Raw genomic sequence first — 115,781 nt, 5'->3', positions numbered from 1 at the left:
CCATTCCCTTCCACCTTCTCTTTCTCCACCTTTCAGAAAATATGTGCTGAAACAAGCAGTTCTCATATTCTCCCCTCATGACCTCATGTGGGGAGTTAGCCCTGCTCCCAGGTTTGGTTGGCCGTCCCGTGTTGTGGTCAGAGTCAGACAGCTCAACGTTTAAACATTTAAAGCCACAGAAACAGCTCGTTCTGAACAGGGCTGAAACAGAGGGTTTTTTTAGACATGCAAAAGTCTTATACTGGAGTGATTTTTCAGCAATAAACTCCACAGGTATGTTTTGGGGACCTCTGAGAACAAAATAAACTTGTCTTAAAACATTAATATATGTCCCCTTTAAATTATTGTTCTTAGTTGCAGTATTCATCAGCATATCAGTCGTGCGGACCATAAGATGATTTCTACACTCAAATCTGCACAGGTTTCTATGTAAGTTTGATACATAAGGGCCAATGAGTCCGATGGAAGGAGAAGGCTTCTGTAATTTCCCTGAAATGATGCAGCCCTCCTTCGAGTAACCAGAGCTTACCAATTTAAGACATTTCAACAAACTGATTTAATGTCATAGACCCCTCAGGTTGGTAAAATCCACAGCAGAACAGATTCTTCTGTTGATTTGAAGCAAAAACTCACTGACTCCTGGCTTCTTGTTCATTGCATATGTCAACAGATATGCCAATCATCATCTTACATCTCGACTTTATCGTAATTGATAGAAACCAGCATGATAACTACTAAGTAACAAGACAGACCCCTGCTTCAGTCATATTATACCTGTTGTCATATAAAGCTATAAAGATGTCAGTATTGTCATGGGGGGTCATCAGGTTCACAAAGGCGTCTGTATGTTTGAGTGTTTAAACAATAATAAAAATGACATTTATATGACCTGAATTCTCTTTTGCTTTCAGTGAACAGACAAATACACATGTACATATGAGGAGAAAAACAGAAAACTTTATCATAAGGAGCAGGAGAATCAACTGCTATTTGTGGAACTAAATGGACCATAAGAGTAATCTGATTACTCTGCCCACATGTGTACAGCCTGGAGCAAAAATGGAGAGGGACTGGAAAGAGCAGATGTAGATAACATCCAAATGACCGGAGAAAATACAACTGCACATTTAAAACAGGTGTGTATTCATAGTGTGCTTACTGAGAGATGGTAGTCAGCTGTTTAGTACACAAAGGGAGGCAGAGAAAAAAGGAAGCTGGCAGAGACTGTGACGCTCGTCTGCTTTCAGGAAAAACAATCAGAGGATTAAACGCCACAGGAGAAATAAATCTGACTGGGTGAGATGATCTACAGAGAATGAAATGGCATTTTTCCGGACTTCTCGACTATCTTTTGATATACTGGAATGTTTTAGGGAAAATCCTGCCTGGTGGAACAGCTAACACCTCACAGACGTCAGCAGAGCGGAGGCAGTGATAGACTCAATAAAAGCAGCGGTACTCAGGCTGTAAATTATGACTGCATCATTCAGATTGGTAGCATTAATCAACATGACACCACAAAGATAACGAGAACGTGAGAGCTAACCTAATGATGATAAAAACGTCTCAGATTCAAAATATTATCCCTGGCTCTGTTTTATCAGATCACACAACTACTGTCTGGCTGTTAAAGGCCTCCATCAGTGTTCATTTTGGCAGCTATTTTTAATTTAAGTCTTAGTCTTCTAATTTAATGCCTTTTAGTTTTAGTCACATTTTAGTCATTTCTACCCTTTTTAGTTTTAGTCTAGTTTTAGTTGACAAAAATTTGAAAACATTTTAGTCTAGTTTTGGTCCATAAAAGTCCTCACATTTTATTTTTTACCTTTACTCCAGGCATTTATTCTCCTACCTAAATCTGGTACCAAATCATGGTAGTGTGTTCTCTGCACCCTGCCCAATCTGGGGTCCCTGCTTTCTACTGCTAAAAGGCAGAATAGCTACAGATACATTGTGTTTTTTGACAGATTTACCCACAGTGGAGAAATATCATGGATCTTTAACGTCCGACGAAAAACTCCATTACATTTTCATTTAGTTTTAGTCATTTTGATGAAAATTAAACTTACTTTTTGTCAGTTTTAGTCATCACAGATCCATCTTTGGCTAGTTTTAGTCTAGTTTTCGTCATGGAAAAAAGGCTGTCGATGAACATTTTAAGTCATAGTTTTAGTCGATGAAGTTGACACTGGCCTCCATGGGGTATACAACTGCTTAAAAGTGAAAGTACAGAGGTAGCCCGAGAAGAAGGGTTAGAGCTGTTCTCTGTGGTAAACAAGGGCCGAACCATAAGGCCTAATGGCCTTGAACAATGACCTCTGAAATCAATTCTTGAGTCAGAGTGGACTCAAGTTTGAAAGTAATTCCTCAAATCATTCACAAGGTTTTGATGCACTTTTATGTGCATCAGGTCCAGTGACCTTTGACCTATGACCCCTGAAATCTGATCAGTTTATGCTAGACTCAGGGGTTAAGTTTAAAACACCATGCAAAGAGAATGTGAAAACTTGTCACTACTTCATGTGAGAGTTCTTGTATCACATGACCAGACAAGCCCATTGACACACTGTACTGTATGTACAGCAATATTTGCCTGTACAAATAAACCTGACAAGACTTGTTAGACGCTCTATTTTCATATGTTTGGATCATTTGGTTTAACCACTGAGTACTTTTATGTGGCTCTGTGTTGTTGTTGGTTTTCATATGAAGCCCTGCACACATCAGACATTTTTACAGCAGCAGTGGAAGGATGCATTTGCATTAGTCATGTAGTATATTAATATACATGTAAAGAGAAGTTATGACACTTTGAATTTCTACTGCAAAACATTATTATATCGAGTTAACTTTATCAACTTTGTTGCTCAGTAATGTTTCTTTTTCTTTTCAACGCGTAATGTTTACAATGGTTATAAAATGCTAACTTTTACACTGTTTTTAAATGTTAATATCTTTCATATTTTAGTCATCTGTATATGTATAAAACATAGTTATAGACTACGCCTAGATTTACCTTATAAATTAATGTGATGTACTACCCTGATACCAAAAAGCTGGGGCACTGTGTTTGATATAAATAACAACAGCATGCAATGATTTGCAAATTGCATAGACCCATATTTTATCCACTGTAGAACATAAACAACATTTTAGATGTTGAAACTGAGACATTTTACCATTTTATGAAATACATAAGCTCATTTGAATATGACGGCAGCAACACATCTCAAAAGTAGGGACAGGGTCATGGTTAACATTGTATAGCATCCCCTCTTCTTTTGATATCAGTTGACCAGTTGATGGAGTTTTGGGAGAGGAATGTTGTCCCATTCTTTTCTGATGTAAGACTCTAGCTGCTCACCAGTCCTGGCTTTTCTTTGCTGGATTTTTTATTTTATGATGCCACAAATGTTTTCTGTTGGTGAAAGGTCTGGACTGCAGGCAAGTTAGTTCACCATTGGACTTTTACAGTGTGAAGCCATGGTGTTGTGATGGATGTGCAGTGTGGTTGTTGAAATAGTCTAGGACTTCCCTCAAAGAGAAGTTGTCTGGATTGGACTATACGTTGCTCTAAAATCTCTATATTCTTCTCAGAATTGATAGTGCCTTTCTAGATGTGTAGGCTGCCCACGCCATTGGCACTAATGCAACCCCATACCATCAGAGATGTAGGCTTTTGAACTGTGCGCTTATAAAAAATGGGCTGGTACCTGTCCTCTTTACGCCACAGGGCACGATGTCTGTAGTTTCCAAAATAAAGTCAAATTGTGTTTCATCTGACCATAGAACAGTTTTCCTTTTTGCCTCAGTCCATTTTAAATGAGCTTTGGCCCAGAGAAGACAGAGGTGTTTTTGGATCATGTTCCCATATGGCTTCTTCTTTGCATGATAGCTTTTAATATATATTTGTGGACGGCACGATAAACGGTGTTGACAAACAATACTTCTAGAAGTGTTCTTGAGCCCATGCAGTGATTTCCAGTACAGTCATGCCAGTTTTTAATGTAGTACTGTCTAAAGGCTCAAGATCACATCAAATATTGACCTTCGGCATTGCCCCTTGCATACAAAGATTTCTCCAAATCCTCTGAATCTTTTGATGATATTATGTACTGTAGATGCTGGTAGAATTTTTCTCAAATTGTTCCACAATTTTTGAATGCACTTTTTTTGCAGATTAGTGAAACCCAGTCATTCTTGACTTCTGAGACTCTGCTTCTCAAAAGGCTCCTTTTGCACCCAGTAATGCCACTAACCTACTGCCAATTCACCTAATAAGTTTCAACATGCTCTTGAAGCTATTTTACAAAAAATTTCACTTACTTTTCCAGCTTTTTCCCACATCCCTACTTTTTGAGATGTGTGACTGCCATCAAATGAAAAACAAGCTAATATTTTCATGAAATATTGTTTAGGGTTTTGGGGAATAAAACATGGGTTTATAAGCCTGCAAAATATGACATTCTGTTTTCAATTATATTTTTTACGGTGCAGTTTTTTGGAATTAGGGCTGTAAAATAATTATTCAACACTGATTTTGGGGTGTGTGTTTGGTTAAAAACAAAGGGTAAACAGAGATTTTAAGTAACCTTTGGGAACCAACGCGATAAAGTAATCGATTTCCGGCAGAGTATATGGTTAAGTAAATAGAAAATGTAAAACTTAAACATGTCTATTTAACAGGTACAATGAAGGTACAATGTTTTTAAGGACACTGCTGCCGCCTAGTGCCCACATACAGCAGTAGCCTTCACAAACGTTGGTCGTTTTCTATTGGCTGGCAAAACGTGACGTTACATGAACAAACGAGGAAGTGATACCAAAGCAACAGAGGGTTTTGTTTTCGATTTGTGCGATTAGATATCACATTTCTCAAGCTATTGTTTAACGTACAGCTTTATCAGGTATTTTCTATGCTTTTTGCAGTTTTTAGTCGTATTATTCTTGTAACCGACCGCACCTACTTCTGTTTTTAAGTATACAGTAGTTTCCATCAGCTTGTTTTGACTTGATGTTGTTTGTGCTTTTCTGTCCAAGATATCCTACAGACATGGGTGATTTTCCTGTTAACCCGTTGGTCATGGTTGGTATTGGGTCCAGCTTTGCGTTCTCAAGCCTCTTTTATCATTTATACCAAGAAAAGAAGAAAGAGCTGGTCAAACTAAAGGCAAGTCAGCCTATTTTTTAGTCTTAATGAAGTTATTTATACGGCTGTAGCTTGTTTTAATTCACTTTCCATCATAGGAAATACCCGTTTTCAAGCCTGATCGTCATTTGGTTCAAGTCCTGAAATCATCTCAGCAGAAGCGACTCCGATATGTGGCTGTGGAAGGTAACTCTTAAACTAGCAGCTGAGTAAATTTAGTTTTGTTTCTGGCTTACAATGTGACTCATAGTTTCTTGATCTCCAGGTCTGGTCCAGGCTGATGGGGAGCCTCTGGCCAGCCAGTTTGTCCCACGAAGCTTTGGTGTGATTCAGAAGATTTCAGTGGAGGAAACATGGAAATACTGGAACTCCCTCACTAGGACATGGTACAAAAGACTTCAGAATTAACACAGAAGATAACTTTTGATCATTCATTTGCCTGTCCCTGTGCAGGTGCATCCCCTGTGATTTAATGTCAGGAGTGAAACTTTTATATATTCTAGATTCATCTCATACAAAGTGAAATATTTCAAGAGTTTTCTGTTTAAATGATTGACTGTTTTGAGATGCACCTGTATATCTGACTTTTTTTTTACAGGAATTCTCGGACAATGAATAAAAAAGAAACCAACAACTCAGTGCCTTTCAGCCTGGTCAGCCCCGGAGCCTACATCAATGACTACTTTGTGAAGGTTCAAAATCCTCTGCAGGCCTCTGGCGACTTCCTGGAGAGGGTTTATTTCAAAGTGAGACGTGCTGAGGAGGGCCTGGTGGACGTGGTGGTTCAGGGCCTTAGCGGGGAGAAACCTGTGGCGATGGAGGAGAGGGAGGAGCTGCTGCGGGTGGGGAGCACCCTGACTGGTTTTGGTGAGGTGGTGCTAGAGGGGGGAAAGACGATGAGGCTGCAGGCTCCGCAGGATGGGCGCAAGTTTATCCTGATACCCTCTGACCATAAGAGCTTCATGGACAGGCATGAGAGTGCAGCGAGCATGTGGAAGACACTGAGTGCTGTAACCGGCATCACTGGAGCAACTATTCTAGTCAAAGTCCTTTACGACTTGGTAGGAAAACAGGACGACAGGTCAAAGTAGGCTGGAGACATGAGGCTGCAAGTGGAACAACTTGAAAAGCTGTGTCACAGGTTTATGGAGCCAAACACTGCCTTGGGATATTTATCTTATTTCCGAAGCAACACTCTAAGATAAGTTAAGATGTTATGTTGACAGATTATTTTTCTTGTCATGGTTCAGGGTGCAGCAAAGTGTCTTGTATGGTGACTGTGAGAGTCAAAACACAACCACATTAGATGATATAATTTAGAAATAAAAACAGAATAATAGAAGTTGTGAAATTTTACATAATACTGGTAACAGCCACAAACCCATATCATTATTCAAGAGAAACAGTCAGTAGTTTTATTTGTAGGTCTGTTAAAATAACCACCAATTCTGTGAATAATCACAGATGAAAAGAAAAAGGGAAAAAAAAAGGGCAGATTAATCACACTGGTGTAACAACCGCCCACAGTAGTTTTTAAACTCGAAAATTTCACAGGCTTTTTTTATTTTCTTACTTTATCCAGCTGAGAGAACATCACCATCAAGTATCACTTAATAATTCGACAGTCTGTCCTTAATCTCTGCTCCTCCCTCTCCTCTACAGAGAAAGATACAAACGCAGACCTGCTGATACTCTATATCTAAACCAGGGGTGTCAAACTCAATCACAGCAGGGGCTGGATTCTGGATTCAGGTCTAACCTGAGGGCCTAACAGGGTCACCTTTTTAACCATAAACTGTCAACCTCATTTCACCAGAAATAAAATCTGAAAAAGAAATTTAGCACTGATGATAAATGATTTTGGAATTTTAAAAGATCATTTTTAAGGCTCATAATCTGAGAAAAGTAAATTTATTTGTTTGAAAAGGTAAAAAAAAAAAAGTTTTTAAAAGCAAATAAATATTAGAATGAAAGTTAGAATTATGAGTTTAAAAGGTCAAAATATGAAATAAAAAGTCAAAATATGATTCAAAATTTTAAATATTGAGTCTAAAAGGTCAAATTATGGGATTATGAAGTCAAAGTTTGGAGTTGAAAATATGAGATAAAATACAAAATAACTGGTTAAAAGGTCAAAATATGACCTAAAATTTAGAATTATGAATCTTAAAGCTCAATATTATATGAGAAGTCAAAATTATGAGTTGAAATGCTCAAAGTACGAAATAAAAAGTCAAAATCCTAAGTTTGAGCTCTAATTGTGTGATGCAAAATTGAAAATGTGAAATTAAAACAAAAATTAATTTATTTTCCCACATTCCTGACTTCTTAACTATTATTTTACTCCTTACTTTTTCAGATTTTGTGTCTTAAGGATGTCTTAAATCATCAAGAATAGGTTTACATTTTTATACTTGAGGAAATCTGCAGACCCCATACTGGTGGGCCAGTTATAACAGAAATGAGATAATCTTGTGGGCCAGATTTAACTGTTCCCCTTGAGTTTGGCACCCCTGACCTAAACTCTAAAAAGCATAGCAGTATAAATGTAGTGACTTTTTCTGTTTTCAAGCTTGTGAAAAGTTAAGATTTCTTTCAGAGTCACGCTCTTTTAAATTTTTATGTTACATTTTTAACAGGAATCCTCCTCTACATATCTGGGCCTGTGTACATAAACATCCATAAAACATTCCTAGAAAGAATTCCTAGCTTTAAATTGATTTTGGAACAGTCTCAGAGCATCTGAGCAAAACGAAAGCAACCTTAATTTTAGTGAGAAGGCAGGGTTGACCCTGTTGCTAGGATGGACACACTTTTTTTAGGAGCTGTGATTGGCTGAGCCAAAAAAGAGACAAAAAAACAAAATGGTGATAATGAGCATTTGAATGTGAAATCAATAAGCCTAATCATAAAATCTACTCTGAAATTGTGTAATCATGAATACTTTTATGAAATGAACATCTATGTTGAATAAATAGTAAGCCACTTTAAACGTCCCCTTGCACAACAGGCTCTTTGATATAAGGGTCATCAGGGCTTAAGATGGGCTTTTTTTTGCTCACCAGCTACTGTGGCTAATAGTTTTCAAAAATTCTTAGCCACTATCAAAAAAACTAGCCACAGTTTTCTTGTTATAAATAATATTATATGATGAAGGTTTACTGTGGTGTGCTAAAATTGTCTTGAACTAGATTTGCAATCCTTTAAAGGTGATTAAACACTTACATAGATAGCCCTACTTATAATATTATGTTCCATTTCTACCAACTTTTATCTGCTTAATGCTATAAGGTTGAATATTACATGCTGTATCTTTAAATCAACACTAACTTTAAAGTATTTTTTCTCATCCACCCTGCAGAACACACAAATTGGCGAACAAAGGTTGTGGTCTAACATAAAGTAAGCACAAATTTAGCACGTTGCATTTATTTTTGGGAAAATTTTCCCCCTTTTTGTGCTAAACAGCCTCAGTTCAATTAGCATCTACCAGTGTAACAGTGTTCACAAACACAGGTGCTAACAGCTGGGCCCAGTCAGAGTAGAGCACAGGATAAACTAGAAAAGCAGTCGGAGAGCGCAGACCTCAGCCATTAGCCCTATCTCCCAATAGTACAGAATCCTTTAAAAAAATTCCTGGATCCAGACGGTGATCCAGATCACTCCCAAAATCTAATCAGTTCTTCCTTATGCCATCTCTTGATGTATTTCATCAAAATCCGTCCATAACTTTTTGAGTTATGTTGCCAACAAAATAACAAACAAACCCTGCCGATCACATAACCTCTTTGGCGGAGGTAAAAATCAGCATGCTAAAAGGGACAGTGGGAGTCACTGAACTACCTGCCATGGCTTGACTCCACCTGCATTTGGCAGGTGTGCAGGTATTAACATCAAGCCCTGATTATCATCATGTGAGGAGCCTTTTTGTTGATGTTAAGACACACCTGTGGGGTAGACCATAGCCAGAGAGACTCGCAATTAAGCCACAGCATGCAATGAATTAAGTCCAAAATGGACTGAAATGTAAGTCCATCCTAAATATAATGCCGTTCAAATATACTTCATTCAGTGTTTTAAACACTTTTCTCTGCCTGAGAAGCTTTAAAGTGGTGTAAAAATTCTCCTCACTCGAAACAGTTTCACAGTATTGTGAATAATTCGTAAGTTTATTAGGGACTAATTTGTAAAATGTTATAATTAAAAATGTTATAATTCTAAGCATTTTGTCAGATATTAATCACTTGGAGCAACTCTGGAAGGAAACGGTTGTTTGCTCTTGCTTACTGTGAAAACATTCACAAGGAAAAAGCTCAGATTTTATGACTCTTGCTGAAGAACAGATGATGAGGCAGGACGAGCAGCCTTGTGCAGAGAACGGTGGTAGTGGTGGTTCGTTTGTGGACACTTTAATGATCACATTACAGTTACGAATTAACCATTAAGAATGTGTAAAGTTAAAACATGCAAAATAAATATAAGCAAAGTGAAACTGGAAAATACAGCCAGGTCTATCTGTGATGCACTGCTTCTCACAGCAATGGCAAACACAATCCATCAAATTTCTCCTTAAGTTGTATCTTAAATTGACTGGCAGCACAAATCACCTGAGAACTAACTGTTTCTTAGTGATTGTTTTCATCCGTTTTTCTGTGTTTATTAAGGTTTGGTGTAACTGTGTCGAAACAGTGTGTCCAGTTCAAGCTGATTTAAAAATGGCCATTTTATTTGTAAAAAAAAATCAAATTAGGCACAAAGATTCAGTGTCCAGTATGATAGCAGTTAGTCCAGAGTGCTTCAAAGTTTTTCCCTCAGTGGCTACTGTACTAAATGAGAACAACTAACAAAGTCAAAAATGCAGTACCATGTAGTTCTCTCTAAACTGAATTCCTACAAGATGATGACAAGAGCACTGGCAGGTTACTGCATTCAGGTCTATTAAATGTAAATAAATAGATTCTTACTAGAGGAGAAACTCATGGCCAGTCTAATGTTGTTCTACTGACTTATTGAATGAAAGAGTTTGGTTAAAACTGACAATTTAAGCTCCCTGCAGTTAGAGAGCCAGCTATGTTAAATAAGTGGCCATCCTTCTTAATGAAGAGATGATCTCATCAGAAACATTCCATATATATATATATGACCTGTTTTTATGTAGTTTATTTATAATAAAGCAAGTCACGGCTACTGTATTAAGGGAACCATATATTTTTTAATATGACTTTTTATAATAATTTTGGGTGTGAATTAACTGTGAATCAGATACAGAAAAGATTTGTGCAGTCATTGTGTGCTCATGTTCATCATGTCTGGACGGGATAGGATTAAGACTTTTCTAATGTGATTAGGTCTTTATCAGTTAATCAGGTAATCTTCTACCTCTTGGATCAATATGCTTGTATTTTCTGACATCAGTCAGTTTGGAGATTTAAAAAAATCATTGAACACTGTTCTTTTAAGGTGACTGTTTCAGTCTGATTATTCAATAAATCTACTTTTTGAACAGTTTATGCCCAGTGTGACTTTTTTACATTCATCATGAAAAAGAAAGGAAGATGGTGAAACACATTTCCAAGAAGTCAGAGCATCTTTTTTCTTTATTTTGGATGATGACATTCAGAGCACACAGCTCTTACATGGCGTGGCACGGTGTGTCAAAACATGTGTCAGATGATGGATGTTAGAGGCAGGAAGCTGCGGTTGAGGGGGACATAAACTGTCTGAATCCCTTTTTTCATGCAACAGTTCTCAAATTTTAACAAGTCCTCTTTGTCCTTTGTTATGAGAGCTTCCTCCTACTCCCCTTCCTCCTCTGAAGACTCCTCTGCTTCCTCCAACCACTGGATAAACTTCTGAAGCTGTCGAAGAGAAATTAAAAGTCAAGGTCAATGCAAGAGCAGCTGGAGGACTGGTGTTAACTGAAACCCACTGAGAAAGCTGAATGACTGCAGATACAATAAACTTAAAGTAGTTCTAATAAGTATGAAAAATAAAGGGTCTGTCTAATTTGTTCAGTAAAAAATCAGGTCAAATAACCTACAATATTTCAGCATACATAGAGGTCAACAGGTATTACTGATCTGAGAATAAAGTCAGAATTCTGACTTTTTTCTCAGAATTCTGACTTTAAACTCAGAATTCTGACTTTAATCCCAGAATTCTGACTTTAATCCCAGAATTCTGACTTTAATCCCAGAATTCTGACTTTCTTCTCAGAATTCTGACTTTAAACTCAGAATTCTGACTTTAATCCCAGAATTCTGACTTTTTTTCTCAGAATTCTGACTTTTTTCTCAGAATTCTGACTTTAATCTCAGAATTCTGATTTTAATCCCAGAATTCTGACTTTTTTCTCAGAATTCTGACTTTTTTCTCACAAGTGAAAAAAAAAATTATCTCAAATTTTTTTTCAGTGGCCCTAATAATCTTCTGTAGAGTTTAAACTAATGATTTAAAAGAAATAAAGTAATTTGTGGACATTATCTGATTCAAATTGAAAGCAAAGCACTATTAACAATGCATTTGTGTCAAATCTTTGTTGACAGTGTCCTGTGCAGCCGCTTTTATTTTTTCAGTCAGAAAAAGCAGCACGGACCATAAAGAAACCACAGTTACCACCCTAAATTACAGAGATGCTGATTTGCACAGGAATAGTATTATTTGTGGACCTCTGTTTGCTGAAATACTATGGGTGATTTATCCTGGAATATTTACCTTGCAAATTATAGGCATGGTTGATTTGCACATGATTAAAACACACGTGAATATTACAAATTATCAGAGGTCCACAGGTCAGACTAATCCTGTGCTAAAGCCTTGTTTTCTGTGCTAACCTTGCTCTGTACTTACCCCCTGGTTCTTGCGGAGCTGCCTGCTCTTATCTGTTGTAGCTCCCTGCGAGAACCAGTGCAGGATCATCTCCTCCTCCAGGATCTCCAGCTGGTACATGTTCATCAGAACCTGCAGGTGACAAACCAACAAGGCTTGATCAACACAGAGGACACAGATAATTTATGCAGTTCCTCATGTCCAATAATCATTCTATTACACTGTAATCCAAACATTTTATTTAACAGTGGTGTGCTGATAATAGGCTCTGACCTTGACCATCGCTGCCCAGTGACTCTCCTGCTCCAGAAAATGCTCCTCAAATGCAGATAGACAGTCCAGATGGTCCTGAGCCCTCTTTACATAGTTCTTAAACACTGGAGCCCATTTCTTCAGTAACTGAAAGGAGGACATTGGGAAAATTCATCACACAATATCTGTCTCTATCATGTCTGCTCTAATGTTCTCTAAAATCGATCATACTCACAGGTAGTAGCAGAGCAACGTATTGTGACGTGGTAATCTGGTTTCCCTGCTGCTGGAACGGGTAGTCCAACACCACTCTGGTTAAAATCTGCATCACCTCCTTCAGACTGATGTTATAGGCGTACCTGCAGAAACAGAGCATGTTCAACTGACCAAAATAATCTCTTTGTAATAAATAAAAGAAGCACAGGTAACTTTAAATTTCTCCTTACTTAAGAGAGTTGATCTCAAGCACTAGATTGTCAAAGCTGATGTTTTCTTCCAGACCTCTCTGAAGAGTCCCAAACACCTCCAACTGGAAGACTAAAACATGAACACGGTAAAGCGAGAGTGAGAGAAGAATTCATTTTTAGCTGCAGTTTGAAGGTTTGCAATTTTCCTTAAAAAAACCCTGAACAGATACATGTAAAACTGTTAGTAAAATATTTTAAAATTATGGATTTATCAAGAACATCATAATAAATATACCTTTATTCATTTTTTTAAATAATTTTATAATGACAGAAGTGCCAATTGTAAATAAATGACATCTGTGATAATTTTGGATTGACTGAGGCTGAGTTAAGCTGTTATCTTGCAAATGTAACTAAATAACTTGGTTCTTGAAAGAAAACTTTCTTAAACGTTATTTGGAATAAACGTACAGAGTAAATGTAAATTGATTTGCCAGGCGGCTCTTAATCAAAACAATAACTTTTGACAGGGACTTCTCATTCTCAAGGCTTGATTCTAATTTAAAATGAAAAGTGACCCAATGTGCCTTCTAAAATCCAAGACTTCTCAGTGGTCAAATTAAGACTTTTAATGGCCTTAAAGGGGGCATTATTTTACCCTTTAAGAAAAGTTTACATTGGTGTCAGAGGTCCCCAAAATATGCCTGTGAACGTTGTTGCTATAAACACTCCAGTATTGGATTTTTACATTTCTAAAAAGCCCTCTGCTTCAGCCCTGCCCAGAATGAGTTGTTTCTGTGTCTATGGCTTTAAATATTAATGAGCTGTCTGCCTCCGCCCTTCTAAGGAAATGGTTGAGGCGAGGCTAACTTCCCACATGACATCATGAGGGGAAGATCTGAGAACTGCTTGTTTCATACAGTTTCTAAAAAGGGGGGGCTTCTCTAACAAAAGTATTTGCCTCTGGCCTGTCCACAATCCCCTCAAGTACAGGCCAGGGGCAAATACTTCTGTTAGAGAAGCCTGAAAAAGTGATTTTTGCATGTGTCCACTTTAAATTTCAAAAACTGGTTTAAGACTTTTAAGGATTAAAGGTGCTGGAGTGTGACATCTGTATTTCCTTTTGTCTGTTTCATAACTGTCTAAAAATGCACTGCCGGAGCTGTAAATTGTTTTTCTTTAACTTGAGGTTATCTTTACATTCTGGTGTCCTACAAAATGTAAGAGCATTAACGAAAACATTGAACAAAAGTTCCATTTAAAAGCTTGTGTGAGTGATCAGGAGAGTGGCTAAATCAGATTTTTTTGTTGGTATTTTGCCAGTAGGGGTCAGTAATTAGAGTCCACATTAAGTTAAAATAAATGAACAACTCACCTTTGACATCATCCATCTCAGGTGAGGGGATCACTGGATCGTCAGGACCATCAGGCTCACTGTCCTCACTTTCACTCTCAGGGTCGGGGTTCAACACCAAACCTGAAGCATTAAATACAAAATCCATGGACTACAGCATCATGTGGAAAGAAAATGGACCCATTAATGACTATTAAAAAGCCCGACTGCTCTCCTACCCCACAGACACTGAGATAGCTCCTCATCCTCTGTGTCATCCAAACTGCTGGCCTTCCAGATGTAGCCTTTCCCCTCTGCTCCGACCTCTGCAGGGTTAAACACTGACGGACGGCAGAAAACAGCTCCATTATAGACACATTTAAAACTTTTACTAATCAGTGAAGACTGTTCATATACACACCTTTCTTTTTTGTTTTTTCTTTACTTTGACCGACCTCAGCATCATCACTGAGGAATTCATCATCATCCTCTTCCTCCTCCTCTGGGTGGTGCATGGACACCACAGTGCCTTCAGGTAGAGAGATGTTTGGTCCAATCACCACCTAAAAAAACAAAGAACCACAGAAAACTACAGTGTTGAATGAAGTACATAAGAGATTTAATCAAAAGTTTTCTGGCACTGTTGAGCAAAAAAACTCACCGTTAAAAGACCTATCAGCTAAACCTCAACATAAACCTACTAACACAGTGTTACAGGATCTAAAAAAATACTGTCTCAAACACAGGGTGAATTTTTGCCAAGATTTGCAAAAAAGAAAATAACAGCATAATAAAACATGTAACATGAATGACCAGTATTTGCAGATAAATCTTGCACTTTATTTAAGTGTTTAAGTGTATTTTTTAGTTAGTTGTGAAGGGTTTTCTTTCTTTTAAAATTAGTAAATTAAGTTAAAATGTCAAAATTACTTCACTACTTGAGAGTTTGTATTTCTTGTTTTGAATTGAGGACTCTGTTCAATAAAAACAGCAGCTCATAAGCCACATTTATTAAACAGAAACAAACTTATATGGATTGTTCGGTATGAATTTCTCATATTGATGGAGAATTAAGCTGAAAAAAAGTACTTCCTGGCCATGATCTCAGGTTGCGCAAGTGTGCTTGAAGTGATGCTAGAGTGCATGTGCAACCTGGGACCTATTCCAGTGTGACTAGGAAGGGATTTTTTTCAATGCATTTGAAATTTTTGAATGAAAATGAAACGTCTGTTTTCTGTTTAGTAAGCTTGATGAGGTGCCATTTTAATTCTGTGAAGGAGACTGCAGAGAGGAGCAGCCCTGAGCAGTGCTCAGGTGGATCAATGATATGGTGGTGACTTTGGGTGATCGAACACGCAACCTATGCATCCTCTATAAAAAGGCAGTTGGCACACATTGCCATTGTCAAATTAAGACTTTCTCAGTCTTTAAAAACTTAAACTTCTGTGATTCTGTAGGACCCCAACTAAAAAATATACATAACATAGGAATGTTTCCTTTTAAATTAATACTGATATTTTGGTGCAGAAATTCTTCATGCTGTTATTTTTTGGTTTACTACAGGCCAACAAGTTAAAGGTTGAAGACATGAGTTGGATTGTTCGGTATTTTAAAGCCACATAGCTTAAAACCTCAGCTAAGTAAAAACACTAGAGCAGTGTTACTCAACCTTGATCAACCAAAGAGCCAAATTGCTGAAAAATACCTTTGCAAGAGCCACAATCTAAGTGGTGAAAAGTGACAAAGATGGGAAAACGTGGCAATAAGAAAAAGTTAAATGATAAAAAAGCAGCAAAAATGGGTGAAAAGGGGCAAAGTAGGCATCAAGTGGCAAAAAACAACAAAAACAAAGCAAAAGCAAAAATGGATGAGAAGTGACAAAAAAAAAGGAGTTACACGGGGCAAAAATGGGCAAAAAGTAACAAAAGAAGTGGCAAAAGTGGCCTTGAAGCAGTAAAATGGATTTAAAGTGGCAAAAAAATTTGATAAAGGGGCAAAAAAATGCAAATAAGGGCAATGGAAATATACAGATAATTGGTTGACAATCAAAGCCAGCTGTAAAAGTGTGGGAAACAAATTGATTAATGTGACTTGCAATGGATAATCTCTGAGGTCAAAGTTTTCCTTTTTATGGTTTTCTGGGGAAATAATATTTTAAATTAAGACATAAAAGAGCCACAAATCATCACAAAAGAGCCACGCGTTGACTAACACTGCACTAGAGTAAACGTTTAAACTCACAAATTTAGCAAGAATAAGACATGGTAATTCATGCACTGCTTACATTATAAGCAAGGACACACTGTTTATTCAGCTTGACGCCCTCTTTGACCTCCACCTTGTCGCAAACCACTGACTGGCTGATCTCCACGTTGCTGGCAATGTGAACATTATTCCAGATATAGGCATGGTCCAGCGTTACATTATCACCTGTTAAAACAACAAAGGGAAAAGATTAAACCACTATTATGGTGTATTTGTGCATAATCTTGTTCTTACAATTGAATGCATGAAGCATTTTTAGTTTATTATGAGCTCACCTATGGTGCAGTTGTTTCCAATGACACTGTTAGAAATGTAACAGTTAGCACCAATACTGGTGTCACAGCCAATGAGGACGTTCTCCTCCATCTGACTTCCGTGACCCAGACTGACCCCAGATCCTCGGTAGACGTTGTGGCGTGAATATGTGCAGCTCCGCCCCTTCTGGTCAATGAAGTTGGCTTCTGGGGTGAGCGGGTAAACCCACCGCCGTACCAGGTCAGACGACACTGAGTCATACATGAGGAGGTTTGACACTCGGACACCGTAGCCGTCCTTGGTGGTATGCATGTGAATCTGGTTCCCAAGAATCTAAACAGAAACAAAACAAATGATGACCTCTGCTACAGCAAGAACACAAGATTACAACTCTGGGCGGCGCTCTACCTCTTCATTGACTAATATCCCTCGGACAAAGTCGTTCCTAGTTTGGTAATCAAAATTGTCAGTGAAGAGCTCAGCAACCTGAAAATCAGAACACCCTTGTTACATGAGTTAGTAAAAATGAGTTCAAGCGCTCCAGTCCTGATGACACAAACTAACCTGTGGGGAGCAGATGCTGATGTGACAGTCCAGCAGGTCGTGCCTGATTTCAAACTCATCACTGCCACTGTGGAAAATGTTCTGTGAAACAAAAAAGCAAACAACTGTCATCCATCACTCCTAAGCCAGAAGATAAAGATGTAAACAGAGTGGAAATGATGAACCCTTACCATAGGGAACTGTAGCTTTTTCAGCCCGTGTGTTTTCTGGTAGTGTAAAATCCGCTTGCTTTTACTGTCTATGGCAACAATTACATCATCTTCCTCACAGCGGGACCTGTGACCTGGTGATGACTCCTTGAAAATCATCGTCATCACTGAGATGTTTTTCTCCATCTTTCTACGATGTCTGAACACAAGCAAAATCACACAAACAAACAGCAGAAGTATTACAGCCACACAGTCCATTTGCAGTTTAATTTCTTCGGCATAAATAAAAAAACACTTAGGGCTTACCTGTGTTCCTGCAGCGCCTGACTGATGTCGACATTCGATACCACATCTCCATAAACCAACACAAAATCAGAGCGCACAAGAGACTTTGCATCAACATCCCTGAGCACGTCTCCTAAGGAGCGGTAAAGGTCTGAGGTGATGATGTGAACTGTGTTTGGAGAAGTGGGTCGACACCACTTTGACTTCCTGTCAAGCACATTAACAGATCAACATATTAACTGAGAACAGTTTGCACACATGGAGATTTAAACTGATCAGTCATAATGTCATAATCACCTGTGCAAGAAAATGCAATCAAATGCCAACAATAAATCTACTTTTCGGACCCTTAATTTTAAGTTTTTGATAACATGGTGAAAAATGATGAAAATTTTACTTTTTGGTTATTAGTGGGGTCGTTGTAGTTGGCATAGTGGAGTTCAATATATTGAAAAGTTATCAGACTATTTTGACTCTTTTTTGGACAAAATATGGGAAACACCTTTTAACAAAACTCACTCAACTATGGCTACAATAATCTTAATTGACAATTACAGTCTTGATAAAGTTTCCAGAATGTTCAATACATAGCCGTTATGCATCGTTCAGCATTTGTTCTGTTTTTGTACATTACTGATAGATGATACATCTCAAAGGCTTATTCCTAAGAATGAATTTCAAAACTTCCAGTGTATGTTTGAGTAGAGATCCTGTTCAATTCTACCGTCATGATGTCGGCATCAGCAGATGTTGGCTTAAAAATGAATCATCTCTATTTGCGCATGTAAACGTTTCAATCAGTATATCACTGTAAATACTGCTCTATATTGGCTGTAAATATCAGCCGTATATAAAAAAGTTTGTGAAGCTTTAGGCCGGACCAACAGACCATCAGAGTAAAGGTTGCCGCACACTAATTCTGTTACTCTCCAATGGTTTTTTTGGGTTTTTTTTTGGGCACGTAATTGGAAAATATGGCAAATTGTTTCATACTCGGGTAAGAGAGTGAAGATGATTCTATGCCTCTCTCAATCCTTGACAAACACTCAGGGTCAATCCATCCTGAAAGAAATCTTCATACCACACCAGCTCATGCATCATAGAGCTATGCCAAATTGGAAAAAGTTCGGGCTCAGTGTGCAAAAACTGCAGGTCTGATTCTTTGATCATCCACATTCCTTGAATTTAAGAGTGTTTTCTAAGAAATTAAGTTGTTTCTTTCTTCATCTTTAAAATTTCAAGTGCATTTCAACACCAGGACCTCCACCAGGTGATATTTACCTCGTACTGTTCTTTAACCCTAACTCTGTATTGATAAAATTTTAAAGTCTATCAGTCTTCTACTTTTCCTAAAAGTTTGTTTTGTAGCATCTGGTGTCATAAAAATCTTTACAGAGACCTAAATTTTATAAATGATCATTTATAACTAGGACTGCCATGCAGGTAAAATTTATCCAATAAGAACACATTGATACTGTTTTATTTGATTATAGCAGATAAACATTAGATTTTGCAGTGGAAACACGTTTTCTCTATGAATGCCCTGCCTAAAGAGAAGACATAGCTCAAACTTCAATATGGATACCACAGACAAAATTGTGAAATTTCATTTATATTTGCTAAAAGCTTTGAGTGAAGAAGAATCTGAGGTTGTGGAAGTTTCAGGACTGAGTAATCACTTCTAATATAATTTTCAATGTGATGGATCATCACCCCCCAGTGATCTAGTTCTCTTTCTGAGGCTAATGAGCTCTTCACTTCTATAGTTCAAAAATGTGCTCTTTATCAGTGCTATTAATGAAAATCAATGCAGTTTAATAACAGGTAAATTGGCTGTTTTAAGTATATAGATCCCTGACGGGTCTAGTGTTAAGGACTGAGGTTAGAGGTCTGAACAACATTACTATGGATATCAGTATTGGCCAAAATTAATTTGTAAATTTCGGCATATAGGATACCGGCAAAAATCTAATATTGTACATCTCTAGTTTTAAAGTAATACTATCTCTTTTTAAATGATAGTTTCAAAAGGAACAGCAGTTTTAGATCAAATGCATCTGCATAGGACAGAGCGGATGCATTAAAAATTCCAAGAAACTCATGCATATTGTTTAAATTCCAAAAAACATCAGCAACTTTTGGACTCAGACATGGTAGTCAGTGTGCACGGGTTTATCTGCAAATGCAATACTGAACAACCCAATATGGAGCTGCTTCTATTGCAGCTGTGGTATTGTAACACCTAGTGATAAATTCTGCTGTCTACTTAAGTAAATTCCGGTATTTTTTTTTTTTAACCATTAAAAAAAACAATAAACACTGTAAATGTACAGGCTACATAAAGGTGTATATAAATGTAGGAAAGTCTTAGTGAGACTAACAATAAGTGCTCTTTAATTTTACTGGCCATCCAGCAGCAGAAGACAAATGTTTCCTGCACCCCGGTGGAGGTGAGGAACTCCAGCGTGTAGTCGATCATGGCAATATTACCCAACGGCAGGAGAGCCTGTCAACACAGTACATGAGACATGATTAAATTAATACATCACATCAAGTTGGAAACTGCATATAAATCCTAGCAATATTTGAAAAACTAACTTAAAACATCAAAAGAATGGTTAAAAGTTCCTCATTTAGCTGTGAAAAAGATGTTTCATGGGTGCCAGTGCAGCCCTGTCACTGTTTACAGCATGGACATCAGTCAGATAGCATAAGCATCCAGTTAGCTTAGCCAGCTCCTTACCCTCGGCTGGTCTTTGGTCACCGGGAAAAACCTCCGATTGAAGCTGTCAGCGACTAAAACAGCCTGCAGCGGCTGCTCTTCTTCCTCTTGCTCACCTCCTCCTTTCCTACCAGAAAGGCCCGGACCAGAACGGTTCTGTTTTCCTCCTTTACCGGCCATGTTTGATTCTCAAATGCAGTTAACCGACTCTGTCGTCAGAAACCTCTACGGCATGCGCGGCAGGACAAACTTCATGCGATGTTTTAGTGCATCAAGTGTTTACGCGCATGGTTTTTCAGAACAAAGAGAGTGTTTCGAGAATAAAAAACTTGTTTTGTCAATACGTTGTTTTCAGATGACATATCTAATGTTTCCAATGCATACAGTGTTGGATTATAAATTCATAACTATTACATTGCAACGTTCTTCTGTAAGGTCAAGTTCATGTCTCTCCATGTAACACATTAATGACACATCCCAAAGATATTTAAAAGATTTTCAAGTTGAACTTCAACATAATAAATTATTCTGAAGCTCCCAAGATGGACTATGCAAGCCATTAGTTAGTGACTAAAATGCCTATTTCTTTTTTACTGTTTATGGGTTGTATTTTTTTAAAGTCACCATGCCATTAAACAGTGTTTACGTGTCATAAAAATACTTGTCCAAAATGAACAGAATGTGTCACTTGTTTTCCCAAGAATAGAAAAGATGTAGACACATGTTTAAATAAATGTGAATAAAAGTAGTTTAGTACCTCGATTGTCTGCACTTGTATTTTGATTTTTATACCTGTATGGGCTTAAATGACCAGCTACTGAATAAGGGATTTGTTTTTAATTTAATTTCTACTATTTGCACCAATAATACATTTCAATTTGTTTTTGTTCTGTTAAAATCCTGCTCATGTCCTTTTGAAATTGTAGTTTATTTCTTTGAAATTTTAGGGAATTTGTGTGGATTTTAGAGAAAATCAGAACGTTTATTATTGAAAATTATGTTCATGTTTGGCCTTAAGAAGCTCTTTTGGCTGATCATCAAAATAAATCCACCATATCTCTCTTGGACACACGACCCCTGACAACTGGCTGACATACAGCCAAAACATCGGGTCTAAAATTGATCCAGTGCTGAATTTTCTGCAGAAACAGGGCCTTAACAAGAGATTTGCAGGCATGATTTTTAGTAAAACAAAGAAAAAAGAAAAATTCCTGTTCAAAGGGGAGAATGAGTTTTAAAACTTATCAGGTCCTACTGATCCCAAATAAGTGGGAGAAGCCAAAAATGCATTCCAAACTAAAACACAGGCAAAATAAGTTTCTTTTATTTAAGAATCACTTTATTCAGGAAAAATGTCAAACTTAAACAGAGACAAAAACATCTAGCTCCTGCCATCTAACAGTTTAGACAAGAGCTTTCATTCACTGTTCTGCAAAAGCTCAACAGTTTTTCTTTTGTTCACATATTGAAAAACAACAAACTATTAGTGGTCTTTGGTGATCTTCTTGGCATGCTCTAACACTGTGTTGTAACGCAGGGTTTTTGACGTCCAAGAAGCTGGAATTCCGTCCAGACCCACCTGTGAAAACAGCACATTTTGTAAAGAATCAGATAAACGATCGCTGTATTATATCTTACATATTATATGATTAGCCCAACCCTACCTGAGCTCCAAGACAGGCCCCAATGAAGGACCCTCTGCTACAGGTGCATCCCCCGCAGCTCATGGTGTCTCTGACTGCCTGCTCATAGCACGTAGCTGTCAGGACACCATGCAGCGCTGCCTGGAATGCACCTGGCAAACCTGAAAGAACATCAGGAATAGTCAATGACTGCTTTCAAAGATGACATAAAATGGTGTGTGCAACATTGCTTAACTTTGATCTTCCTCATGTATAAGTGCTGTAAAATTACAATAAAGCCCCCTTGAATCCACTTAATGTGCAATGATATCTAAAATGGTCACACAGCACTTAGGACATAAGTAAATGCACCTTTGATTCATCTATTTTTTACATGTTCCTTTAAAAGATGTAGTACATATTCACATAGTTGAATTCATCTGCAATAAATTTAGATTTTTATAAAATGCAAAGAAAATTCCCTGTACATTGTGCTTTCACATTAAAGGTTATCTAACCTGATAACATCAGCGCCACATTTTAGCCGTATAGTCTTCTCTACTGCTTGTTTCATTCGATTCTAGCAAAAATCTGCCTGAGTTACAAGTAGTTCTAAAATCCTGATCATTTCTTATTTAAAGAACTACTACTAAAAGACATTAAAATGAGCTTTGTGAGATTACCTCATGTGTTTGGAAACACAGCTGGGATCAGCTCCTGAGGGGTCTTTGACAGATTTTCCTTCACCTGATAAAGGTGAGCTGTAATAAAGAAAAAAAGGGTTAACCCTACAGGCCATGAAATGCATTAAATAACGAATATCTAAGAGAATAATATATTTAACTTTTTCTCTAAGTAAATACAGGTTAGGTTAAACTACCCTGACATTAAATGAGGAAGTCTAAGGCCATATATCACATGACTCAGTCTCATGATTTTGGTTACAACATTGAGGCATGTTTCACATACCAGTGACTGCTTTGTCAAGATCCTGCGGGTTCTTTCTGTTCAGATCACTGAGCTGATTGAGCACAGAGTCCAGAGCTTTTGGATCAGGACCATTAAGGATGAAATGCTCCAAGATCCTGGGAAACAAACCAGGATTCAGTTTAAATTATAAATCAGCTACTCCCTTTGTTTTCTTTCTTGAAGCATTTTTAAAGAAATTGTATTACTTCAAATAAAAAATATTAGCCTTTTCACATGTTAATTTGTTATGTTGGAGTTCAAAGTTTAAGTCAGACAGATTTACAAGGCTGTTTCCAGGCAGTAAACATTGGTGTCTCAAAACACACCTTCCACATTTATTTGGCCAAATACTGTTTGAGGCAGCTAGTATTATACCATCTGTAACAGCTCCTTATAAAGACAAGAAGGACATGCACTAAAAATAGCAGAAAAACACTGATTCAAAAATGCTCCTACACATTAAGTTTCTGTGATTTGTGTCACATTATTTTTCAGATCTCATATTGGTATTAAAGAGAATATAATAATGCCACAGTCTGTTGATTTCTACATAAATAATACAGACCTTGCAGCTGCCAGAGTCTCTGCCACACATTCGTCGTTGTTCTGGGTGACTCGGATTGCCAGTTCCACTTTCTCCAGCATGTCAGGCTTCCCTGCATAAAATGCCACTATGGGCGCAAGCTTTGCCACGCCATCAATCTGGCAGTCATTCTCACAGCCTGTGGAAATAACAGGAATTGTAAGATGCTCTTTGTCTGGAATATGTTTATGATTTTGTGACAGAATGCCGACAGACTCACCTGTCTCTTCTTTGCCTGCATCTACATTCTTCAAAAACCCCTTCAAACTTGCTTGTCTCCATGGTCCCTCAATGGGTAGCTGAGGTCTGGGCCCTGGTGTGTAGTGAACACAAATAAAACATCTGTATTCACATCTCATTCAGAGAAGAAAAAAAAAAATTTCAGTTCTCAACAACAACACAAAAGAAAGACAGCTCTCCTACCTCCTTTCTCTCTGTAAGGATCATTGATGGGAGTGTCGTACTCTGATCCAGGCCCAAAGAATTTCAGGGTGCGCTGCTTCAGATCATCAACATTCAGGCCTGTTGAATCAAGGGATAAAATTTATTTGAAACACTGAAGAGCCAACTAACACAAATTAATAGCTGAGGCAAGCTATGAATAAATATAAATAATCACTTAGTTTCCCCACCAGAAACAGTAAAGGAAACATACATCTGATTAAGTATTGTAATGAATGATATATTGTCTTCTTTTTGGAGAAAGATACAAAAATTACGATGAAAATATTCACTTTTAGGCAGTGTTCATGTCTTTTCAATTCCTATCTTCTTTTAAATAACTAATTTTAACTACATTTTTATGTAAGGTTCAATGTTACAGCCATTCAGACGTGGTGAGGTTGGTCTGCTACATGTCAGAAACAGATAGGGGGCCATCTGGAAGTGTCAAAGGTCTAATCATAGTATCAATGATAACAGAGATTGAACACATAATCTGCTGACACTACTTTTTCACTAACATAATGGAATCAATTCAAGGGTAATCAATTAAACCGCAGAGTTTGAAGAGATCAGGAGACAGATCTAACAGGTGATGAGCCTACCTCCACACTCAGACAAGGACTCCAGCAGGACAAAGGCCTGGTCTCCATAACAGCTCTGCTGGCCTGTCTGTCTCCTGTAGAATGGGTTGGCCGACTCAGAGCGAAACTCAGTGTTTGGCTCCTGAGCCAGGATCCCCTGTAGCTTCTGCAGGTCATACACCCAGTGGAGGGGCTGTGCTGCATGGAGAAGACAGACAGAAGACAGAAGTCAAGTAGAGTTTTAATCTCTCACTGAGCTGCTTGCAGGGTGTAGAAAAGGTGCTAAAACTCAAAAACAATAACTTCAGTTCATAAGTACAAGCAGGCATTTGTACAGTCACATAGAAACCCACTGGTAGTTTTAATCAAAAGTCCATACAATGAAATAAACCAATGAAAGCAACATGTGAGTAGAGGAGCTGTCAAGGATTCTATTCAATGATGAAATAAAATGGTTGGAGCCTCCTAATTTCTGTCATTCTCATGTGAATCCAATTATTGTGCAATAATAATTAGATAGGTCGCACAAAACTTTGGACTTACATGAATGCAACTTTCTCCCTCTTCCTTTTATAAATTCTCATTATTTTCTAATCCCAAAAGGGCAATTTATTTGCAACCTACACATGTCCAAAACACACAACATTCAGCTGAAACATGTTGAGACTAATATCAACAAACAGAGGTCAGCAAAGGACCACAAGGTCCAGGATAACTATATCAGAAAATACATTAAAATAATGTGAATAAAAAGATGGATACAAGTCATAGCAGTTAAAAAACGTCAGTTGAAATGACAGAGTTCAGTAACCTGATAGCAGATGGAATAAAAGATTTAGAATAATGGTTACTTTTACTCAGAAGTATCCAGTAATGGCATAACAGGAAACTCACAAGCTAAAATACAAAGAGGTTGGCTACTAATGTTCATTGCCTTCCTTTCTGCCTGAATCTCCCAGAGGCAACACAAGTCTCTTTGCCTGACTGATAATCTTGGAGCAGACCTTAACAATGTTATTCAGGCTGTTTTTGTCCTCAGTGGAAAACCATTAAACCAGAAAATGAAAGAAAATTATGAAATGCTTTTGATAAACGAACAATAAAAGTTACATTAAATCACCCTGTGAACATTAAAATAGTTCAGCTTCCTTATCAAATTATCTGTTGTCCTGGTTTGACAAGAGACTCAGTGCTAATATCCAACTTTAGTTTATTGTCAAACACAGCTTTACCTTTAGTTTTAGTCACATTTAGCTGAAGATAGTTATCATCACACCAACTTACAAACTCAGATAGAGGAGAACTATGACCATTCTCTGAACCGTGAAGCAGAGACACGAGGACAGTGTCATCAGAAAACTCAACAATGAATCTGTTCTCCTGAAGGGGTGTACACGATAAAAAGTAAAGGTGACACACAGCCCTGAGATCAGCCTGTATTTGACAGTGTTTTTACAGACATTAGTCCATTTGCAAAAAACCTGCTGGACCCTATCTGTAAGAAAGTTTAAAACCAAATGTCATGCATGTTTGTATGTTTGAAGGCAGGTGTAATGAATCCCATTTTTGTTTTAGGAGATGCACAGAAAATTTCAGAAAGCATTTTACTTTCTCTTTTAAAGCTATCTATCCCACTCTTAAATGCAATATAACATTTAAATAATTAAACATTTACTATTGTTACCTGCTGCATCTGCAACAGCTGATCCCACGATAGCTCCCATTGCTCTGTTGGCCAGAGCTGTAGCCATCTGAAAAACATCATTAGAACACAGTCATTATAATACACAAACTACTTATTATTTTTGATTACTATGCATGAAACCAACTCCCTTGACTAATCAGTTGTTTAGGACTATAATTGTTGATTAAGAAATGACGGTCTATTTTCCACCTTCTCTCTTGTGAAGGTTTTGCCATAACAGGCAAGACAGTTACTGAACTCTTGAAAACTAAAGCAGACTATTTTGGGTCATTTGCAACAGGATTCTTTGCAGTTTGTTGTTTACATTTCTTTACTACTACAAAAGTACGTCAGCCATAAATCAGAGGTATTGCTTTGGTGATCTACAAATAACAATCATAACAGTCAGCGGGTTCGTTTGATTGTATCTGTACTCGACTACTCTCCCCTATTATCTAACAATCTGTGCTACATAAATGTACAAACTGTCCAGCCGTTATTAGCTCCGTGTAAGGTATTTTTCGATGATTATTACAGTTGTTACATTGCAACTTAAATACAACGGTGTCTTTCTTCATTATTAAACCGAAAATATTGTGTGGCTTTAGTTACAGTCGGACAGACAGTGTTTAACATTGCTAACTGCTAGCTCGCTAACGGTTCCAAGGCTAACATTAGATTGTCTTACCTTTGACTCTTTATATTGTTCAGCTACACACTAGCACTGCAGCCCAGCTCGTGTAAAAGTTAAAGGAACAATAGTCTATCCCCTTTCTTCCGCCTGTATGATGTGTGTCCGAGGATGTGTATTACATACTTATTACAGTCATAAATGGGGCCCTCCTCCAATGTTATGAAATGTTTACGTCTCTAGCGCCATCCAGCGGCAGCGGAGAGAAAACAGTGTAACGCCACCGTGATCAACCTTTGAGCCACACGCATCATAATAAAGTGCTTTAAAGTTTTTATGGATTTTGCATCACAAATATGGATTTTACTGTGTCAATAAAATATACATACGTGCAGTAACAACGTAGCTTCGTTTAATATTCGAGACAAAGTTGTATTATATAGTGAATATTTCCACAGGGCAACACAGAAGGTCCAAAACAACAACAATGAAAAAACACTTCATAATTCTTAGGAGCTGAGGAGTGAAAAACATCTAACCCAAACAGTAGGCTCTTAAATGTGGTATCAAAATATCAGACACTTTGCAACATCCAAGCTGAAAGCGGTTTATTTTGAACAGTACTTTGGTTCAGTTTATATTTGTACAATGAAAAAAATAGCCTACCATTTGCCGGGCCCACAACCAGATTTCTAAAACCATGTTCCCTATGAGCATAGCACATGATGTTCTACCTCTGCAAACAAAAATGTTTTCCACATGCACAGGCAGCAAAATACATGCAGGACTAACTATAACTAAAGAAAAAAAGTGTACACATGCATGCATTTTGTTTTGTTTGTTTTGCATCATAAGATCATCATATAATTTCATGTTGTATTGGATCTCATTGCATTATTCTTCTAGTATTATTTGTATAATGTTATAACATAGTATCACTTTGTATTGATTCATATCATATCTCATCATGTTATATCTTATCATTCTGTCTTTTATTACATCATAACACATTGCATCTTGTTTTAAATCTCATTGAATCTTGTTTTGAATGGCATTGCATCTTGTTTTATAATATATCATTGCATCTTGTATCATACCACATTGCATCTGAATTTTATCATATCACATTTCATTTTTTTATCATATCACATTGCATCTTGTTTTAAATCACATTGCCTCTTGTTTTATCATATCACATTGCATCTTGTTTTATCATTTCACATTTCATTTTGTTTTATCATATCTCATTGTATCTTGTTTTATCATATCACATTTCATTTTTTTATCATATCACATTGCATCTTGTTTTAAATCTCACTGCATCTTGTTTTATCATATCACATTGCATCTTGTTTTATTATATCACATTTCATTTTGTTTTATCATATCTCATTGTGTCTTGTTTTATCATGTCACATTTCATTTTTTTTATCATATCACATTGCATCTTGTTTTGAATCTCGTTACATCTTGTATCATACCTCACTGCATCTTGTTTTAAATCACATTGCATCTTGTTTTAATCTCATTGTATCTTGTTTTAAATCTCATTACATATAGTATCATATCTCATTGCATCTTGTTTTAAATCATATTGTATCTTGTTTTGAATCTCATTGGATCTTGTTTTAAATCTCATTACATCTTGTATCATACCTCATTGCATCTTGTTTAAAATAACATTGCCTCTTGTTTTGAATCTCATTGCATCTTGTTTTAAATCACATTGCCTCTTGTTTCATCATATCATTCTGCATCTTGCTTTAAATCACATTGCATCTTGTTGTATCATAGTTCACTGATTATCTTGTATTGTACTGTGTTTTATCATATTGCACCGAAACATCATATGGTGCCATATTTTGGCATATCATATCAAATCAGAGCCAACAGTATCATGTTTAATTGTATCTTGTTGTGTCCTATTGTATGGTATCATTTCGTATCATCTTGTATTGCATCGTGTAGTATTGCATTGTGTCCCATCCTGTCCTATCTTATCATGTGATGTTGTCCTTTTGTGTATGATTGTATTGTATCGTATCAGTCAAGTATGATCTTATGTTCTTTTGCACATTTGAAACAAAACTGTCTTTTCTGCAATGCAATGTTTTCTTGTTGCAATATGTATCATGACTTCAAAGGCTTTTAAATATCTTGATTTTGACCTCTCATACTTGAAACAATGAGCCACCATTAATTTTTATTTTTCCTAACACCAGGAATGACAGTCCTGCTGCCATCACACATAAACATACAGTCAGTGCATCAGTCTCATAAACCTTTGAGAGCCTGTCCTCCTCAATACTGCGGGCTGCTTCAGAGATGAGGGGTGTGTCGTGTACGTGTGTTAGGGGGGTCAAATGAAGTATTACGATACCATGTAGCCTGCATTTATTTATAGCTATAGCTCTTCCCTTTCGATATGTAAAGTAATATGTGATCATGTTTAGCATACTGGGCACACGTGTACTGTATGTACAGACTCATCAGACTGAAAAAATCCCAAAAATTGCCACATTGCTTGTCTTTAAAACTCTATGTTTCACTTTCTTCAGAGTCAGGGCTAAGTGACACCTATGCTCCAAACCCTCAGCAGGTGCACCTCCCTCTCTTCTCTTCTCCTCTCCTCACTCTCTTACTGTCCCTAAGTGACCCTGCAGCACATTCTAGCGCTGCGACTGTGCCAGCAGCAGCAAATAAGACACCAGCACCATCTCCTGATATGTACTTGTCCGTCCTGCATCCATTATTTTTAGCTGGGATCCAAGCCTCCATCTGAGCTTTATATGGGAAATGAGGGTCTTGTATTTGCAACTACCCCTAAATCCAATATATGAATTTTTCTCTGCAGACTGGCCCACACCATCTTTACCTCCTTATTCCTCTCTTTTGCATCATCTCCCTCCACTTCCTCCCCTTCCCTACTCTTTTCTCAGTCTGGATGGAGAGAGACAGCAGGATGGTCCTTATCTCCTCTCTCCACCCACTTTTGCAGATCTGCAACAGACACTCAAGCATGCACAAACACACAAAACTGTCACCCCAGCAACCACAGCGAGCCCCCAACTCAGCTTCACCCCACGTAGACGCACAAACCCACACTTATGTCAAACTTAGCCCAGCCCCTCTTGCACCCTGTGCCCCTCTGCCAGTTGCCCATGTGAGGTTTTTAATAAGGTGGATGCAAGAGTTGGTCTTGCTCTCTTCTGGGTGACGCGGATTGGAAGGGGTTCTCCATACTTTTCATAAATATTTTTAGCACCCTGCAACATTTAATTTCTGAAACTGCAAATAAATCTAGCTTATCCTAGAGAGGAGCCATGAAGTGGACCTGGGTGCTTGTGGCGGTCTTGCTGTCCTTTTGTGGGCTATCACTGGGCAAGGAGAGCCTGGACTTCCCTGAGTACGATGGCAAGGACCGTGTCCATGACCTCAACGCCAACAACTATAAGTCTGTGATGAAGAAGTACGATGTCATGGTAGTGTACTACCATGACCATCCTGGATCCAGCCGCGTCGCCCAGAGACAATTTGAGATTGAGGAGTTGGCCCTTGAGGTGGGTTTGTAGAGGGAATGCATGGCTGGAGGATCTAGTAGAAGTTGTGATTTTGTCTTTGACCAATCTAACTTGACTGCAAGATTAGAAACCATGCAGGGGCAATGTATGTGACTGTTTGGGCCTATTGAAGGGCTTTGGCTTGATGTAGATGAAAAAATTATTCCTATTTATAGTAAGACAGGAATAGGAGTATTTTGCTAGCAGGATCTATTTTCTGCATGATCTGAAACATGTTCAAGTTAAGTGATGCTACAAGGTGAAAATAGCTGCTAAGCTAAGAATTATCATGGCTTGTGCAAAATGTGTGTCTGTGCATGTATGTGTGTTTGTGAATGTGCATAGGTGTTGATGCACTCAGCACACCTCTATCAGTATGCCTATCACTCCCCAGGCCTGCTCTGAGCATGTACACTCAGCATTTTCATCACATTCCTCACAGAGAGACATTACATCATCTTTCTGTACAAAGCTTTCAGTATCAACCCACAGCTGGCCCAGGTCAGTGAAGATAAAATATCACTTTTTCCACACAAAAACATTAAATTTTATACTTCTTTTCCTTGTTATGTTGAGGTTAATTCTTTGCACTGAAACACATTTACCATTTTAATTTTAATTCAGATTACTGACAAAAAAAATAAATATCAATTTATCTTTAACAGTAGTTTCACAAATTGCTTTCATTTGTCAAAAGCTGAGTTTATTTCTGCAGTTCAAGTTGTAGTTTAGTGGTGACTTGTGAAATTTATTCCAAGTTTATATCTAGCAAACTGTTATCGATGGTAACTGTCAGTATTATAGGGAATGAAGTAAATGGCTGCAGCCTTTTAGATTTGATGCATTAATGCTTTTATTAAAGGAGTGCTGCATGCTATGCAGGTGTTTTCTGCCTAAGAAGGAGCTAAGTAAAGAACACTCAGTGACAGCTGTGATAAATATCACACAAGTCAGGAAATAAATAAGCAAACAAGTTAAAGGACAGCTCCAATTTTTTTGCACAAAGAAATTCTGGCAAAAATAAGTTTATAATTAAGAGCTTTCATGTAATGCCAAAAACATCGAAGGAAAATAATGAAACCTCACTACAGAGAGAACTAAAAGAGAAAGAAACACAGATGCTGCTCATCTCAGCAGCCGTCTCTGTAAGGGAGCGTCAGGGCTCGGTCTCAGGGCAGGAGGCCAGCTCTGGAGGGTCTGGCTCCAGGAGTGCCGGCTCAGCTCTGCACTGTGATTGACACTTGCAGTACTGTACTCGTCAGCGGATCCCGGAGCGCTGAGCATCACTGCCACCTCGCCAAAATAGTCCCTGTGTGGGTTCTGGCACTATATTTATCCCTGAGCTGCTTTTGTGGCTGGTGGAGCTCCCTGAAGGCTTGTGTTTCTCCTCATGAATGTATTATGATTTACATTTGATGAAGATTTAATAATAGTAACAGTCAACAGGAGAGGGCTTTTAATCTTACAGATCAAGGCTCTGTGGGTGTCAGTTAAAATGGAATGAAATATGACATACTGTAAGTGACGAAGTCTGCACGAAGGGTTTTCTTTCTTGATTAAGGTTAACCTTGTAGTTGTGCCCATGTTTCAAATCAAAGGGCAGGTACTCTACAGGGTAAATACACTGTATTTCTCAATTGAATAGTCTTTTCATAGTCAAGTACCCATGAAATTAAATAAGATAACCTTGCCCAGTGAAATAGGAGGATAAATAATTTTTAATCCAAGCAGTAAATTTGTCTCACACACTAAAAAAAAAAAAGTTTTTTGTCAAGTGTAAATTTAGAAGTGAAGTGGTCCAGATTAGTAGCCCTGCGGTGCTCTTTGCATGTTGTGCATTTGGAAAACATGCAATATCAAACTCTGAAATGAAATCCCACCCTTATGCTCTTGGTTTAACTTTACATGTAGTTGGAGAGTCTCAGTTACTCCGAAGAAATGACGCCAGTCACATTACAGCAGATGTACATTCTGAACACTGAGGACTAAAGACAACTTTGCCTGTCATATATTTCGACATGTAGACATAAAGCCCAGAAATTATTAGTCATGCTGTCCAAATACATCAGGATTATTTTATCACATGTTTAAATGAAGATTAGAAACATTTTAAAACATTAATTTCTAACTTTCCTGTCAGATTTATATTTGTTATTCTAAAGCACCTATACAGAAAAAGGACATTTACATGTCTTTCAACTTGATCAACACTGCAACTTTCCCAGCTTGTCTGAAACATGTCCACCTCAATATCAAGTACTGTAAAGCTCTTTTTTGTCTTCAAAAAATGGTGACAAGACAGTCTGAAAAAACCCTCTAAATAAACAAAGTCAAATCTCCTTGTCGTCCCACCCATCTGTACTCCAATCAAGTGAAATAAATGCCAAGAATTGTTTAGATGACAACCTCCAGGACATCCTGGTTAGCTAAACTATTTATGCCAGTAAAAGCAGCTGCTCAAGATCTCTGACACTGGCGTGTGCCCATTTGTGTGTGTGTGTGTGCGCGCTCTCCAAACACACTAACAACACAACCACTTCCTGAGTGCAGTCAGGCTGTGAATGTGGCTTTACCATTGGCTGAAGGAGCCGTCAGTCATGAGGTTCAAGTTTCATACAGATTTAGAAAGTGCATAAGCAGCGCTCTGAAAGCAGGCTTTTATGGTAATGAAACTACTGAGTGACACAACTTTATCAAAAAGGTGATAACGGGCAACAAACATGTAAATAAGCTCTTGTTTTTCAGCTCCCTCACATAGGTGTGTTACATGTTCATGGTGTAAGAAAACATCTTTAAATATATAATACTATCTTTGTTTTACAGCTTGCAGCCCAGGTCCTGGATGAATTTGAGGATGATGATATTGGAGTCGGTCTCATCGATGCAAAGCATGACAAGGCCGTAGCAAAGAAATTAGGTAAAGAAACCTCAGAATTATCATAGCTACAGATGCTTGTAACCAATATTAATCTTAATATTTCATCATTTAAAACAACTGGTGTTACTTGGTAAAAGTCAGGGATTTATTATTAGATTCGTAGAACATAAACTAACCTTGTAAAGCAGAAGGATTGGCCAGATTCCACGTTGTGTGTCATCAGGCAAATCTACCTTGCAAACTTAGAGTCTGAAACATTTGCACCCAGTCTGAAAACAGACCTGACCGATTAATGCCCTTTGAGGAAAACAAGGCGGTTGCTGTGGAAACCAAAGCAACGCCAATGTAGCAATTAGCTTGGATGTAGCTATATTATAGCAGTAGTTTTATCAGAACTGGACACTTCCTTTATTAGAAAAACAGCAAAGAACCGCACTAAAAGCTTTTTCATGACGGTAAACATGTTCGCCATTCTCCTGACTTGCTCTGGCATGAGTTTGCAAATTTAAGGGGTGGGGTTAAGTTCTACTCTGAGTCAGATTACACAATGACTGCAGCCAGTGTAGCGATTAGCTCAGATGTAGCTATAGTATAGTGGAAGTATTATCAGAACAGGCCCACATTTCTACATTAAAACAAGAGCACAGAGTCACACTGAAAGCTTATCTTGGCAGAGAAGATGTTTTAGTACTTTAACCAACCGGCCACAGCATTAGTTTTATCCAACAACAAGCTCCGCAGTTCATGATCTGCAACAATGCAGCACATGCTTACTATCTCAGTTTATCTTGTGGCTCTGATTGGCCAGTAATACACGGCAGACAGAACATCTGTCCAATCACCTTCTGAGAATTTCCTGCCCTTCCCAAACGCTCAAAATGAGAGGTTTCCCAGATGAGTGTGAAATATATCCATGCAATGGATGTTAGGAACGGTCTGTCCGGTGTGTCAGGTTAAATAAACACCAAGTACTCTAGAATAATGAGAATAAATTTATAGGCATATGTAATTTAAATTTAAACATGACATCATTAACACCTAATTCTTCATCTTTATTTTCCCAGGCCTTGATGAGTCCGACAGTATCTTCGTCTTCACAGAGGATGAAGTCATAGAATATGATGGCGAGCTCGCAGCAGACACCCTTGTGGAGTTCATCTATGATGTTCGTGAGGATATAATCTCCCAGTTAATAGCCTGCCTTATTTCAGCAAAAAAAAGTCTCTAATTCACAGTTTTTTTTTTTGTTGGAAGATGACCCCCGAGAATAACTCTGGGCTTCTCTTCCCTTCATCTTCCCCATTCTCTTCCATGACCTTTGTTTTCTTCGTAGGTTCTTGAAGACCCAGTGGAAATCATTGACAATAGTAGGGAGCTGAAGGGCTTCGAAAACGTCGAAGAGGACATCAAACTGGTGGGCTACTTTAAGAGTCACAAGTCAGAACGTAAGAATCTGTACTGTGATGGCTTGATAACCTGTTTCAATTTGTTTGTGGCAGTCGCTTCTCTGGGTAATTGCTTATAACAGCATGTTAAGCTAGCGTCAAAGAGAACATCTTCAGTTTTGCTTTTTGAGCACACTAGAAGCTACATAAATGATACCCGAAAGTCTACAGTCTTACATGCTCGATGCATGGGACGGTCTACTGAAATAGCTTCATTATAAATGTCTTTGAAATTTCAGATTTTGAGGCATTTGTTGATGCTGCTGAAGAGTTCCATCCTCATATCCAGTTCTTCGCCACATTCAATCCAAAGGTAAGTTACCATGAAATAAAAGCCTTAAATTGTTGTTGTTAGTTCTCTGACTTGTAGAGAAAGGCTGTTCATTCTCAGTCTGTAGATACAAAGTTTAATTTGATTCATTGTTGTTTCAAAGTCATAGTTTGATGTCAGAACTTTGTCAGTGGGCCAAATAATGTGCCTTGAGGCTCTCCGTCAGAGAGATCGAACCCTACCTCTGAAAGTAGAAAGGGAGTATGCTTTCCGGACACAACATGGAGGTTTTGAAGATTTTTGGTCAACAACTAAGCCTTACATTTTGCAAGTTTAATGCTGTAGGTGGTTTACAGGGTACTTTGAGAGATGTGAGGATGCATGACCATCAAGGGCTTTGCAAGTGAGCCAGATTTTATTTCTGTTCCCAATTTTAAGCTGAGCAAGTTCAGCAAAACTGATTAGAAAAATATGATTTCATTTCATACCTTATTTTTATCATTACAAATGAGGTAGCACTTTGGAACAGATGGAGTCTTTAGTGACATAAGTAAAGTTTCGTACGCGAAAGAGCAGGTGTTCAAAGACATCCCAGTTTCTTTACATAAACGAATAAATCCAGATCCTGTTTGAAAGCTATTTTTCTCTTTGTCTGTCAATAATCTGACTGACGGTTTAGTGATGATATTTTTCTTCACTATGCTCTATCACATCTACAACTGCTTAATTGTGTAACATTAATTTCTATATGCCAGGGGTGTCATAAGACCAGCCAGTTATATTTCCAAAATAACTACATGAGGTTTTCATTAATTAAAACAGAGCAAGCACAATTGTAGTCAAGTATGTCATAAGTCAAAGCATTTCCAAAGTTAGCTGACCTATATGAAGCCAAAGTGCTACAAAATGAAGAGCTGTTTGGGGGCCGCTGTTGCTGAGCTAGGCCAAATGATCTGTATCACTGAAAAGAACCTAATTTCCCAAGGGAGGTCTGGGAGCAGCGCATACATCTCTGTCAGCCACTCTCACGGACCATTCATATCAAACACCGACTCTGTCAGATGATAATACACGCTAAAACTTTCTAAATAAAATCTAATAAAACTTTCGTTTAGGGTTAGGGTCAAGGTTAAGGTAATGGTTAGGATACCAAAAGTTAAAAGTAAAAATTCGGACCTGCAAAACCTGATTAAAAAACATTAAATGAAGCTGAGTAAACAGTCTTTTTCCAGCAAAAAATAAATAAAAACTTGTTCTCCATGAAAACATTCTAATACAGGACACATAGCTAAATCTAAAGCTAACAAAACTTAGTTAGCTACCTTAGCCATGTAGGTAACATAACTAAGGTAAGATAAAATCCTGACCTGCAAAACTTTATTTCAAAGCATATAATGGAGCCGAGTTAACACTCTGCTGACAGCGAAAAAGCTTTCCCTCCATGAAAAAATTCTAAACTGGCTAATGTAGGTAAATCTCAAGCTAACAAACCTGTATTAGCTACGTAGGTAGCATAGCTAACATACCTTAATCTAAAACTAATGAAAATATGTTAGCGACATAGCTAACATAGCTATCCAAGGCTAAAAAGACTATGTTAGCTACATTAACCATGTAGCTAACATAGCTACATAACTAAGCTAAAAACCATACCCGCAAGTCCTGACTACAAAACATTTGATAAAGCTCAGTAAACAGTCTGCTTACAGGAAAAAAAAAACAACATACAAGGCAACATCTCATTATCATCTACTATCTTTCTCAATACATATTTAAAAACATAAACTTTGTCCATAAGCAGTCAAAAGGCCTCAAGACCAAAAGGCTGTAAATTTTTACTAAATTTGTGACATTTTCTTTTTTATGAATGGAATTTTTGCTTTAAAGAAATACAGAACATTGACATCTTCCTGGTTCCCAGTAATTGATCCTTAGCTTTACTGATCTTTTACACTGTATTGTTGGTTATGATCTTTTTCTGGTGTTTTATAGGTGGCCAAGGCCCTGGACCTTAAGCTCAATGAGGTAGACTTCTACGAACCCTTCATGGATGACCCAGTTGTTATCCCAGGAAAACCTTACACTGAGGATGAGCTGGTGGACTTCATTGAAGATCATGACAGGTACATATCATCAATGCTATACTTCCTTAAAAATTAACCCTCTGTAATAAAAGATATTAAAAACACAAAAATTTCACTATTCTTTTCAAGACCAACTCTGAGGAAGCTGCAACCACACAACATGTACGAGATCTGGGTAAGACCTTAAACACTCTAGCTGCAATGAACACTGACGACACTAAGTTGATAATTAGTTAGGACAGGGCAGTAGATAGCATGGGAATCCAGGTCCGGAGAGTGGGGAATCACATGCGGAAAGCACCACCGGTTGGACTTGAACTTTAGCTGCCAACCTTGAAGGCTGTGCTTCCATATATGGGCTGCAATCTTACTGCCAGGCTTTCTGCACACCATCAGCATGGGAATTTACTAAATGTTTAAGTATATAATGGGGATTAAAGCAAGATCTTCTGGTTTCATTCCCATCTTAGGGTGACTCTAAAGAAGAACAAATCATATTTCTTTTCGGGCAGACATTTAGTTCGGGAAATTTGCATTATGTCTCATACATATTTGGCCTAAGCATCACGCTTAACAATGGGACACCAGGTTTTGCTGACAAAAAGTTGAAAACAGTTTGCTAAGTTTGTCTGTATATTTTTCACAGGAGGATGATGTTGACGGTGAACACATCATTGCTTTTGCTGAGGAGTCTGACCCAGGTAAAAGGAACCTTGAATGCATTGTAACATTTCTGATAGAAATACAGCATGATTATAATGTATAGCCACCTACCTAAAGCATATTTGGAGAAGCCCTGTTGGGCAGCAATTGGTTCAGATACATGGGGGAATAAAAGATGCCCATCAACAACCCGTTAATTCATTATCTCCCCTCCTTAGATGGTTTTGAGTTCCTTGAGATCCTGAAGCAAGTTGCCGAGGATAACACTGATAACCCAGATCTTAGCATTGTCTGGATTGACCCTGATGACTTCCCCCTGGTAAGAAAACAAGAAACTAGTTAAAGTCCATCAACACTCAGCAGACTAGTTGGAACGTAGATAAATGTACTCATTTATTTCCATGACACTGCCCAATAATATCTTTTTCTGCAGCTTTTGCCCCACTGGGAGAAGACCTTTGGAATCGACCTGTCCCACCCCCAGATTGGTGTTGTCGATGCTGACGATGTAAGTATAATTCTTGCCTCTTTGATCCTAGGTTCTCTTTGCCTTGCCAAGTTTAGCTTTCCAAGACTTGCTGTCAACAAGGGCCAGGATGAAACTTTGCACACTACCAGTTATTGCAGGCCAAGTAGTTTGGTCCTTTAACCCATCAAGCCTTAATACACTGTGGGAAAGTAATCAAAAGTTCAACCAAGAGTTTGCTGGGTTACATTGAGCAAATTTTGAGAAAACAAGACATACTTGACACCTTGATCTGCAGCCAGTTTTTTGCATTTGCAAGTCAGAGGCTCCTCTTTTGAGCAGTTCCACAACCTGCCATTTGGCAGCCATGGGTGCATTAACAAAAGATCCTGCCAAAGAACACCTTCTTAAGATATGAGGCTAGTTCAGATATTGCTCCCATAAAGCCAATGGAGTTACACTGACTATCATTATTGATGACATGTCAGAGACGCCACCTGGACTCCTATGTGACAAGTTCCTTTTGGCACATTTTTGGGTATTGTTTGCTAGACCACATGCATAATGCTACCATGCTCAGGAGATTAGAGATGGGAAGTGGCAGCTTCTGGATATGGTTGTCACCGGGGCACCTGGCACTCTTTCCTGGGCCTGATCCAGCTCACCACATACTGGGTACCTAAGACCTGATGGGCTGGACCAGGCCTCAGGGACTACCACAGGTCATGGAGGGGTCAGCTCAGAAGATACCATGAGAGATGGGGCATTGGCTCGGCACAGACCTGGATGACGGCTGTCAGGGGACCGGAGCACTGCAGGCCTAAAGTTGATGCAGTTAGTGATGTGGTCTTTGGAAAGACCTGTCCTGCGACATGGTTGCTGCAATAAACTAACCGTCATCCAAAACAACACTGAAGTCTCCTCAAACACGGCACCAGGCATGCCAATGGGTGAAGTATGTCAAAGTCGGTGCAGAGATCAACATGTACACTCAGCACTCATGGCAAAGGGCATGCCAGTATTGCTCAATGTATGTGGATGTTGTTGGATAAGGGTCTCTCTGTTGCCACCATTAAGCTGTTGCAGTCCCTGTCATTGAAAGAACAGAGGGGTCCCAGTCAGTGATTTTTCAAAAGGGTGTCATTGGTTCCTGTAAATGTTAAAGAGATGCTCTCATGGTAATTTCCTATCATCAATGAGACTTTACACTCCTAAGTCCAGTAACTTTTTTTGAATAAAGATTTGGATTTACATTCTCTAAAATTTGAGTCTCTGACTCCAGATGGGCTCCAGGTTAGATTTCTGTTGCCAAAATAAATTGTCGAAGCTTTCATCTATTGGTGTATATCAGTCTATCAGTTTGTCAGTCTTCACCTCACACCATGGTTGGAGGATCTGCATCTTAACCGAAGGCTACTCTATCTTGCATTGGCTCTGAAATAGTGCAAGGATACATTGGCTGAGTTCTCTAGATTTGATGCCATACTTGAAATTTTATATGTCTTGGAAGTGTCTCCACTGTACAGGCTGCCTTGAAAGTGAAGTATCTGTATTAGAGCTACTTGATAGGCTTCCTTTGCCTACTTATCTTGTTATACAGTTACCATGGCCTTCGCTCTAACTGTGGCTTCAACCATTTTGTCGGCAAATAAAAGCATGGTAAGCACTTATTTTTGACCTTGTTGGTAAGGGTTAAGCAGCAACTACATGCTGCCCATTGGACTTTGAACTTGAAGACTTTGTAAGAGATGGCTGCTAGTTATCAGTGTTATGGTGCCATATTGTTGATGTCATGTCCGACCCTTCTCAGCAGGCACACCCTTTATTTCTAGGTTTCAAATCCAGTGTCTGATTTTCTGTCTGGATCAGCAGTTTATCAGTACTTTCTCTTCTTTGCCTCACAGGCTGACAGCGTGTGGCTGGACATGGATGATGGGGAAGACCTGCCATCTGTAGATGAACTGGAGGACTGGATTGAGGATGCTCTGTCAGGTGAAATTGACCCAGATGATGATGATGATGATGATGACGACGATGATGATGATGACGACGACGACGATGACGATGATGATGATGATGATGACGATGATGACGATGACGACGACGATGATGACGATGATGACGATGACGACGATGATGACGATGATGATGACGATGATGATGACGATGATGACGATGATGATGACGATGATGATGATGACGATGATGACGATGATGATGACGACGATGATGATGATGATGATGACGATGATGATGATGACGATGATGATGATGACTGGTAAATCATCAAGTTACATTTATTCTTCTGACCAATGCAGTTTCAAGTCAACATCATCAACACTGTCAAATCATCACATGTGTATCTAGTTCATATTTCAAACATGTCAGTTCATTTTGATATCTCATCTTCTCATCATCTTCTCTCTTCATCTAACAACAACAATATTCCATTACTTGTTCGTCCCTCTCCCCCACATATTTAGAGTCCTCCATGTAACTAAGTACTTTCTAAGAACCTGCAGTGCCTTTATTCCCACATGTAACACTGTCTGGTACAATAAAAGAAGAAATTCTTTCAAAACCTTTCCATTCACCGCTTTTGATTTTCATATTCATTAAGATTTATTTCCAAAGTACTGTTGCAATGTTGTATGCATTATGTCTGAGTCCATCTGTAGAGTGTGTTGCAGTTTGAATGTGTTTATTCGTCCACTTTTTTCTTGTTTACCCCAGTATTTAAAAAAAAAAACTGAAGTCTAATCCAAGGGTGCTAGCAGGCTTTTCTGACGGGTCTGAAGTATCGCCAGCCTACTCTGTGAAATCAATGTAACACTGTACACTGAAAGTGCTGTACATCATATGGATGTTTTCTACAATGATGAAATATGACAACAGCCTCATTTTATTTTTGTAACAAGATAAATTTAACTTACTGTAAAGTCTTAAATAAATGACAGCTTGGACAGAAACCCCTAAGTGTAAAGCTTTTTTAAAAGTGTATGTGTGAGTTTGTGAAAGTGAATTATAGAGTGGTATAACTAAAAAAAACAACATATATATATTTATGTCAGTTTGGTATGAAAGCTGTATAAAATGGTGCTTTTTTTTGGCCATCAGACAAGACACTATGTTTGGCAGACACCAAACACTTCACATTACCACAAACACACCATCCCCACTGTAAAGCATGGTAGTGGCAGCATTGTGCTGTGGGGATGCTTCTCAGCAGCAGAGGGTGACAAAATATAGGAAAATCCTGGAGGACAATCTTATTCAGTCTGCAAGAGAACTACATTTCCAGAAAGACAGCGAATCAAAGCATACAGTGAAAGCTACACAGAAATGATTCAAAGACAAGGTGAGTGTTCTGGAGCGGTTGAGTCAAAGCCCAGACCTTAATCCAATAGACTTTCTGGCTGGACTTGAAAGAGGCTGTTCATTACCGATCACTGTAAAGCCTGACAGAGCTTGTGACAAAATGAACAGCACAAGTGACAAGGATTCAAGCACAGACCAGATGGGGTGTTCAAAAACAGTCCTGGCAAAAGCAGAGTCAAAAAAACACACAAAAAAAATCACTTGCGTTCTGACACGAGAAAACAGGGCTGGAACGAGGTCACACGGAGGAGAACGCTGTGACCTGGCAACATGAGGGAGCACACACCGGGATTAAACACACAGACAATGAGGGGACAGCAGACACAGGTGAGGGTAATCAGAGTGGAGCTGACAGAAGAGGCAGGAAACATGAGGAGCAGGCTCTGTGTCCGAGACCACACACTCATTTCCTACTCCCTATCCACCATATAGTGAGCAGCATATAGTGGACTATACAGTGCACTCAACTGCAAAACACAAGCATGTATTCGGGCGTCTACTCCGGCCACGGGCAATGACGTCATCGTTGTCTCACAATTTAAACGTCTAGCAACAGCGGCTCGTAGATTTCCATGACAACGGCTGAGGATCGAGATTAACGGTAGGATTTCACTGAAAACTGATGCCAAACGTAGAAAATAAAAATAAAAATAGGCCTACTAATAGGTAAAAGAGGTTTTGTGACTTTAGTGGCAAGCGTAAGTAAAATACAAAATAAAACCGGAAATAATAATCAGCCTTAGCAGTTTTGCAAAGAGGAATAGAGTAAAATCCACACAGACTCAGTTCGACTTAAAGGGCGTGAATATTTATGCAGCCACTTACTTTACATTACATTACTTTGTAATGCCAAATTAAATTGGCCATGATCAACTTATAAAATCAATTAAAGGGTAAAACATGCAAGGGGGCGAATACCTTTAAAAGGCACTGTATGCTGTTTTTTGTTGTTGCTCTGCTTGTATTTCTCCATCCGCCTCTCTCTTTCTCCATCTCCCTCTATCTCATCACAACCCTGGCACAGCTTCAGCAGAAGGGTGTTCAACATGAGTCCGGTCCTGCTCAAGGTTTCTGTCTGGTAAAAGGCTGTTTTTTCCTTGCCACTGTCACTTTGTTAAACGATTGTTACTGCTGAACTCATAGTGGATTCATGTTCTTAGATATTTTAACAAAAAGCACAATCTGGACTTACATTTTTTGTTAACTGCCTGCCATTTGTTATGAACTGGTGATGTACATATAAAAGAAATAATTGATGAAAGGCCGACTGTCATTTGGGCAGGTCAGAGCACTGTAACACTGTAAAGCACACATAGCAAGTACAGTGAGAGAAAATCTTCATAATGGCCCAGGCTATTTTAATGTTACTTTTGAGTTTATCATTAAATGTCATACTCCATGTACTTTTATCATATGGCCAGTATTTTAATGCTCTAGATCAGTGATACTCAACACCTGGCTCTAGAGCGACATGTGACTCTTTTGTGACTATTTGTGGCTCTTTTATATCTTTATTTTAAATATTATTCCCCCAGAAAACCTTATAAAACTTTTTTTGCCACTTTTATCCAATTTTTCCAATTTTTTGCCACTTTTTGCCCAGTTAAGCTACCCTTTGCTTTAAATACCACTTGTTTCCTTTTTTGCCACTGTTTTCCCTTTTTTTCCCATTTTTGACCACTTTTCACCCACTTTTGCCATTGAATAGCACTTGTTTCCTTTTTTGCCCATTTTTGCTACTTCTTTTTGCCACTTTTATCCCATTTTTGCCCATTTAAGCTACGTTTTGCCATTACATACCACTTGTTTCCTATTTTGTGCCCATTTTGCCACTAATGACTGCTTTTTGCCCCTTCAAGTCAATTTCCACTCATTTTTTTGGTAATGTTTTTGCTACTTTTGGACCATTTTTGCCACCTGTAACTCATTTTTTAAATCTCTTCTCCATCATTTTTGCTATTTTCTGATACTTCTTCCACTTTTCTCCCCATTTTCACCTATTTTTGCCACCTTTAATTTATTTTTAATGCTACTTAAGCCGTTTTTGCTACTTTTCACTAATTAGAAAGTGACTCTTGCAAAGGTATTTTTAAACAATTTGGCTCTTTGGTTGATCTAGATAGATAGATAGATAGATAGATAGATAGATAGATAGATAGATAGATATTTACTCTACTAATTCCCGTGGAAATTTAAGAAATATCACAAATGTTTTGCTTTAAACTCGATATATCATAAAATGTCTCTGAATTGTGCTCTCTATCACTTGGCTCGGCTCTTCTAGTCTTCAAGCTCCGCCTCGTCATGTCCGCTTCCTCTCTGTGTTTTTACGCGCCTGCGCCAGGATGAGCCACGCCCCTTCAGTCTGCAAGCCATGTGGCTTTTAATAGCAAAAAACAAACTACGCTTCGCTTAAACTGTCGTTTTCGGACATTTCCCCTTTAAACCTTCACGTCTGCACAGCCAAAGCAGCCGCCATGTCTGCGGGTGGTGCGAACCTACAGGCGCAGGTGGAGTCAGTGCTGGGAGCGCTGGTCAAAGCGGCCACGGTGGAGTTGACCAAACTGTTCGAGAGCAGGTACCGAGCCTCGGCGTTGGATGGGAGGTCGGGCCCCATTGAGGACAGAAAGGAAAACGAAACACTGGAGACCCTGAGTGGGTTGTTTACGCAGAAGACTAAACGCAGCATCGGGGTGCAAGTGGACGAGGACATCTACGTGCCGCTTTGTGGTTGGTGTCCTTTGAGATTAAATCGATTGTACTTCCTGTTTACGTCCATGGCTAGGCTTGCAAGATATCGAGGGGTGCAGACTAGTTTCTTCTTAAACTTAATGATAACCTTAGAATCTTGCAAATTTGCATGCAGATAACACACATTTAGCACGAGTTGCATTTGCATTCAGCTCATGCGCATATTCTTTAATTGACACTGTTGCACAAAAGTCCTGCAGGGTGTCTCCTATGCAAACCCAATGTAAAGGAATGTGTCTCTCTTCGTTGACCCTCCCCCCCTTTCTTCTCCACAGGGCCCACTCTCCTCTCAGATGGGGATTGTTTGAAGGACTGCGAGGAGGTGGAGGTGGTGGTGGAGGGATGCCTCATTCCCTCAGAAATCCTCCTGGCTGGAGATAATGGACAAGTTGACCCCGAGTGGTCTTTACTGAGAGGACAGGTCAGTGGGGTTTTACAGGAGTGTAAATCAGCTGTGTACTCAGGGGGGGACCATGCTGGGTGAAACTGTGAGCAGCTTTGTGACTTTTACATTAGCACTTAATCAGCGCCTGAGTTGTTTTTATTGCAGAACATCTTATCATACATGTGCTGAAATTACATTATCTGTATCAAGGTTGTTGTCCTTACATGCCCTGTCCTGTAGACATCAAGGTTATGACCGTTTTGGTTAGCTCATTCGTTTTTACTTTCATTTTTAGTTTTCAATTTTTACTTTAGTTTGTGTTTAGTTTTGACTGCTGATTTGCTTAGTTAAGATTTGATTCTGCAAAAATGCTTCTTTTCAGATTAGTTTTGGTTGCTTTGGTGTTTGTGTTAGTTTCCCCTGTTATGTGGATTTTAATTTGGATATTCTCAAAAAGGCTTACCTTCCCTTTTCATTTTTTAATTCAAATATGATTTTTGACTACAATTCAAGGCCTGAAATCGCCATTGTGTGAAGTCTTGAAAAATCATATCAGACCATTTTAAACTCACTAGGCATGGGTGAGGAAAGGGTTGATTTGCCTCACAAATTTACTTTAATAGTCAAGGAAGATAAAGGGATAAAGGGAGCTTTCTGGGGCCCAGCCAAACGGGGTGCCCATGGAGGTCAGGAAAATTATAGTTCATATAAAAGTTAATCTGTTGTAATCACCTTTAATATTTAACCATTAAATTATAACCATTCTATAGCCTTTTTCAAAATGAAAACCTCTTTTCTGGGGAAAAAAATGCTTCTTTGCAAAGGCGAACAGTGTGGATGGGCACTTGACTAAAAGAGTTGGAAAGTAATATCAGTAAAGTAACTTAAAAGCTAAGCCATGATCTGCAGAAATGTCAGATGAAAAATGGTGAAGTAATTGTAATGGGATAAAATGGGTGACAAGTGGCAAAGATTTGCAGAAAAAGTGGATACCGAGTTGCAAAAATGGGTTAAAAGAGGCATAAATGGGACAAAAGCTGCTGGTGTAGAAAGATAAGACTGGTGAAGGAATTGGGAAAAAGTTGCAAAAATTTAAAAAAAAATGAAATATGGGGAAAATGGGCAGAAACAGTCACGAAAAGGGGTTAAACAGTGGCAGGATTAAGTTTTCTTTTAATGCTACCAGTCCAACACGCATGCATTTATATCGTCAATAAATCACATCTGGCCCATTGACTCAGTCTTTTAGGGGCCCAACCAATTCTGTGGGCAGGCCTGCTAATAAAAGAGCTTAAAGTATATAATTATTGGCAATATGTCTTAGAAAGTATAAATGCTATTCGCTCTGATGCACACAAACTTAATAAATCTGAAATCAAAATTCAGGGTCCCAGGCAAGAATATTGTTCAAGAATGAACCTCTTTCTAACTTTGTCAATAAATAACCTCATCCAAATTGTAAATCACTGTGCTAAAGACAAACAAGAGAGGACATCTTAGTATGCTTATAAGAAGGACTAAAACTAAGAATATTTTGTAAGCACACAATACTTTTTTGTTCTGCAAAGCCTCATTTTATCTTAGTTTCAGTGAACTTAGATTATTTTTACCTTTTATTTTTTGGTTACCTTTCTAGTTTTGGTTAACAGTAATAACCTTTGTAGACATGCTTTAATTTATTTTTTGTTTTCTCTGATCAGAGTGTAGTGGAGAGCGTGGATATGGTGGAGCCTAACGAGTCTGAAGCAGAGACAACAGCTGGAAGTGATCCTCAAACAGACATATTAAATGGTAAGGAACGTTGGCATTAAAGTGAGTTAAAATTCAGGGTTAAGCCACACTGACACTCTGTCTGACGGTTTAAACATGAAAAAGATATGCAAACAGGTTGAGACTGGTACAACAAGTTGGACTGCCAATGTAGGAGACAAGCCAGGAAAACAGTTAATGATTCATCTAATTCAATCTTATTTAATCAGAGTTTTCTTCAACAGTGGTTTTCTCTTTGCCACTCTCCCATAAAGCTTTGACTAGTGAAGAACCAGGGCAACAGTTGTTATATGCAGAGTCTCTCCCATCTCAGCTGCTGAAGCTTTTAACTCCTTCAGAGTAGTCATAGGTGTCTTTGGTGGCCTCTCTCACTAATCTCCTTCCTGCACGGTCACTCAGTTTGTGAGGACGGCCTAATCTAGGCAGAGAATTGGTTTTGCATCCATCCCCTGACTCATACTTTTCAAAAACTTTCTGTCTGAGTTACTTGGAGGTTTTTTTGTCGTTATGGTGTATTGGTAGCCAGGAATACTGATTAACAAGTGACTGGACCTCCCAGACACAGGTGTCTTATACAACATATAAAGGCACATTCACTGCACTCAGGTGATCCCCATTTCACTAAATGTGAGACTACTAGCACCAATTGGCTGGACCTCTGTTGAATTAGGCCAGTCACTTTAAAGGGGTGAATTTTATGCAGTCACTTATTTTGTATTGCATATTTTTATTTGATTGACATTAGTTTGTAAAAAATCTCTTTCCACTTTGAAATTAAAGAGGTTTTTTATATTAAAAATGTCCAAAAGCCAAATGATATTGACCATGAATGAGTTTCAAAATCAATAAAAGGGTCAAATGCCTAAGGGGGGTGAATACTTTTTGTAGGCTCTGTACTTATGGACTATTTCAAGTAATCATTTAACTTAACAAGTATGTGTTTAGTCTGTAGAAGAAGCCATTGCACTCGGACTGATCCCATGCATGCACAGAGAGAACTTGGAAAACCTCCACACAGAAGGCCCTTCATGACCAGAGTCCAAACCAGGAACTGTTTTGCTGTGCCTTAACCACTGTGACCAATTTCTCTGTTTTTTTTTTTTCCACATTGTGCAAAATCACAAAAATTGAAGATGACTTGTCAGAACAGTTTTGTCCTGCACGTCACTGATACAGAACACTGACAGCATCAGACTGCTAACTTTCTCAAGCCATTGAAAGCTGCCATTGATCAAAATGAAAACATTGCCAAATACTGTTTGTTCAAGGTTTTACATGGCGCCACTGTAAGAACTTATGTTTACATTTTGCACAGAGGAGAATAATTGAAATTTTCTTCCTGGGTTACACATTCTACAACAAAACAGCAAATGGAGAAATCAAAAAATGCAGAGCGCAAAAGAACTGAAAGTAAAATCTGATATTGAGGAATGAAATTTAATAAGATTTACCTAATCCCCCCACTTTAGGGGAAATGTAGTTGTCACAAAAGCTCACAGTAGAGGAAAAAAGTACACAAGCAATTTATGTTAAATAGCAAACACTATGCACACTCACACAAAGAAAAAAAACTGAACTTCCCTTATCTCAACTAAAAAGTGCCCCCATGTATGCTGAGAATTACTTAACCTTCCTGTAACCCTTGATGGGAGAAAGACAACAGAAAAGGGAAGTGAAATGATCTGAAAACTAGTGCAAAAACAACAAGAAGGCTATGAAGCCATAAATGCAGTGTCTTTACTTCCATCTAGTGGCTGCTGTGTGATACTACAACACAAACCAGACTGTTAGTCCTTAAAGGGATACTTCAACATTTTGGTGAATGTGCAGGTCACAACTTGTCCATGAGAGTGTTTTGGAGTTGTTGGATTGTGTATTTGATGAGATTGATGAGGGAAAGCCGGAATACTGTCTGCTTACATTGAGTTGGCACAGCAGGTCCGAACTCGGCAGCGGCGATCAAAAAATAGCTTGCACCGACAACTAAAGGTAACGAACCTAGTACTAAGACTATAAGAATTACGGCAATGGACGAATTTGCCAAAATGTTGAAGTATCCCTTTAAATATCTGGCAGTTTATTAAATTAATAGACACTTGGTCTCATAAGTATTAAACACAAAACTTGTTTGTTAAATCAGTTTGAAGCCACACTCCCTGAGCTACATGTTATTTTTTTTACTGTACATGTGCATCTAAAAAACAGAATATCATTTAAAAGTTCATTATTTCCTGTGATTTACCTCAGATAGTTAAACTTACATATATTCTTGATTAATCTTAGACGAAGTGAAACATTTCATCATTTCTATATTGTAAATCCTTTTTGGACTGTTGTTTTTTGATACTCTAATATTTTGATGTTGTGGACTCACAACATTTTTAGACTAACCCTTGCGAAAAGAGGTTGTATGCTATTTTTTTTTCTTTTTTAATATTAGGTTTTAAGCACATGTAGGATTCTGAGAAGTGGCTGGAGGAGAAGGAGTTGGAGATGAGGCGGGGGCTGATACCTGCTAACATTTGACAGGATTTTGCAAAAATAAAGCAGCTTTGCAGTAAAGCCTCCAGAATTCCAGTAATATTAGGGAAACCGTGTTAATGACAAACTAAGAATAAAGATTATGAACAAGCTGCTTTTTAATTCCTTTTCTGCCACATGCTGTTTTGAATATTTCACTTTGTATGAGAGGAATGTAGTATATATGGAAGTTTTACTTCTTGATTTCAATCACAGAAACTTTTGCCTTAGTATCCTTTTTTATTAGATACACCTGTATAAGCTAATATAGGTATTAATGGACTTAAACTGAAATAGCATAATTTGGCTACACCCCTAACTTGGTTAAAATACTTGTGTGTGAATTTTTTCAACCTTTAGTGAAAAAATATCTGTTTTTTAGCAACCCATCTGCTGTCTTATTAAGCCTTTGCAGTTCAACACTGAAAAGTTGCTGTTTACCTGAAGCCCCTTTCACATAAATTTCCTTCTTTTATAAATAACAGTTTAACATGTCTTCATAATCCTCTTTTCAGCCTCTTCAGAGACATCAACAGAGCCACTGAGACAAGGAGGTTCCCCAACCAAACAGAAGCCTCTCATCATTCAGCCAGACATCAGTGATGTTGTTTCTGGGGAGAAGGTGAAGTTTGTTTGCCCTCTGATCCTAAAACCAGAGTCTCCAGCTCCAAAACCAGACAGCTCAGAGCTGCTTGTTCAACCCGAGCCCCAGCCTGCCCAAGTCAGCACCGCCAAGGGCACCGCCTACAGTCCTTCCCCGTTTGATGGAGCTGTGACTCCTTCTCCTACAAAGGTTTGGGAGAAGATCCACTCACCAAAGAAAAACAACCTCCACCTGAAACTGAAAGTGACCTCTCCTGATGAAAAGCTGAAGTGTCCCTGTGAGGTTCAACTTGTGGATGTGCTCACACTGTCTGAGTCTAAGATGAAGCTTCAGGATGATGTTAAAGGTCAGGATGCCAAACACAAAACTGACCGCGCTCTGCCTAAAGACCTCCGTCGCCACCAAGGTCTTCACACAGGCCATCGTATGTGCTGCTTCACCTCCTGTGGAAATGGTGTTTGGCGTCTACAGAAGGTGGTCACACACTCCCGCGATGGATACATGTGCAACATCTGTAAGAAAACGTTCAAGCGGAGGAAGATTTTGCGTCGACACGAGCGCTTCCACACTGGAGAAAAACCATACTCCTGCTCCATATGTTCGAAAACTTTTGCCCTGAGGAAGAGCCTCCGCCGCCACCTTAGGTTCCACACGGGGGAGAGGCCGCACATCTGCACACAGTGCAACAAAAGCTTCCGTCTGCGAGACAACCTGAAAGCACACCTGAGGTTTCACACAGGAGAAAAGCCGTTCAGCTGCTCCACCTGTGGAAAGATGTTCAGGATCATGAAGAACCTGGAGAAACACAAGTGTGACTTTGCCTTTGTTCCTTCTTTCAGGACGATCGCCGGCTTGTAGCTGTGGGAGAAGTGGCTTGTTGTGGTGGTTAACACCATTCTCTACCTCAAACTGAAAACACTTGTAGAAGTGACTTTTGTGCAAAGTTAAGAAAAGTAAACTTAGAGCCAATAGAGATTGAGATTTTATCCTGCTCAACCATATCATCTGATCATTCCTCAAATGTTATAAAAAGGCTCTCATAATGGGGCTTTCACTGAGACAGGGGCATTTTTATGCAAACATCTATTCTTGATGAATGTGATTTTTATAAATACATTTTCTTATGTTTGTGGACAGATATAGTGAGAGGTGCAGTGAGCAAAGCTGTGTAACTTCTCAACACTTTGTAGCATTAAACCCTCTGAGAAACAAAAACTCAGCCTGTCAGGAATCCCCTACACCTGGCACTGCTAACCCGCTATACTACATATATTTTAAAGTTCTCTCTCCCAAAGCCTTTTCTGTCTTGTGAATGGTTTTTGCATGTATCAGTAAAATACATTGATTTACACTAATAAAGATTTAGGTAATACATTATTTTTTATGATTACATGTCCCCAACTGCCAACCTTTTCTGTTTCAAAGTGATGTTTAAAGTACTTCCTTAATGTGTGTTTTTATCTTTGTTTTATAAACCTTTTTTTTTTCTACTTTACATTTATCACTTTTAAAGGTGTTTTGTTTTCAGCTTGTGATGTTTGAATGTATAATGACTACTATGTTCCCTAAACCTAGATGTCTAAAAATTATCTGTGCTGACTGATAGAAAAAAAATCTGGTTCTAGTGAAAAAGCTTTTTTTAAGGAGACTCTTACCGTGATTGTAAAACATATCGACTTTTTTTGTCTTAGTAAAATGTTTTTATACTTAATAAATATACTCTACATTAACAAGTGTCTATTTTAATCTTTTCACATTTCTTACATCTATTTTCTAAAAAAGCCCCTAAAGAGGCATTAACAGATAAAGATTGTTTCTGGTGTGCATGCAAAACTTGTGCTCATGCAAGAAACTACGGGTGCATCTAAAAAAATTAGAATATCATGTAAATTTTTTGTTTTGTTTTGTTTTGCTTCGTTTTTTCCTGTGATTTACTTAAGAATGTTACATTTCTATATATTCTAGATTGATCTCATACAAAAATATTTCAAGACTGTTTAACTCTTGATTACAACTTACAAGTTAATAGTTTTTAATTCCCCAAATTATAAGGAAAGGAGCTTAATTGATTCCTTTATTATATACTTTAGCATAGGATATACGGGACCATCCTCTGTGAACAGAGAGATGAGAAAAGGACCCACAATTCTTTGCATCAATTTCATATTAAGTGACGCACCTGCTGACCAACAAACAGTTAATATGACTGTAAACGTTACCTGCACTGAATTAAACAATAAATTAAATGTCGAATTGATGATTCATGTGATAAACGTGGAAAAATAAGGATGAGCAGAGGAATGTTGCAGACATGAGAACTATATCATCCCATATATTACTATTTATATATATAACTATTTCTTGACTTTTCATTTTCACTTTTTATCAAAGCATCTAATCGATCATTAAACAATTCAAACTGCATTTGTTTTGCTATGTAGAAATACTGAAGTTTGTGTGGTGAGAGTCAATGAATTACTAAGCTACTATTTCAAAGCAGTATTTCTGTTGTTTGGATGACATTATTATATCGTTATCATTATGTTTCAGTAAGACAAGGAAATATTTATTGGAGGTTTTTTATTTTTGGTTTACAGTGCCTCTCATCATGGGTGTAGCACAAGGTGGAAAGGGTACCGATTACCAGGGCCCAGAGTAGGGAGGGGGCCTTGAGAAGCCTTCAATGAAAAGTGTGTTTTTATTTATTTTTTCTTAATAATTAGTGCCATCATTGAATCAAAAGCAACTAAATTAATTGGCCAACAGACTGAAATTTGTATGAAATAGAATAAAATAGAATACTGCTCCTCCCTTAAAAATGTCCAAATGGTGGTGGTCCAGCGCTGCGAAATAATTCAAGTAAATTTAAGTTAACCATAGTAAAAATGTTGCTCATAAATTGGGAAATTATGGTTCAAAAAATACAATAAAATGCAGAGATATTTGTGAAAATGATGCAACATTTGTTGCTTTGCCAGCCGGTGAAGGAGGTCCCTGTGTAATATTCTTTCTGGGGGCCCTAAACCCCTAGCTACTCCCCTGCTCTCATTTTATCATCAAGCTGTAAGGGATAAAATAGAGTAGATAATAACAGCTAGGCACTGTTAGAGAATTAAAAATAGAATAAGAAAACAATTGAATAAATACAGTTGTAAAATACAAGGACTTGAATATCATTCATCCCCAATGAAGAGTTCAGATTAAAAGATATTCAACCTTTCAGATGTATCTGAGGAAATGTTAATACTTTAGTGAGCTCATATTTATCACAATATTTTTGTTTACTGACAACAGGTTCACAATCTCTAAGGAGTATAAAGAAATACATTCTTCAAGACAAAAGTGCAGAATCAAACTGAAAAAAAACTGAAAAAAGAAAAACAGATCATTGTTTAAATCCGCTTTAGATATATTTTTAAATGATATACATTTAAAACTCACATGGCAACAGCTGTTGATATACTAACACAAGGACATAAGGACACTCCATAGTACACCTATGTTTTTTTAATGATCTCTTTGCTGCACTGGAGGACGCTCCTTGTAATAGATGCGCGTTTTGTAGTCCATCAACGTTCAGTTGTAGTTTTTACACAGTAAACTCTCGTTCGTAACATCAGACTCGGGTAAGAGCTGTTGGATTCCCTTATCAACAGTGTGCTCCTTTCTTGTCCTCTTACTCTCATCTTTCCTTGACCCTGTGATGTTTTTTTTTTTGGGGGGGGGGTTAAAGAAAAGTGGATAGGAAAGGATTTAGGGATTATTTTTACGGACTTTTCGGATGCACCCCTGGTTTTCGTTTCCGCGATCATCTGATCATGTCTTTACTTCCGCTTCCTCTTCTTAAGTCCCGCCTACCAGGAAGTTGCACTCAGAAATGCTTTCACTTTTAGCAATGCGTGTATCGGGGAGGAACAACAAGCTGTCAAGGGTCATTCTCGACTTTATCTTAAAATGTAGCTATTAATCGACCCATTAGATGTCGTTACCTTGTGCTAGAGTGCGCTGGTTGATCCTATCAAGGGGGAAGTGCTTTACATCGGCCAGCATTTACAGACTGATCAAAGTCTGCACCTAACTCATTTTTTCGTCTTTTTTTATGGTCCCTGGAATTATTTGGAGAAGAGGGAACAACAATGGGAGATGAAACAGATACGAGCCTTGAGGAGCTGCTGAAATGCCCAGTGTGCCAGGACATCTTCAGTGATCCTCGGCAGCTGCCCTGTGGTCACAGTGTGTGCATGAGCTGCCTGGAGAGGATGCTGGACCACACCTCAGAGGTCCCCTTCCGCTGTCCAGACTGTAGGGGGAATTTTGGATCACTCCTGAGGATACAGAAGAGCTACGCACTGTCCAGCATTGCAGAGGAATTCAAGCTGATCAGGAAGAGAAAGGTAAAGAATCTTTGAGAACTTTTTTCAGCTTAAATATTTTTCTTCTTAAACTAATTTTGTGTTAAATAAGTTTAAAAATCCTTGAAACTAAACAAATGCCTTCTTCTTGTACTGCACATTTTCCCTTGACATTTCTGAGCAGGCCCAGCAGAATAAAACAGTGTACTGTGACCTCTGCCCTGAAAAGAAGACCCTGGCCAAGAAAACCTGTCTGAAGTGTGAGGTGTCGATGTGCAGTGAGCATGCCAAGAACCATCATGAGCTGCCGGTGTTCACGGGACATGTCTTAGTCAGCCCTCTGAGTGATTTGCTGGAGAGGAAATGCCCACAGCATGAGGACAAAGTGCTCAAGTACTACTGCAGCACATCCAGACGCTACATGTGCAACATCTGTGCCTTTGAGAAAAAGCAACTCAACCAGGCCACTGAGGCTTCCACTGTCCTGCGGCGACAGCTGACTGTGAGTTTTCAGTAACACCACAGTATGGGATGGGGGGAAAGCCGTGATTTCTAGTCATTTAAAGGGGAATTCCTCTTGCTGAAAATGCTGTAGGGAAACTGGATTTTCTGGTCTCTGAGAATTAAGGTCTGTTTTTGTCCCTGGAATGAGATCATGTGAACTCACTCTCTAATTATGTATCCCTGTCTTGTGTTGTGATCATAGGAAGAAGAGCTGAGATTTTTAAGGATGGATTATCGATTATTACGTGGAAGTTAAATTTAGTAGCTACATGATTTGTTTATTTAAGAGGTTCCTAAAACATATAATGGAGTTGAAGAGGTGCTGAAGTGCCCAGATTCTATATCAAGATTTAAACTCTCTCTGTTTGACAGGAGTACATGGATCAGCGCTTCAAAAGCCTGGAGGAGCAAATGAAGGAATCCAATGAGTTGGTAAAAATTCTCAAAAAAGAGGTAAGTTTTGTTATTTGAAGTTTCATTAACAGCAATTGAATCAATCAAACATTTTTTTTAATCGTGAAAATGGCAACAGAAGCCATCTCCCAGACCAAGACTTTTGGAGTCAAGACAGAGACTGAGACAAGCTGAGACTGAGACAAGACCAAGACCATAAAAATCTATTTTAAAAAAACATGACAAAGTTGAGGAGTTAAAGAGCATTCTCTCTTTAATTTTAGTTTTTATTTTTAAAGAAATTTGACAGGTATAAACAAGGTGTCTGCAACTCTTTTAAAGCACGACATGCAAAAATCTCAAATCTTAACAAATTTGTTCAACTAATTTCTTGTAAAAATACATCCTTGTATGTATTTCAAAGCCACTAACAGATCTGGAAATATCTCAAATATCTGAAAGTGAGATGTTTATCTAGAGTTGTCTAGTGAATGAGGCCTGAAGTGTTCAGAGGTATTTCTAACTAGAAATAAGATGGACTGATGTCTGAGTTTTTGCAGGTGTAGCTATCTGTTGTTTTAGCAAGTGCTTCTCCTTATTATCACATTAATGAAGTCAAACAATAGATCAGTGCTGGTCTCAACTGGTCTTGATGGAAAATCCAGAGTCAAGCCAGTCCGAGACCGAGACAAGAAAGAGTAAAATGCTCTCGGAGTCCGAGACAAGACAAAGACATTCAAAATGTGGTCTTGAGACTGGCCTAAAAAAAAAGACCGTTCTTGAGTACTACAACACTTACCATTATTGTTGTTCTCTGCTTTTCTTCCTTTGCTGATACAATCAAAAATGCTGTGGCAGCTGCATTCGTAATCAGAGTTGTCAATTATGATGTTATATGTGCTTTTTTTGGCCTTGGCTAATTAATCTGAAAAATACTCCTAAAAAAGACTTAGACATGAATCAGTATATGACAAACCACAATGACAGAGTTGAGAAATAATTAAAGTGTATTTGTACTTCACATTTTACCCATGCCCAATCTTTTAACATGGAGAAAGCAGAATATATGACTTAGTAAATACCGAAGTCAGTCAGTAAACCTGAGCCTACACTGTCTGATATTGAGCCGATTCAGTCAGGAGCTTTGAGTTGCATTACTCACTTGGAAGTTGCGCCAACTTTCAGTCTGATCATGCATCGTTTGTCATACAGCACACAGGGGGATGCAACAGCTGACCACAGCCACACCAGCTGCTCCAGACTGGTCGGATGGATTTCTGGCATGTTTGATATTTTAGTTGTATGACTGCACACACTACTAATGCAGGGTTGTAAATGAACTTTTTTGCTTACCTGCCACAGTCACTGATGGATTCAAAAATCTACCAGCCACTTACTTTTTTCCCAAATTACACATTTAGAGTGAGCGCTCAGGTCTTGCAGAAAAGGTCAGACTGTACAGTATGAGCACATAAATCATGTGAGATGGTCTTGGGTCACGAACGATTTAGTTGCCTAGTGTGAGCTGACTTTCTACCACAACGGTAAGCGTAAGCCCAAAATTGCACAGTGTATGCCCAGCTTAAGGGAAGCGCTATATATTTTAGCTTCACTGTGTGGCTGTCTCTCCATCCATCTCATTATGCAGTCTATGGTATAGATCAGTGGTTTTCAAATAATGCATTCACAAAACTGTTGAGTGGGCCAAGAATGTGTGCTTGTAGCCATAGATTGTTCTACTCTGTTTCGTTGTGATAGATGTTGTTATATGAAGTGGTGGTGGGTCTTCCTGAACTGGTCCAGATGGTACTTTTAGTATGATGGATGCAACTTTAATCCAACATAATCAAGAATTTGGCCTCATTATTAAGGATTTAGACTTTGATTGAAGATTTAATAACGTCTTTTCCTTCTGACAAAAACAGAAAGCAAACCCTGCCAACCGGCCCCTCAACAGCGTCACCGTGGTGCTGCTTCTTCTGTGGTTTATCGTTTTGTATTACGGTAAGAGGAGCCAGTCTCTTTTAGTCACACGTCTCATGCATGTGATCTGAACTCACTGATGTCTGTCCTTGTGTCACACTAGCCTACAACTACTCTGTGGAGAACCAGGCATTAACAGAAACGCTCGAGATGCAGCAGAACCGTGTTGCAGGTAAGATGGAAGACCCCCCATGCTGCCTATATTCAAATCACAATAATCAGAGAATTCAACAGTATGTGACTTTATTCAATTCAATTCAGTTTAAGTCAACTTTATTTATATAGCACATTTCATATAAATGTAGACTCAGTGTGCTTTACACAAGATAAAAACAAACAGTAAAAGCAATAAAAACTTGAACACCCCTCCCCCAACACACCCACCCACACACACACCCCACACACACGCATAAGCACAGAATACACATATACAATACAGCTTATGTTGTTTTTTCTTTCAGGACTACATATCCAAAAATGCAAAAATACCGTAGTCTAAAAGTTAGAGGCATGAGAATGTGTTAAATGATAAAGCAAGTTTCCAAATTTTAACACAGAGTAATGTCTGTTGATATGGTGTTAAAAATGGGAGTCAACTATTTGCATTTTTCAGTATATGATTCCTTATGAGAGGGTTTTCGTCATTATCAGTTTTGTTTATATTTGCTTAGAGATAAAACCTTTTTGCACAGAGCAGTCATTCTCTTCCAAGGGATTTTATAGCTGGAAGCATGCCCTTGAACGCTTTGAAGTAAATCCCATTGTCACACGGTCACTATCACTGCCCAAGAAACAGCACCAATAGCTTCACTACTCTATGATGTTAGCAAAACAATAAGAATATGCCAGGCACTGTCTGCAAAGTACAGTACCTAGCAAGGCATCTACAAGGCCATGAGGCAGAAGATGGGAATCTTTTTCCTCTTCTGAGATACAAAGCCAAAGATGATACCCATCTCTCTAGTTGGTTTTCCTGCTGTCATGATTACACCTCTTCTCAAGTGCAAAATTAGATGTTGTTAAGAAACTCAGAAATAATGCTCTAACCATTCAGTCTCCACCTGTTTTGCAGTACTCACTCATTATGATGGCACTTAAGATGTCTCAAGAATAGAGCAAGAGTCTATGTTTGAGAAAGGTGGACCATGACCTTGTACTGTAGGAGGTTTTTGTTGGTTTGTACAAGGCCATAGGAACCACTAGAGACTATTGCCAAAAGCTGCAGACGTCCTTTTGAGGCTCAGCCTTCCCATGTCTGGCTGCAGGGGTCAGACATATGATGGTGTTGCCAGTAATTCAGGAGCACAAGCAGAACTGAAGAACTGAACTGAAACAGCCACTGGTTTTTTGTGTGACCTGATCACACAGTCTGCATGCTTAGCTGCTCCACTGATAAGAGACTTGCAGTGGGTCCATGAGCTAGGGACTTAAAGCAAACAGTCTGAAAAAAACAAGGTAATATTTTCAGCAGCATGGCTCAGCAGGACCATCAGCATCACTCAGACTGTTGTGTCAACAAGGTGGACAGTGTGAATAAAGCCATCAGAGCAGTGCTGTTACAGTTGTCAAGCCTGGATGAAATGCCATGAAGTGGCTCAAACAGATTCTGGGTTAAAACGTGTTGATTAAGCAACTTGTAGCCAAAAGTAGAACTTCAGATAGTGAATTGAAAACAGGACAAAAACGCCAATTTCTGTCAGCCACACATGCACATTCACACAAAACTTCTGTAGTGAGAGCATGTAGAAGCAAAAAGTAAGAATTTAACATCCTATTTTGCTCCTCTGTAACTCACCTGATCACAATAATGTTTCTGTTCATTCCAGTTTAAAAGCTCTCTTTCATCCTCTTTTTATAATCCCTACATCTTCACAGAACTCCTGGTTGGTCCTGTAACGAGCCACCATCCAGACTCGGAAAATTCAGGTACAGATTTTATGTGTTAAAGTGATCTTTAGCTGGAAAGGAAAATGAATAAGTATCATGATAGCAGTTTATGATGGGATATGATGGGAAGCAGTTTTAAAAGTTGTTTCTATAACATTTTACAGTCAAATTCAGACATTTCCTGTTGACAGTAAAATCTAGCGTGCTCAAAATTAGTTATATTTGTGATTCAGTGGGTAGAGTTGTTCATCTTTTAACCAGAGGTTTGAGGAGTTTGATCCCTGGCTCCTGAAGAAGTAGTAGTAGAGATGCAGCAGCAAAAATAATGTCTGTAAACTCAGTTGTTCTGTCTGTTTCTCAGGGGTTCTAAGACTTGATCTGGACTCAGCCAGTCCCTTCCTTGGAGTCTCCTCTGACCTCAGAACAGCAGAGAGAGTTAAAACCAAGCTTAACTATCCCGATGGAGCCAAACGCTTCGATGAAGCCCCGCAGATACTCTCCGCCCACTGCTTCTCCTCCGGTACTCACATCTGGGAGGTGGAGGCTGAGGGATACTGGGACATCGCTGTATCCTACCAGAGCATCCAGCGCAAGAGCAAACACAACAGTGCCTTTGGAAACAACGCAGAGTCCTGGAGCCTTACACACAATGGAAAAGGAAATCTGTTTGTGTATCATAATGGAGAAAAAACTGTGCTGTCTGCTACCCTGAAGAGCCAAAGAATAGCAGTGAGCGTTAACATTGAAGATGGAAACATAATATTCACTGCTGTGGAGTCTACAATCAAGCATCTGCACGAGTTCAAGACTAATTTGACTGAGCCGGTGTGCCTTGGTCTGGGGCTCTACCGGGTCGACCCCCCCAGTAGAGCATCCATTGTCAAAGTCACATAATAATCCTGAAACCTACAGTACGATGAAGTTCAGTCACCACTGGATTGCAGCTGCCAAAAAAATATTTAAGTCTTAAAGTGGAGTAAAAAAATAAAGCCAAAAATTTAAAATTAAACTCAGGAATTTATTTTTGTAAAACAAATGGTATTATATGTACAGTATGTGGTTAATTTGTCATTTAATTAAAGAGATTTTATTTCAATATTTTTAAACTGGAAAATAAGTTTTTATTTAGAGTATTATAAAGTTGAGTCCTTGAGTGTTATGAGTGATTATTCTGCTTAGACATTCCTATACTGCATTGTTAGAACGTTTAATGTTCAAACTAAATAAAGGCATAGTTTCCAACTGTGTTCATGTGAATCCAGAACTTAATCTACATTTCATTTGCAACAAAAGTAAATACTACAGGACCAGTTTGGTTTGGGTGAAATATTTAATATTAGAGAAAAATAACCTAAGTAAAAAGGAAATGCAGTTTTTGTCTGTTAAGGGAAAAAGCCATCCAAAACTACCTGGCACTATTTGAAAAACAAATTTTCCCCTTAACCTTGTAACTGGTTGTGCCTCTCTCTGTAGAAACAACTGCAAGCACTGGCAAGGAGTCCTTCATATCACTGTGGAGGAATTTTGGCCCCCTCTTCTTTGCAGAATAATTTCAATTCAGCCACATGGAGGGTTTTCCAGCATGAACTGCCTGGTTAAGGTCATGCCACAGCATCTCAATCTGATTTAGGTCCAGACTTTGACTTTGCCACTCCAAAACCTTCATTTTTTTTTTAAGCCATTCAAAGGTGGGCTTGCTGCTGAAAGCAAAGCCACCTTAAATTGTTGGTGATACCAGGAAAGGCCAGCAGTTAAACTCAGAGTAAAGTAAAATAAAAGCAGTAAGAAAAATCCATTTGAGCATTTTTTTTTTCATTTATTTCAAGAACATTGAAGTTGAGCATTTACCAACAACTAAAATGATCTGAACTGAATGTTTAACAAAAAAGAAAGGCATTATCAAACACAGAAGGCAGTTGTGCTCAGTACAAAACAGCGCAGTGATACAAACTAAGGCATATATCAGATGTATAAAGAGGGAGAGACTAGTTCCTCACATTTTCATGAAACATGAAACATTCAAAAACTTCAGAACACAACTTTTAAAACCAGAGATGGTACTGTACAATCCTGTTTTTAAACTAGTGTAGAAACGACTGAAATGTTGATCCTTTTTTTGGAATATTTCTAGAAAAACTTGCCTACAGCTTATATTCTGTAAGTATGAACTGACCTGTGTGGACTTGATCTCAGCTGCCTCAATGTCCCTAACTAACCAAACGCTCCATAAGAATACTCAGACTGCCAAAATATCAACATGGGATTTGCTGTCCTAATTCAGTACCATGTACAAAATACTACTTTTTTCTTGAACAGCGAATGTCAAATCTATAGTACAAGAACAATGTGAAAATGAGTCATTGCTGTAAAAAACCCATCCCATCAGAACAAGTTCTGCATCTGTCCTCCAACCTTCAGCACCGGCTCCTGCTGAAGGGAAAGCTTTCTCCTGATGTGATCACACTCAGGCGCTCCTACTTTACCGTCCCCATGTTCTGATTCCTGATCGAACACCACGCCTTGAATATATCTCTGAAAAACAGAAAATACTGTGTGAAGAAAAATTCTAAAAAGACTGCCATAAATGTAACAACCACGTGCTTTCAAGCCTGTACACACCTGCAGTGAGTGGCCACACATTCATTACTGCAGTACTCTTTGTCCCAGTCTTCACTCTCCACGGCGGGGTTGTTACAGCCTGTCCTCACACACACGCTCTTCTGAGTCACACCATTGCTTGACCCGTTCACCTCCATCTCATCCTGAAAATAAAATTTGTAGAGCATTATTAGCATGGGTACCAGATATTATCTGGTCAGCCCTCTGTGCACAGTGTTAATAAGAGGTATGACTCCTACAGTGAGGAAAACACATGATTTTGATGTTTTCATGGTTTTTGTTGGCAATTTTTGAAAAACTATACATATATATCAATATCATTGCCATGACAACACAGTGAAGACTTTAAATAGGAATGATCTTGTTAAGGATCCTGTTCATATTTATGTGGTGTGTCTTTTTTGTCTGTTATCATCTTGAACATGTCAGTACATTTTAACACAGTTGTTGTGAAACTAAAAAGAATTAAGACAGAACAATCCAGACTTTAGTTTTAAGACATTCTGTCCTTATTAGATCAACATCAGAGTCTTTTATATGTATACCAAAAACAGAGGGGGAGGTCAGACTTGTATTATGTAGGGTAAAAAGAGTCATAACCAGACATTACCCTACATAATACAAGCCTGACCTCCCCCTCTGTTTTTGGTATCATGAACTTTTCCTTGAGACCTAAGAGCACCTCTGTTTGATATTTACAAATACGTGAAAGCAGCACTCCTAAGCCATCTTGGCTTCTTTTTCAACAGTCTTTTATATGTATGTTCTACAAGAAAAATGGAAAGACATCAATTTTACATTTGCAATGCACTTCAGGTTTTGTTGTTCTTCTCATAGTTTTTCTACTGTTCTCATCTTCATCTATATTACAGTAACGTCTTCCTTATTGTCCTCTGCATTGGACCTGCACGCTGGTTAAAATATAAAATGCTTTAAATATGACACTTAATAGAAAAAGATGTGAGAAGGAGAACAATGCAACCATTTGACATCACAACCCAGAGTGCATTGCACAACATAGGGAGCCTGTGTATGATTTTTATAACATTTCTCATATTGTGGAACTCTAGAGCAATGGTAGAAATGCACTCTTTTAGGTTTTCCTTTATTACGAGTAAATTTCAGTATTTGTCTCAAGCTTTCTTCTTATTTACCTCCTTTTCTTTGGATAAGACTCCTGTTTTTTCAAAGATAATAAGGAACCTCTTCAGGAAATTACAAAATTTCTATGCTATCTTGGAAAAATTGAATGAAATAAGATGCATGCATGTGTTTTCTTCTGTAATGATGTGCTTTTAAACCTGTTTATTTAGTCCTTTCTCTTTATTCAGTATGTGTTTTTTCCAAAGAATCCATAAATTTATAAGACAAATTTGAGTAGTTAAACATTTCAAACAACTGGGTTGCGATTTCTCTTTAGGTGGTTGTAGTGGGTCCTGATGCCCAACAAGTTGAGAACCACTGATCTAGAGTGTTTCTATGTCCAAACTTCATATGAGGTAATTCTATACATTCATATTAATCTAATAAGGCAAGCATGCTAAAACAAAACAAAAAAAAGGTATTATGACAGTTTTCATTTCTGGGATTAAGTAGTGGTGAGGTTTCTATTATTTGTTAATAATTCTAGGAACAGTATCTGTGAATATCTGCTCTAACTGTGCCATGTATTTATGACAGAACAGCAATTTTCACTACCCAAGACGTCATGTGAGTTCTCATCTGTGGTTTTCCTTTCACCAGTCTGTTACAAAAACTGATAATTTCCCAAGGCAACAGCTTGTTTGTGGGCAACACCTCCTGACCCAGCTCTAAGCTGGCATGATAAACAGCCACATCATAAGTTCTACATTTTTAATCAATGATCTGAACCTTTCCTGAGAGAAATTTACTCTCAACTTTTCAAATGTTTATTAGGGCCTGAGCACCAACATCAGAGCGACGACCCTGTCCCCCTTAGACCTGGGAGGTCTAATGTAGCTACGGATGTGGGTGGAACTTCTGGTACAGTAACAATAATAGCAAAAACTCAATTCTGCCAAGTGCTTAGTAAAAGGATGTAGCATCAACAGTGGCTGTTCTAAAAGAAAGAACTATTCACTGTTGTAAATACTGCTTCATTTTTGATAAATCAAACATCATCAGTACCTGTTGCTCCCTTCATGGTACTAACAATGTGACAAAGTTAAATATATGTCTTCATTAAATGTTTTAAGCATGCTGTTGACTGTGTAAATGCATCAGGGCCTTGATTCTTCCAAAAATCATTTTTCATTCATTCTTAATACAAAATTTGAGATTTACCAAACAGAAGAGTTGACAACTTGATTCATGGATAGTAATATCACTATAATTCCCACATTTTAAGAGGGATTAGTTGGTGAAATAAGAATTTCAGCGACCCCACTAACTAAATAGACATGTTATTTAAGGTGTTATCCAAAGTCCTTTAACAAAACGTGATCATCTGTTACTATACTAATAAGAAGCTAATAAAGTTAGCTAAATATGCTTGTCTAGGTTATCATAGGCAATTTCTTCACTGTCTTCTTTAGTAGAGGGCTGAGAAATAATTACATTATCTTGTTTGAGGTGTAAAAGAAGAAGTTTACGTAATTTAATCTCCAGATTTCTCTAATAATCACGTTTAGCATCTCCTTTCTATGCAAATACTATTTAGACAGAAAGGAACAGAAGTTGCACCCACATTTCATGCAAAGCATCATGGGGGCTAGGGATAAGGTGGACTGAAACTTAAGGTTTTTCTTTTGTTGATCCTTTGCGGATAAAAAACAAAAAAAAAACATTCCCCAAACTTTCCCCATAGTATTTCCCCAGTGGAAACAGTTGTCTGTCAAATTACTTATCATATATTTTTACATTTTTTACTGATCAAATTTTTGGTCAATTCATATTTCAGATTTTAATAAACTTCTCCAACAGATTTCACTGGATTGACTCCAGATTTTCTCCCCCATTCTATGCAATTTGGAGATCAAAAGTTGGTGTAAATCTCATATGAAACATCTAATTTGTTTCAAATTTCACATGTAGTATCAGGGTCTGCACTCCAACACTTTAAATATTCATGTTTTTGCTTTGGTGCCACCTAATGTCAGAAGCCAGTTCCACCTCCACCATAAAATGTTCTATTTTCTTTAAATTTTACATGATAAATCTCAGTCCTGCTCTAATCACATCTACATATTAGCACTGCTTTGTCATAGCAGTATGACAAAGCATCTTGCTTTGTCATACTGCCACCTACTGTTGACAGCCAATATATATACTGCTCCTCAGTGTGGGAGGATGTAAATTGTCCCTTTTTCAGTGCTGCAGCAGACTGCATGGGTAACTAAAACCCAACTTTTGCAACACACTCACAGTTGTGACACATCCCAACATGCACTTGGGTGCGAGGGCCCTTGTTTCTTTTTTGCCATGGAGTTTGATTAAAAATTGATACCTCAATATAAGATGTGTGTAGACTGCTTTAGTAACTTTTAACTAATTGTGGGCTGGTTCTCATATAAATGCAAGCAAGGTTTTGTTTTTTCACATAAAAATTACAAGGCTTTAACAGATCCAATCCGATTTAGTGCCATTAAATGATAACCAGCATAACTCAAACATTTATAGCCACTATTAATTACTCCTTCTACCTGTAAAGCCGGGCCTACACTGTGCAAATTCAATCCAATTCAGTCATGACTTCTGAGTCGCACCGAAAGCATTGTTGGTCGTGCTGTGTACAGGGGGATACGACGGCTGACAGCGACCCAATCACAGACCGACCAGCTGCTCCTGACTGGTCAGATGGATTTCTGACATGTTTGATGTTTTGGTCATACGACTTCAGACACCCCACAGTGAGAGCAGAAACACAAGCAGAATAACCAACTTTGTTTTTTTTTTCTTTGAAAACTGTCAGACAATGCTCTAAATTACCATGACAACAGCTGGGATGGCTTTCTGATGACCTTCCACCCCCGCAATAATAAAGGAAATAAACAAGCAGGAAATAATAACTGCAGACCTGCAGATGGCACGGACGATGATGCTGTTTGTGTGTGGGATTGAGAGAGAAAGCGGGAGGAAGAGAGAGAGAGGATATGACTGGAATCCCTTCACTTTCAGTTTCAGACTTTTCTCCAAGGATTTCTGTCACAGTGTGTCCCAACTTCACTCATACAGTGTGAGCATTCTGGTCGGGCACAACCATCAGACTGTATAGTGTGAGCACATGAACCGTGTGCGATGGTCGTGTGTCTTAAACAATGTAGATGCACAGTATAAGTTGACATTCTGCCACAACTGTTGTAGGGTCAGCTTGAAATCACACGGTATATGTCCGGCTCAAGCAGGGAGCACCTTAAGATCTGTAAAATTGAAATAGCTAAAATTTGGGGGCTAGTCCAGTACAACCAGTTCAAACAATAGGCACGCCACTATCCTAGTGTTTATATCTCTGCGCCTTGCTGTGTAAAGATGCTGTTGCTCTGAAAGCAGGGGGTGGGAGTTCAAGTCCCACCTGTGGCTCTTTTCCTGCATGTCATTTCTCCACTCACTCTCTTTAGTTCACCACTCTTTCCACTGCTCCATCTCAATAATGACATTAAGGATGCTTTCACACCTAACCTGTCTGGTTCGACTGAAATGAGCTCCAGCTTGTTTGCGGTGTTAGTTCAGTTCATTTGTCCCAGTGTGAAAGCTGTCCACCAAACTCTGGTGCAGACCAAACTACCAGACCGAGACCGCTTGAAAAGATGCTGTTTCCAGTTGTACTCTGGTGTGGTTTGTTTGTTCTTTGGAGTGAGAACACAAACCGATTTTGATCTGACCTAACTCAGGAAATTTTGTTGTTTTTTTGGATTAAATCAGCTATCATGTCCAATTAAGGTCAACTAATCAACAATGAAACCCATTTGAATGACGAGATTTGCTGTAAACAAACAAAAGGACAAGATACAGAGAACTCACCTCCTCTGAATGTAGCACCTCTGTAACATTATCCTCCTCGGCATTGCCCTGCATGTCAGCAGAGTTTGCCACCTGCACTGACTGGGCAGATGTAGTCACAGCTGCTGTATCTGGGACAATAATCGGCAGGGTGTCTTTGCCCTGCAAAGGGGCAGGGACTATTTTTATCTGAAGTGGAGGCGGAGGTGTAGCTGTGACGGTTATGGGGAGGCCTGCTGTGGTGCCTCCTTCACCACGGGGTTTGGCTTGTAGGGGTGGAGGTGCTGGTGCCATTTGCTGCAGCCTTGGTGGAGGCGGTGCGTTCTGCATCTGCTGTAATGGAGGTGGTTGACGAGAAGCTCCTGACACAACCAGAGTGGGCTGCAGAGCGCGGACCCCACCCTGCAGCACCGTCACCACCTGTCCTGCTGCCTGCAGCATATGCTTTGGGATTATGATCTTGGTGATGGTCTGGGCGGGGGGCGCTGCAGCTGCTGGAGTTTTGTTGGCCCCTGTGCGGGAGCGTGTGGCCATCTCTGGGACATCCAGGATGATGTTGGAGGCACAAATGTTGGTGATGGTGTTCTCTTCGATGTTGCTGTTAGCTGGTCGGGCAGCCTGGTTACCTGCAGAGGGGAGTGCTGCAGGCGTTTGATTTACCTCTGCTGAAGGAGGTGAAGGGGTGGTCTCCATCTCCTCTGAGGCAGGCTGTAGATAAAAAAAAGAAAAGCCTTATCAATCAAAATCCCATCCATCATTCACATTTATTTTTGTTTAGAAGATGACAGGATCTTGCCTGTGAGAGCTGGTTTGCTTTGTAAGCTGCAAGTGCTTTCAAATACTCCTTTTTGGCTGCTTCAGTTTTTCTCTTATACACCTGCCAGGCACCAAACAAAGATCATATGCCATTGAAAGGGATTTTTTGCCCACGCATCAATACAATAAATTGTTTTTTTAACCCAGCATAGATACTTAAGTGCTGAATACAAGAACATATTATCTTACCTGTTTCTGTTCTTCAGCTAAGCTGTCCCACATGGACGCCACAATCTTCGACACCTCCCCAAAAGAGGCATTTGGGTTCTGGCCCTTGATGGCTGCCTGAGTGTCTTTAAAGAACAGGGCGTATGCTGAAACTGGCTTCTGTGGTTCATTTGGGTCTTTCTTTTTTCTTACTTTCTTAGTGCCCACTGCACCAGTCATTGACGCCAGCGTGGCTGGCTTACCCCCACCTCTCTTGGCTGTAGCCGGGGACACTGAGGATATAGAGACTGGATGGGAGGGCATGTGGGTGACAGCAGAGGTGGAGGGAAGTGTCAAGGGGGAGTCTATCAGGACACTCCTCTGAGAAGATGCGCAGGAGGAAAGTAGAGGAGATGGAAAGGTTAACAGCAGGGTCAAAAATACAGAAAATTATCCACAAACAATTATTCAGCAAAAATATAGAAAATTATCCAGAAACAATTATTCAGGTATTTGATTACCAAAAGAAAGCCAGTAAAAATTCAACCAAAGGAAATACCTGATTATCAAGCGCTGCTTTTTCTAAATTATAGTTAATTTTCTCCATCAATATTATATTAATCATTATTTTGGCCTCTTTTTGTCCCAAGGTTAGAAAAGAAACTTTTTAAGATGCACATTTGATGCTAGTTTCCTAAACAGAGTGCCTTAAACGAACACTGATCTGACCTCTTACCTTGAAGTCATCCATGTCTTCATCCTGCAGGGAGCCGGCTGGTGATGGTGTAGCAGACAGCGGCTGCTCTGAATGACCCCCAAGATTCATTGCAAGTTCAGACTGGTTTATAGTGGAGAGATGACTGCTTCCTAAAAGACCATGACCGATGTCCCCAAGCTGGACATCAATAGTCATGGGAGACGAGCTGCTGAAATGTGACCCACTTGAATTCCCCAGTTCCTATAGTGGAATGAGCACACGAACACACAAAAAAATTCTGACTGTGTTTATGAACAACTAGAATTTAAACAGACACTTGTGTCACAGTGGCAGATCTCTCACCAGTTAAGTTTTGAATAGTCATTACTTGGATACTTTTTGCCACCAATGGTTTAAAAATGAAAGAATCTCAGTCATTTCAATGATCAATAGAATTTAGGGGGTACCAAAGATTTATAAAATGTAAACTTTTTTAAGAGCATGGTTGTATAGGAGAGTAAAGTCCTGAAGACTGTCTAAATTGCACAAAAACCTTGGCAATTCTTTGGCACTGAAATTTTGCCAATGTGTTTGTGCAATTCAGACAGTGAGTAGTGTCCCTACTGAAATGTTGCCAGGGTTAATGCTCCATTCAGACAGTGAACAGGAGTTTGCCCGCAATTTTAGGAGATTATAAACAAGAAATTACCAAATATTTGATGCCTTATTACAGCAATATTGTCACAGTCAATATCAATATCATCCTGCTTTTTCTACAACTGTATCAAAGTTTAAAATTTTGGTCCCATGACAACTCACCAGAGCAGAAGAGCTCAGCAGGGCCCCTCCACCAGCCTGACCCATGGCTCCCAGGTTCAGCTGCTCCAGGCCCTGAGACCCAGAGTTCACAAAGGTGGAAGCAAAAGAGGGATCATTGGCCTCGACCACCAAGTTGCTAACTAGACTCCGAGAGCCTGCAGGTCCCCCGGTGCCATCTGACCCATCTGTCAGCTCAAAATGAGACACTGCATCCCCTATGCTCAGACTCGGGTCCAGTGAGATGGGGGGGATCTCAAAGACTTCATCTCCGAGACTGGGAGTATGAAATGTCTGCTGTAAGTGGAGAAAGAGACAGAATACTGGGTCAGTATTTGCTAAAGTTGAATGCACTGAAGTTCTGTGACACTTGACTACCATGTTGTTTGGAACCACTAACCTCAGCGGATAGAAAAGGGTGGCCCGCTCCACTAATGGTGAGATAACCGTCGCCTCCTTCTGGAAACTGCAACAGACAGGTGTTGCGGTTTACCGAGTGTTCGTGTTAACTGGAGACCTTCCTGCCTCGGGGGTAAACTTCGTAACGACTAATGTTGCATACATCAAGCATCTTTATGAACGCCTTTTCATTAAGTTTCCATTAGGGAAACATCTGAAAAGCATAATTTTTTTACTTACAAAAGTAAATAAAAAAATAGATATCGTTTAAGGCATTTTTCATCTTCAACATCTGTTGCAACAACAGAAGACGTATTTGGCTGAAAGTCACTAGTTAGCACGGTCAACCGTTAAATCGGAACACCAGTGGCATTCGGCTGCATATAGGCTACGTGAAGGAAATTACGGTCATAGCATCTTTAATTTTCAAGTCAATACTTGTCAAAGTTAAAATAAAAGTAAAGGTTACCTTATTTTCCTCTGTGTATCCACCATACGACTGAGTGTCCAAAAACTCTGGATCAACATTTTGAGCACATCCATCCGACAGGTCAGAGTAAAAATTGAGGTCCATGCTGAAATATCAGAAATCTAAAACTATCGCCAACTCTGTACACTATGTGTAAAACTAAACTGTCTTAAGTTTCTTTCCATCTATGTGAACCATTCCAACACTAACTAATGCTGCTAGCGGCTAGCAGTTTAGCTTGTTAGCTAACGGTTAGACGATGAGGTCGAGATGATGCGAGGCTACTTTTGCTTTGAGACCCAAGAGGTACTCGAATAAGGGTGAGTTTAATGTTATTAACTCCTGAATGAGCGCATCATGGTTGCCAAAACGCAGCGTATAAGCTCCCACAGGCACAAAGTTAGCAAAAGGCCAAACAAAACCCATTCATAAGGTGGAGTGATGCTACTATCACCATCCTCTAAGAACCGGACGCAGTTGTTGGTGTTAGATTCATGGACTATCGGAAAGTGCGGCGTTGTCAATATACTGCTTTAAATATTTGAAGACGTTTCCAGTTTTGGTTAACTTCCACCCTGATTGGGTGAATAAGACGCTACTCTAAACGAAAAATAGATGTTTTTTAATTGTTTGCAATGTTTACTCAACTTCTTGAGATTATAATATTCAATACACAAGATAGCCAACAGACATGAAGGCAGCAGTGCTTTGCGTTGCAAGCAGAGATCAGGCAAACTCAGGCTTCTGATAGACTAGATTTGACGTCCCTGTAAAGTGAAATCCACCTCATACTGCCTGTCTTGGCCAGGACCCTCTTAAAAAAGAGATGTGTAATCTTGACAAATGTTTTCCCTTGTTAAATAACGGTTGAATGAAATAAGATTTGTATTAAAAACAGGCCTTTTAAAGGATCCCACTGAGGACACATACAGTGTCTAAACATATTTGCCCCCTTGGATGTTTCACCCCTTGTATTGATTTTATGCATCAATCATGGGCAAGGTAAGTTGGCTCTTTAGACAAAAAGAATTACAAAAAAACTCTTTAACGTTAAATTGCAAACAGGTTCCTACAAAGTAATGTCAGTAAACTAAAAACATGTAATGTAAAATAAGTGACTGCATAAATGTTCAGGCCAGTATTTGGTAGATGCACCATTGCCTGCAACCACAGCACCAAGTCTGTGTGGATAGTTGCTGGCTTTAACCATTTCTGTGCAGCTTTCACCCTATGCTTCGGGTCATTATTTGTTGGATAATAAATTTTCTCCCAAGCTGTAGTTCTCTTGAAGACTGAATAAAATTGTCCTCCAGGATTTTACTATATTTTGTGTACTCATTTCAGCCTCTACCTTTACAAGCCTTCCAGGGCAGGCTGCTGAAAAGCATTCCCACAGCATGGTGCTGCCACCACCATGCTTCAGAGTGGGGATGGTGTGTTTGTGGTGATGTGAAGTATTTGTTTTCTGAATTTTGTCAGATGGCCAAAAGCATATTTTGGTCTCATTAGACCAAAGAACTTTCTTTCACTTGACCATGGAGTCTCCCATATGCCTTTTGGAGAACTCTAGTTCAGATTTACTCTCGAGTTTTCTTCAACAGCGGTTTTCTGTTTGGTACTCTCCCATAAAGCTTTGCCTGGTGAAGAACCAGGGCAACAGTTGTATGCAGAGTCTCTCCTGTCTCAGCTGCTGAAGCTTGTATCCTTGAGTAGTCATAGGTGTCTTTCTGGCCTCTCTCACTAGTCTGCTTCTCGTACAGTCACAGCTCAGTCTGTGAGGATGGCCTGGTCTAGGCAAATTTACACGTGTCATATTCCTTCCTTTTTTTGATGATGGATTTAACTGAACTCTGGGGAATGTTCAGTACCTTGGAAATGGTTTTTGTATCAAACATTTTCACAATAACAGAAAAAGTCAAAGTGTTTTGATACCTGTTTGGGTACAATAGCAACAAAAATAGTCCTTGACACCCAACACTGGGAAATATCCTGTAATATATATCAAAAATTTCAGACAAACTTCTGAATACTGGCTAAATTGCATCAACACATTGGCAATGTGTCTGTTCATGCTGGATATGTGACCAAAATTTATATCAAATGTCAAACTGGTCTACTGCAATTTTCAAATCACAAAAGATTTAATACTTCTTTAATGTGAAATGTGTCAAAATACCAGTTTAACACTTTTTTTTGCAGCAGAGATGTCATGCTCTACACATTATGCAAACATTCAAGTGTCATTTTTTAGATTTGTTTGCAAAAAAATCAGTCTTTGAATTTGAACCATTTTTGAATGGTTTCTTAAACACAAATTGACAAATTGATCACTCCAACCAAAACAATTCATATTGAATTTATAATGAGCAAAAATAATCACAATTAGACTTTTTTAAAATCATTTATCCAAGATTTCTGTAAAAACTCCTGTGAAATAAATGTATTCTATTAAAGCTTCAGTACTTACTTTGTGAACATAAAAGTATGATAGAAAGAAGGCAGTTGGTGTATATATATTTTTCTCAGCACTATTACAAATGTAATTTTTGTTTATCCCCATGTCTCTCAGTTGTACGTAAAACATTTTGTAAAGCTGCTGCCACACTAGATACTCTCTCATTAAGGAGCTAAGATGGACTGGTAATAATAACCAGGCCTGCCCAAACAATTTGCTGGGCCCCTGAAAAATTCAGTAAATGGGGTTAGGGTTACCCCACTGTGATTTATTGAAATCAAAATATTTGCCTTGGATCAGCAACAGCGCTGTTATCATTTCTTAAACTAATTTCAATTTGGAGAGTAAAAGTGTGTTAAGCTTTTATTGGGTTGTAGTGTTGACAATACTTTTTGATTGTTGAAAATATTTTAAGTCTCTTACATCATCATTTTTTAACACTTTATCCTCACTTATTCTGGCAAAATTTGCCACTTTTTGTGCCTCTTTTTGCCCATTTTTGTTTTTCAAAGACATTTTCTTTAACCTTCTTCTGTCTCTTTTCCGACTTGAAACTAACCAATTTTAACAAATTTTACCCTTAATTGACCGGATTTCACCACATCCCTTCCTGCCACTTTTAACCAGATTTTACCAGTTGTCTGCCATTTTGCTTCGCTTTACACTTTCTGCCCTCTTTGCCAATTTAATCACATTTTTTTCCACATTTTAACTTAATTTCTTGCCTGTTTTAATTTATTTTTGACACTTCTTGACCTATTTTTCTCACTTTTCGACCCTTTCTAACCAATATTTTTTCCCATATCTACAACTTCTAATGCATGTTTGCCACGTTCTAAATTCCTTTTCACTTTTTTCCTGCCAAAGTTGCCTCTTACAGGCATTTTTGCCACTTTTAACCAGATCTACCAATCTTCACCCATTTTTTGCCTCTTTGTAACCCCTTTTCACAACTTTGCCCTGTCCATACTTGCCTCCTTAAACCAGATTTTAACTATGATCACCCATTTTGCCTCTTTGTAACCAATTTTAACTGTTATTTGCCACATTTTAACAACTTTCTTCCCATTTCTTCTTCGTTAAACCCATTTTTTCTTTTCAAAACCCTTTTTTTGCAACTTCTCCCAGCCCACAGTTGCTTCTTTTTGCCACTTTTAACCAGATTTTACCTATTGTCACCCATTTTGCCTCTTTATAACCAATTTTTTACCACTCTTTAACCCCTTTTCATCCCCATTTCTGCCTATTCTAACCAATTTTAGCCATTTTTAAAACCCTTTTCAACCCCTTTGCCCTGCTCATAGATGCCTCGGTTAACCCCTTTTGACAAGGTTTTACTGTCACCCATTATTCTCCTTAACCCTTTTTTTGTAACGTGACCCATTTTTGCAACTTTTATTCTGCCACTTTAAACCATTTTAGTCACTTTTCACCATCATTTAATCATTCTTTCTTTGAAGTTGTCTCACTTTCTTTTACAGCATGCTGACGCTTTTGCACTTCATGGTTCGGCTATGAAGTCTGACATTTTTTCCCCCAAATGATTCAGTTCAACGTGCCCATCCACGTCGTTAACTTTATAAAAAAGGTAATTCTGCTTTCAGAAAACATGACTTGGAAAAAGCTTATATTCTACTACAGCATAAACACATTTAAAAAAAATCAGTTTGTTGCTTTAAAACAAAATATGGATAGCACAGATTACCTTTACAACTGATCATTAACTTTACTGACCTCTATGGGCCCCCCCATTTGGCTGGGCTCTCCACTTTATCCCCCCTTATACAGACCTTGATGACAGTAACCGGACACTTGAGATATAAATTTAGTAACCCCTACTTATAATATAACAAATTAACTATATTGTACCATCTTTGATGAGCTGTTTTTGTTGTAAAAAGTTGAAAGCAACTATAATAAAATTTAAGTATTAAAAAAAGCTTCAGTGCTCACATTACATTAAGATAGTGAAGACCGTATTGTTTTAAAAAATGTAGTATTTTAAAGTATTAAAGTATTGAACATTTTGACATCTTCATGACCAACCCAGTGAACCTCCTGATGAAATGTGTTTGCTCTGACTCACAATAACACACAGAAACTTGCTTTCACTTTAGATTGCTGTTATTCATTTCACAGATACACTCAGATCATAAAACAAGAATAGTTACTCATTGCCGTCATCTTTGCACCATAGTACACAACTGACCAGCTCTACATTGTACAATACATCCATCCTCCTAGCTTCAGTAACTAATACGCCACTGTCCCCCTCCCTCCCTCTCAACCCCCACCCCTCCCATAGAGTGAAAACAATAACAGTACTTCCACACACAGGTCCCCTTTTCAGTTCACAGACTCATCTGGATGCCAAACACATGGCCAGATGAGAGCAGGGGATTGTGGGATCTGGATCCGGGCTCTGCGGTACATATGTCCAGTTTCATGTAGCGCTAGAGGACCAGCGTTGAGGTTCTCAGATAAGAAAAGGGAGTCTGTACAGCAGGGGTCTCCTTTTGGTCATGGCTGGGAATGTGATGGGAAAGAAAATCTTCAGAGGAAGAGGAGGAGAATGACAAATCATGAAGTAAGAAAGCTCAGCTTTTTGCCATTTTGTCAAAGGTTAGAGGAGGGTCGAGGAGACGACACAATTGCAATGATGAAAAAGAAAATAGATGGGTGCAAAGCTGCTCCATTCATGGAAAAATCCTATATAAAATAAATGAATAAAAGTAGCAACAAAAAAAAAAACAGTCATCCATAATTTGATACATAACATGGTAAAAATAAATGATGAGGAATAACATGATTCATGTCTGAGACAGTCTGGTGTGGTCAGGGGTTAAGTCAATCCTCGGAGCTTGACGAGGAGTCGGAGCTTTTCTGTGCCATAATCACATCGTCTAATAGCGCCTCTTGATCTGAGCTGTCATAGTCCCCTTGAGAGAGGCTGTCGCCGCCCTCCATTTTAACGTCAAAGTCCGGACTGGTAAGAAAGTGATGGGAGGTCTCCAGGTCCTCCTCGTCCATCATGTAGGCTCCGTCTGAGACCAGCGTCTCCTCCACTCCATCAAGGGTGGGCTCTTCTGGTGTGGGCTCTGGAGTGTGGTGATGATGGTGGTGGTGGTGGTGATGCCGGCGTCGGCTCTTCTTGGGGATCTCCGAGTGCTCGGTCAGCAGTCGATGGAAGAAGGTCTCAGGCAGGAAACCCTTAAACAAGAAGAAATGACATTAAAACAGTGACAAACCTGTATAAAAAAGGCTTTTTCTTTTATTGTGCTCAAGTAACCACTGTTACAAGGAGTTAAATCTCCTTGTGAAGAGCTTGATCTGGTTATAAAACACTAAAGTTTATAATGATGCATCTAAATGAGCCACAAAAGGTGACAACAGAAATTGACTTGATATGCAGTCAATAAAGTCTTTTTAGTATCTCAGGTACGTACAGAGTTTCTAACAGCATCAGACCACTCAGGTGCTACAGCGTTGTCAGGATTCTCCTCCAGGTATTCCCTCAGATCTTGCAGCATTGGACAGAAAGCAGCACCAACCTACAGAAAAGAAAAATGGGGATGTTGATTTTTCAACAAGAGATAACAGCCAGGGCTGGGGAATTTTTTTTACCTTTACACCATTTTACACCATGTGTTAAATGTGACACATCTCTGTTCCTTATAAAAAATATTAAGAAAAAAGAAGCTAAACAAATGGACAAAACCCCAGCAGATCTTCAGTCATAGTTTAAAAAAGCAACAACAGAAACAGAGAGACAGTCTATTCAAAGACACAGGCCACCAAATATCGGTATTCCCAAAGTTCTTTTGGTGCATCATAAAGATGCAAAAATACTTGTCTCTAACAAACAAGCAGAAAGCAAAAGAGAGCAAAAATAAACTGATGTGTATTTGTGTATTTTAGACAGTGGCCAAAAGTTTGCCTCCAATTGTTTACATTAAAAAAAAACAACATTCCTAGTATTACATGCCTAGAACTTACATTTTTACTGCTCTGCAGTGTAAAATAGGTATTGATAGTGTTGTATTGATAAAATAGAACTGATGAACTTACACATGGCCACATTAAACCAAGTGTATGATAGCAGTTACTGTACATCTTACCTTCTTTCCTGTCCTCATGTTGATGACTTTGACCTTCTCACTGCCCGTCAGAGCTTTATCTGCCCTCCTCCTCCTCTTCCTCTTGCTCCTATTCACCAGAAGCTGAAGAGAAAAAAGACAAGTTTATGAGATGAACCAGAAAAACAGTTGAAGAATCTAATTTCCTAACAATTCAGTTTAAGCGTATTAAAAAAGCAAAGTCAACATGTAGGTTAGTGTTTTGTTATATGGGTTAAATAAGCCTAACCAAAGCAATCCTGTTCAGCAGCTATAAAATTCCAATTCTATTTTAAGATACCTCAGGATCCCTAATCTCAACATGGGCACATTAGCTTCAAAGACTTGTCTGCTGACCAAACACAACTGAAAAGCCCACAACCAGCAGACTTGTATTTAAAAGACTAAACTACATTAAAACTAAGAAGATACTGAACACAATGCAGGTTTAAATACCGAAAGACAGCCGCAGCTGATAAATGACAAAAAATTAATACATGAAAAAAAACATGATAAGCTCTGCCTTTTAATTGAGAAACCACTCGAAGTAGTGCTTGTTTTCATTTTTAGAAAAAATGTGTTGGGGCAAGTGTTTAATATGTAGATAACTTCCTGACCAGCATCTCTCATGGATAATGTCATTACTGTTGATTAGTACATTATAAATACCCCCTTAAAAAATTAACCATCCTTTAAAGGCTAACAGCACTGCTTCATCACTGGGTCTCCCATAAATTGACAGTAGAATCACTGAAATTCAAAGCTGTGCAGTTGCTTGTTATGTTTATTTTTCTTATTTAGGTCATTTAATAGGTGGCAGTGTTTGTCCCTAGAGTCTTGATTTACATTTTCACCAGCAGATTAATGACTGCTTAACAAAGAGACATTGCTGTTTCTCTGCCCTGCTCTCTCTGTCTGTAACAGGCACTTATGTTAACGAGAGCTTCCCTCTGAGATGATAAGAGACTTAACAAAAGGCATTTGCATACAAGTAAATTAAACAGTTAGCAAGGATAGAGGCTGTGAGGGAGGGCGGAGCAAAGCATGCAGAAACTAACTTCATTAGAGCAAATCTGCAGCAAAAATATCAGGAAACTTCTCTCTCCATGTCACTCCTCTGTTTAAGCAACAGGTCACAGGTGTGTAGTCTTATTTGAGCACCAAAACTGCACACTGTGGTCCTAACCACATGGAGACGTTTTTAGGAGTATGCGCAAAAGTTTTTTGTCATACAGGCATTTCATCCACACAGAAACAGCGTTTTGGGAGGCTGTAAACAATACTTTTTTAAGCTGGGTCCCAGAGTGAACAAATCTGTAAATGCCTACCGTTTTGTCGTCATGTGGACAGCCAACCACATCTTTCTTGAAATGATTATGTCATACATAGCATAGGCCAAGTAAGCCGCATGCACGAATCAAACCAAAACAACAAAGGCAGATTACTGGGTTGTGTTGTGCTGCAGAAGCTACTGAGATTATCATGGCTTTTACTGCAAAATCTGATGCTCCTTTACCACCACCATTTCTGTGGCAGAAAGAACCAGCAAAAAACAAAGTCTGCTTCATAAAAAAGTCTAACTATCATCATTAAGGCAGTGTGCATTTAGAGTTTTCCCATTTGAAACCTGACGGTTGTTATGAACATACCTCCAGCATGTCTCCCTCAACCTCATAATCTGGGTTCTCCTTCAACCAGGTGGGAGGGTCCCTGCGCCGAGGAGTCCGCTCCAGTGGGTCATGGAGCCCATCTGGGTCAGAAAACTGAAAAACAGAAAGGAAAATGCAAAGATGAAGAGCTGATTTGTTTCTGCATTTCCTAACTGTCCTGAGGAGGAACATAAAAAAATCATTTTACTTCTTGGTCCTTTCGCTTCTTGCGACTGCTGCTCTCTCCTCCTGAGCCGTTGGGCAGCAGAGCCTGTTTGGAGAAGGTCAGCTTCAGCCCCTCCTCCTGTCCACAAAGAGGACTCTTGTTTAGACATAAAGTATATATCACAACTGCTCAGTAGTGCAATCTGTTTATGATTTATCACTCTGAATTAGCAGAAAAACTGGTATACAACATACAATTACAATACGTTCTTGTGTTTCCATCTAAAAATGTGGCTGTCCTTTAAACCAGTGTTATCAATACGCCAGTATAAAATGCAGAGATTTATGTATTGTTTTTTACAAGCAGCTGCTTCACTGCTAAAAGTGTACAAGGACACCAAGCTGGCAATGCCACTTTTAGCAGCTTTTCTCCCTCATTTGGTCATAATAGTATGGAAGCCCATTTCTGCAGAATAATGTGGAAGTGAAAAAAAAAATCAAGACTCCAAAGTCATATTTATGAGATAAAAAAATTAAAGATATGAGACAAAAACTCATAATTATGAGATAAAAGTCAAAATTATGAGATAAAAGTCATAATGAGAAAAAACGTCCTAATAATTTCAACTCTTTATCTCGTAATTTTGACCATCATCTCATAATTTCAACTTTTTACCTCATAATTTTTACTTTTTATCTCATAATTATAACATAACATTTTTTCTCCAAGAATTGCCTTTCTTTCACATTTTTTCTTTTATATTTGGCAGAAATGGGCTTCCATGTAAAAGTGCATTTACAGAAAAAAAGTATACTATGAAGTAAATAAGCCTTGTGTGGTGCTGAGTTGATTGACTATCATAAACAACTACTGACGCAAGTTTAGCTTGCCCATTGTTTTCTAGCAGGAGTGTAAATTCCACATGGTGAAAAAAGATTAAGGTTAGGGTTACAGTACACTTTATCATCCCTGAGGTGCAATTTGTTGTACAGCCAGCAGAGAATAAATTAAAACAAACAGCTATTCATACATAGAATCCACAACACACACATTAAGGCCACTGCAGTTTAGAAGGAAGGATCAGATCAAGTTATGATTGAGGCCAGAAGAAGATGGAATAAATAAACTCATATCCTCTTGTTCTAAAAGGGCTACACAGCTGCACAGAATCTGCATGATGTGGACTTTGCTTGATACAATGAAAATCTCCACAATGGGAAATGGTTTTAACCTTTATTCCCCTCTGGAAGACCATCAATAACTGACTTACCTGTGTGACTTATAATCCTGATGTCACATTAAATCTCACATATTCTCACCTTCAGGAGCTTCACAGTGAATTCTCCGTCGTCTCCATCAGCCCCGGGGCCACCAGGTGTGCCGATGGGTTTACGCATCACCCTCGTGTAAGCCATCTCATCTCCCACCAGCTCTGAGCTGGGGTTTAGCTGAGCCTCGGATACATAACGTCGCCCTGAGGGCCACTGACCGCTCAGCACCAACGTGCACAAATTGTCCAGACGGTTGATCAAGATGCGGTCCTGAGAAAAACAACAATAAACAAATATAATCAAAGGCAAGTTTATTTAATACAATATGTAGAGACATCACAGGAAATTTCTGTCTTTTCATGCTTAAACAGTGGATAGAGGTAGAAGGGCATGTTTTTTCTAACCTTCTGACTCTGAAGGTTAAGACACACAGGGACAGTTATTTTTAAACAAATGGACCTTGTGTTTATTTTACAGTGGTAATGAAGATTTTCAGTCAGTTTTTTGGGCTAGAAAAGCTACTCAAATGCCCATTATTGTAAGAGGAGACAGGATTGTGTACACAGCTAAAAAAAAAAGTACAATACATTAAAATACTCCCAAAAAAGAAGTAAACTAGGTCTGCTGTAAATTATGTACCTTGGGCCAGTCCACTCTGAGTGGATCAGGAGGAGGAATACCGTCCTGAGAGGGAGTCATCGACAGTAAACTGTTCTCTTCATCTGCATCACAGAGCTTCATGCCTACAGATAGAAAAAGAAAAAGCATTAATTTATTCTTCTTTAAATTCTTCAATATAAAGCCTATAAGGTTTGATTAACTCACGTCCGTCTGTCTCCTCCTCGCTCTCCCCACTGTCATCACTGCTGCCTGATCGGTCAGATGAAGATGATCCAGAATCTGAATCAGAATCTGAATCCGAGCCTCCCTCTACTTTCCTTCCTGATTTTCCAACCTTTATCTTGTTCCTCTTCAGGCTCCAGCCCTGCCCCGCTACTTTACCATCATGGTGACTCAAAGGCGTACTTTGCAGGTTGGTGCTGATCGGACCTCCAAGCAGCTGAGCCTCCTCTTCAACCCCCTCCTCCTTCACACCCAGCATGTCCTCCTCAGTCTTCGGCTGGCAGAGGGACATCATGGGTGGTCCCTGAGGTGGAGGTGGAGGTGGAGGGGCTTGCTGGTTCTGGATGAAGTCTTCCCGAGCCTGAACGAAGGTGAACTGTGGGTCTGAGTAAATGGAGAGCTCAGTGCGGCTCACGCCATGCAGCGCAGCACCCAACATCAGCTGTCGATCGTGGTCCGGTATGTTCCACCAGGCAGGCAACTCGGAGCTAGGCGGGGCCATAGGAAGACGCTCCTCCAGGGAGGGATGAGGCAAGACTCGCTCTCGAAGGCGTCGTAGGAGGCTGATACGGTAAAGGGTACGGGAAGCACGCTCCTCTGTGATCGGGGCAACAGTGGTGGTGGGCTCTGATGGATCTGAAATTGATACGAGCATAAAATACTTTTGTAAAGCAACAAAAAATATTGAAACATTAAACAGATTTAGAGCATAAAGCACAATTTTATCAACATAACTTCTATTTGATACCACCATACACCACAAGTTGTGTTTTAATAAATCAGTGGTTCTAAAAATTACTGAAACTTTATAAAAACTCCATTTATTTCACAAATCAAGTTCACAGGAGAGAAATTAATCCATCAAATATTGCAAGCTAACTCCCCACACTGCCTAAGCTGAACAAATACACCGTTGCTATTTTCGTACTGCAACGAAAACATTACCATATATTGGGTTTTTCTGTATCAAAACTGGCATGATAAATATTTTTAACTCCTAGTATCATATCAAAGTTTAAAGTTTTCGTATTAGAACAATCTTTGCAGCCACCTTTGACAAGGTTGTGGAAGTGAAAGTTGAGATTCTCCCACAGTTTACCATCCAATGCAAATATATAATACAAATTTGAGTTGAATTCTTCGCCGTATAACATCATAGTTACCTTCATCCCGGCCTGGGCGCAGGTGGCAAACTCTTCGACACATGGCAACAAAAGAGCGGAAGTAACGGCTGAGGCTCTCGTCTGTTTTTTTATCCAGACGAGCAAAGGTTCGGAAACGGCTCCAGTCAAATTCAGGGTCAGCACTCTCCTGAAGACCCGACTCCTTCTTTATCTTCTCCACACCGAAAGTTGACACCACACGGTAGAAGTCGCATTCTTCCCTCCGTGTCCACCTGAGGGAAAGACAGAAAAATATTTAACACTTATTTTTATTAATAACACATATTTTTCATTTTAAAGGACTTTTCTTCATTGCTTACTTTTTAATTCTGAAACTGTATATCCTGTTAGTTAGCTGTGAGACAAAAATTCTGCTCTGGCATTTTAGGGCAATGTTTGTACAAAAAAGTACTCCTATTGAGTAGGGAATGTCAAAGAATTAGACCTACAGTTCAGGATTAATATTCATCTAAGAATGGACTTTATAAAAAATAATTTATACTTAAGTTCCCTTTGACTGCTCTGGGAAGTAATTTAGTTTCTGATGATTAAAAAAAAATTATTTTCTCAGACCACTGTTTATTGCTGTGCTTTTATTTGCCTTAAGCTAAGTATACTTTACTTCCGGTTTGGAAAATGCTCTTATTTTGAAAGACAGCATTACTTCTGGTCTATTGCGAATTTAACAGTAACTCAACAATGGCAGAACAACAAGAAACAAAACAAAGTAGAAAGGGTTCATCTCATTCACATTATAGTACAGTGGAAACAGTAAAGATGTTTAAACGTCCATCCATCCATCCATCCATTTTCTATGCCACTTGTCCTGTTGGTGATCACGGGGTGGCCAGAGCCTATCCCAGCTTTCATTGGGCGAGAGGTGGGATACACCCTAGACTGGTTGCCAGTCAATCCCAGGGGTGACATATAGAGAGACAACCAGGCATGCTCACACTCACAGCTACAGCTTATTTGGCGTCACCAATCAATCTATTAAGTGTTTTTGGTGGTGGGAGGACACTGGGAACCTGGAGAGAACGCATGCACAGGAAGAACACGCAAACTCCACACAGAAAGGCCCTGACCAGGAAGCAAACAAGGGACTGTCTTGCTGTGAGGCAACAGTGCTACCCCTTGCCCTGCCGTGCAGGACTAGAACAGAGAGAGTTAAATAGCCAGAAAGCTACACTCAGAATTTCACCAGAGCCACTGTAGACGATAAAATATTCCGAAAGCGATGTACCTCTGCTGGCGCTCCTGCCGTGCAATCTCCTTCAGCTTACTGGCCTGTTCACACCGCCTGCGTCTGCGGTCGCCCTTAGCCTCGGCTTCGATCTTCAGCTGCTCCTGTCTGTAGCTGCGCTGGAAAGCAGTGATGAGCCGCCGCAGTCGCGCTGTAAGTGACGAGCTGGATGGCCAATCACAAGAGCTGCTCAGGCTGGATGTGTTTTCTACAATCACTGGTGCCACCTTATCCTCCACGGAGATCTCATCGTCAACGTTCATGGAGTCAGGCTGGAGGAAGGTCAAACAGACACTCATTAAATAATTAGTCTAACATTTTCATCCAGTCACTGCAAAATAGGCAGTGCTGAGAAAATCACTCAAATGTTAATGGCTTTAAGATTTGTACCTCCTCGAAAAGATCTTTGGCATGTCTTGATGCAGGCTTGAACTCTGGATCCTCCGAGTATTTATCATAGTCAGCACTAAACAACAAACAGGAAAAAGACCATTAGAGAGAAATATGTGCACTAACTGTACGTCACAGGGAAACTGTGAGGCTGCCATACAGAAGAAAAGATCTACAATGTTATCAGGTCCAGATGACCTGATAACATGACCTGATCTGATCTAAATCTCCGAACTTTTGAGCTTGATTAGGCCTATAAGTAGGATCACTCACTCGTCTCCCATCTCTGGATCACCAGTGTGCTGCTCAGCATCGATGGCCTTGTCATCAGGCCGACCACATCTCTCCATGAAACAGAGGCACGGATCAGCACGCATGGTGGTGTACATCTCATAACCTGGAGGAAAACATGAATTTATGTACAATTGAATCGCTGATGCACAGAAAACTTTAGCAAACCCTCTGCAGTCTGCAGACACAAACTGACAGCTGTCTCATGTCAGCGAGTCCTGCAAGTAAACTTTGTACAAACTCAAAGATGTGAGTAGAACAGAACATGCAGTCTCTTTACACCCTTCATTATGACACTGCATCACTGTGTCGGTATAATGCTGTAATTGAGTTAAGTCACAGCAGCAGTGAAAGCAGGAAGTGCATTGTGCCACTCAAATAACAATGAGCATATATGGATACATGACTGATTTAAACGGAGCCTTAAGGCTCATAATTTGCCTTGAGGAATTTTAGTTATCGTGTGACTCAAGGAATCGTTTCAGTGCTAAAATACATCACTACAATGTTGGTTACTGTGGCTTCATCCCGGAGGATTTCCGAAATTTTCAAGAGAATTTCAGGAACGTACATCCAAAGTCAGGCTGCCTTTTTAGTAAAAAAAAAAGGCTAAGCTGGACAAAAAGTAACAGCAAAATTTCTCATGGTATTTTTTAAGTAACGAAACGTCTCCATTTCACACAGGCGGGTCATTACTTCCACAATAAAGAGAGAAAACCTACCATGTTTAAATACACCTGCCAGCAGGGAGCGGTCGGACTCTGCATCCCACCATCTTGCAGGAACCTCCTGCTGCTCCATCTCAGGCATCCAGATGTCAAGATCCCTGAAGATTTAAAAAAAAAACAAACAAACAAACAAAAAAAAAACACTACATTATACTGTGTTCTAATGCAGTGGTTCCCAACTGCTGGTCAGGACCCAAAAATGGGTCACTCACCAGAAGTACTGGAGTCCTTAGTGGACATGCATTCATACATGTTATTTTACTGAGTTTTATCATAACAATAGGTCAATGTTTCTCAGTATTTTAACTAATCAGTCTTCTATTCTTGCAAAAACAACTTTGCCTTTCACATGATAATGAAGTAATTTCTCAAGATTGTTGGAAATTGAAAAAAAAAAAAAAAAAAAGCATGTATTCTTGGGGAAATGGGGTGTAAAATGTGTTATGTCTCTTTCTTGCAGTCACATATTTTGTTCCATTCAATATTTAAACTGCAAATGATTTACTGAATAAACATGCAGGGTTGTTTTTTGTTTTCTAATTTTGGGTCTTGTTTTGTTCAGCAATTAGGTCAATATGAGATACCTGATGTCAGCCCCTTTCAGGACAGAGTCTGAATGTTCACCAATGACTTCCTGTTTCAGGTAGTAGAGCATTCGTACCCTCAGCAACACCCTGAAGATTGAAAGGAGAGGTTATACTGGTGCACTCATGGTCACAGAAATAAAAACATAGCAGGCTGTGCTTCACTGACTTGTTGCACTGGTGTTTGAGGTGTTTGCGGTAGCTGTCATCGAGAAGCAGAGTGTCCGGGTTGTATTTACGGATCCACTCCACCTTCTGAACGTCGAATGTGCTCTGAGCCTTTACCCTCTTACCCTTCCTGCCTCTTGGAACGGGGATAGACAGACCTGGACAGAAAAATAATTACACAGTTAAAAAAGAAAACGGTCAAAATCAAAGCTCAACTCCCCACGCCTACTCAGCCCACTCCTCCATGAGTTTTAAAAATTTGGTGCGTGTCTCAGTTAGCAGTCCTCACCAGAGTGGTTGAGTAGTGTCTGGGGTTCACGTCCGTTCTCAGGCGGTGTGATGAGCTCCCAGATGAAACTCTTGATGTTTTCATCTCCCCGGTAATGGAGCAAACAAAACACAAGAATGACACGACAGATCGTCTCAACGTCACGTTCACTCAGACGGCGTTTACATCTAGCATGGGACAAAATGTCCCTCCAGCGACCCCAACTAGAGAAAACAAGAAAAAGAGGATACATTTATCAAATTGGGTTTTTAAAATTAAACTGAGCTCAGAAAGCTTTCAGTAATGTCTGCATACCCGTAGACAAGCAGGTGTTTCTCCACCCGGAAACAGTCTGTGCGTCCATATCCCCCTCCACTGTGGCGGTCGGCACGTCGGGAGGCACGTGACTGTCTGGAGTTGGCGGGAGGATACTCATCATCGCTGTCCAGATCAGACAGGTCTCCACCTTCACCTCGTAGACTGGAGTACTGACGTGTCTGTTTTCGCACCCTAGGGGTGTCAATGACGAGGGTGTTCTGTGGGAGATGAAGCAACCTTTTGTCAACTACATATAAATGTGTGCAATCTAAACACACTGGGTGATGTAAAGGTCTAAAATTTTAATTTGCTGAGATGATGAGTTATGAAAAAAAGACATTTTCTTTTACAAAAAATTGAATAGCTCCCTGTATTTTAAAAGGAAATTAAAAAAAATCTTTATAGCCTTATCTAGAGTTTAATCAGCGTTTTAAAATGGTTTTAACACTGCTATATGATTTGTGGAAGTCTCACTTCTACTAAATTTAGTTTATCTAACGCCAAAATATTTTTAATTTTGGCCATTTGTCTTTATGTTCTATGCTTACTTTCAATGTTTTTTTATGTGAATCCCTTTGGGCTAAGGTTGTACATTTTTGTACTTTAAATACCAAATATTTTAAAACGGTATGTTTTTGTTTTTCTTATGACCAGCAGTTTCATCAACACAATTATTTTATAGGACGGGTGCATATAGAAGGAATACATTCCTTAAAGCAGCATGCAAGCTCTTCTAAGGTGTCTAAACCACACAAATAAATTATTTTAGAAACATTTAAATACAGAAATGCTTCCAGAATTATTTGTGCATTTTAGACAGTGTGTAGAAGTAAACTTGCATTTTTAATTAACTAAAACCAAGAAAGTACCCAATATTGGGAGCCTACGACTTATTTGTTCCTGTGATGTTGAAATGGCATTATCATCATTTAACCTCATAAATCAAAATAAAGCTAAAACACATAAAGACTTAGTTGAAAAGCACTGCAAGCCTCATCCCAGCTCTTACCTTTCGGTTGATGGTGTCCATGTCTATGTCGGCTTTCTTTGCCCACTTCTGCCAGAATTCAGGATCATCCAAAGCGATGTCATTGCGGTTCTCAGAGGCCACAAAGCTGGCCTTGGAGAACGTGGATCCTTTGCCCTCGCTCTCAATGGTGATGGTGGTGGCTCTTCGCTGAAGGATCTGGTCGATGTCTTCCTCGCAGAAGCGACTGCCCTCATCGTTCTCATCCATGATGGCAGCGTAGGCTCCTTTCCTCAGCAGGTCCTCAATCTCCTTCTTTGAGAACTGCTGGATCTGGTAAAGGTGAACCAAAAGAAAGCCATTAACACAAGACAGAAATACAAGGTGAATGAAACAAATATTTCAAATAAAGAAGAAAAAGAAAACTGACCAACTTAAAAATGGCCAATCAGTTTCAGTTTTCTTACCCCGTTGACATTGTCTTTGTCTTTATTTCCACTCATGCTCTGCAGGACAGCGCGGTCCAGGCCGAGCTTTAAACTTGCTTTGTCCAGCATCTCCCTCTCATAGGAGTTCCTTGTGATCAGACGGTAGACTTTGACAGCTTTAGACTGGCCAATACGATGACACCGTGCTTGCGCCTGGGAGAAGAATTTATTGAAGATTTCATTTATAGTCAGCCACAGACAAAGAAGGGAAGTAATTTCAATTTCTGAAAGTGAATGTACAAAATAAATGTTTGTAAATTTATGATCTGGCATCAAGTTGTTTCAATAAAATTTCAGATGCACAATCTTGTACCTGCAGGTCATTCTGAGGGTTCCAGTCAGAGTCAAATATGACACAGGTGTCAGCAGCAGTGAGGTTAATACCCAGGCCACCAGCACGGGTACACAGCAGGAAGACAAATCTGTCTGAGTCAGGTTTACTGAAGCGATCAATGGCAGCTTGTCGTAAGTTCCCACGCACTCTGCCATCAATACGTTCATACAGGTATCTGAGGAAAGCAGTTAAATCACATTAAAACATCATACACGTCTTTTATATTTTGAGCTGTGTAGGATTTTTGAAACGTTTTAGAAACCATGAGCTGTAATAGACAACTCTGCAGCCCTCTCACCTCTTGTTAATGAGGTAGTCCTCCAGAATGTCTAAGCAGCGCACCATCTGGGAGAAGATGAGCACTTTGTGGCCGCCTGCCTTGAGGCGAGGCAGAAGCTTGTCCAGCAGCACCAGTTTGCCGGCCGACCGAATGAGGGCCTGCAAATGGAAGTCGGGAGCCAGGGGGTCGTACACCTCCCGCAACTCCGCTACGATCTTCTCCTCCGCGCCTGCAGAAGACAACAGTTCTATGATTCCAGTTTTCACAAGTTCAACAGCACAGATATTAAATAAAATGATGCAAATTTGCAGTCTAACTCTTAATCATTTGACAGTTAACCAAACAGTTCACTTCAAACCTTCAGCACTACTGTCAGAGAAACGATGACAAAAGCAAAAAGAATGCCATCACAAAATGTGACATGTGGGCTTTTTAAGCTATGTCAGCAGTGGTTAGGCTGAATAAAATCAAACTAAAGTTAGCGTGCATGGCATTTAAAACTAAAACAAACCATGACTGTAACATTATTATCCTGTAGTGCAGTGTTTCCCAACCATTTTTCCTTGGAAAACTTACTAGGAATTCTGTTGTGTGTAGCAGCTGAAGACAGCTGAGCAGAATTCTAATGTGAATAGGAGCAATAATCTACTGCAAAAATCCACTGCAAAAGGAAAAATTCAAACTTAAACACTACAAGTAGAAGTGTTTTAGTTAATACTGTTTTGCATTACCATTGATGAGGTAGGGGTGGTTGCAGCACTTGCGCAGCTCCATCATTGTGTTGAGCAGGTTGGGGACATTACTGTTACTGTTTGCTCCTAAACTCAAGAAGCTGAAGTTCCTCTCCAGGATGGCCCGGTAGTACTTCTTCTGGACGTCCGTTAACTCAACCTGAGAGAAAGAACAGAGGCAAAAACTCAAAATGTTGTTTTACTGCTATGATTCAGATCTGAAAGGGGTTCAGTGGGATATGTGCCATTTTCACTCACCTCAATGATGGTCTCCTGTTTGGGTGCCAAGTTCTTCTCGACATCCTCTTTGAGCCTTCGTAACATCATGGGTTTCAAGATGGCCTGCAGCTTCTGAACCTGTAAACCAACAATGACACAAAGGTCATGAGTTATTAGAAAGACACTACTGTGAGCTATGGGCACATCTGTGTGGTGTGTGATTCAGACCTGTTCCTCTGTTTTGAGGTCTCCAAAGTCTCTCAGGAATTCAGTCTCAGAGGGGAACTGAGCAGGCTCCAGAAAATGAAGCAGACTAAAGAGTTCCTCCACAGTGTTTTGAAGAGGAGTGCCTGTCAATAGCACTTTGTGTTCCTGAGAAAAATCACCAAAAAAAAAAAGAAACATTAGTGGAGAAAGGCAGAAGGAGGCAGCACACGAAGTTGGAAAAGGTAGGGGAAAAACAGATGGGTAGGGAAAATGAGCGTATGACGTATGGAGAAGGAAATAATGCAGAAAAAATGAGGGAGGGGACATCAAACATTTAAAATTTTTGAAAACTGTTACAAGTTAATGTCAGCTGTTTTGTATCCAGACAAACCAACATCTTAAGAATGACTGAAACTGGAAGTCTTTCTACAAAATCAACATATACCAAAGGGTCACTTGGACCAGCAGACATTTTTTTATATTCTCCATCAATCTGACAATTGGCATTGTTTGGATATTCAAATTAAGCTGTGCCAGCACTCACCAGATCCAACATCTTCAAACTGTCCAACAGTTTGCAGTTTCTATTCTTGAGGCGATGAGCTTCGTCGATGATCACGCAGCGCCAGGAGATCTCCCTCAGCTCGGGGCAGTCAGATAAAATCATCTCAAAGGTGGTTATGAGGGCGTCAAACTTGTAGGCACCTGGAATCAAGTGCTCCTGTGCAAAAAATAAAAGAGGTATTAGACATGCTAGCAATTCGTTTTGCCCCTGAAATCTTCCTGAATTGGTCTTACACAAACAACCCCCACAGGAGGAGATTTCTGCTATCCGATGTGAGACAGGAGGAAGGGGACGTTTCCGGAGGTGAGACATGATAAAAAAAAATCAATGTTTTGTGCAACTGGAAATATTCAAAGTGGAAAAAATAGAGTGTAAAAAACATCAGTGAGCAGTGCTGGGAAAAATTACACCAATATCACAAGTATTGATTTCTAAAATTCAAAATGGACTCAAAACATCCCAAAAGTTTCTAAAACAAATGCGCTTTCATTCTCAGAAAATTTTCACCAGCAGCCTTGAGCACAGCAAACCTGCTGCTATTATTGTTCTCCCTCCTCGGTTCACACATGCAGCAGGGGGGTTGTCGCTCCTGACTTGTTAGCTGCTAACATTAGCAGTGCTGGCTCTCAGCGTCAGTAATGTAGAACTGTGTCCAACATACTAACGTCTATGGAGCAGTAAGACATTCAGCTCACCCAGTTTTCATTAAAGAAAAGCATCAGGGTCTGCCTGTGGCTTCTACAATCCACGGGTAAAAGAAAGAAGTGAAGTGAAGGCTTGATCTGCAAAATTAAAAAGCATCCTATTTCAGGAACGAATTAAGTGCTTGAGCTCTCATCATGCACCACCAGGAGTTAAAATTACAGCCAACAAATACTGATTATGACTTCAGGGATCAGCAGCCAGTGCTGAGCAGACAAAAAAAATAACATTTCATTTTAAACACTGGTGTTACAATTTAAAAAGAGACCATCTGAACTAGTGACTTTACATGTGAGGTGTCCAGCACCCCAAAAAGTTTATTTCCTTAACTGTATTCCTCTGTTTTCTTTAAATGCAGGATAACAGGCCCCACTTCAGTTCAAGTGGCAAAGCAGGCACCCAAATACTGAGGCTGGAATTGTCGACACATTTGTCACGATGATGATTCCTGGTCCCGGCGCTGTTTAGTGCACGTCTTCCCTCACTCTCTTTCAGCTGTCATAACATAAAAAAATGAAGCCAAACAACCCAAAAATTGTCTAAAAAGGTATAATGAAAGATAAAGACCTAATGAGGGTGCAAGGAGGTTCAAAAGCTGCCTGAGATAAATATAAAAAATGAGGCAAATTTTCCATCCTTTCAGGCCTTGTGCAAAGTGTGATGACCACACGTCTCAGTATTTTATACCAGCTTATTGTTTGCACACAGCCAACTTTCAAGATGGAAAACCAGGTTTCAAAAGTGTGCTGGCTGCATGTGACATCACAGAAAAGAAACATAAGCGGTGTTTCTTATTGGAGCATAAAAATTAAGCTTTCTTGGGGCATTCTGAGATTAGAATATAAGAAAAGACATTGCTTTGATACCATAAAGCAGCAGGCACAGGTGGGTCAGATTTTTCTTTAGTGGCCTAAAAATAGTCATGCCACAATCTAGAAGAGCCTATCTACAAGTTTTCCACTGCAGCTAAAACTTAAAAGTAGAACAGCTAAGACCCTGTAGTCTTTCATTTAAGACTTTCTAATCTTTTTAAAAGCTTAAACTTTCCCTAAACTGATTTGTCAATGTTTAAGACTTTTAAAGACCCCATAGACACCCTGATCTGGGTTTTTCTGTAATCAGCAATAATGATAATAACTCCACCTTGTCGTCCTTGCAGTACATCTCATACTGCTGGATCATCTGTCGGCTGGCCAGGCTGCCGTGGTAGACGATGGCATTCATGTGGGTCCATGTGGAGAACTCCCTCTCCCAGTTGGTGATGGTGGAGAGGGGAGCGATGACCAGGAAAGGGCCCTGAATTCCAGCAGAGTAAACCTCAGATAACAGAGCGATGGACTGGATCGTCTTACCCAGACCCATTTCATCCGCCAGGATACAGTTCTGCCTGAGAGACGAAAAACGGGGAAAAAAAGTGAAGAAATTAATCTAGGAAACAGACAACACAATGGCTTCTTCATGTTTCGCCCCACACCAAATCAAAACTTTAATCGCCAGCCTTTGCATCATGACTATGACTAGATGACTAATGAATGTGCCTGTATGTGATAATTACCTGTTGTACCAGTTGAAGAGAAGCCAGTTGACTCCTTCCAGCTGATACTCTCTGAGCGTGTTTCCATTTTTGTACTCTCTGGTCTCCTCCAGTTTCTTCCATGAAGCAGCAGGCGGCCGTGGCTGAGGAGAGAAGAAGAAATGAATGAAATGGAAGCAACTCTAACCTGCAACTTCCACACGCAGTGGCGAATTGTACTGCGGAGCAAATCGCTCCCTTTCTAGTAAGTCAAAGCGGTTCCACTGCACGCACTCCAGCTCCATCCCTGTAATGTCACTCCACTGCCAAACCGCGCCAATTCCCGTCAATCAGAAAGCTCCGAACCGGAAGTCACAAGCGTAGAATATCAGGTTCTTTCAAAATACAGCACAATGCATGGACTCCCGATCATAAATCATCACTACATCAACATTATGTCTCATCCTGCAGCAAGAGCAAAGGGTCACCAAGAGGTCAGTGGGTCATAGAGCAACAAAGGCGCCATTGACAAGGGAAAGTTAACTTTTGAGGACATTTACCCAAAAAGAATTTTACATAAAACCACAGATCCTTTAAGCAAAACATTAACATTTTAACTTCCTAATGAACTCACACAATGGCAGAAGCCATAATATTATAGACTTATACCCGAAAGGATGATAAATTAACCCCAAAGGGTAAAATAGTTCACTGTGCAGCGCTCTAGGTATGCTTCCAGTGGATGAGGTCGCTTGCCTTGGGTCGGAGCAAAATCATGGCGTTGTGGAGCACGGCACAGACGTATGTGGAAACTGCAGGTAACAAATAGATCTGTGTGTATTGTAACAAGGGTCTCTTAATAACAGGACACACTGCTTTCCTTTTCATGCTCAAAGCAGTGAGAAAGATATCTATAAAAACTGTCCAAGCTGACAGGAAGAGTCATGAGTCAAGGTGGGTCATATTAGCATGTTTTTAAAGACTCACAGTCTGCTTTCATAGACTGTTGTACAGGGATAAACTAAGGGTTTTATCTGTTTAATGTACTGCCTTGGTGCCTGACCATCTTGTGGTCGATTTTGTTTTGTTAAACATTATTTTGATAAAGAATGTTGAGGATAAACTGCTGTAGTAGAGGATGAAACAGCTAGATTTCTGTTTCAGAGCTACAGAAGTCTACTGTTAAACAGTGAGTCTCCAAGACCACCTGTACTGTTTTTAACTAGTGTCTGTATTTCAACCAAAAAGTTACGCAATTCATTCTTATTTTTAGTCAAAAGGTTTTTGCTGCATCTTCTATTCTTTTCTGGACTCTGTGTTCAAACTGATCCAAGTTTAAAAGGTCTGTCTTTCTCCACTCAGGCTAAAATGTACATAAATATATTGCATTTAATTAGATACAAGTAAGTTTTAGAAGATGTTTCTAGTCATTTTCTGCTCACCGTTCTCTTCAGGCGAGGTTGTCGATTTGCAATTTTGCCAAACTCCTCGACCTTTCCCTCGTCTACGTCTTCCTTCAGCTCCCAGGTGGCGTCCTCGTAAGGCAGAGAGCACCACTTCACCAGGTAGTAGACAACAGGCTGAAGAGAGGGGGGTGAAAGATTGTGTTAGGCTATTTCACTTTATAAAGAATGAAGGGTTATAGTTCACAGCTTTAGAGGTGTCCTGGTCTCTCACCTCTCCGTTGTCCTTGTCCACGCTGTGGGACACATCCAGGATCCGGTCCACCTCCACATAGTCAGGGTTAAAAGGCTCCTCCTCCTGTAGGGGAACACAGGGTCAAAGTGAGTAGAAATATAAGCAAAATCAGCTGAAGAGCATCCTAAAATAACAGCTTTCAGCAGCTGCTTCAGTCCTACCTCCTGGAAGAGGTGCCTCATCTGTGCGTGTTTGGTCTTAAACCTCTTGATCTTCTGATGGATCCTCTTATCTTTCTCCAGCTGCTCCAAACTGGCCCACTCACAGTGTAAGTATGAACTGAGAACAAGAAAAGTCCAGTTTTACTCATTTTAATCTTACCAATAATTAAAAATAGTCAAGAAAAAAAAAAGACTTGCTGAGATATTAATACTTACTAGTTCTTGTATTTGACAAAGAATTCCTCGACGTTTGTGTACTGGCCAGGTGACACCTTAAAAAAAAGGAACAGGATTTTATGAATCTGTCTAAAATGAGGATTTTATTTGAGGAGTAAGAAACCCTGGATGGATGTACCTCCTTCTTTGTCAGCCTCATTGAGAGAACTTTGTCCACAATAGCAGCATCTTCTTCACTTGGGTTTTCCTGCAAAAACATTCACTCAGCATTGGTGATATGAACACCTTTAATCCTCTCATAGTTGAAATACAACTCAGCAAAGAAACATTATCCATTCAACAGACCCTGCCTTTAAAACAGCATCTCTATCTTTATAATACTATGTTGGATTTTTCTACACTTACCACAAAGAACTGCATGCTGGGCTGCCCGTCCACATCCAGCTCCAACTCCTGCTTAAGCTGCGCTGCCGTCCCACCACTGATGGAGGCCACGGCAGCCGCGGTCGTAGTAACATCTATATCTTCCTGCTCGTCCTCATCATCCGTTATCTTAATGTCCAGGTCTTCTGTGTATTTCTTCCTTTTTACTACACGATTGGAGCGCCTCTTCTGGCCAGAAGAGAGAGCATGTAAGTTAAGTGTGTAGAGCAAAAGTTCAAGTGATGAAAAAAACAAATCCATAATGTACAATTCAGCTACAACTTGATCTAATGAAGAACTCTGAACAGGCCATTTAACACTTGATATCGATCCGTCAGAGGTCAGCTCACTCTGAAAAACCGACCACTCATCTTTACTTCAGTCTTAAAAGGAGCAACACTTTGTCTAGTACTTCCATATAACATTAATTCTAACACTGAAAATGCCAATCCTGTCACAGAACAGAGACGACACAACTCCACACTGACCCTGCTAAAAAAAAAAATAGCCAACTCTGTCTGCAAATTAAGAAAAAACTTCTCACATAACCTTATTCTTAAATCTATTTGTTGAAAAGTAAGACACCATGAATAAAATAAAAAGTGTCGTAAAGCAAACAGATAATGGTATGACAGAGCTGTGCAACTGTTAGATGGGTTAACTATTAATAAGTTTAGGGGTAAATTCAGAACAGTGTGCTGGACGTATTTGCGCGCCCATGTTTGCGTTTGTACCGTAATCAGATCCTCCTCCAGTGCAGCAGGTGAGGCAGGGCTCATCTCCCCATCAGAGTGATCTGAGGACGCATTTCTCTTTCTCTTTTTTGCTCCCACAAGAGTTATAGTGCTGTGGGAAAGGAGAGAGAAGAAAGACATAGTGAAGAAGCAGCTAAAGGACAGTGACTCAGTTTATTTTTACAAGTTAGAGTTGTAAAAAATATCAAAATCTTCATCAAACAATATTGAAACTTGTTTCAGTACCACTTGAAGAAAAATTAACCTCCTGGACACCCAAAACAGATTTTTTTCCTCCTTTTTAATTTTTAACCTGCACATTACAAAGAGTTGCTTAACATGTACCAAACTTCAGTACATTTTTCATTGCAATGAAAGTAAAAATAAAAAAAGAGATATTGTGAAAGTCTTATTTTCATATCCAGGACATTTTATGGATTTCAGTTTTGATGCAGTTCAGAGTCAAAAGTCCACAGGTCAGGACAGAAAAAGCCATGAGATGACGTTGCTTTATCTCTCCTCTGAAACAGACACCAACATAACAAGCATCTCAAAGTGACGATTTAGAGACTTTATGAAACCTATTTGCTTACCAGAGAGTAAAACATTGTTCTAGTGTTCATGACAGTGTGCAGGCAGGAAGAGAGTGAATTTAGCAACGATTAAACACAATTCTGCACGTTCATTCTTGTGTTGGTGTGTTTTTAGCTCTTTAAGGCAGTGGTTCTCAGCTGGTGGGTCAGGACCCAAAAGAAGGTTGCAGCACTGTTTTCAGTGGGTTAGGAATTTGTCTTTTCAGTGCTTTTGTTCCACTGTTTCTTTTTTACAGAGAGAATTAAATATCTTTCCAGGATTTTCCCTGAATTATTCAAGAATTCACGAGTTTACCCAAACTCGAAGGGGATTTCCTCTCTGATTTTAAACTTCCAAGGTAATTTTCCTGAAAAAGATAAGGAGTTTTCCTAAAAATTTTTTATGTTTTTTGGGCATTTCCATAAACATTTGGTACTCTTCTCTTGGACTTTTTTAGTGTTTTATCACTGAAACAATAAAAATCTATGTTGATTTTTGAAGGCAGTGCGTCACTTTTTCTTGGGTCCTGGGGGGCTCCACTTTTCTAAGGTAGATGTAAGGGGGGCTCCAAGGAAAAATGGTTGAAAACTGTTTTACATTATAAACCTTATTTTACTTTAGTTTCTTTGTGCTGCCACATATCTATCTGGGTTCCACACAGTGCCATCTTTTGTTAAATGAATTGACAAAATAAATAATTTAGGTCAGGCCTTGTCATTATGGAACCTGTGGTCAATCCAAAGGCCAGTTGAAAACAATGCACAAACTAGTTGAAAACTACCGCTTTAAAGTATAACTTGTATGAAATCATCAGAAAATTAAGTCCTATCTCTCTGTATCACTGATTTGTTTGTCACAGGATGCCACCCTATCTCTTTCTCTCTCCTCTTTATTTGGCTAACACTCATATAACCAGGAGAATCCACAAAGAGATACAAAAATCTCACAAGAGAGTCCTTTCCAAGACAGCAGCACAGTCCATCATATGCAATGGGTTAAAAACATGAAAGTCTGGGCCAGGCTGTCCACCATCCAACCAGCCGGGTCATTTTTGTGACTGTAGAATCTCAAGAGTGCTTTGAGGGATTTCTTCCAAACTTAGTACAAATGTCTACTCTGACTTAAGGATGACCTGATAAGACTTTAAAGCTCATAGGGCAGAGGTCAAGGAAATTAAGCTTCATGTTTATCCCTTATAAATTTTCTGAGAATAACACGATCACAGAAACCACCCCAGCACTTTTTTATGTGACCCACCACTCCACTTTCACTGTCCAGTAATCGTATTCCTCACTGCCAGGTGGTAGTTTTAGTTTCTTTTACATCTTTGGTACTTTTTCCAGTGATAATTACATCGTTAGCTATAACTGACTCAAAACGTTTTTTTTGCTACCTTTTTTAAATTAGGACGATAAGTTCAAGACAGGATATAAATATATAATAACAACACTCTGGCAAAAAGTAAGTTCAGTTTTCCTTAAGGAGACTAAATGCCAGTGTTCAGCTGCTGGATGTTCAATATCCATGATATTTCTTCACTGTGCATATAGTTGGCAAAAACACAATTGGGTTGAGAGCATTCAAGCTATGTCAGGATATTTCAAAGTATTTCAAGTATTGATGGTGCATACATGTGTGCAAAAAAGTTTTGACTAAATTGAAAGAACTTAACCTTCACTGAAAGCATGTTGTACAAACAAAGTAGCAAAGCACTGAAATTTTGACAAACTTCTTAGAAGCATTTCGCACATACATGATCTACTCTCTGTACAACCTCCATACCAAACACAGAAATCGCTCATTAAAATGATGCTCTGTACATCACTTACTTTGTCTTAGTCTTGCTCTTGCTTTTGTTCCCTGCTCCAGGCGTTACTGTGCCTCCAACCACTCCTGTTGGTCCTCCTGGCATCTTTACTTTGCCTTTTTTGTCACCCCCTCCTGGCGTTTTGGGCGTTGCTGCTCCAGCTACGGGACTCTTTTTCTTGCTTCCTCCTCCGCTGCTCTTTTTCTTCGCGGCAGACACCACGGTCACGGTGCCTCCTGCTTCCGGGGAGGTCTGTGACGATGGAAGCTCGTCCTGGTTCAGGACTCGGGGAAGATTCTTCTCACCGCGTGCTTTGGCCCGGGCGATGGCTTCAGCTACGATGCGGTTCGCTTTCTCCTGCTTGCACAGGATCTCCACCCGTCGCACAGGGGCGGAGTCGCCGGGGGCTTTGGTGATGCGGATGGCCTGGGACGGAGTGGTGGTTGTAGTTGAGGGTCCTGCAGACGAGTTGATGACCTTAACCACAGAGACTGTTCCCCCCGCCGAGGTTGCCGAGCTCGTCTAAGAGAAGTAAAACCTTTTAAATAAGAAAACTCAACCTCCTAAAAACATTAACATTTCTCTTCACATCTGTGGGATTACCTGTGGCTGCAGGAGCATTTTGAGTGGCACTGCGACTCTCTGTCCTCCTTGGCCTTGTGAGATCTGCAACACCTGTGGGCTGCCGGTGTTTCCAGCACCTGACACCAGCTGGTACTGTGAGAGTGAAAATGACAGTAGATAAATCGCTGGTTCCTTTTAAAAGATAAACAATACACTGAAAAAGAATGAACAAGCCAATTTTTGTTAGATGTGGTGCTCTGGAGCTGTCACAGTGTATGTTCAGAGAATCACAGACTTTGGCAGGATTTTAAAGAACAATCAGCAATGTGTGAAACTCTGATAAGAGCCAGATGAGAGCAGTTTTATCTTTGAGGCCATGAACAAATGAATCCTGACGTTTGAATTTTAATAGAAACATTTAGCAGCCGAGCTCGTTATTTCCTTGTTCTTCTAAACCGAGCAAAACTAGGCTGAATAATCCAAGGAGCATTTTCTGCTCTGAATCCTCAGAGACAAACTGAGGTTTACTTTGGGTAACAGGTAAACAAGCACATTTCCCTAATCATATGTTGCAAGCCAAGCTTAACATTAATGAGTACTAGCGAGGTAAAAGGAAGAACAAGATATTGGCTAAAAATGATGTCTCAGGGCATTTCATAACCAGACAAATTTCACAACACAACAGTTGTAATAAGTGACAATGCACCAAAGGTGGAAAACTTGACTGACAGAAAGGTCATTATTGAAACCAATTTTCTTATCCATTTCTATCACTAAGTTCAGCATCTACAACGCCCCATTTAACTGCATCTATAAATGAGGACCGATGCAACTGTGTTAGCTCTAAAAAACTTCTTAAGAGTAAAAGAGGAAAAACAAGTATGGAGCATGTACTGCAGGAAAAACACTAATCTGATTAAACAAACATGCGACTCTGCACTCTTATGTCTCACCTTTACTCCTCCTTGTTGGTTGGGCTGCTGCTGCACCTGCAGCTGAATTGTGAGGACTTTGGGCTGCCCTCCAGCTTGTCCTCCAGCCCGAGCCTGGGTCAGGGCTGCGAGCTGGCTTCCTTGGAGCACCAGTTTTCCTCCAGGGAGCTGACCCAGCACCAGTCTAGCTGGGGCCTGGGCCTGCTGCTGTTGGCCTGCTTGAGCTGCCTGAACTTGCTGGACTTGAGTGACCTGCTGCTGGGCCGCCACAGCTTGGCCCGATGGAGCAGCAGTCTGGGAGGGCTGCTGGAGAACCAGGGTGATCCGCTTGGCCTCGGCACCCTAGAATCAGATACACAGAATGACACTCATTATGTCTCTGAGGAAAGAGAAACACCAAAAACACAGCTTGTGAAATTCAGCAGCAATGAGTAAACGTCTCTGAGCACCAGCGTGCTGAGGCCCAGCTGTCAGGTTTACACTTTGGTGATTCTGCTTACCGGTGTCTGGGCTGCCATGGCGGGCTGGAGCTGCACCTGACCTGGTGTCTGGACCTGGATCTGAGCTGCCTGGGCCTGGGGTTGTACCTGGATCTGGGCAGTCTGGGCTTGGGGCTGAACTTGGACTTGAGTCTGGCCTTGAGCAATCTGTGTCTGAGCCGGGATCTGCACCTGAACCTGCTGTCCTTGCGTCTGCTGAGGCACGGTGGTCAGCAGCATCTGTTTTACGGGCCCGTTGGGAGACTGCAGTAGCCTCTGTACCCCTGCAGTGCCCACCTTGACTTGGGCTTGTCCTGGGCTTGCCTGATTCAGGACCGTGCCCCCCTGCAGAATGGACATGCCAGGCTTCAGAGGTGTGCCAGACAGCACACGAATGACCTTTCCACTTGTTTGGCCTGTGGCCCCTGAGACAGTCTGCAGGACCTGGGCCTGCCCCTGGGGACCTTTGAGAATGACAATTTTCCCCCCGGCCTGCTGCGTGATGGCAGCTAGCTGCTGAGGCGTGAGCTGGTGGGTTATCTGAGTGAGCTGCGGCGTGGTGGCGGTGGTGGTGGTGGAAACAGTCAGAGGTGAGCTTAGCAGGACAGTGCTACTTGGGGCCACGCTGGTGTTGCTGGCAATGGGTATGGTGGTCTGGGGCTGGATCTGAGGTACAGTATCAACAGGGACAGGGGCTACAGTGGGAGCTGCTGCTATGGAAACAGTCTGAGCAGTCACCACTGGCACTGGCTGCTGTGTGGGGACTGGAACAGGGGCAGGGTCAGGGATGACAGGAGTTGCTACAGGAATACTGAGGCCCGTGTTGACTGGGAGCTCGGGCTCTGCTGGTGGGTCCACTTGGCCCAAAGCCAGCTTAAGCGCCTCCTCCACGGGGTCAGAAGAGCCCTGAGTGAAGGAGTCATCAGGTAGGGCGTCCAGGTTAAACAGGGGCGTGTCCTCAAAGAGGTCCATGATAGGATCTGCCATCTTGCCCTCTCCACACGGGGAGACGGGCACAGCAATTAAAAAAACTCTAAGATGGAAACTAAACAGGTGCAGTCCAGTTTGTCTCAACTTCTAAATGAAGAGCTGGCAAAAGAAAACAAAAACATCCATCAGTGAAGCACATCTAATAAACAGTGGCATTATTATAAAAAATACTGGAATGCTTATTATGCAGCTGAGACTGGTTCCAAACCTGTTTAACAACTAAGATTTAGTATGATTCATTCAATCATTAACACAATTTTGTATTAAAATGCACAGAAAACCCACAGTGGACGGCGGTCTTACAGTCATATGTGGGTGAAAAGCAAAACCTGTTACTTCTAGGGTTGTCATGAACGCAGAAATTTAAACTCTGATATAATACTAGGAAAAAAGTCAAAATGTTATTGATACTAGAGCACCAAAAATAAAAGTCCTAGGCATGCAATTGAGAATTTATGTTTGCACTCCTACACAGCCTGAATTACATGATTACATTGGTGATGTTTGGGTATTGAAATGTTGCTACTGTAGACAGTCTAAAATTCAACAGTGTTCCTGTCATTTTTGACAGGCTAATTTCTCTTCCATGTACCCATCTTAAAAAGTGTTTTTTTCCTTACATCAAAGTACTTTTCGATAACATTAAAGAAGTATATTATATCATACCATACGGATTTGGAATGGAAAAGTATCTTATAATATCTCAATGTTTAAAAAACTTGGACAACCTCAGGTTACCTTCTCCCTTGTTTCCAAAGTTCCACATTTAAAAAAAATTTAAATCAAACACATTTCAGGTCAAAGAAAAATGTTGCACCTTCTGCGATTTGGAAATAGCAGTAGGCCATATGGCAATTAAATCTAAATTTTGATTAACTGCCCAGCCTTAGCCTGAACTGATTAATTTGACTATAGCCACCAGTGTATCAAAAAGTCATTTAATTCGATAACTATAGAGAAGGAAAATCTTTAAGGACACATATCCTCCAGTAAACTAATGACAGTCATTGATTATTCATTGCTTTTGTTATTGCATAAAAATCTAAATGCATAGTGTTGTCTCAAAACCAGAATTTGAAACTAAAAAAAAAAAAGATATAAATAACTGCTTTGATTAGGGATGCACGATATTATCTGCCTATCGGTATTGGCAGGTATCAAAATTTCTGCCCATATTTACATCCGATATTTTGCCTTTGAATTTCAGGATACATTGACTGTAAATTTGGTCATTTATACTAATAAATTAGTGGAGTTTTAGGCTGAACCAACAAACCTATGTCAGTTAAGGTCTTTTTCTTTATTTACCCTCATTCTTTAAACTTTAAAGTGTTTTTAAGGACTAAAGTTTGTTTCCTTGGTCATCCTCAAACCTTAAAGTGTGTCCATAAGGACGGAAATTTCTCGTCTGAAAAGCATATTTAAATAATGGTATCGATATCGGTTAAAATGAACCTGTAAATAACGGCATATCAGATATCAACAAAAATCCAATATCGTGCATCCCTAGGTTTGATACAATGTATAAAGATGTCCTAGACACCTAATACTGGTTAGTTTCACTGTTTTTATTTATTTTGTAAGAAAACTAAGGATGCAAGATATTGTATTTCTGCTGATCAAGGATGTGATCAATTATTTACAAATTCATGTTAACAATACTGATATGTCAATGTAGTTCAGACCTTAATCTTCAGTCAGTGAAACACGCCTAAAAAATTACAGTCCCTAAAACACAAATTAAAGTTTAAGAAATTATGATGAATAAAGAAAAAGACTTCAGGTGAAGTAGGTCTGAAGGTCCAGCCTATAACTCCCCTATCCTATTTTTTCATACAGCCAATATCAACAGCTGATAGACGCAGATTTTTATAGCCGAAACATGGGTTGTAAAAATCAGCAGAAACTTTCACATCTGTCAATATGGTTATATTATTGATAATGTTGTGCATCCCAAGTGCCCATATTTTCACATTTTTCAATGTTCCACATTTTTAAAATTCAAATAAAAACACATCATGATTCATTTTTGTGCCTAAAATCAACTCTTAGTTCACTTAATCTTCCAACTACAATCCCCCAAAAGTAAGACACTTCAGTTCTGCAGAGTTATCCTATGCCTCAGTTGATAAATTTGACTCTACAGTTGGAGAAAGGTATCAAAAAGTCTTTTGATATCTATGGAAAGAGAAAAATTTCTTTATTTTTCAGGAAGCTAATGACTGTCATTGATTATTTAATGCTTTTTGTCATTAAGTTCAACATATAAATATGTGGCCACCAAGTCTGAAAATGGGTTTACCATTGTCTCAATGCCATTATTTACTAGATAGCTAGATACTGTTACCAGTTTTGATACTATATATTTTAAAATTTCTCTGTTTTAATTTACAAAAAACTGGTGAAACCTCCTATACACTGTCTGGACTCCACACAACATAGGCAACGTTTCCATACAGAAATATTACCAATGTTTCCTGCAATTAAAACACTGTACAAGAGTTTCCTTGCAAAATCTGGTAGAATAATAAAGCAACTGACAAAAAAGATATACTTTAAAGCTTTGCAACGTTTTAAACAGTTCTATAACTGACACAGAAAGTAAGGTTTTAAACACACTGTGTGAAAAAAGTATCTAATTTTCTGAAAAATGTAGTTACGTCTGAATTGTTTCCTTCTCAATATCACATTTGTCTTAATCCAAACACAAGATAAACATGCACATTTTAGTTTTGCGCCAAACGCGCTTGGTAAAGTTTTAGTGTTCCCAACAAAACAAGGGTCGTAGTAACAAAATTCCCATTTCAGTGTGGTAGAGTTGTTTTCTACTTGACTCACCGGTGTGTAAAAGATAAATTAGTTTGATAACGATGGAGTAGAAGTATTAAACCGATACATAACCTCCTTAAAACTAATGACTCCCTGAATGTTTAAAGGCTATTGTTTTGGAGTAAAGCATCTAAACTCGTGGCTACCGCGTCCAGAAAACAGCCTCAATGTGATGATCAAGGGGTCAGAAACGGTCACTTTAAGTGGTAAAAGGGGGGTTTCACTGAAAAAATACAAAGTTTGACTACCAAGGAAAGATAGTATGAATGAAAATAGTTTACAGTGAAGTCAGACGCGAAGGGTACTGATGCTGGAGGGATAGGATGCTTCCCTCTCTGCTCCTATGTTGCAGTCTTTTCTCTCAAAACCGTCGGCTAGCATTAGCTTGAACCGCCACAAAGATGTGCCTGTTACAAAAGCGTGTGTATCACCGGAAACATATTTAGCCTTAAAAATACAATAAATTATACGTTTAAGATAATTACATAGCTTCTCTGTCATTTACTACCATCCATTCAGTCCACCGGACTCCTTCAATCTCATCAACAAACCGGACCAAACCAAAGCAACGTGCCACAATAACCATTGCCCGTCAACGTTCAGACACGGGTTAGGCCGCAATACTGTTTCACTTGGTCTGCGCCTGTTTTTCGGCAAAAATACCTGAAAATAAGCATCATATTCACTGCCCTAACTCTCTCAGTAATAATTTCGGGGTGCTAAATTTACCTTTGCATCGACACACATGGCTTTCTCCGTCTCACAACACTGTACGATTACAGGAAACGGCCAGGGAAGAGCAGGAACTAACATTCTTGCCAGGGAGAGCGTAGAAAGCGTGCCCCTCGGATGCTACGAGCGCTGATTGGCTGCTTTGCTCCCAAGCCGGCAGCATGCGGGCATTTTATTGGCTGCGTGAGCTATCCATCAAATGAGCGGCCCCTTCTAGGCGGGATAAGACCAATAGTTTGGTTGAGAAAACAATAAATGCGGCCTAGCTGAGATCATTTGACTGAATGATCTCCAACATCGGTGTTTTACAGACATAGATGCTCACACAAGGGAGAACCGTCGTTTTAGCGCTGACTGAAGAAAAATAAACGGCGTTTTAATGAACGAAAATGTTTGTACAGCGAGCATCATAATAGGCCTGTTTGTGAAAGACACGGGCAGTTTTTTCAGGGTTTTAATACATTGTCTACAGCTCAGGAATCACCTTCAACTCGTGATATTGATTGTTTTTCCTATTAAAATTAACATCCCCAATCATGTATGTACATTTAAGGCCATTTTCTGCGATTTTCGCCGAATGTTGTTATCTCAAGAAGTATCGATAAAGGCTTTCTTCCAGATACCAGAGAGATGCTCGTGTGCTTGCCGCGGGAATGCTCTCTGTGTTTGGGATTTAGCGCCCCCTAGCGCTGCTAATGTAAACCATGATTGTTATCAGTTTTAGCTGCCGGTTTCAGTTATTTTAAGAATAGATTATCCTGTTGGGAGATGCGCTACCAACATGTACCCATGTTTCTGTTTTTAGCATTGCGTGGACTGTAGTTGTAGTAATAGTATTAATAATAACAAAAATAATAATTATGACATTCGGTTATATTAGCACTTTTCAATACAGGGGCAAATAAAGTACTTGACACAACATATGACAGAGCAGACAGAAGAAGAGCACATACAAAGGAACGAGCAAGCAATACAAGAAAGACAACGATATAGTGAGAAATAAAACAATAATAAATCAAAATGTATTGAGAGGAGAAGCAAAATGAGGGACTTATTCATTTCAGTGGTAGTCATGGTCATGGTTTATTGGCATACAAGAATAGGAAGTATCTATATGTATTCAAGTTATGTAATTGGGAAGTTTTTTTGCTGTACTTGTACTGTTCTGAATGGGTTAAAATCAGTAATACTACTTTAACTTATGTACACTTTTAGACTTGGGCAGGAAGTAACTACTTACATTTACTCAGATTACTGTTATTGAGTAGTGTTTTTTTGTGCTTGTGCTTTTTTCAGTCCATTTTAAAATCAGGACTATTACTTCTACTTAAGCAAGTTTTCACCAGAGTAACTTTACTTTTACTCGAGTACTATACTAGTGTATTTATTCCACCTCTATTGACTACACATAACACATAGAGAGAGAATGATTCCTCATTACAATCCATAAACTACAGATTCCATAAATATTCACTCCCTTTAAAGTGAATGACCTAAATTAACAGAGGTCCAGCTAAGTGCTGCAGAAGTCTCACAGTTAGTGGAATGGGGACCACCTGAGTGTAATGAATTTATCTCAAGTGATTGTGAGGTAAAAACACTTGTGTCTGGAAGCTACAGGCACTGGTTGATCAGTATTCCTGGTTACTATTACACCATGAACAAAAAGAACACTCCAAGCAACTCAAAGACAAGGCTACTGACAAGTATTAGTCAGGGGATCGATACCAAAAAAAAATCCAAGGCACTGAACGTCCCCCAGAGTTCAGTTAAATCCATCATCAAGACATGTAAGGAATATGGCATGTGTGTGAATCTGTCTAGATAAGGCCGTCCCCATAAACTGAGTGAGCATACCAGGAGGAGACTAGTGAGAGAGGCCACAAAGACATCTATAATTACTGTGAAGGAGTTACAAGCTTCAGGAGCTGAGATGGGAGAGACTAATATTAAATCTGGACTAGAGTTCACCAAAAGGCATGTGGGAGACTCCGAGGTCAAGTGGAAGAAAGTTCTTTGGTCTGATGAGACTGAAAAGGTACTTTTAGGTCATCAGACAAGACGCTATGATTGGCGGACACCAAACCCTGCACATCACTACAAACACACCACCTCCACGGTGGTTGCAGCATCATGCTGTGGGGATGCTTCTTAGCAGCCAGCCCTGGAAAGGCATGTAAAGGTAGAGAGTAAAATGAATGCAGCAAAATCAGGAAAATCTTGTAGGACAATCTTACTCAGCCTGAAAGAAAACTACAGCTTGGGAGAAGATTTATTTTGAAGTAAGACAATGACCCGAAGCATACAAAAAAAACCTCACAGAAATGGTTTAAGGACAACAAGGGGAATGTTCTGGAGTGGCTGAGTCAAAGTCCAGTCTTCAATCCAAGAGAAAATTTGGGGCTGGACTTGAAAAGGGCTGTTCACACCTGATCCCCATGCAACCTGACAGAGTTTTGCAAAGAAGAATGGAGTAAAACTGCAGTGCACATGTGCAAGCCTGATTGAGACTCAGACTCAGCGCTGTGATTGCAGGCAAAGGTGTGTCTACTAAATACTGGACTTGGAGGGGGTAAATATTTATGCAGTCACTTATCTTACATTACATATTTTTGTTTAATTGACATTAATTTGTAGAAATCTGTTTCCACTTTGACATTATGGAGTTTTTTGTACTTTTTTGTAGCAAATTACATGACCATTGACCATGATTGATTTATAAAATCAATAAAAGGTTAAAACATGTAAGGGGATGAAAACTTTTTATATACACGGTATGATCCTTTAGCTGATCTTTAACCTCCTTTCTCAAACTGGTGTGTATACCAGCTTTATTCTTTCTTTCTTGGATGTTGAAGTTCATCTTTATTTTTTCAGTATTTTTGATCCATGAACTATTTCAACATTAGGGACCTCATACTGAGAAATACCTTGTCAAAATACACAGATCTCCTGTTTAGTTAAGGGACGGGACCTTTTATTTGAAGTTCTTTACATTGTGCATTTTCTAAACAAAGTTAGGTTAAATGACATTATCACAAATCAGTCAATGCTCAGCGATCTCTATCAACTGATAACTATTCCTTTTCTCCTCAGCTTTAATGTCAGTGAGGTTGTTTCAGGTAGATTAAATGGCTTTTAAAGACACTGGAAACCAGACCTAGGGAGGGTTTTTTTCTGTGAAGGAGCATATATAACTTTGATAAGGAAATCATACACTACAGTCTCCCATCTACTGCCATTAAAAAGTCTCCAGTGAGTGCATTAATGTGACACCATGAATTAATGTCATGGCTCTCAATTTTGCAGGAATTCGTACTCCCCCTAAAATCATGAGAATGTGATTCTAATAGAAGCTGGAGATGGTGGCCATGAAGCAGGCAAGCGTGAGTGACTGCATGTGACAGCGCTCTGCACTTCATCCACTGCAGCCCTGCAGAGAGGAGCCTGCCTGCTCGCCAGAGCCTCCATCTGTCTGCGGCCCTGCGAGGAGTATCCGCTATCCACCACACTCAGCTCCACGCTGCTCCGCTCGGTCCACGCCAACGCCAACTCTGCTGGTGAGAGCTATATTTACAAACAGCTGCCGTGGCACTGAGAGCCCTGAGAGGAGGGAGGATCACTGATTTACATGAGCAGATTAAATTGTCAAAGCAAGCTGAAGTATCAACATGGTGATTTCTGGATTATAATCTATGAAATATTTCATGTGTTCTTCATAGAAATGTATGCAAAATGAGCCAACTTCATATGATTTTATTTTGATATTTTCTCCTCATAGAAATTTCTGTGTAAATAAACATTTTTAGCAGGTCACAGACAGGCATATGAAGGAGCATCAGTCATACAACAGCAGAATAAAGGGAAAGTGTTCGCTAGACAGGAGGCCATGTGGAGCACAGCAGACAGATCAGTGAGAAAAATAAAAGTATCTTAGCACAGAAGCCCACATTGCACATGGCTACTTGATATTTTTGTCACAATTAAAGGATCTCTTAGTTTACAAACCCAACAAGTATATTTATACACATAAATAGAGCAAATCAAATCCACAGATAATCATTGTCACTGATCAATTAGATATGGAAGCCCAGATGGACATACATCCGTGCACTTCATGTTACTGAAAGAGTACATTTAGATTTTTGTCGACATTTCAACACTTTTAAGCCATTATCTTAAGATAAAAGTGCTAGTTTTCTTGAAATAACAAGCCTATTTTTTGACATATTGAGTAAGGAAATGAAAGCAAGTCCTTATTGCAGGGAATCCGGTGCTGTTAGCCAAAAAATAACAAGATAAACGAGACTAGATCTTAAGAAAACAACCAAAATTGACTCATTATACATCGAGTAAGGGCCCAATCCACAGGTGCAGTTTCTTTTCTTGTTCTTTTCTCCCAGGTGACTTTTTTGGTTAAAATGATTATGAAAACTCGAGTTCTGGTCCAGAAAAGTAACCTTTGTTGCAGCAGATTTTAAATAAAAAGCAAATAAAGACGTGCATGAAACGGAAATGAAGTACAATCACTCACTCAATCAATCAATCAATCAATCAATCAAACTGAGTACCCTCAGTTGAAAGTAGTTCTACTTTTGGAGTAACACTGTGTTCATTAGTGTCACTTCTGACCAATTAAAATCAAGAAGGGGCGGGCTTCTGATACCAGCTTTGTCAACAACAACGGGGGAGGAGAAACCAACCTAAGTCATGTTTTTAAAGGTAAAGTTTCCAGGTGTACAACTGCTGCGAAATTTTAAGGAAACTATTAAGCTATTAAATAGTTAAAAACAACACTATGGATAGAGCTGAGGGACTCAGAAGTCAGCTTTTGTGACCTCTCAGCACAAGTGCTGGTGTGAAGCTGGTGTTAGCACAAAAAAACAGCAGCAATGGACACAGGCCCAAACATACAGTAAAATGCATGCATGCATGTCCTCTAAAGGCTTCCATATTTTGGCTTATTTCCCCTCTTTTTCTCCTGGCCTCAAGTGACGATTATATTTATCTCGTTTTGCATAAAGCACATCCTTTCATGCATTGTATAAAGAGTTACAGATTGAAGCCTTTTCTCTTTCTATCACTGCTTGAAATCTTCCTCCACCGTCCTCACAAGGGGAAGACCAGGAACCCAGAGAAGGTTGAGTACTTCCAGCCCCCCATCAGGTTTCCTCGCTCCAGTCTCAGGTAGGCTTTGTCCCCCTTCTCCATGATCACCAGGCCGGCGTTAGTGGCTGCTTCTCTGGTCACGTCCTGGTCCCCAGCGAACGCTGAAATCATGGGCCAGCCGTTCAACATCAGACTGACCTACAGGAAAGCAGATCAGTCAGTCAGTCTTTATTTATAAAGCGCCAAATCATCAAACTAATTATACCTGGATGTTTTCTATAAAGATCAGTTTTCTTACTGACTGATAGTATTAAAAGTAACAGGGATGCACAATAATGAGATTTTTTCAATATCCAATAAAACCAAATGTATTTTTGCTGATACTAATATTGATATAAATGTAGTTCAGACTTAAAACTTCAGTCCTTGAAATCCACGTTAAAGTTTCACGAATGAGGATAAACAAAGAAAAAGATTTCAGCCGACATTTTTCTGGTGGTCCTGCCGAAAAACCCCACAAGCTTATCACTTAGTACAAACTTATTATTTACATACAGTTGATATTTATAATAATAACAATAATAATAAAATATTATTATTATTAACAATAATAATAATAATAATAATAATAATGTTTATTTATATAGCACTTATTAAAGGCAAAAATAAAAAAAAGTTTATCACTGAAAAACACAATAAAAAGAAAAATAATCATTGTTTTAAAAATAAAAAGAATACAACAAGAAGTAGTAACAAATTTGACAGACTAAATAGAAGAATAAAAAAGGAAGGAAAAATTAGATAACATAATAAATACCTTAAGCAGTGGAAAAACACTCAAAAGACAAGGTATCATGGATAAAACACAATTCACAAGAGGACTTTCTGCTAAATATACGGCATATATCAGCATTTACAGCTGACATAGGCTGATATCTGTATCATATATATTGGTTGTGAAGATCAGCGGAAATTTCCAGCTCTGCTGATACAAATTAACTCTTTAAGGTAACACCGGCAGATAGCGTTATCATGTTGATGATATTGTGCATCCCTATAAAGTTCAGAGGCTTTGAAAAACTTCATCAAAACAGGTGCATATGAGAAGAATGAGTCCATCAAAATCTACGGGGAAACTTCTGCACACTGTCTCTACATTGCACCAGACTGGTGTTTTGTTTTTTTTGTTTTTTTTGTGCACTTTACAAAATGTGCAGGAGTTTGGGGTCATTAAAACCAAGACATAAGTCAATATGTGCTGTCTAGGATCAATAATCATATTGGTATGGCTTCAAAATCAGCATTCATATTGTTTAATTTTGACTAAAAATGAAACAAAGTTAAAATTCTGGACAACCCTAACAATGAATAAGGTTGTCATCATTTTTAGTACCTCAGTTTCAACTGGTGTAATGCCTTGTGTTTAAAAACAATGCAATATTTTAACAAGAGAGAGGACGAAATAAACAAATGCACTGGTAACGTTTCAACACTGGAATGCTGCCAATGTATTTGTGCAATGTAGACAGAGTGAAGGAAATTGCCTGTGTTCCTTTTTGGGTACAGAAGAAGAAAACAAGAAATTACCAAAGACAGAGTGTCCAATCACAGTTAATAAATCTGGTATTACAGCCCTCATCTAGACCAGTGGTTCCCAAACTTTTCAGCCCAGGACCCAGGACTTAACCCCACTATCCAGGTGTTCAAGCATATAATGATACAGTCATGCACAGTCATGTTCACTCACTGGCATCTTAAACATGCCTCAAGTCACTCTGGAAACAATGTTTTGGAAAGCACCCCCCCCCCAAAGAGGTTGCAACCCCCATTGCATCCAAGCCCCCACTTTGGGAATTACTGGTCCAGACCATACCAGTAAAAGTGTTTGGAGAGACCCTAATTAATCCACCAAGGAAAGCCCCCCCAAAAAGAAGAAAATCTTCCTCAAACAGGCAGAAACCTCGAGCAGAACCAGACTCGCTTACAAGCAGCCATCTGCCATGATCAGACAAACATAAGGGATAAAGGACTGCATGCTTCTGAGGTCTCATACCTGAATAGTTTGTCTGTTGTAAGCCTTCACAACATGGAAGTTGAAGCTGTACACTCCTCTTCTCGGAGCGTGGAAGACGCTGCTTTCTTGGTCAAAATGAGTGCCAACGTTCACCAAAATCTGTAACAATTAGAGAGGGAGACGAAGAAAGGTGAGACAATGTCCATTCAACTTTATAGAAAAACAAACCTTACAGTCCCTGTAAAGTCAAATACAAACTTTGTGTTTTAACACAGATATGTTGGAATAAGGTTGCTGTGAAACATTGAGCTCCATGAGTGACTGAATTTTGGATTATGACCATTAGAAAGTTGTTCACCTCTTTCCTGGCTTAGTTTTATTTATTAAATACAGGAGCCAATGGCATCACCAGTCTTGATGGGGAATTACCTCACTGCCCTAATGTCACAATGATTAAAAAATTAACAAGCTGTTCATCTCGGTACAGTGTGTCGTTACCTGATGTCACTTCCTTCACTGAAAGTTAAAATCCAGTTACAGTACATGCTGTGTTTTTGCACATTGTGAGGTAAATTTCCCTAATCTTTCAGCTACGGTGGCCTACAGGCTGTAAAGGTTTCAAAACGGAGATATTTGTACCAGAAAACAATAAATTTAATCCCAAACTTCTGTCTCTCTGCTCTGGCAGAGCCAGGAAGCTTCACTCTGATCAGAAGCACTTTTTAAAATCTAAGAGGATTGTATTTCTCATGAGTGGGTGTGGCTTCAGATCATTCAAGGACACGCCCACACCATCCTAGAACACATCTTACTGCCTCATTTTCCATAATTTTGAAGCGTAATTTTTTTAAGCTTAGAGATGTTTTTCATGACTGCACTTTGGCATTTTGGTTCATAACACGGTGGCCTGTCATACAACAAACCTAAATACAGATTTTATTACATCACTTTACCTGAACTTTAATGACTGCAAAGGTCATGTTTATGTTGCTCTATAATACTATCACCAAGTTAAAGCTTTAAGGTCAACCAGCCATTTCCACTTTGAAGATTTAGAGTTAAAACAGAGGTGATCAAACCTTTGCAGTGGCTGTTCTGAAGCTGTGGGTCAGTCAAACTATTCAAATAAGAAGTGCTCTGTTATTTAACCAGGCAGCAATGCAGGTTAGGTAAAAAACTTCTTTAAGTATTGCTCTGTATGAGTTTGTGTTATCATATGTATCACAATACTGGGTTCAAAAGAGAATTTTATTATGATCAGGTCTTATTTTTGGCATAGCGTCAGTTTTGCTAGAACTGGACCACATTTCTGTATGACATAAAGACTAAAAACAACTCTAAAATCTTTCATGATGTGAAAGATGCTATCGCTCTTCTGCCGACAGCACGAGCCCCCCCCCCCGTGGCCCAACTGCCTAAAACGCACGCTAAAGTGCCCTCCTGGTTGGCAAAACACACTAAACTGCCCTCTTGGGTGGAAAAAACACACTAAACTCCAGAAGACCATTAGGACCAAGAAATACTATGAAACATTACTGTTGCATGACTTTTATGTTGGGCCCTTTTTTGATCTATATTGAGCCAGAACTATATCTCACAGAACCAGTTTGGATTATCTGGTGCTAATATGGTGTTAGAATGCACTAGAATACAGGAAATGCTATTTCATTATATGCTATATAATGTGCCATTTGTATAACATGTCTAAAGTGCCCTTGAAAACACGCAAAACTCAGTGCCCTCTTCAGTGGTGAGAACGCACTGTATGCGCCCTTTTCTTTTCGCCCATGCCCTTGAAAAAGTCTGTGCACGCCACTGAGTGGAGTGATTAGCTCGGACTTAGCCATAGCTGCAATCTTGTCTGAACTGGACAACATGTCTTTATTAAAACAATGGCAGAGAGCCACACTGAAAGCTTTCTGTGACAGAAAAGATGTGTTGGCTCTTCTCCCGGCCTGCTTCGGCACAGATCTGTGATTGTTACGGATGGGTTTACAAGTGAAACCCATGGCTGCTGCCGCGGTAGATGTTAGCTCGGATGTAGCTGCAGGAAAACGGCAGTTTAATCGAAACTGGACCACATTTCTGTTTAAAACAAGAGCAAAAAGCCACACTGAAATCTCGTCTTGGCAGAGACGTTTTTGCACATCTTGACACCTTGGCATCAATTTCACTCACAGAGAAGCCCCGCCATTAACAGTCTAAGGCAGCGGTAATGTTGTATTATCTTGTCTTTCTGATTGGCCCGTCATGAATGCGACAGACAGAACGTTCCTCCAATCGTCTTTCGAGAAATTTTTTTAAAAATCCTGCCCTTCCCAAACACTTTCTATGGGAGCTTTCCCAGATGAATGCAATGAACCTGTGAAACAGTCTTAAACAGTCTAACTGGCAGATAATGCTCCGTCTTCAGTGCTGTGACTACCTTGTTCTGGGGAGTAGGCGGAGCTACTCCTCTAACCTGTCCGGCATTACAACAAGCATCCGGGATAGTTGTGGTCAGCCATATACTAGGGTTTAACATAGTTTTATTTTCAATGAAATGAGAATAACAAATAACAAACCCACAAAAATACTTTTTTTTTGAAAGGTTGTGATGAAATAAATCACCTTTATTTATATTTTTTCATAGATGATTGCCCCTTATTTGCATTGATCATACTGTAAGGCATTGTTCATTGTGGCTCTTAGTTCATAACTTTCTCTGCTTCTGCCTGAGTTTTACTTAGTAAGAAAAATGCTTTTAAACATTTATTCAACTTGACTTGATGAGGGTTAGTGTCAACAGATAGCTGCTTCAGCTGCACACTCCTTGGCCTCTTGAATCATTATTTAACACTGCAAAGGTCTCCCAAAATATTTCCCAGAATAGCCCTAAAAGTTGGTGAAAAGCTGCCCTGTCTGAAATTCAGTGTTGACCTCATTATCAGCCTCCTCCACCTCTGAAATCTAATCGTATGTGCATCTTATTGTCAGAGGTCGTCTGGCTGAAGCTGCTTAAAAATGAGAGCTGTGTGGAGAAAACTGGAGCTTGATTTTGATTGATGCACAGAAAAGATATCCTTTTTCTTTGAAATAGAGACAAAGCCATGGGGAAGATCTAGAATTGTTGGAAAAAGTAATTCCTCGTCTTTCAGAGGTGAGTTTTGTGACATACATGGTTAGATTTATACTCACATTATCAAAGTAGATGATCATGGTGCGGTTGCTCATGTCTGTGGGCTCGTGGTTCGTCTGCCTGCTGGCCGAGAAGGCCACTCTGCCTGAGCCGGAGCGGACCGACATGCCCAGAGCGTTACCGGCCGGCTCGGAGGAAGGAGTGGAGTCACATACGACCAAACATTTCCCCTCCAGGATGATGGGCTCTGTGTCATTCTGGGCCCTGGACTCCTTTGGTCCCCACATTAAAAGCAGGAGTAGGAGGATGGGGAGGTGGGAGGGGAGTAACCTGGGATGCATCACTGAACCTGGGATGTTTAGTCAAATATCTGTGATAGCTTCTAAGGTGAAGAGATGTCACTTTGGACAAAGTGGGATGAAAATAAACATGCTACGATGAAGAAATATGGCTGTGTGACAGTTTCCCAAACTTTAACCTCTGTTGACTCTAATAAAAACCCAGGTGGGACAAGCAGATAGGTCTCAGAAACTAATGCTAGTCTGAAAAAACACAATGCTCACTGGATGTCACTGCCTGTCATCCTTTTCTGTGTTTTGCCCCCAAATCCCCTCAGTGTCTTGTGTGCTGAATCAGCAGGGGCAAGAGTGACAATCACACCAAAAATCTCCTGATATTTTCAAGTTGATTTCATCAGCAAAAAGCCTGACAGGACGCAGCTGTGAAGTTTGGAGAGAGAAAAGAGCAGAAAAGTGAGTAAAGATCTGAATGAAGGAGGGGATGGTTTAAAAAAAGAAGATGGTGAGAGAGGTGAGGACAAACAAACAGTGGATATGAGTCTGGAGAGGTGACAGGGAAAAGATGTCGGACCCAGGAGGGAGCAAGAAACAGAGAGGGAGAGGGGGAACAACTCCACTGAGTGGCCATCTGTCTTCTACACGTATCCCCTCCTCCCTACCAATGCTGCCATGCACAAATTCCCACACATGCACACATCTACACACTTCTTTGTGCTTTTGGTTCACACTTGTGCATGCACTTTTATCAGCTAGACATTAAACATCACTTTCTCCACTTATTTGCTCTCAAAATATATAGTTGGACTTTAAGATTTAAACATGTGACCCTTAATAATCATGAATATTTAAAGATAATTCATTTAACATGGGTACCATCCTGTATAAAGACGTTTTTTTTAGCTTTAATAAAGCATCATACTCAAACACAGCTGGTATAATAAATACAATAGGAGAAGAAATGTCCTAAAATCATCCCAGAGCAGTTTAATCTGAGTATTTCAAGAGAATAAAAACTAAAAGATCACCTGTTTCCGTCAGAGCAATCTTGTATTCCATATCAGGTGAAAACAGCAGCTTCCTCTCCTGAAATCTTGCTAAAAATCTCCGTCTTCTTGCCCCTGTATCACATTATTTCAAAGCACGGCAGTCAGTCTGATCACCACCGATGCCAGCTCCTGCTCTGATCTCTCTCTCCCTCTCTCTCTCTCATACAGCAACACCCTCCCTCTCCTCCCGCTTCTTTCTCACCCTCTATGTTACATCCTCCCACTCACCTTTACAGTGAAGTAAAGAAAAACGGAGAGAGGATAATTGGGTATGTGAGCTGCTTCAAAGAGCAAAGCTAATGTAAGAGTGGCAGGTGTTTTTCTTCTTTTATTTTCAAGTATCCAGTGTAATCAGTGATCACCTTGAGAGTGGTTTTCAAGTTAAAAGGGATCCAGAGATCCTTTGGTGCTTGAATGCATGAATGGGAAATCAGATTTACACCTCGAATGTCTTATAAAGCCAGGCTCTTTCATATGATACTAAAGACGAGGGTTGTCTTGACACCAGACTTTAACACCTTCAACAGGATGCTAGTAGAAATCAAACAATATTGACACCTGTTTTACTGCATGGCAACACAGATAGAAGTCCAATTTTGGCTATTTTCTTGTCCTGTTTTCAGTGCAGGAAACCCCTGAAAGCTGCCAAAATGGCACTCAAACATTGGCAATGTATTTGTGCATTAAGACGGTGCTATCTTGGTTTTGTTCAGGGCAGGTTTGAGTCAAAAATAGGACTGCTCATTAGCACTTTTCAATACTTTTCAGTGGATCATTTAAAATCTGAGATTGTAGAACAGGGGAGTCAAACATAAGGCCCTGGCCCGTGGTACAGTAATATCCATAAGATCATTGCATAGTTCCATCATAACTGACCCTCCAGTATAAGGTCTGGAGAT

At 39.4% G+C, this 115,781-nt stretch overlaps 9 protein-coding genes across 10 annotated transcripts; 4 read left to right on the top strand and 5 right to left on the bottom strand.

Moving 5' to 3' along the window:
• The first annotated feature begins 4,812 nt into the window (after positions 1-4,812).
• Positions 4,813-6,944, top strand: LOC121520469 (mitochondrial ubiquitin ligase activator of nfkb 1-A). The gene is made up of 5 exons (XM_041803933.1): positions 4,813-4,907; positions 5,041-5,170; positions 5,248-5,335; positions 5,415-5,535; positions 5,748-6,944. The coding sequence occupies exons 2-5, from the start codon at positions 5,054-5,056 to the stop codon at positions 6,238-6,240; spliced, it is 819 nt and encodes a 272-aa protein (XP_041659867.1). The 5' UTR covers positions 4,813-4,907; positions 5,041-5,053; the 3' UTR covers positions 6,241-6,944.
• A 3,784-nt stretch (positions 6,945-10,728) lies between these two features.
• On the bottom strand, positions 10,729-20,427 carry eif2b5 (eukaryotic translation initiation factor 2B, subunit 5 epsilon). The gene is made up of 16 exons (XM_041804046.1): positions 20,231-20,427; positions 19,869-19,993; positions 17,509-17,694; positions 17,224-17,401; positions 17,054-17,134; positions 16,898-16,975; positions 16,510-16,822; positions 16,254-16,399; positions 14,391-14,532; positions 14,209-14,310; positions 14,012-14,113; positions 12,676-12,766; positions 12,465-12,588; positions 12,251-12,376; positions 11,999-12,109; positions 10,729-11,007 (listed from the first exon to the last, which is right to left on the bottom strand). The coding sequence occupies exons 1-16, from the start codon at positions 20,387-20,389 to the stop codon at positions 10,945-10,947; spliced, it is 2,127 nt and encodes a 708-aa protein (XP_041659980.1). The 5' UTR covers positions 20,390-20,427; the 3' UTR covers positions 10,729-10,944.
• Positions 20,428-21,524: 1,097 nt separating this feature from the next.
• LOC121520329 (crystallin J1A-like) lies at positions 21,525-26,943 on the bottom strand. Its single transcript, XM_041803720.1, has 10 exons — positions 26,781-26,943; positions 26,093-26,159; positions 24,430-24,606; positions 23,807-23,905; positions 23,604-23,696; positions 23,366-23,522; positions 22,801-22,916; positions 22,515-22,592; positions 21,874-22,013; positions 21,525-21,788 (listed from the first exon to the last, which is right to left on the bottom strand). The coding sequence occupies exons 2-10, from the start codon at positions 26,157-26,159 to the stop codon at positions 21,693-21,695; spliced, it is 1,023 nt and encodes a 340-aa protein (XP_041659654.1). The 5' UTR covers positions 26,781-26,943; the 3' UTR covers positions 21,525-21,692.
• Positions 26,944-29,856: 2,913 nt separating this feature from the next.
• On the top strand, positions 29,857-41,059 carry casq1a (calsequestrin 1a). Its single transcript, XM_041803969.1, has 11 exons — positions 29,857-30,283; positions 33,107-33,200; positions 34,226-34,326; positions 34,495-34,606; positions 34,846-34,919; positions 36,870-37,000; positions 37,091-37,136; positions 37,608-37,662; positions 37,843-37,943; positions 38,058-38,132; positions 39,995-41,059. The coding sequence occupies exons 1-11, from the start codon at positions 30,047-30,049 to the stop codon at positions 40,370-40,372; spliced, it is 1,404 nt and encodes a 467-aa protein (XP_041659903.1). The 5' UTR covers positions 29,857-30,046; the 3' UTR covers positions 40,373-41,059.
• A 1,443-nt stretch (positions 41,060-42,502) lies between these two features.
• si:rp71-1g18.1 (uncharacterized protein LOC559922 homolog) lies at positions 42,503-51,231 on the top strand. The gene is made up of 5 exons (XM_041803968.1): positions 42,503-42,546; positions 43,753-44,198; positions 44,495-44,640; positions 46,305-46,395; positions 49,410-51,231. Exons 2-5 carry the CDS (start codon positions 43,946-43,948, stop codon positions 50,354-50,356), a joined length of 1,437 nt encoding a protein of 478 aa, XP_041659902.1. The 5' UTR covers positions 42,503-42,546; positions 43,753-43,945; the 3' UTR covers positions 50,357-51,231.
• Positions 51,232-53,364: 2,133 nt separating this feature from the next.
• On the top strand, positions 53,365-59,844 carry LOC121520496 (E3 ubiquitin/ISG15 ligase TRIM25-like). Its single transcript, XM_041803970.1, has 7 exons — positions 53,365-53,892; positions 54,035-54,352; positions 54,727-54,807; positions 56,673-56,751; positions 56,834-56,902; positions 58,606-58,656; positions 58,979-59,844. Exons 1-7 carry the CDS (start codon positions 53,635-53,637, stop codon positions 59,509-59,511), a joined length of 1,389 nt encoding a protein of 462 aa, XP_041659904.1. The 5' UTR covers positions 53,365-53,634; the 3' UTR covers positions 59,512-59,844.
• A 574-nt stretch (positions 59,845-60,418) lies between these two features.
• On the bottom strand, positions 60,419-69,987 carry tox4a (TOX high mobility group box family member 4 a). The gene is made up of 9 exons (XM_041803965.1): positions 69,540-69,987; positions 69,072-69,137; positions 68,675-68,968; positions 67,895-68,116; positions 67,201-67,539; positions 66,992-67,072; positions 66,217-66,903; positions 61,237-61,379; positions 60,419-61,149 (listed from the first exon to the last, which is right to left on the bottom strand). The coding sequence occupies exons 1-9, from the start codon at positions 69,642-69,644 to the stop codon at positions 61,092-61,094; spliced, it is 1,995 nt and encodes a 664-aa protein (XP_041659899.1). The 5' UTR covers positions 69,645-69,987; the 3' UTR covers positions 60,419-61,091.
• A 4,324-nt stretch (positions 69,988-74,311) lies between these two features.
• On the bottom strand, positions 74,312-103,369 carry chd8 (chromodomain helicase DNA binding protein 8). Of its 2 annotated transcripts, none has more exons than XM_041803962.1 (39): positions 103,294-103,369; positions 98,767-99,834; positions 98,288-98,608; positions 97,374-97,487; positions 96,793-97,292; positions 94,391-94,502; positions 93,639-93,845; positions 93,412-93,480; positions 93,273-93,328; positions 93,057-93,174; positions 92,875-92,958; positions 92,640-92,777; positions 91,240-91,361; positions 90,828-91,071; positions 88,962-89,138; positions 88,439-88,582; positions 88,250-88,348; positions 87,992-88,151; positions 87,279-87,489; positions 86,960-87,155; positions 86,626-86,799; positions 86,201-86,491; positions 85,189-85,409; positions 84,895-85,097; positions 84,607-84,763; positions 84,438-84,527; positions 83,848-83,951; positions 83,108-83,231; positions 82,835-82,910; positions 82,445-82,716; positions 81,202-81,434; positions 80,021-80,674; positions 79,835-79,938; positions 79,244-79,465; positions 77,967-78,062; positions 77,759-77,872; positions 76,113-76,214; positions 75,441-75,545; positions 74,312-75,204 (listed from the first exon to the last, which is right to left on the bottom strand). In XM_041803962.1, exons 2-39 carry the CDS (start codon positions 99,730-99,732, stop codon positions 74,842-74,844), a joined length of 7,743 nt encoding a protein of 2,580 aa, XP_041659896.1. In that variant the 5' UTR covers positions 99,733-99,834; positions 103,294-103,369; the 3' UTR covers positions 74,312-74,841. The 2 variants fall into 2 exon arrangements, with proteins under 2 accessions (XP_041659896.1, XP_041659897.1); XM_041803963.1 differs by having other exon boundaries at positions 93,639-93,842.
• A 3,705-nt stretch (positions 103,370-107,074) lies between these two features.
• On the bottom strand, positions 107,075-115,001 carry cbln12 (cerebellin 12). The gene is made up of 4 exons (XM_041803971.1): positions 114,862-115,001; positions 113,597-114,256; positions 110,459-110,578; positions 107,075-108,603 (listed from the first exon to the last, which is right to left on the bottom strand). The coding sequence occupies exons 2-4, from the start codon at positions 113,876-113,878 to the stop codon at positions 108,406-108,408; spliced, it is 600 nt and encodes a 199-aa protein (XP_041659905.1). The 5' UTR covers positions 113,879-114,256; positions 114,862-115,001; the 3' UTR covers positions 107,075-108,405.
• Positions 115,002-115,781: the final 780 nt, after the last annotated feature.

Source organism: Cheilinus undulatus, linkage group 13 (assembly GCF_018320785.1).
Source record: "Cheilinus undulatus linkage group 13, ASM1832078v1, whole genome shotgun sequence".
NCBI classification, from domain to species: domain Eukaryota; kingdom Metazoa; phylum Chordata; class Actinopteri; order Labriformes; family Labridae; genus Cheilinus; species Cheilinus undulatus.
The sequence above is the reverse complement of the archived record's forward strand: the minus strand, read 5'-3'. Positions and strand labels throughout refer to the sequence as shown.

Bases quoted from the DNA above. Each gene is read 5' to 3' on its own strand.
- LOC121520496 (XM_041803970.1), top strand. From the start codon at position 53,635: ATGGGAGATGAAACAGATACGAGCCTTGAGGAGCTGCTGAAATGCCCA. The intron at 53,893-54,034 runs GTAAAGAATCTT...ATTTCTGAGCAG, and splicing joins AGCTGATCAGGAAGAGAAAG to GCCCAGCAGAATAAAACAGT. The intron at 58,657-58,978 runs GTACAGATTTTA...TCTGTTTCTCAG, and splicing joins TCCAGACTCGGAAAATTCAG to GGGTTCTAAGACTTGATCTG.
- tox4a (XM_041803965.1), bottom strand. From the start codon at position 69,644: ATGGACCTCAATTTTTACTCTGACCTGTCGGATGGATGTGCTCAAAAT. The intron at 67,540-67,894 runs GTAAGAGGTCAG...GCATCTTCTCAG, and splicing joins AAGACATGGATGACTTCAAG to AGGAGTGTCCTGATAGACTC. The intron at 61,150-61,236 runs GTGTGTACAGGC...TCTGTTTTTCAG, and splicing joins TGTGTGGCCACTCACTGCAG to AGATATATTCAAGGCGTGGT.
- si:rp71-1g18.1 (XM_041803968.1), top strand. From the start codon at position 43,946: ATGTCTGCGGGTGGTGCGAACCTACAGGCGCAGGTGGAGTCAGTGCTG. The intron at 44,199-44,494 runs GTTGGTGTCCTT...TCTTCTCCACAG, and splicing joins CATCTACGTGCCGCTTTGTG to GGCCCACTCTCCTCTCAGAT. The intron at 46,396-49,409 runs GTAAGGAACGTT...TCCTCTTTTCAG, and splicing joins TCAAACAGACATATTAAATG to CCTCTTCAGAGACATCAACA.
- casq1a (XM_041803969.1), top strand. From the start codon at position 30,047: ATGAAGTGGACCTGGGTGCTTGTGGCGGTCTTGCTGTCCTTTTGTGGG. The intron at 34,327-34,494 runs GTTCGTGAGGAT...TTTTCTTCGTAG, and splicing joins TTGTGGAGTTCATCTATGAT to GTTCTTGAAGACCCAGTGGA. The intron at 34,607-34,845 runs GTAAGAATCTGT...TTGAAATTTCAG, and splicing joins TAAGAGTCACAAGTCAGAAC to ATTTTGAGGCATTTGTTGAT.
- eif2b5 (XM_041804046.1), bottom strand. From the start codon at position 20,389: ATGGCCGGTAAAGGAGGAAAACAGAACCGTTCTGGTCCGGGCCTTTCT. The intron at 19,994-20,230 runs GTAAGGAGCTGG...CTGTGTTGACAG, and splicing joins TGACCAAAGACCAGCCGAGG to GCTCTCCTGCCGTTGGGTAA. The intron at 12,767-14,011 runs GTGAGTTGTTCA...TTCATGTTTTAG, and splicing joins TGAGATGGATGATGTCAAAG to TCTTCCAGTTGGAGGTGTTT.
- LOC121520469 (XM_041803933.1), top strand. From the start codon at position 5,054: ATGGGTGATTTTCCTGTTAACCCGTTGGTCATGGTTGGTATTGGGTCC. The intron at 5,171-5,247 runs GCAAGTCAGCCT...TTTCCATCATAG, and splicing joins AAGAGCTGGTCAAACTAAAG to GAAATACCCGTTTTCAAGCC. The intron at 5,336-5,414 runs GTAACTCTTAAA...CTTGATCTCCAG, and splicing joins CCGATATGTGGCTGTGGAAG to GTCTGGTCCAGGCTGATGGG.
- cbln12 (XM_041803971.1), bottom strand. From the start codon at position 113,878: ATGCATCCCAGGTTACTCCCCTCCCACCTCCCCATCCTCCTACTCCTG. The intron at 110,579-113,596 runs GTGAGTATAAAT...TAATTGTTACAG, and splicing joins TGATCATCTACTTTGATAAT to ATTTTGGTGAACGTTGGCAC. The intron at 108,604-110,458 runs GTATGAGACCTC...GCTTTCCTGTAG, and splicing joins ACAACAGACAAACTATTCAG to GTCAGTCTGATGTTGAACGG.
- chd8 (XM_041803962.1), bottom strand. From the start codon at position 99,732: ATGGCAGATCCTATCATGGACCTCTTTGAGGACACGCCCCTGTTTAAC. The intron at 79,466-79,834 runs GTACATAATTTA...TGTTTTTCTCAG, and splicing joins TCAGAGTGGACTGGCCCAAG to GACCGCATCTTGATCAACCG. The intron at 75,546-76,112 runs GTAAGATGTACA...TCTTTTCTGTAG, and splicing joins ACATGAGGACAGGAAAGAAG to GTTGGTGCTGCTTTCTGTCC.